Source organism: Narcine bancroftii, chromosome 1 (genome assembly GCF_036971445.1).
Source record: "Narcine bancroftii isolate sNarBan1 chromosome 1, sNarBan1.hap1, whole genome shotgun sequence".
Taxonomy (NCBI): domain Eukaryota; kingdom Metazoa; phylum Chordata; class Chondrichthyes; order Torpediniformes; family Narcinidae; genus Narcine; species Narcine bancroftii.
The window spans coordinates 464366658-464510836 of NC_091469.1; the positions used below are offsets into that span (position 1 = coordinate 464366658).

General features: G+C 41.5%; 1 long non-coding RNA gene across 3 annotated transcripts; it reads left to right on the forward strand.

The window, feature by feature from the left end:
- The first annotated feature begins 32609 nt into the window (after nt 1-32609).
- LOC138753773 (uncharacterized) lies at nt 32610-116005 on the forward strand. Of its 3 annotated transcripts, XR_011351425.1 has the most exons (4): nt 32610-32874; nt 50810-50936; nt 96626-96700; nt 115832-116005. It is a non-coding gene; the product is annotated as an uncharacterized lncRNA (long non-coding RNA). The 3 variants fall into 3 exon arrangements; XR_011351429.1 differs by lacking the exon at nt 96626-96700; XR_011351427.1 differs by lacking the exons at nt 96626-96700; nt 115832-116005 and adding an exon at nt 73448-73503.
- Nucleotides 116006-144179: the final 28174 nt, after the last annotated feature.

Genomic DNA, 144179 nt, shown 5'->3' on the forward strand with positions numbered 1-144179 from the left:
ATTTTCAAGACTCTACGTCACTCAATACATGCTCTGTTGTCACTGCTACCATCAGGAAAGAAACATAGGTGTCACAAGATTCGCACCACCAGATTCAAGGACACCAGCTACCCCGCCACCATCAGACTGCTTAACAACAAACTCATTCAGGGACTCATTTAAGGACTTTTGCACTTCATTGATTTTTTTTTCTCTGTATTGCATGGTGAATTTGTTTACATTTCTTTATTATTTACACGTGTACATAAAGTACAGTTTATTTCTTGCACTACCCATAAGTGATAATTCTGCCTTGCCAACATGAAACAAAATCTTAGGTTTGTATGAGATGTCAATAAATCTGAGCTTTGAGTTACTGAGGGTCCATGCATTTGCATTCAATACTCCCGCAGCCTCTGCAGATGCCCAGACTCCTGTTTGATCTATCGGCAACCCGAGCTCCATATCCAAACATCTGATGTGATTAGGAAGCCTTCAGCTCCCAAATCCCTAGGGGAGCCCTCCTTGCCTTCAGCACCCTTTTGAATCCTGCTTCCAATATTTGCTTCCTCTGAACCAGTCTCCAGCAGCCTGAAGACCATGCGAGCTCCCTGACTGCAGGTCACCCGCAGCCTGTTTGGGTCCCTCAGCCGCTGAGGCCCTGGCTGGTCTGCTGCCGTGGTCACCATGCTGAAGGATTGTCTCATCTGTTTCTCCTTCTCAACGGAGTATGTTATCAGCGTTTCTGGTATCCTGCTCTGGTCCATTGCCTCCCGGTGTCTGCAACTTATTGTGGCTGCTGCCAAGCACAGGCACCACTATTTTAGGCACAGACCATGATATTTGCAGGATTTTACTAACAAACACTGCTGGCTCCTTCATCAAGCTGTTTAATGCCTGTACGGAGCTTGCCAGCATTAGGACCGGGCAGTGGAAGCCTTCGAAGTATGTCCGCTCTCTGCTCTTCCTGTGGCAGTTATACAGCTTTATCAAAACATCTCAACTCTGATACTCAATACTTTGATTTATGATTATGAAGGCCAATGTGCTAAAAGCTCTCTTTACAACCCTGTCTACCTGTGACATCACTTTCAGGGAATTATATGTCGGTATTCTCAGATCCTTCTGTTCTACCACACTCCTCAGTGCCTTACCATTTACCATGTTTTTCCTAACTTCGTTTGTGTTTCCAAAATGCAACACCTCATATATGTCTGCATTAAATTCCATTTGCCATTTTGCAGCCCATTTTTCCATGATTTCATGACTTCGACAAAAGGGACAGTTGATTTCCTTTCCTCAACCAGATGGAATTTTATAACCCAGTGGTTTCAAACTCAGCATTTCTGGTGCACATTTTAAAATTTCAGGTTTTGATTTAGTGATTTGAATTTAAATTTCATAGTCGCTGAACCCTTGGCATTATAATGAGGGTGGACTTCCATCCAGGCATCAAGCACGGTTATTTCCCCACCCTTGTAAAAGGTACACTGCCTGAAAGAAGAGCAATTACTGATGCCAGGTAGCCAGGGTCAATTACCATAAATATTCCTGTATAAATGTGAAAAACGTTCCCCCCTTTTCCCCCTCAAAAATGGGGGGGGGGGTCGCATTATACATGAGAGTAAAAAATTTTTTTAAATTCTGCAGGCGGTTGGGTGAGCGGTAGTCGATAGCGGGACTCAGGAGGCCAGGTGGGTGGGCGAGCAGGTGAGCGGAGAGACCCGAGCGTGACTCAGGAGGCCAGGCGAGAAGGTGGAGAGATGCAAGAGAGTGACTCAGGAGGCCGGTGGGTGGGCGAGTGGGCAAACGGGTGAGCAGAGAGACGCGAGCAGAACTCAGGAGGCCGGGCAGGCAGGTAAGTGAGCGAGCGGAGAGACACCAGCGTGACTCAGGCGGATGAGGGGAGGGGTGTCAAATTTTTACACGAGGGTAAAATGTTTCCCCCTTTTTCTCCTCAAAAATTGGGGGGGGGGGGTCAAATTTTACACGGAATGCATTATACACAAATATTTATGGTAACTCAAAGAATCCGTGGGTAACCTTCTGACATCATCAGACATATGTGATACTTGATGCACAGATTACCTGCCTGCACCAGACAGACATTGACCTCAATCTATCCAGTGTTTACTCTGAATATAAAGCAACAATATAAAGTAGTCGTTCAGCTGGTAGAGCTAAAGTCCTCAGGAGTTGTCCGTGTGGAGTTTGTTTTCTGTGACAATACTATTTATTTAATAATATTTATTTATTTTATATATGTATATACAGTATATACTGTATATGTATCATCTGTTTGACTGGTTGGGTGTCTGCATGTTTTTGCACTGAGGACCGGAGAACGCTGCTTCGTACAATCAGATGATAATAAACTTGAACTTAAATTTGTGGATCTGAGTTCTCCTCCCTCTTCATAAATATCTGCAACTTGGAAGGTTAATCGGCTATTATAAGTTGTCCCCAGTATATAGGTGAGTGATAGAAATTTTTGTGGGAATATATTGATGAAAATGTGGGGAGAATCAAATGGGATTAGTGGAGGATTAATGATCGGCAAGGTCTCATTGAGCAAAACAGGTGAAGTTCCATGCTGTATCGCTCTTTCGTTACATGACTCCAATGTCCTTTCTTATTACTTGATCGCTTAATCACTCTCCGAAAAGAAAGGAAGGCTTTCTTATGTGGGCTTTTCATGGTGACAGGACTTGACAAAGGACTTTAGGAAGAGCAAGTGCTTGGGAGAAGTGGCACAGTTTACATCGAAGAAATGTGACAATCAATTTATGGACAGCAACCTTCCACAAATGTCATTGAGGTACATGAATAAATAATTCATGTTTGTAAGATCATTGTGGTGCAGGGCACCAATAACTTCTAACCCTTCTTCAAAATAGCCCCATGATTTATTGCTTGGGACACTGGGAGATCCATGATCAGTGGCATTCCAAGTGAAGCACAAGTGCAACCCATCAAAATGGTGTTCTCCGGTCCTCGGTGCAAAGCACGCAGACCTATAACCAGCCATAACACATATATTGATAAACAATGTGTTAGCAGAATTCACACGTCTCTACAAATAAATAAATAAATATTGTTTTGGAGCTATGAAATTCTCAGAAGGTTAGTGTGAGCAGTTCCTTTGGTCGTTCCACATTTTCACTGCCATCGGAAGAAGCTGTTCCTCAGCCTGGTGGTGCTGGCTCTGATACCCCTGTATCTCTTTCCCAACAGAGCAGCTGAAAGATGCTGCGTACGGGCTGGAAAGGATATTCAATGATTTTGTGCACCCTCTTCAGACAACGATCCCATAGATTACATCGATATGGGAGGAGGGATACTCTACTGAATCTCTTTGCCACTCTTATGGTCCTTTGGATTGACCTCTGATCCATTTCACTGCAGCAACCGTACCACACTGTGATGCAGCAGGCCAGGACGCTCTCGTTAGAACTCATGTAGAAAGTTGACATGATGATGGCCTGCAGCCTTGCCACCTCAGTCTTCTCAGAAAGTGCAGTCACTGATGTGCCTCCTTGGCAAGTGAGGAGATGTGTGTCCACAATAAGTTAAGTGAACTCCAAGGAACTTGGTGCTCTCCACTCTCTCCACTACAATTGTTGATGTATAGTGAAGGGTGGTCATTCCTGGTCATCTCCTTCATCTTGTCCACATTGAGACTCAAGATGTTGCTTTCGCAACGTATCAGGAAATTTTTCACCTCTTCTCTATAGTGTGTAACTCATCATTATTGCTGATGAGGCCAACTACTGTTGTATCATCTGCAAGCTTGATAATTCCCCAGGAGCAGTACGATGATCTCTGTTGTTTGTAATGTGCAATAATGACATCAATGAAAATGTAGGTGGGCTGATTAATAATTTTCTGGATTGTGAAGTGTGGAGAGTGAGGAAGTTTCTCAAAGAATACAGCAGGATTTGGACTAATTGGAAAGTTGGTGACGTAGCTTGTTCTGGACTTGTGTGATATGATGCATTTTGAGAAGTCAAATGCAAGAGGAAAGTAAGTAGTAGGATGTTACAGAACATTGATATACTGAAGTATCTTTGAGTTCAAGTCCATAGCTGCCAAAAAATGCCCACAGGTGGATTGGGTGGTCACTGAATGCTTGCTTTTGTCTGGTAGAGTGCAATAGTTGCCAAGCCATGTTGCAGATTTATAAAATGTTAAGGTCACAAATGGAGTTCTCTTCACCATCCTAGAGGAGGGATTGGATCAAAAGAGCTTCACCAGCATGTTGCCTGGATTGAAGTGCATTAGCTGTTAAGAGAGCTTGGATAAACTTGGTTTGTTTTCTTTGAAGCACTGGAGGCTGAAAGAAGTACAGTAAAACCCTTGGAATCCAGCACCTATGCGGGTCAGTAGATGCTAGATAAGTGAATTTTACGTTTGCTTAAGATTGCGCCTTGCATGGATTGGCGAATTAACGGTGAAACGCGCCAATTTTAAACTTCCATATTTTTCACCTATTTATTTTCCGCAATTTTTTTCCAAGTGGCTTAAGGCTGCCGGTTTCTTGAATTTTGTTAACAGTGGTTTTACTGTACATAATATTATGAGAGGCGTAGATAGGGTGGATAAAATGCATTTTTTTTCCCAGAATGGACATGTCAAATACTAGAGATTCTAGGTTTAAGAGAAATACTAGAAAAACACTAGGTTTAAGCTGAAATGGGGAAAATTTAAAGGAGATTTGCAAGGCATGGTGTTTATACATTGGTTGGCATCTGGACAGCACTTCCAGTGAAGGTGGTAGAAGCATATTCGAAGATAACATTTAAGAGACATTTAGACAAGCACATGACAGGCAGAGAATAAAGGTATATGAACCAGGAGCTGGCAAATGGGAAAGGTTTTGACTAGCATCATGACCAGTGCAAAGATGGTGACTTAAAGGCCCTGTTCCTGCGCTAGGCTCTTCAATATCCGTTCAGTGAAAGCATGAACCTTTTCCATCCAACTGAGTGGACAGACAAGCAGCACACATCGAACCAGACAGTGCTGGTGGTGTGTCAAGCGCAATTTTTTTATGCGAGGCAAATTGCAGAAAGGTAGCCATGAATAAGATGAATGCTACCTAAGAACAACACCAAAAAATACACATACAAGTATGCAATGGAGGGAATATTGATTTATCTAAGACAACAAGTAAATGCCAAATCTCACTGATTTCTTTTATCCTCCATTGATCAATCATTTAAGTCCTAATAACCGGCAGCTACCAGATGCACTGCAATTTACAGTTTTCAAATGTTACATTAATTATTTACTTTGTGCATTAAGAGCCATTAACGCTCTGCTGCTAACACACTTTTAGAGAATGATGAATGGAAAAGCAAGGGATTTCGATGAGCCATTTAGTAACTGGCATTACAGCCTACAAACGGTTAACTAATTTTCTCATGTGTCAAAGAGCTGTAGTTAACTGATAATTTAATCGACATTCTGTCTTTAGGACCCATGGACATCAAGTGAATGTAAAAATCGAATGATTGGTGCTAATAATGAGAAGAAATTGATTTTTCCTTCTTTAAAAGTCAGTGCTATCAACTTATTGTAACCATCATTCCAATGTTCAGACCCAAGTGGTTGAAGCTTATTAAAGCTGGATAATTGCTCATCTTGACGCCTTTAAAATTAGGAAATGTTGGTTTAACTTATAAGACAGGCTAGTTGGACAGACATTAAAAGAAATGTACAAATTGTCAATCTATTTTTACAGGTTTGAACTCAGTAAAATATGCTTTACAATACTTTTATTCAAATTATGATCTTAATCTATGTGTATCTGTGTATGTGTTGATGTGTAACAAACACACACAAATGCTGGAGGAACACAGCTGGTCTTGCAGCGTCAATAAGAGGAAAAGATATATTATCAGCGTTTCAGGCCTGAGCCCTTCCTTAAGGTATGAGTGAAAAATTTCAAGCTTTTGAGGTAAAGGCTGCAGAAAGAAAGTGAGAAGAATGGGAGGGGGAGAAGTCCAGACCAACAAATGGTGTTAATTGGATATGAGAAGAGAAGAGGTGAGAATTGATTTTGGCTCTGTGAAAGGAGACAGAGGGAAGGGAGAGAGAGAGAGAGAGAGAGAGAGAGAGAGAGAAAGAGAGAGAGAGACAGCTGGGAGAAAGGCGATAGGCAGAAGATTCTGTGATTTCACAGAAAACGGAGAAGCCAATGTTCTGGTTGGAGGGTGCCCAGTCGGAAGCTGAGGTGTTATTCCTCCAATTTGCAGGTGGTCTCATTCTGGCAGTTCATGAGACCATAGACAGACATGTCAGCAAGGGAACGAGATGGAGAAATGAAATGGGTGGCCATTTGGAGTTCCATGCTATTGTGGTGGACAGAGCTAAAGTACCTAAAAAACAATCTGCTAGGGTCCACCTAGACTCTTCAATGTAGAGGAGACCACAACAGGAGCACCAGATGCAGAAGGTGACTCCTGCAGATTCACAATTCAAATGATGCTTCACTTGGAAGTATGTCTATGTGTAGAAGTAGGAATCCATATGTCTGTGTGCTGTTATTGGATGTATGAATTTGTGTATTTACATGTTTCTGTGATTCACTGCTTTGTGTTATATGTGTATTTGTGCATGTGCGTGGATCTGTTGATGTGCCATATGAATTGATGGTTGCGGGAGGGTACATTTATCATGTTTTGAAGCTGCAGGGTGATTTGGACAGATCAAGAAAGTGGGTGAATGCATGGCTGATGCAGAATGATCTTGACAAATGCAAGGTTATCCACAGGAAGCTTATTATTTAAATAGTGACAAATTAGGAAAAGGGGAAGTGCAACAAATCCAAAGGGGTGTTCCGTAACCTCTCCAAGGCCTCCACATCCTCCCAAGTGCAGCTAAACCAGTTTTATGTAGCTGCAGCATGACCTCCTTTACTGTAGACTCAATGCCACACCCAATGAAGGTGAGCATTCACAGGCTCAAAATGTTGAATGCCTTTTACTTCGGATGGATGCCCTGTGACCTGCTCAGCTTCTTCAGGACTTTCATGCACTGCACTAGACCTCAGCATTTTGTTTAACAGCATACAATCCCTGTCATTAACTGTTTATTTTCCATCTGTCATTTATTTTCCCATGTCTCCAATTGATCTATATCCTGTTCTTTGAGAGCTATTTATATTGTCTGCTCTAATCCTCTCCAATCTTCATGCCTTCTGCAAACTTATTAACTCAGCAAGCTATTTGTTCATCAAAATCATACATATATATCACAAGCAACTAAACCCTGTGGAAAACCACAGGTTATAGGCCTCCAGCCAGAAGAGCACCTTTCCTCCACTATATGCTCTCTTCTACAGGCCAGCCAATTTTGTATCCAAACCATCAGTTCAGCATGGATCACGTGCATCTGCATCATCTCCTGCAACAGCATACATGTAGATCAGCCCTTCTCAATGCCAACCCACCCACCCCACCCCCATCCATGGGGACAACAACACATTTAAGGGAAGTCGTAGACTGAAATCATTAAAAAATATATTTTTTTTTGTGTAGATAGGAGAGAAGTATGGGATAACCAAGTAAACTTGACTGCTTCACAGAGAAGGGGGGCCCATAAACTCTGTGCAGATCCTAAGGGGGTTATAGACAAAAACAAGTTGGGAATGGCTGATGTAGACAACATCTGCTGTGCTACCAACATCAACCATCCATTGTCACTGTGATGTTTCTTCTATTGTGATAAAGAAGCTTGGGTTCTTTTGTATTACTTATATTTTACTATCAACTCATTACCACATAGGACACATCAATTTTGTTCATCTAACCCATCCTCTCATGGTTAGGATGATTACCAACTCCCAATCCCCACATCCCCTTTCCTTAAGACGTTCAATCTAGCAACATTACATGGTAATACAGTATTCATTTCAATTGGAAATTAAACACAAACGGCACAAATATTTTGTGTTTTAATACTTTATTCAAAATTTTAAATGTATAATCCCCCTCCTACACACCCTCCCCTCCCCCAACCCCCATACCCTCCCCCTCCCCATACCCTCCCCCTCCCCATACCCTCCCCCTCCCCCAACCCCCATCCCACCCCCAAAGACTCCAAAGAAAGAAAAGAGAATGAAAATGGAGATTTAACATAAAAAATACAGTAAACTACCATCAATCAAAGCAAAACCATTACGACGAGCTTTCAAGAATTCAAAATTTTAAACCCATATCATCTAAATAGGGACTCCATACTTTAGAAAAAATGATAATATCACATAAATTATATGTTATTTTTGAGGGGCATGGCATGATAGTGTGGGTAGGAGACGTAGGAAGACACCTCTCCCAGCAGAACTTTTCAAAACCCGACCAAAATGTTTTTTTTTTAATAAAATAAAGTAACAATACTAAGATTATTTTGGAATTATTCTAAACATTACTGGTAGCAATCATGAGGAAGATAAAACAAGAGACTGGGAATAAAGCAACTTTGAAGCAAATGGTAACTGCTGAAGAACTTGGGCCTAAATTGCAAACGGAGCCAGCGGAGCCGATTCCTCATCCAACGAAGTGGACGTGACAGCCGCCACCTAGTGTTCAGGAAACTTCGACGCTGTCCCCTTGGGGCTCTGCGGAAGATGGCGCTGGAGCTCAGAGACATCGTCCTCCTGAATCTCAGGAGCAGCTGCGCATGCACAGAACACACTGCGCAGGATTCAATTCTCGCTGCAGGGGGCAGGCGGTGCGACTCCTCGCAGCCCAGCAGTGCTGGGCTGTTGAGGGAGAGGTCTACACCCCGTGGACAGATGGAGCTGCCGTCTGTATCGACGGACAAAGAGGAAGAAGACATCGTTGGAATGGCTGAAGAAGAGGAAAGAGTCATTTATCAGGGTAGGCCCCTAGCTAAGACTGTTCAATATACTGAGAGTAAAACTAGGCCTGCAACTCATGCAGCCCCATCAGGTCAGTTTAATATTTTAACTAGACAAATGCAAACTTTATCAACTCAAATGAGTCGAGGTTTTTCATCTATGAAGGGTCATTTTACTCGTTTGAAGGATGAAATTTTGACCATTAAGACTGATGTGGCAAAATGGGTGAAGCTGGTGGATAAAATGCAAAATAAATTTCAGAAAATTGAAGAGGAGTTTCAGGATTGTTGTGAAGATGTGGTACAATGTAAAGATATGGTTAATATGATAGAGGATTCTTTGACTGCTTGGGAAGTACAAATAAATGGTTTATTAAAGAAAATTGATGTTTTGGAAAATCAGATTCATAGAAATAATGTTAAGATTGTCGGTTTACCAGGAAAATTTCAAGGCTCAGATCCAGTGCAGTTTGTTTTTTTAGAATTGGATTCCTGAAGTCTTGGGAAAAGATTATTTTCTGAATGGTTTGAAATTAGGCAGAACCCATAGAGGTATTAGGAAGAAACCTTTTCCTGGTCAATTGCCTGGCTCTGTTTTAATTGAAAGTCTACGTATTCATGACAAAGAAATGATTTTAAGAGTTGCCGTTCAAAATGCAACAAAGCACCAAACCTCTTAGTTGGTCAAGAATAACAGAGAGGTTTTTTTTTAATGCAGACCTGAGCCAAACTATTATTAAGAGGCGTAAAGAATTTAACCCTGCTAAAGCTGTATTATGGAAGGAAGGAAATCAATTTGCGTTTAGGTACCCTTCTATCAAGGTTTTTTTTATGGTGAATACGAAACGCAATTTTTTACTGATACTCTTCTATTTGCTTATTCATTGCCTGAAAATAAGCAGGAAAAAAGTCAAGATCAACTTTCTCAACAATTGAAGGCAACTCAAGGAGAGAAAGATGATTCACAGAAGGTGGATGCTACAAACTAACTGAAATTGATATTGATGATGACCAAATTAACAGAGATTTGCAAGCTGCGTATGATACTTGAATTTTTTTTTTAATTATTGTTGTTGTTTTTACTTAACTATTCTGTTTGGGGGAGGTGGTTTTGTTTGCTTCTCCTTATGAAGTTATTGGCCAGTTGGTGACATTGGTCACTCCCCATATAATAGAGGGGAGAAGTACTGTTTGTCATTGTTTGTTCTGGGGGGGGGGGTGTTTATTTTTTCTCTTCTTAAGGGTTTCTTTCTTTTCTATCAAGGAGATGAATTCTAGTTTGCAGTTTAACCACAGATAGGTGTCCCATCCCAATTGGCAGTGGAAGTTTATTCACGATATTAAATATGATGGCAGGTAAATTAAATTTTGTGATGTTTAATGTTAATGGGCTTGATAATCCAATTAAGAGGAAGAGAGTCTTGGCTTATATTAAAAAGTTGAAAGTGAACATTGCTTTCCTCCAAGAAACTTATTTGACTGAAAAAGAACACTAGAAATTGAAAAGGGATTGGATTGGTCAAGTTATCGCTTCTTTCAATTTAAAAGCAAGAGGTGTTGCTATTTTGATTAACAAGAAATTGCCTTTGCATATTAGAAACAATTGTTTGTGGGTAGACTTTTAATAATGAATTGTCAAATTTATTCAGAATTTTGGATGCTTACGAATATTGATGCGCCAAATGTTGATCTGAGAAATTTATTCAAGACTTTTATAAATTTGGTGCAGGCACATGAAAAGATAATGATTGGAGGGGATTTGAATTATTGCTTGGATCCATTATTAGACAAATCTCCAAATATAGTGACTAGATCCAAAATGGAAAAACACATTTTAGTATTAATGAAGGAAATGAATTTAGTTGATATTTGTAGAAAGTTGAATCCTGAGGAAAAAAGATTTTTTTGTTTTATTCATCCTGAAATGACTCTAGAATAGATTTTTTTTTATTATCAGCTCATTTGCAAGGATGTGTAGTATCCACTGAATATAAAATAAGAATATTGTCAGATCATTCTCTTTTATTATTAATATCTACAGCTTCAGAAAAAAATAGGTATTACATACAGATGGAGATTTAATTGTTTATTATTAAGAAATGTAGTGTTTTGTAATTTTTTAATACAACAATATTTATAAACAAATACAGATTCAGTTAATAGAAAATTTGTTTTGTGAGATGCTTTAACAATATATTTAAGATGACAAATTATTAGCTTTTAGACTAAAGTTAAGGAACAGTATTCTAGCGAGGTGGATAAATTGGTGAAGGAGATAGAAAATTTAGAAAAAGATTTACAGTGGAATTCAATGAGGCTAAAAAGATACAATTGTTAAATATAAAATTGCAATATAATTAATTACAGACATAAAACAGGGAAATTATTACAAATAACTAGACAAAAATATTATGAATTAGGTGAGATAGCCCATAAAGTATTGGTGTGGCAATTTAAGACAGAGCAGACTTCTAGAACAATTCACATTAGTTTTTTTTTTAAATTACATATAAACCCCAAGATATAAATGATGCTTTAAGGAATTTTATATGAAGTTTATATACATTTGAATCTGAAAAAGACTAGGTGAAAATTGATAATTTTTTAGATGACCTTCAATTACCTTTTTTGAGAATTTTTTAATCAGAAAATGTGGAGCCCTTATTTGGATTATATGGGTTTAAAGTTTTGAACTTTCTTCAGCACATTGTGGTGGCGTTTCCCTAATCCGTGGTATTTAATTATGTTAAATATGTTAATTATGTTTCTCTCTTTCTTCACTCTTTGAGATTGAGGGAGGGATTGGAGTGAGGGATATTGAAGTGGATGTGAGGGAGTGGGAGGAGAAGGGATTTGGAATATACCAAATTGTCTATCTACTTGAGATTTCTTTTAAAAAAAACTCTAATAGGCTGGTCAGGCAGGCTCTACCCTTTAAAAAACAATACTGACTTGGACCTATCCTGTCATACATCTCCAAGTATTTCATGACCTCATCCTTGAGGATTGACTCTAATATCGTCCCAACCACCAATGTCAGCCTAATAGGCCTATAGTTTCCTTTTTACTGTCTCCCACCTTTCTTAAACAGTGGAACCATGTTTGCAACCTTCCAATCCCCTGGAATCATGCCAGAGTCCATAGACTTCTGGAAGATCATCGCCAATGGGTCCATAATCTCCAAAGGCACCTCTTTCAGAACCCACGGGTGCACCTCATCTGGTCCAGGAGATTTACCAATATTTAATCCATTCAGTTTGCCTAGCACTATTTCTCTAGTAAACTTAACTGTATCAAACTCTACTCCCTGAAGCCTCTGTCTATCCAGGATATTAATAATGTCTTCCACAGTGAAGACTGACATAAAATATTGATTTAGTTCTTCTGTCATCTCTTTATAACCCATTATAATTTCCCCAGCATCGTTTTCTATCAGTCCTATGTCCTACGTCTCTCTTTTATTCTTTATACATTAAAAACATCTCTTAGTATCATTTTTTATATTGTTTGTCAATCTCCTTTAATAACTCATCTTTTCCTTCCTAATGATTTTCTTTGTAAGTTTTTAAAGGATTCCCAGTCCTCTGATTTCCCACTAATTTTAGCTCCCTTGTATCCCCTCCCCTTTGCTTTTTATCATAGCCTTTACCTATTTTGTTAGCCACATTGGTACCACCATTTCTTTTACATATTTCCTTTTCCTTGAAATGTATCTATCCTGCATGCTTTTAATTACTTGCAAAAATATCTTCCAATCCTGTTCTGCTTCTCAGACTAGTTTGCTGTTTCCAGTCGACTTGAGCCAGTTCCTTTCTCATATTTCCTTTATTCCACTGAAAAATTGATACACCCGATAACATTTATTCCTTTTCAAATCTGAAATTAAATTCAACTTTGTTATAATCACTGCTTCCTAGAGGTTATATGACTTTTAACTCCCTAATGACCTCAGGTTCATTACACATGACCCAATTCAGAACTATGGATCCTCTGGTAGGCATCTCAACAAGCTGTTCAAAAAAGACATCTCTTAGGTTTTCTACAAACTCTCTCTTCTGGGATCCAGTAATTTCCTGTCCTTCACAATTGCCTGGAAATACGAAGGGCATGTCAAAGTTTGCATGTCATAGTTTGCTATCAAGTTCAATGACTTCTACATACAGCATGAACAACCACCACTCATGGTCAACATTCCCACTCTATTTCACACCATCAGGTGACTTCACACTTTCTATGTCTCTTGCAGATACTCCACTCCTGGCACGATGTGATGTTTTTTCTATTGTGATAAAGAAACAGATTCTTTTGAATTACTTTTATTTTATTATGAACTCACGACCTCATGGTACACATACATTTTGTGCATCCAACCTGAGCTGGGAACATCTGTCTGTGACACCCTCTAGTGGTCAGGATGATCACCAATTCCCAATCATCACACTCACCTCTTCAAAAATTTAATTTAAATTTTGTAAGACATTACCTGTTCCTTGCAAAGCCTGTTCCTAATTTGACCACGACTTTACAAATTTGCAGAAATATCTTTCTCAAAGTCTACTTTCTGATAGTTATCCACCTATGTGAAGTTTATTGGCTTATAATTTCTTGGATTATTTTTATTTCCCTTCTTGAACAAAGGTGCAACATCCGCTACTCTCCAGTTCTTTGGAACCTCTGCTGCTGCCAGAAGGATTCAGAGACTGGGTATTGAAATAGGGTATTGAGGTCGTATAACCGTTCATGATCCTACAAGGTGAAGTCTAACATAATCAATGGCTGTGATGCTACACAACCCAAAAAGCTAAACATCTGTTATGATAATCCCTGTAGAAGTTGGCCACCCTGTAATATCTGTTTTTGAGTCCAATGTCAGAACATCTTTCAAGAGGGTGAACCTTCTCAAGGCATCAGGCCCTGATGATATATCTGGCAGGGTACTGAAAATCTGTGCCAACCAACTATCTGGAGAGTTCAGGTATATTTTCAATCTCTCATTTCTGCAGTCGGAGGTTCCCACCTGCTTCAAAAGGGCCATCAATCAAATCGATGTCCAAGAAGAGCTGTGTGAGCTGCCTCAATGACTGTCACCCAGCAGTACTCAGATCTATTGTGATAAAATGTTTTGATCAGTCTGTCATAACCAAAGTAAAGAGATGGACCCACTGCAATGCGCCTACCACCACAATCACTCCACAGCAGATGCAATTTCACTGGCTCTCTATTTAGCCCTGGATCACCTAGACAAGAGTGACATATTCATCAGGCTGCATTTCATCAAGTAGAGCTTTCAACACCATCATACCCTCAGTACTGGTCAGCAAGCTTCAAAACATCAGTCTTTGCACCTTCTCTGCAATTTAGATCCTTGATTTCCTCATAGGAGGACCAGAGTCAGTATGAATTGGAAATATGGTCTCCTCATCACTGAGGTGCTCCTCAAGGATGTATGCTTAGCCCACTGCTCTATTCACTCTACCTCCATGATTATATAGCTGGGCACAATTCAAATACTATCTACAAATTTGCTGGTGATACCACGGTTTGTTGGCAAAATAACAGTCAGCAAAGAGGAAGCGTACTGGTGTGTGATAGAGATCAGCGAGTTGAGTGTTATCTCAACAGCCTTGCACTGAACAATAGCAAAACCAAACAATTGATTGTGGACTTCAGGTGAGGTAAACCAGGAGAACACCAACCAGTCCTCAACAAGGGATCAGGAGTGGAAAGTGTAAACAACTTCAAATTCCTCTGTATTGCTATCCTGGGTGGGTGGGGGGGGGGGGGGGGGGAAGGGGGTTCCATGCTGATGCAATCATGAAGAAGGCTTGCCATCAGCTAGACTTTGTGAGGAGTTTCAGATTTGTTATGTCACCCAAGTCTCTTGCAAATTTCTACAACTGTACCTTGGAAGGCATTCTGATTGGTTGCATCACTGTCTGGAATGGAGGTGCCAATGCACGGGGAAGGAAAAGGCTACAGAGGGCTGTGACCTCGGCAAGAGATATTATGGGCATTAGTCTGTTTGGATGCTTGCTGGCATTTTCTCATACTTTGATGAGCCCAAAATGTTGGTTATGTATCTTTACTTTTGCTACATAAAGGACACGGTTTGACCTTCTGAGCTTCTCCAACATTGTGTGTGTTTTCACTTCAACCATGGTGTCTGCAGAATTTTGTGATTTACTTTTACCATCAGGAAGGAGATACATGAGCCTGAAGACAAAAACCCAATGGTATAAAAGCGGCTTCATCCCCTCGACCATTTGAATGGACAATGAACCGTTGACTCTACCTCACTTTCCTTTACCGCTCATTTATTTATTTAAAAATGTAATTTATACCAATTTGCACCCATCATGCTGTCACGATATAACAAATTTTGTGACACATGTTCATGACCATAAATTCTAATTCTGGTGATCATATTGAATGGTGGAGCAGACTCAAAGGACCAAATGCCCAACTCCTGATACCAGGGATGGAAGGACTTGCATATGAAGAAAGGTTGGATAGACTAGGCTTGCATTCTCTGGAATTTAGAAGATTGAAGGGAGATCTTATAGAAACATAAAATTATTCAGGGTTTAGACAGACTAGATGCAAATAGGTTGTTTCCAATGCTGCGAAAAACCAGAACCAAGGGTCACAGTTTAAGGATAAGGGGGAAGATTTTTAGGACTGAGATGAGGAAAATTGATTTCTCTCAGAGAGTGGTGGATGTAGAATTATTTGCCACAGGAAGTAGTTGAGGCCGGTTCCTTGTCAATATTTAAGAGTAGATTAGATTTGGCCCTTGTGGCTAAGGGGATCAAGGGGTATGGGGAAAAGGCAGGAACCAGGTACTGATCAGCCATGATCATATTGGATAGTAGTGTAGGCTTGAAGGGCCAAACGGCCTACTCCTGCACCTATTTTTCCATGTTTCTATAACTTACTTTCTATGGATTTATAAAAACAGGAAGCTATTAATGACCAGATTTTTTTTACTGATAAGGAATGAAGGATGAACTTTGGTCAGGACTCAAAGGATCATATAAAAAAAAGTGCTGTAAATTATCCCAGAGAGAATAGACAGTTCCTCGATTTAACATCTCATCACAAAGACACCTATCTGACATAGTGCAGTAACAACAGTGTCAGCTAGAATTTTAGATTAAAAAGTATCGAGAATTACTTTCAAAAATCAAAGATACTTAAAAGTAGACATCAATGAAAGTGCTATTTAATCCTTTCTAAATCTTCCCATAACCATCTACTTCTTTCGAGTTATACAAAAGCATAAAAGGTTAACAATCACGATTATTACCGGAGCAACAATGAAATTCAGAGCAGAAGCATTTGATAGCATTTACCTCACCAATTCAAATGTATTTTTGACTTTTAAAGCACAGAGCCCAGTAAACATTTGCCAGTTGCATTAGGTTAATTTAAGGACACAGTACAAAGCAGTAAATAAATGAGTCAAACCACATACAAAAGACATCACAATTACTTTGATTTAAAGATGCTTGCAAATAATTTATCGTTCAAAAGGGCTTGGAAAGATTCAGACGAGGATTTCAATAGAAATGAAGTGAAAGTGCATCAATTACTAACATTTTATTTCTACTACAGTGTGTCAATAATCATCCAGTTTCCATGTACAATTAATTTCTTTGAATATTTTTCTTAAATTTTCCATACACATTCATGTCAAAATGCAAAATATAATAATTATATAATCATATCAATTGCATTATACTTGATGCGTTTTTTAAACCGCCCCAAAATAATATTAGAAAACAACTCTCCCCTCGCAATAATAACTCCAATAAGGATAGAAAAGAAATAAAGAAACTACAAATAGTAAAGAAAGAAATAAGAGCAAAACTGGTTGCTAAGGGATCCCCGCCTTTCACTCCATTCTAAATTTTTCAATTATTTTTCATGTAAAATAATTCTTGACCCTAGAAAGTGACAGTAATATTTCTTAGTTGCAGATGACTTTAGTCATGCCTTCTGGCAGTTTATTGACATAAAACTCTATCAATTTTGATGAATTCAATACCTGAGAATTAAAATTGGCTTACAAAGTAAAAACATCCAAATGCTGGAGATCTGAGATAAAACCAGAAAATGCTGTAAAATTTCTCCAAATCAGTCACCATGTGCAAAGAGAAAGACAGAGACAGAGAGAAAAGAACTCGCATGGGCTTCATCTAATGCTGCCTTTTTGACAGCTACATGGAGAAATCTTACACAGGGAAGGGCCCTCAACTCTTCCTCTGCTACATCAACGACGACTTTGGTGATGCTTCATGTACCCATGATGAACTCAGTGATTTCATCCACTTTGCTGTCAATTTCCACCCAAAACTCAAATTCACTTGGTTCATCTCTTGCCACACCGTCCATTTCCTCGATCTGTCTCGGGAGATAAACTCTCAATAACATCTTGTATAAACCTACCAATTCCCACAGCTACCTTGACCTCAACTCCTCACACACTGTACACTGAAAGGATTCTATTCTTTTCTCTCAATTCCTCCATCTCTATTGCATCTGCCCCCAGGACAAGGTCTTCCATGCCAGATCATTAAAGATATCCATCTTCTTCAAACAACATGGTTTTCCCTCTACCAGTATCAATTTCGCTCTCAGCCGCATATCCTACATTTCCCACACGTCTGCCCTGGCTCCTTCCCCCTCTATGTTCAAATAGGACAGGATTCCCCTTGTCCTCACCTACCACCCAACCAGGTCCACATCCTACACATCATCCTCCACCATATCTGCCATCTACGTGATATCACCACCAGTCACATCTCCTCCACTCTCCACCTTTCGCAGTGACTGTTCCCTACATGATTCTCTCCTCTGCTCCTCCCTTTCCACCTATTGCCTCTTTGGCATCTACCCCAATGATCACAGGAAGTACTACACTTGCACCCACACCTCCTCCCTCACCACCATTTGGGGTCGCAAAGAGTCCTTCCAAGTGAAGCAATACCTCACTTGCGAATCTGCAGGGGTCATCTACTGCATCCGTTGCTTCCTTTGTGGTCTCATCTACATCGGAGTGGCATAACACAGACCAGGATATCATTTTATTTAGCACCCAGCTCTATCCGCCACAATAGATGGGATCTCCCAGCCGCCAGCTACTTCAATTCACTACCTCATTCCCTTGCTGACATATCTGGCAACAAAGGAGCTGATTGTGGACTTTAGGAGAGGAAAACCAGTGACCCTTGGGGGAAACAGAGGTGGAGAGGGTGAGTAAATCCTTATTTCGGACCCAACATTTGAATGCAATCATGATGAAAACATGTCAATGCCTCTCCTTCCCCAGGAGTATGCAGATGTTTGGCATGACTTAAAGAAAACTTGTCAAACTTCTGCAGATATGTAGTGCAAAGTGTGCTGACCGGCTGCATCATGGTGACATCAGTATATCAGAGCAGAAGGTAGTGGACACAAGCAAATCTCTCACGACCATTGAGAAAATCTGCCATCGGAGAGCAGCAGTAATCACCAGGGATCCACCTTACCTAGGACATGCCCTGTTCTTGCTGCTTCCACCACAAAAGATGCATAGGTGCTATGAGACATATACCACCATGTTAAGGAACAGTGGCTCCCCCTCCACCATCAGACTGCGAAACATCAAAATCAATCAGAGTGAAACATGAACGTCTGCAGATGATGCGATTAGAGTCAAAACATAGAAATGCTGGAGGAGCTCAGCCAGTCTCACAGTGTCCTTAGGAGTTAAAGATATATTACCAACATTTTGGTCCTGAGCCCTATTCTCAAGGAATGAGTGATAAAAGACAGGCATCTGAATTAAAGGCTGGGGAAAAGAAAGGGGGAAGAATGGGAGGGGGAGGAGTCAATACTAAGAAAAGGTGTTAATTGGACATGATAAGAGGAAAGGTGAAAATTGATTTTGGTTTTCTGAAAGGAATCAGAGTGAAAAGGGAAGAGAGAGAGAGAGAGAGAGAGAGAGAGAGAGAGAGAGAGAGAGAGAGAGAGAGAGATATTGGGGAAAGGCAACAGGGAAGATGATGGGGGCTAGTGAGGAAGTTTCACTGTAAACTGGAGAAGTCAGTGTTAATGCCACCAGGTCTTCTCAGCCCTTACAACCTCCACTACTCGCACATCTACACTGGCCCCATCTGCCCTAGGGTCTCTCTCTTTTTCACAATCTCCTTTCCTCTCGATTCCCACCCCCATCCCTTCATTCTCCTATCAGAGAGCTACCCTTGGCTCTCTCCCCCATCACGTCAGCATTTTTCAATTCTTCCCTCCCACCTCTATCCACCTATTTCCTCTGACTTGTCGTCTGTGCTCTCCCCTGTCCCATCCTTCCTCCTCTCCTCTCCTTCCCCCTCCCCCCACCATTTTATTCAGGCACCTGCCTGCTTTTGCTTGTACCTGTCGAAGGTCCCAGGCCTAAAATGTTGGATGCCTTTACTTCCTCTGGATGTTGCGTGACTTGCTGAGTTCCTCCAGCATGTTTGTTTATTGCATTCAACCCCAGCATCTGCAGACTTACTTGTTTAACCAGATTCAAGGACAGTTTCTTTACTGCCAATATCAGACACTGGAATGAACCCCAAAACAGTAAACCTACATTGTCTTTGCTCCATAACAATGACCTCTCTCTGTAACCCTGTTCTTCTGTACTGTATCATCCTACTTGCACCTCTGGTGTGATGCCTCACTGGACTGTTCACAAAACAAACTTTATCACTGCATCTCAGTAGATGTTACAAGAAATCTGAACTTGAACCTCTGCTCTCCTGCCTGCCTCTCCACTCCATTCATCTGCCCACCCAGTGCCGTATTATCCCGTGGCTTTTCCCTATCCCACCCCAACCTTTCTGTGCTTGACCATTCCCACCTTAGTCTCAACAATGAGTTCTGACACAAACTCTCTCTCCCTACATGTTCTCTGACCCGTTGAGCCACTCTAGCTTCTTGTCACCTGCTAAAGATGACAGCAACTGCAGATTTGTGTGTTTCTAAGCTTCATATATGCGGCATGGGTATAACACAAGAGTATTATTGATTTAAGGAATATAACATAGATATCGGTGGACTGGAAATACATTACTATGAATGATGGGCTCTTGCTGAGTAAAGTCATGGTGGTGATATATATGGTGATATATGTCCTGTTTACTTGCAGAAGCATATTGCACAAAGGAAGTCTATTTGGCCCATTCACATGATTCAAAATATAGTAGCAGAAGTAGGCCAATAGGCCCATCCAGTCTGCTCCACCATTCAATCTATCCTCCCACTCAGCCCCACTCCCCAGCCTTCTCCCCTTAACCCTTAATACCCTGACTAATCAGTTACTTGTCAATCTCTGCCTTAAATACACTCAATGACCTTGCTTCCACAGCTGCCTGTGAGAACAAGTTTCACAGTCTCATGACCCTCTGGCTAAAGAATTTTTTCCGCATCTCCGAAGTTGTGCCCTCTTGACCTAGACTCCCCTATCACGGGGAAAAAAAGCCTTGCCACATCTGCTCAAGATCTTTCAACTTTTGAAATGTCTCCATCAGGTCCCCCTCGTCCTTCTGTACTCCAACGAGTATAGAACAAGTGCCGAAATATGTTCCTTATATGCTAACCCTTTCATTCCTATTATCACTCTAGTAAATATCCAGTGAATCCTCTCCAATGTCTTTTCTCAAGTAAAATGCTCAAAATTGTAGTCAGTACTCCAAGTGAGGTCTTATCAGTACCCTGAAGAGTCTCAACATTACATCCCTACTCTTATATACTATTCCTCAAGATTCCAGTCACTTTTTTCATCACTGACTCAACTTGAAAGTTAACTTTTATACTGCTCGAGGACGTCCAAGTCCATTTGTACCACTGAATATTGAATTTTCTCTCCTTCTAAGTTATAGTCTGCCAGACTATTTCTTCTACCAAAGTGTATGACCATGGACTTTCCAACATTTTATTTCATCTGGCACCTCTACCTATTCTCCTAATCTATACAAGTTTCTCTGCAGGCTTTCCTTATCCTGAGTGCCACCCAGCCTGCCACCTATTTTGGTATTGTTACAAGCCCAAAGGACCCCAAAACACAGCAACAATAGATATTTACCACGACAAATGGTTACTTTAAAAAAGTTGCTTTTAATTATCTTTAAATATGAAAATAGAATCAAACTTTAACTTATCTCTATTGACTTACTTAACCTAACTTAACCCCCTTCTAATTCTAAGAACATGTGTGTGTGTACGTTCAGAAAAATTCTTTGCTTCACAGTCCAATCTCAGTTTTCATTCCTCCAAATTCACTGGTTGCAGGCAATTCTTAAACTGTGCACAGAATTTAACATTTATAAAATTCACCAGGCTTTGGTGCTTGAAAGATAAATGCCTACCATTCAGGAAGGTTCTTGTCGGTTTTCAGAGAGAGATTTGTTGTTCCTTTTTAATCAGCCACTTCAGTGTCTTGCTGATTAAACTTTCTCCCTCAGGGATCTCCAGATGATAACCCCTTTCTTTCAGGTTGCCACAAAGTTCTTTTCTGTTTCACTTATTCCAAGTGAAACATTAGACAGCCAGTCCTTTCCTCTAGCATGAATCACAAGAGCTTTGACCAGGCTGTTTTCCAAAATGGGGTTTTCCAAAAGCTTGCCAGCTTGTCCTGTTCCAGTCCCAGCTACTGTCTGCTGGCTGTAAAACTGTACAAATGATCTGTGTGTGTGTGTGTGTGTGTGTGTGTGTGTGTGTGTGTGTGTGTGTGTGTGTGTGTGTGTGTGTGTGTGTGTGTGTGTGTGTGTGTGTGTGTGTGTGTGTGTGTGTGTGTGTGTCTCTCTCTCTCTGTGACACAGAGAGAGCAAAGCCTGTTTGATTCTCTCCGCTTGCAAAACCACTTCCAGACAGCAGTGGCTCCAGCATGCTCTTTCATCCATTGTCTTTTGCAAACAACAATCAATTAGTGAAATCTCTTGAGCACTCTTCAAAGGCTCATGCAAAAGCTCTGGAGCCAATACATCTACCATGGGGCAGAGCTCCAGTATTTTAAATAACATCTGTTTTAAAGTGTTTGTATGTGACCTACTCTAACAAACCTGCCCCAATTTATCTCCCAAAAACAAAAATATATCAGTATCATCTTCAAATTTAGCCACAAAGCTACCTATTCCATAATCCAAATCATTTATATACAATGTAAAAAAATAAGAAGCTAGAACACCACTGGTAACTGGTAGTCAACCAGAAGAGGATCCTTTTATTCCTATCCTCTGTTTCTTAACAATCAGCCAATGCTCTACCCATGCTGGCATCTTTCCTGTAATTCCATGGGTTCTCATTTTGTTAAGCAGCTTGATGAATGGCACCTTCTTGAAGGCCTTTTGGAAGTCCATTATACCAAGCCTGGCTCTTGCAAAGAGCAATACAACTGGATACATTTCTTAGTCATCCTTCATAGTTCTGCAAAGTCTTCAAATGCAATAATTGTCATTTAGAATTGTGGAAGGGGTGGTTGTAGCAGGGTAAATTTTGTCATTTAAGAGAAGGTTGAACAAGTGGATGGATGTGAGGGGATCAGAGAGTTATGGACAGGGAGCAGGTAGGTGGGACTAGTGGAGTTCACTTGAATTGGTGCAAACTAGAGGGGCCGCGATAGCCTGTTTCTATTCTGTAATTGTTATATGGTTATATGGTCATGGAACTTGGTACAGGCAATAAATGAAATTTTTGATCACTTACCATAGTTACCATTAACAAGATGAATGCGGTAAACCTGTATGGTTCATTGTACCATATTCCCAATTACCTATCACAAAAGCCATTGCACAATGAGCATGTGACGTGCATTCGGTAATGATGTCACTGATACTTCATATCTAATGACTGAAGACAGTTGAAAGAATATTTTAAGTCAAGTGAAGACAAGTTTATCATCATCAGATTGTACAAGTACAACCCAATGAAACAGGTCCTTGGTGCAAAACACGCAGACATACAACCAGACATAACACACCTACAGACAAACAGAACATATGCAGGACAAGTAGTCATCTCTAAAAATAAATAAATATTGTTTCCTGAATAAGAGGGTCTCGATGGTTAGTGTGAGCAGTTCTTTTGGATTGTTTAGCATTGTCGCTGGCTGAGGGAAGAAGCTGTTCCTCAGCCTGGTGGTGCTGGCTCCGATACTACCAAATTTCTTTCCCGATGGGAGCAGCTGAAAGACATTTATCCAGGGTGGAAGGAGTCCTCAATATTTTGCGTGCTCTCTTCAGACAACAATCCTAGTAGATCATTTCATGGAATAATTGGTATGAAAAATACACCGCTGAATAACAGATTGATTCGAAACATTATCAAACACACCTTGATAATCCCTTTCATCTGTTTGATTAACTGTTAATCACACATTTTACCTGGTCTATAAGGTTTTATCTTTATTTCACTTATTTTCCAACTGTAAGCACCACAGTACAAGGTCAGATTATTTGTCTGTTGTTCGTGTGCGAGATCCAAAGTCTGGGTCTTTTGTTCCCTGACCTTCTGTCAAGAAGAGACAGACTCACTGCTTTTCCTCTTTCAAACCACCCCCACCGTTTTTGAACCTCTTTATCAATTCCGAAGCTTTCCTGTTCTCAGGACAATGACTCTACTTTCTATTGTACATCTGCACCATTAATTATGTGATCCCTTGACCCCTGAAGCATGCACAATTCCATACAATAAGTGCTCTCAGTATATTTTCTAATTTTGCAGAGTGGAAGGACATGGTCCCATGCAGGCAAAAATGTCAGTGTGGACATGGGAATCACCAAGTTCGCTGACGATATAACAGTAGATTGCCAGTACAACCAGAGGAGGTTGAGCGAGAACGTGGACAGGACAAAGGAGATGATTCTGGACTTCAGGCAGATGAAGGTCAACGACTCTCCATGGCACATTAATGGTTCTGTTGTGGAGAGAGTGGAGAGCACAATGTTCCTTGGTGTGCATGTAAAGGACAACTTATCCTGGACTCATCACACCTCCTCAGTAGTCGGGAAGTTGCAGCAGAGCCTGCATTTCCTGAGTAGAATCAGAATCAGAATTTATTGTCATGTAAAAGTCACGAAATTCAGTGTTTTGTGGCAACGTCATAGTGTAAACATTCACATTATGACCCATCTTACAACAATAATATAAAAAATAAAAATAATAGTGACTGAAAAATAAGGCAGTGTCAGCTTCATTGATCATTCAGGAATCTGATGGCAGTGGGGAAGAAGTTATTTCTTTGCCACTGAGTGCTTGTCTTTAGGCTCCTGTGCCTCCTTCCCGATGGTAGCAGAGTGAGGAGGGCATGGGCTGGGTGTTGGTGGTATTTGAGGATAGAGGCTGCTTTCCTAAGACACCGTCTCATGTAGATATCTGGTTCCTGTGATGTCGCAGGCCAATTTAACAGCCCTCTGGAGTTTTTCTTGTCCTGAGAATTGGCGCCTCCATACCAGACAATGATGCAACCTGCCAGAATGTTCTCTGCAGTACACCTGAGGACACCTGACACTAAGTACAAATGAGAGTCTTCTGTCTGGTTGCATCATTGTGTGGAATGGATCTGCAAAGCATCAAACCGGAAGTCAATGAAGAGGATTTTCAAAAAGGCCAAGAAGTTTACTGGGGTCTCCCTTTGCTCCATTGATGACATTTACAGGAAGCATTGCTCAAAGAATTATAGAGGACCCTTTCCATCCAGAATGTGGTACCATCAAAAAAGGAGGTACAGGGGCATCAAAATCAGGACTGCCAGGCTGGGGAATAGCTTCTGCCCACAGACTGGGAGATTCATGAACAGTTGGAGAGTAAATATTTATAGTTACACTGGAAAGTTTGCAGACACTGTGATTACAAAAATGCTGGAGAAACCCAACAGGTCATGCAGCATCTATAAGAAGTAAAGGATAACCAAACTTTTTGGCCTGAGCCCTTCATCAAGATATGAACAAAAAGCAGACAGGCGCCTGAATCGAGATGTGGGAACCGGATAGAGGGAGGAAGGAGCAAGGGGGTGAGGGCTAAAAGAGAAGAGGTCAGAGGGGGATATAGGTGGGAGGGTAGAAGAGAAAAATGCTGAGAAGTAATAGGGAAGGGGGTGACTCGCTAAATGGAGAAGGAAGGGAAAAGGATGGTGATTCAGAGGAGAGGGATAGGGAAACAGACTTACTGGAAACTGGAGGTCAATGTTAAAGTAGAGTGTAAATTATTTTTGAAACGTTTTTATTATTTAGGTGAGGAATTTATCAATTACACTTTCACAACTCTAGTCACTTTGTTAACCTGCAAAATTAATTGGGCTCACATTTGTCCTTATTGGTGATCTTAATAACATCATACCACTAATTAGTATCTTTAGACTTGTCAGTAAAAGTTAAGTTCTGTGTAGGCAAAAATTGAGAATTTGGATCTCATTTCTCTGCAGCCATTAACAAGAAAAAAATGGAGTAAACCTGTTGGATGTATGATTAATTCATTGTGTCATATTCCCAATTAGCTTTCACAAAGAACATGTGAAGTACATTCAGTAATGATATCACCGCCAATGAATTAAGACAGTCCAGAGACGATTTCATGGAATATTTCACAGTGAAATAATTGGAATGAAAAATACTCCGCTGTAAAACACAGATCATCATCCGACACATTTTGTTAATCCTGTGGCAGCTCACCCACGTGGCAAATGAACCGGCTCCAGCAGTTGCAGGTGAGTCCACAGCCAGCAGCATTCACAGGGACTCTCAGTGTGGGGCAAAGCCTCGGCCTGGAAGCCGACATCACTTCCACCCCACAGGGTCGCTGGGACAAGCCTCTTAAGCATGTGAATCTGAATTAGTAAATCGGTTGAACTGAAACTCTGCTCAACTCAACCTATTTTTATTTTGTTGCTTCCAGTGGCTTGAAAGGCACATTGGTGACCCCGAAGGTCCAATGGCATTTGGACATGATACGGGTGACTCGATTGACATGGACAACGTGAACGGCTCGGCTCTTCAGAATGCAGTCTCACTTAAACTCCCAGCTTTCTGGACCACTCAGCCCCTCATCTGGTGTCAACAAGCAGAGGCCCAGTTCCAGGTCAGGAATATTGTCTCCGATTAGTCCTGATACTACTACATGGTGGAAGTTCTCGGACAGGAAACAGCAGGCCGAATAATCAACATTCTGCAGCAGCCCCCAGAGGCTGACAGGTATGAAGCCCTCGAGGTTGCTACGTATGGACAGCCTGGGCAACCGCACACTGTCAGCCCTGATGAATTACATGCTGGCACTAGGAGACTCTTTGAACAGATCTACACTTTGAACAGATCATTTTGGAGGACATCCGGCTCCTACTAACAAATGAGGACCTCTCTGACCCGCAAAAGGTGGCTGCTCACACAGATGTTCTGAGGTGCACCAAACAAAATGGTGGAGCCAGCATCAGGATTAGTGCTGCCCAGCCATGCCACATCCCAGCAGAAAAGCCTGTAATGCTCACACCAAGAGAAGACACTATTTCTGAGTCTAAGTCTTTTTACCATCAAAGGTGGGGATCCAGGGCCCACCAATGCTGACTGCCACGCTTGTTCCAGGTTTAAGAAAGGGCCAGCCGTCACTGATGGGTACAGTGGCTGGCCACTGTGATAAACTCCTTGATGTCTGGAATAGACACTCCGTGCGCAGATTTCTGACAGAGTTCTGGTAGACAGAAATCAGTGTCCTTCCCCCCCCTCGAGCCACAATACCCAAACCAGAAGAGCCAGACCAGAGCTCACGGCAACCAACAGGAGCATCATCCACACCTATGGCATGAGGACTATCCCCTTGCAATTCGATTCCAGCCACTTCACATGGACATTTATGCTGACCATGGTATCAGAACCATTGCTGGGTGCAGACTTCTTCAACATGCACTGTTTGCTTATGGATCAGAAGGAATGACGGCCAGTCAATGAAAAGACATTCCAGATCTTCTTCCTCAGTGAGGCCAAATTGCCAGCTCTACACCTGGATTCCGTCACGTCTTCAGACAAGGAGTTCGCCAGGGTGTTGGCAGCTTTCCATCCATCATCACACCGCAGTTTACCACAGCATCCCCCAAACATGGCGGAATGCACCACATTCCCACACGGGGATACCCCCTGCATGCCCGGGCCTGCGGGCAACCACCAGACAGGCTCCGACTCGCAAGAGAGGAGTTTAACTAAATAAAGGAGATGGGGATCGTGCGGCGGTTGGACAGCCTATGGGCTCCCCGCTCCATATAATGCCCAAGTCTGCGGCAGAATGGAGTCCGTGTGGTGACTACAGGAGGCTTACAACCACTTCAGACAGACATCCAGCCCACATATCCAGGAATTCAACGCCAACCTGCACGGAGCCTGTCATTCAAAGAATGACCTGGTGAGAGGAAATCATCAAGACCCTGTTCACCTGTCCTTCCTGTTCAAATTCCTTTGGACACACATGTCAAACTCTGGCCCGCTGGCCAAATTTGGCCCACAATATAATTATATTTGGCCCGCAAGATCATATTAAATATATATTAGAGTTGGCCCGCTGGCCGGCGCGCCAGTATAGCGCATGCACACTGAAGGTGAAAATAAAGACGCCGGAGGTGTGGAGGGATCTTAGAGTCCCGAATCCCGTGGATCGGAGCGCCGCACTCAGCCCGCCCGGCTCCCGGACATACAGACGCGGCTGGAGTTGGGGATCATCCTCGCTGGGTCTGCGCTTCAGCGGCGACGCCGGACCGAACATCTCGTTGGTGATGCCTTCCCCCTCGCTCCGTGCGCGGCAGACCCTGCCTCCCGCTCCTTTTGTTGGAGACGAGCCCAGCGCCGTGTGATCGCAGTTTAATCCCTCTCCAACCATGGGAGGGGGGTGGGAGCAACGCGCTCTTCTCAGCCAATTCCTCCACCACCCCGGATGCCGGCGTTTCAACGGAGGGTTCGGGTGCCTTCGTCAGGTGACCGACCTGTTGGTCCAAGACAAGGGGAGAGCGTATAAACTCCACACAGACAGCACCTGAACTCGGGTGAACGTGGAGCTGCGACCCCACATTCCACATCAGGACTGTGTGTAAGATTGGGAGCAGTGAGACGGAAGCTTATTTTGTTCCTGTGATTTAAGCCTTTCTTGGGGTGGGGTGGGGGCCTTCTCTGACCACTTGCCTAACAATTAACCTAATCAGATGTGGAGTTACCACAATACAACAGTTCTCAACCTTTTTCTTTCCACTCGTGTCCCTGTGCCATTGGTGTTCTGTGATTAGTAAGGGATTGCTTAAGGAGGTCTGTGGGTGGGAAGAAAAAGTTTGAAGACCACTGCTTTAATAATCCCTCATTGACTCGTCATGTGCACGGTTTCAGACGCTAAAGGAAATGGGCCAATGACAATGAAAGAGTTTATCCAAAACTATTATTAAACATTTATTTTAATAAGAAAAAGTTTAATATTACATATGTTGAAAGAAGAGAAAACATGCAGATGTTGTTGAAAATTTTCAATAAATATTTAGTTCGGCCCTCGACTTAGTCCAAGTTTTTAATTTTGGCCCTCCGTGAATTTGAGTTTGACACTCCTACCTTAGGATGACGTTCAGCCTTAAAAAATTCAACACAGACCTTCCAGCACCTCATGGACACAGTAGGGCAAGACCAGGACTCTTAAGCACGTGATTTTGAATAAGTAAATGAAATGAACTAAAACTCCGTTCGACTAGGCACGTTTCTTTCACTTGCAGTGGCTTGACACCACAAATATTTTAATCTGTTTGATGAACTGCTAATCACGTTTTGCCTGATCTGTAAGGTTTTATTCTTTACTTCACTTATTTTCCAAATATACCCACCATAGGGCAAGATCAGATTATTTGTCTGTTGTTGGGATCAAACGATGGTCACTTTCTGATTTGAATCGCCGCATATTTTGCGAGTGAGACACGAAGGAGACTCCAGATCCTGGGCTCTGAAGCCAAACACAGTCTGCTGGAGGAAGTCAACGGGTCAAGTAGCACCAGTAGGAGAAAAAAAATGATCGATACTTTAAGCCAACACCTTCATGAGGACTGAGGAAAATTACTACAGAAGCAGTGTAAAAAGGACAGTGTGGGTGGGTAAAATCAGAGGGCCCACATGGGACTTGGGAACCTTACAGAGCTGAAATATGATGGCCAGAGGTAGAGGAATGGCTGGTGCCAGACAAAGGGAGGGAGAGGCAGGTAAAATAAAAGGTCGGGAGGAGGACAGTGATTGTTCAAGCCAAGAGTCGTGCAATTCTAACCCTAAATGGATGGCATAATACGTTTTAAGTCAAAATAGTTTGCTGGTATGGGCGCAAGTATGCGCTCATATCAATAGCTGCACACACAAACACACATGCAACTGCACAAATGAACGTGGATAATTGTATGAACAAGCACACACAATTGCACACTTGCAAAACCATTCATGCATGCACATACACTCCTGTCCACTTTAAATTATCATTACACATTGAACTACCATAGGTACATGTATCCACTGTGCCTAGTCCCTTCTCCAGCTTTCTCGACTTTTGTCTTGCCACTGGATCCAAAAGAGAATACAAATCATGTGTTAGTCTCAATACCATCATGTAATGGTGTCATTACGTGCGTTATAGTCGATAGCATGTAAAAGTTGACCTCCCCCCCATCCCCCACTAGTTTTAGCCCCAAAATCTGGTATTTCCCACCTGGTGCCTGCCCATACAAGCTCCCGACACCCCGACCGACGACTTTTGCCACCCAAGCCCCGGCCGGCCGCCCGCCCTACAGAGCACACGATGCCCTGACCGGGGACACAAGCCTAGGCCCTGGCCACTCACCCAACCATCCGAGCTCCCGATGCCCCAAATGATGCAGGTATTCACCGTGGCTAAATGTAGCATGTGTGTAATACTCAATCCTCTAAATTTTACCCTCAATAAAGGTCCATAAAATTCGACTATTATACACGAATATACAGTATTTTAAATTTATTTTTCTTGGCCTTCTCTTTCACTTTGATTTCCCCCAATCAAAATGATAAATGCAGTTGAACAGTAGCTGGAAACAATGCCATTAAAATTTGAGAAAAAAATGACATTTTGAAGATATGAAGACAATGGATTCTGAAATACGGAACAGCTGGTTATCTTACATTTGAATACACTCTGAATTTTTTTTTCTCCCCTTTCTGCTATTTTTCTTTTCATCTCAACTCCATTATATGCATTAAAGTGTTTCTTAATTTCTCATTCTGGCCTGCACATAGACATGTAAAATTAAACATAATTTCGAAACAGAAAAGGTTATCCAAATGTTCAAAACCCCACTAAGTGAGTCGGCAGCTTGAATTCTTACTATTTTATGAACTGGAATGGTCATTTTGAAATATTTATTCTTCCAACTGAGAAACAAAATAGCCATTGTGCTAGCAATGTGTTTCAATAGGGCATTCCAGTGAAGGGATAAAGAACAACTGCTACATCCTCAGCACTGGACCAAAGGATGTGTCGAAAAGGCATCTCATAACAGGCAAATGCTGCTGTGCAATTGAAAACTGGCTCATAAAACGGAACAATTTTGCACGCATTTCTGAGGAGTTCAGTATCTGTCAGGAAATTCAACCCCTGGCTTCTTGACGAGCTTTTTATCTGCTTTAGCCGTGAATTTCTGAGGCAAACCATCCCATATAATATCAACAATAGTCTCATAGAGCCACTGAGTACAGGAACAGGTCCTTCAGCTCACTGAGTTCTATGGTCATAAAGCCATACAGCATAGAAAAAGGCCACGTCTTCTGCTTCATGTTTGGTCTGTGGTCATGGGACAAGAGGGTAAACCTATTAGTGAGGCAGGTGTGGGGGGGGGGGGGCTGGTGCAAGAGGTAGTGTTGGAGGAGCCTCAGCCCTTTGATCACATCTAACAGGTTAGAGATTCTTATTCCCTGACTGGGCAAGAGATGAAGGAGGCTGCTGGAGGGATGAGTGACTTTACTTGGTAATCTGATCCAGGAAAGGGGAAGAGAGGTGCGTCGGTAATTGGGAACTGTACAGAGAAGGGAATAGACGCTATTCTCCGTTGCGAGGGTCAAGAGGCCTGAAGGCGGAGGTGCCTGCCAAATCAAGTCAAATCAAGTTTATTTCCATTTGATTACACAACGACAACCCGATGAAACAGTGGACCGGAACAAAACATGCAGACATGCAACCAGACATAACACACATACAGACAAACAATGCATATGCAGGACAAGTATTCATATATACAAATAAATAAATAAATATTGTTTGTAGTGGCTACTACAGTAGAGCTACTAAAGTAATACAGACACACACGCCAAATTAGTCAACTCAAGACTGACTTTATTCAGGTTTTACAATGTTTTTTTATACCCAACATGTCCAAGGCTCCATGGGACAAGGTGGGACATTGCTATTGGAATGCTTTTGATCCACGGGATCAAATTGATCCTTGCCAGTGTCCTGTGCCTTCTGGCAGGATATTCAGCAAGACAACGCGCCGTTCTCCTACACGCAGTACTGCTCTGTTAGGTGAGTATTCACCTGTTTGTTTATTTGTTCCGTGGCCCGCAGAACCATGCCAGCGAAGGTTCGCGACACGACGCTGCGCACTCACTTGGCAATGCTACACGACCACTACAATTTCATAATATGAGATCCTCAGATGGTTATTGTAAGCAGTTCCTTTGGTCCTTCTGAATTCTCACTGTCCGTGGAAAGAAGCTGTTTTTCAGTAAGTTGGCACTGCTCTGATACTCATCTATCTCTTTCCTTATGAGAGTAGCTGAAAGATACTGTGTGCGAGATAGTCAGGGTCCTTAATGATTTCGTGCACCTTCTTTAGACAATGATTCCATTTGATTATATCAATGGGGTGGTGGGTGGGGGGAGACCCCATTGATCTTCTCTGCCACTCCTATGTCCTTGTGGATTGACCTCCACTCCAATTCTCTGCAGCAATCATACCACAATGTGATGCAGCCGGCCAGGACATTCTTGATAGAGCTCATGGTAGAAGGTGGACATGATGGTGGCCAATAGCCTTACCCACTTCAGTTTTCTCAAATGCCAAGGTTCAAGATGTTTCACCTGACTTCTGGATGAATTTAGAAGGAAGGGGAAATATCCAGTTATCTCAGTCCATGTAGGTGCCAACGATACAGTTAGAACGAGGAAAGAGGTTCTGCAGAAAGAATTTGTGCAACTGATGACTAAATTAAAATGGTCAACCAAAAAGATAATAATAACTGGATTGCTACCTGAGGCAAATGCAAATTGTCGAAGATTTGAGGGAGTTAAACCTCAATTAGGAACTAAGGTTAGGGACTTAACGATTGTGTGAAAGAAGTGAGTTTGAAATTAGGGGACACTGGAACTAGTATTGGGGAAGGAGGGACCAGTTCTGATCGATGGAGTCAACCTGAACCATGTTGAGAGCAAAGACCTGGAGAATCACATAACTAGGGCTATGAATCAGGCTTTAAATTAAACAGTAAGTTCATTGTTTCAGAACCTTGCCAGGACAACTTACAAATTTTTCATTGTGCCTGTCAATGGCAAGATGCTGTGTGAACAGGAGATAATTGTCTAAATTCAAAGTTCCAAGTTCAGAGTTCCCTTAATTATTACATAATATTAAGTAAAAATATAATGATCATTATTTACTTCAACTTTTGTCTGCCCTATGGCAAACAAAGGGTTACCATGAGCATTTCCTGGTTCCCCTAACAACAAGAGAAAGAGAAGCAAAACAGAGTCCCTTCAGAGGCACTGAAGTATCCGTGGATTGGCCTCTAGTGCTTCCACAGCCTCTGCAGCCACACAGACTCCTGTTCCAATCAGGTCCAATCCTCCAACACAATCAGGAAGCCTTCAGCGCCTGAGGCCGTTCGCCAGCCCTTATTTCCCTCATCACCCTGCCAGAAACCATTTGAGAAATAGCCTTATAGTAATTCATTTTCGATGAGCGGCCGGTGATGCAAGAAGACCGCACAGCTAACCCCTGTAAGTCATCTACTGTATATACTTCACAAGAAGGCTCACTAATTAATTCAGTATAATTTTCCTTGCTTCTGTGGAATGATAATAGTTGCTGGATGTATGGTTTCATAGGCAACAATGTGACAGTGGATAATGACTGGTTATCTTCACCACAAGGATCTAGTTTGATGCTCTTCTCTTCTGACATGTGCTTTCATTGACTTTTTTTAGTACAGGTGCTCCACTACTTACGATGGTCTGACTTACAATTTTCTGATGGTCGTTATCACTCTATTTCAGCGTCAGAGCCGAATGAATTAGCGTGTTGGGGGGGTGGCTCATAAATTCTCTGAAGGTGGGAGTGCTTTTTCCATCATCCACCCCTCCAATGTAGATTCCAAGAGTGCTGCCTTTATGGTGTCAAGCATCATTAGCCATTAGTGACACTTGACGCGCATTAGTGACACCAGAGGATGTGGTGGGGGGGGGGGTGGATCTGATGGCATCGAAGGCTGCAACCATATGGGGTGGGCACAGCACCTCGCTTGGGGTGGGGGGGGGGCAATGTCCACGGAGGCTCCCCTTGGCTCCAACCTTGCTATATTTTATGACTAATTTATTTTCAGAGTGTGATAAAAGGTATTTAACTTTTAATTATAAACAAGGTTTTATTTTAGATAAATGTGCCCAGCTGTAGGCTACGATAAGTGTTCTGATGATGTCTAAGGAAGGCTAGGCTAGGCTATGATGTTTGATGGGTGAGGTACTGTACCTTTATTGACTTACGATTTTTCCACTTACAATAGGTTTATCAGAAAGTAACCCCATTGTAAGTCGAGGAGCACCTGTATTAATGGAATATGCATTGGGAAACAGAAAAGCAAGAAGGTTTGTCCTTCTTTTCACGTGTAACCATTTTACTTCGTTTTTTTTTCAAAATATCCCATTGAGAGCAACCAACTCAATTACAACAGTAACTGAACCTCGGACTATCTTCCTCTGTACATAGACAATAATATTGGAAATGAGACGCAGAAATCCAGCATCGGACTTTGATGATCTCAAAGCATATATTCAAATATCACTGCAGCACCTGGCATATTTAAATTCGGTCATGATATACTTCGTGTGTTTTATTTTACAAAAAAATTGGTACCCATACCTGTAGTTAGAATCCTATGGGGAAATAAATCTGCCTTTTTTAAAATCCTGTATAAGCAATATATGACTTCAGTTTTACATCAGTGTGGCTGAATTTCATAGAGCATAGAACATTACAGTACAGTGCAGATCCTTCAGCCTGCGGTGTTCTGCTGACCTTTGTAAACCTACTCCACAACAATCTAAATTTCCCCTACCTCACACCCAGAACCGACAAGTTTTCTTGCAGCCATTGTTCAACGAAAACTGTATAGTTATCACCCTGAGATGTATTAGATGGAGCTTTCATTAACATTTAATGTCCTCATTGTCCTAAGCCCTGCTTTAATGAGCGCACACCTCTGCACTGAAACTCTCTGTGCTTGAAAGGGTTTGTTTTTGCCCTCTTGCTTTGGATTGGTTCAGCAATAATTAATTGCCAACTCATTTTGTGTGCAAGAAAGGAACATGATTCATAATTTCTATTTTCACAAGCCATTCTTTGTGCATAACTACTGTTAAAAATTATGCTGCAATAAAAACAACGAAGGTCATTGCTTGGATTGAATGCTGGAACTCTGTGTGAAATGGCAATCCACACATCAGCAAATATTGATAATGAATATGGAATTAATATTGGTAAATAGGATGATAGATAGCTTGCATTTGTATCTTGATTTGAGAATATTTCCACTGAGTGAGCATAATGGGGCACTGTAGCAGAATTCTCACTGCAGTTTAAATCTTCCCACCATGATTGAATACTCAATATTTATCTTTAATTTATTTTAGGAGTTATAGATTCTGGGGTGTTTTTGTCACATTTAAAAAGCTCATGCTTCACAAATGGACAGAGAAGTTCACAGACGACAGACTTTGATGAATATGTGTTGCTCACAAATCTACGACAGCCCTCAGCAGGGTCGTCATTATCTACTTGCTTACTGCTCACTCAGCTATATATATATGGAGTTTGCCATTTGACCTGAGTGGGCTCTGACTTGATATGGTTTGTGAGGTGAGACCATTACCCCATTTCCAATGTGTGCTAAGAACACGAGGGTCTAATTTATTGCCTTCCAGGGAATTGGTTTCAGTGGCCTGAGAAGCAGTCGTTTACCTGATCCGGCCCATTTGCTCCACACCTAATAAATGGCAGAGCCAAGTTCAGGGTGATGTGGTGATTAATTACATCAAATACCTTCCAACAGCAGCATTATTTGTGTTAGAGGCCTCTGCAAGAATTAACACAAAGCAGCTATTTGAAAAAGCAGCTTTGATGCTTCAAAAGATCCTTTGAGTTTTCTGACACCACCTTCCACAGAAAGACTTTTTTTCATTCTTTCTATGTTTAAAGATTCTCTGTATTGGTATTGTGACTGCAAAATCTCCTATTGTAGCAATAAATCTGTTAGACAGCGGCAGCTACCAACTAAGGGTTCACATCTTTGTTGGTAATTTATAATGAAATAATTATTCTCCTGCATCAGGATTCAATCTTGTGCGTTTGTCAAATTATTGTGTCTGCAAATTTATCATCAAAGCCCATAATTTCTTGGCAGTGACTAACATAATTATATATTTTGGAGTTTTAGGTGTACAGCAGAGGAGAATTCGCTCCGCCCCCCCCCGCCCCCCCCCCCCCACTGGCACCCATGCCCCTTCTCCATTCATTTTCCTTTCCCTTTATAACACTGACATTCTGTCTACCTTTAATAGTTCAGTGACTGCTCTGTTCAATAATCTGTTCATTGTTGCCGATCTCCCTGGCACACAGAAGCAAGTCACGAAGTTGATGATGTTAACTTGTAGCACTGACTCGGTCTTGCATTGTTTCTGATGTCTGGGGCCCTTCAGCGCCCAGGAGCAGGAGTCATTCGACACAGGTATGCGCCGCCAAACTGGCCGTTATGCGTTGTGGATGTTGTGTGAACGTCATATACTTAGCAAAACTATATGGGATACTGAACTTACGATTTAATTCTTTTTTCATTTTTATGTCAATGCTTTTTTTTTAGCCTATATCACACACACTTTAACAAAGAGGATCGGGATCATCCACATCACTGTTCTCAACTTCCTCATAGTGTTTCACTGGAAGAGTTTCAGGTGGAATAACCTGTTGCTGACACGTCGCCTGAAGGACCTGGCTGAGGCTCTTCCTGGGGAGATGTTGACTTCTTCACTGTTATTTGCTCAGTTTGGTTTTTTTTCTTTTCTTCATACATTTCTTTATCTGGAGCAAACACTGCGTGAGTATTCCTCTCTATCAGCGAGAAGCGTTCAGTGTTTGGGTCCATCTCTTCAGCAAGCTGCTAAGGTCTGCAATGAATTTGGCTAACCCCTTAGCAGTGAATCTCTTCTGAACCTGTTCTTCCTCTCCTTCTGCAGTTTCCTTTCTCCCTTGCCTCTTTTTCAGGTCTGCTATGTCCGGTTCTCACATTCACCATTTGGGATTTCTGGCTGAACTCCATTATAAACCTATCAGACCACAGATGATATATGTATATGCTGTCGGATATTGTCCAACTGGACGTTAAGCAGCACACACCTGCACACAAAAGTGCTGGAGAAACTAACATCACTGGCATCCATCAAGCTCCTCTCTCTGTTTCACTATCCATCTGTCTCCTTTCCTCCAGTTCCACACCCTCTTCCCTCTCCATTCAGCAAGCTATCCCCTCACCCTATTACTTCCCATCTCTCTTCTGCCCTCCCACCCAATATCCACCTATGATTTCTTGCCTGTTAACCTCTGCTCTTCCCCCACCTTTTTATCATGGTGCCTGTCTGATTTTTGCTCATACTTGACAAAGGGCTTAAAACCAAAATGATGGTTATACGTCTTTGCTATAAAGAATGATACATGGACCTGTTGAGTTTCTCCAACTTTTTTGTGCATTGAACTGCAATCAATGTCTGCACACTTCCTTGTTTACCACCATAGGACCAGGAGTCGATGTTCAGGTCTGCCGAGCTTGCTCCACAATTCATTAAGACCATGGCTGATCTGGCCGTGAACTCAAAGGCACTTCCCCCTTGTTTCCTATAACCCTTAATTCCCTTATTCCTCAAAACCCTTTTTTCTTTTGTGTTTGTTTTGCATATTTATGGTTTTACAGTTGTTTTTTTAATCGAACATCGAACGTTGTAGAACAGTATAGCACAGGAACAGAGCCAGCAGCCCTCAATGGCTATGTGGAGAATGATGCTAACATTAAACTAATTCTTGTGAGTATCCCTGAGGTCACTTCCTTACTTTTATGGATCCCCCCTTCAAAGTATCCTGTCTGGATGCATCCCAGCCTGGTAATAGCTGCTGCTCTGCTCTAGACCACAAGAGATGCCAGAGAGTGGTAAACACAGCTCAGGTCATCATGCAAACCAACCTCCTATCCACTGACTCCATGCACATCTACCATTGTCTCAGGAAACCAGCTAAAATATTGAAGGACTCAATAGATAAATAAAAACCAGGTTCTATCCAACTGGATGATATTAACATAAATTTCTCTGGTTTCTGCTAGACTACTCTTCATTCTCCTTCTCTCCCCAACCCTCTGTCTCCTTCCTTCAGCTCTATACGTCTTCCCTCTCCATACACAGAGCCACCCAGCACTGCCCCCCATGCTTTTTGCTGGTGTGCCCTCCCTCCCTTGTTTACCTGTTATTTCTTGTGTTCCTCCCCCCTGCCCATCTCACTCACCGCTTTATTCAGGCATCTGCCTACATTTTGCTCATACTTTGATGAAGGACTCAGGTTCAGAACATCATATATCTTTATCTTTGCTCTATAAAGTAAACTGTTTGATCTGCTAAAATTCTCCAGCATTGTTTTTACTTCAATCAGGTGGCACAACATTGTTAGTTCCAGCGATCAATGGGGGAAATTGAATCCCACTCTCCGTAAGGAATTTGCACTTTCTCCCCGTTTCTGTGTGGCTCTCCTCTGGGTGCCCCAGTTTCCTCCCACTGTTCAAAAAACAGACCAGGGTTTTTTGGTCAGTTGGGGGTAATTGTGCGGCATGAGGACATGGGCCGAAAGAGCCTGTTACCATGCTACAAGTTTAAATTTTACATTTAAAAAAAATTATTTAACTCATTGTATCTGCAGACTTTCATGTTATACTCCATATTGAAAGAATCATCCCACCCAGTCACAATCTGCTCTCCACTTTTCCATTGGGCAGAAGATAAATGTACTTGAAAACACCCAACACCAGGACCAGATTAAAGGACAGTTTCTTTCCTAATGTTATCAGACTCTCGAATAGATCTCTCACTGGCAAATGATGATACCCGTGCACTGTAATTTACAACTTTGCTCCATTCCCAGCGTTATGTTACTATACTTTCTCCATACCCTGCACTATTTCTCTATTGTTACACATTTATTTATTTCTTATTATTGTCCTACCTGCTGAATGAAGTGGATTGCCTCGGCAGCAAGCAAAATGAAGCTTCTTACTGTATTTTCAGTCCACGTGACAAAAATAAACAACACACTTTAGTTAAATCTCTGCCGCCTGCATATTATTTAGAGGGATGTTGGCTGAATGCAGGCAAATGAAACTCTTTTGGTCAGCATGGACAAGTTGGGCCAAAGGGCTTGTTTCTGTGCTGCAAAGCTCGGTGACTCTATGATCCATACTCCTCTATTCCTTGCATAATTTTGTATTAACAAATTTGTTTGGTTTACTTCAATTTTAATTGTTTTAAAGTTTCTCTGTATAATGGACATGTTTTAATAGCTTTATCAGCTCACTTAATTCACTGCTCTCTCTCAGACCCGCCCCATCCTCAGCAGCTGCAAAACCTCTTGTGCCAAGGACACCCAGGTGAAACAAGAGTGTGTGGCGATGAGGAACAGTGGATTCTTGACAGTAAACCCCACCCAATCACAATCTATCCAATGGTTTCAGGCAGCTCTGCCTCAATTTGGTTTCTGCTGGTTGTTGCCTCACAATTCCGGTGCTCAGAGTACAATCTTGACCTTTGATACTACCTGCATGGAAGTTGTCCTTTTCAATGTATGGGCTTCCTCCTACACACATGTGGTGCTACCACTCTCTCTCTCTCGCTCTCTCTCTCTCTCTCTCTCTCTCTCTCTCTCTCTCTTTCTCTATGTATATATATATAGAGGTATGCAGGCGCTCTATGGGCTGGCCCACCGCCTTGACCCTACCAGATATTCCCATAAAGGCTATTATGCCCAAACTCCTCCCTCAGTACCTGCCTTGGAACCGAGCCAGCAACATGCAAGCTGTGCTGATGTGTTAAGGTGACTAAAGCCTATTAATCATGATTCTCCGTCTGACTGTGGTTGATTGGTAGTACAATACCAAAGATGTGCAGATTAATAGGTTAATTGACCACACTAAATTGACACACCACAGCATGTCAGTCAGTGGTAGAATCTGAATGGGGAAGTGATGAGTTTTTGGGCAAAGCAGGTTACAGGTGGATTAAACTGCTCTATGGACCAAGATAATGAGTTTGTTGTCGTATATATTGTACAATTTACAAACGCCCTAAAATTCTTACTGGTTGAATCTGAGCAGGACCTTTGTAAAATAAAAACAACTGAAACTCAACTATAAAGAGATAATACATTTCAAAAAAGTACATCAACAATAATTTTTTGCAATTATCCAAGTGCAAAAAAAAAATTCACTCAGCAGGTCACACAGAAGGTAAAGGGTAACCAACGTTTCAGGCCTGGGCCAAACCACTGCTGCTTGTAGGGACATCTTAAATAATTTCAACAATGAATCTTTGGCTTGGCTTCGCGGACAAAGATTTATGGAGGGGGTAAAAAGTCCACGTCAGCTGCAGGCTCGTTTGTGGCTGACAAGTCCGATGCGGGACAGGCAGACACGATTGCAGCGGTTGCAAGGGAAAATTGGTTGGTTGGGGTTGGGTGTTGGGTTTTTCCTCCTTTGCCTTTTGTTCGTGAGGTGGGCTCTGCGGTCTTCTTCAAAGGAGGTTGCTGCCCGCCAAACTGTGAGGCGCCAAGATGCACGGTTTGAGGCGTTATCAGCCCACTGGCGGTGGTCAATGTGGCAGGCACCAAGAGATTTCTTTAGGCAGTCCTTGTACCTTTTCTTTGGTGCACCTCTGTCACGGTGGCCAGTGGAGAGCTCGCCATATAACAGGATCTTGGGAAGGCGATGGTCCTCCATTCTGGAGACGTGACCCATCCAGCGCAGCTGGATCTTCAGCAGCGTGGACTCGATGCTGTCGACCTCTGCCATCTCGAGTACTTCGACGTTAGGGGTGTAAGCGCTCCAATGGATGTTGAGGATGGAGCGGAGACAACGCTGGTGGAAGCGTTCTAGGAGCCGTAGGTGGTGCCGGTAGATGACCCATGATTCGGAGCCGAACAGGAGTGTGGGTATGACAACGGCTCTGTATACGCTTATCTTTGTGAGGTTTTTCAGTTGGTTGTTTTTCCAGACTCTTTTGTGTAGTCTTCCAAAGGCGCTATTTGCCTTGGCGAGTCTGTTGTCTATCTCATTGTCGATCCTTGCATCTGATGAAATGGTGCAGCCGAGATAGGTAAACTGGTTGACCGTTTTGAGTTTTGTGTGCCCGATGGAGATGTGGGGGGGCTGGTAGTCATGGTGGGGAGCTGGCTGATGGAGGACCTCAGTTTTCTTCAGGCTGACTTCCAGGCCAAACATTTTGGCAGTTTCCGCAAAGCAGGACGTCAAGCGCTGAAGAGCTGGCTCTGAATGGGCAACTAAAGCGGCATCATCTGCAAAGAGTAGCTCACGGACAAGTTTCTCTTGTGTCTTGGTGTGAGCTTGCAGGCGCCTCAGATTGAAGAGACTGCCATCCGTGCGGTACCGGATGTAAACAGCGTCTTCATTGTTGGGGTCTTTCATGGCTTGGTTCAGCATCATGCTGAAGAAGATTGAAAAGAGGGTTGGTGCGAGAACACAGCCTTGCTTCACGCCATTGTTAATGGAGAAGGGTTCAGAGAGCTCATTGCTGTATCTGACCCGACCTTGTTGGTTTTCGTGCAGTTGGATAATCATGTTGAGGAACTTTGGGGGACATCCGATGCGCTCTAGTATTTGCCAAAGCCCTTTCCTGCTCACGGTGTCGAAGGCTTTGGTGAGGTCAACAAAGGTGATGTAGAGTCCTTTGTTTTGTTCTCTGCACTTTTCTTGGAGCTGTAATGTATAAACGTAATGTATAAATATAATATTTTTAACTATCCATTGTTACAGAGTATATAGATATGCTTTTGGGAGAAAAAATTGGGAAAGGTTTTTTAGTGCAGGTCACATACAAACACTTAAAAACAGATCTTATTTGAAATACCGTAGCTCTGCCCCATGCTAGACATATCATCTCCACAGCTTTTGCAAGAGCTTTGAAGAGTACAACAGCAGCTGGGACTGAAACAGGGCATGCTGGCAAACTTGTGGAAAGCTTCATTTGGAAAATGGCCTGGTCAAAGTCCTTGTGGTTCATGCAAGAGGAGAGGACCAGCTGTCTAATGTTTCACTTGGAATAAGTGAAACAAAAAGGAACTCTCTGGTGACCTGAAAGACAGAGGTTATCATCTGGAGAACCCTGAAGGGGGAAAGTTTTGTCAGCAAGGCATTGAAGTGACTGATGGAAGTACATCAGTATGGCTGTCCTGGAACAACAAATCTCTCTCTCTCTCTGAAAACTGACAGAACCTTCCTGAGTGGTAGCCATTTACCTTTCAAGCACCAAAGCCTGGTGAACTTTATAAATGTTAAATTCTGTGCACAGTATTAGAATTGCCTGCAACCCGTGAACTTGGAGGAATGAGAAGTGAGATTGGACTGTGAATCAAAGAACTTTTCTGAACTTACTCACATATTACATACACATGCGCTTAGAATTAGAAGGAGGTTAAGTTAGGTTAGTTAAGCCAATAGCGATATTTTAAAGTGTGATTATACTTTCATGTTTAAAGATAATTAGAAGAAACTTTTGTTTAAGTAACTATTTGTCTTGGAGAATATCTATTGCAGCTGGGTTTTGGGCTCATCTGGGCTCATAATACCATCAATATCATAGAATAAAAAATTTCAGCAGGGCCCTCCCAGTCCAGATCTTCCAAAATGTCTGCCTTCTTCTACAAACATGGCTGACCCTCCAACAACACAGCCCTCACCTGCATCTTCTCCATTTCCCACTCATCTGCCCTGGCCCCCTCTGCCCACAGATGCAACAAACGTAGAATCCCACTAATCCTCATCTCCATAACCAACACATTATCTTCCAGAATTTCCGGCACTTACAACAGAATCCTACTACCAGACATCTTCCCCCTTCTTCCCTTCTCTGCCTTCTGTAGGGACTGCTCCTCCATGACTCCCTTGAGCACTCATCCCTCCCCATCAATCGCCCCACCCCACCCCCAGCACCTTCCTTTGTGTCCGCAGGAGGCACCACAATGCACCCACACTTCCAGGGCCTCAAACAGGCCTTTCAAGTGAAGCAAAACTTCACTTGTGTAACCGCAGGTCTAATTTACTGCATCCGGTGCTTCCTTTGTGGCCTTGTCCACATTGGAGTGACTGGGCGCAGATTGGGAGATCACTTCATTGAGCACCTTCGCTCTATCCGCAGCAGAGGCAGAGCCAACCACTCCGGCTCTGTGCCACACTCCCAATCTGTCCATGGCCTTGTGTACTATCCCACCATGACCACCCGCAAATGGGAGGAACAACAGCTGATTTTCTATATGGGTACTCGCCAGCTAGATGCCATTAACATTGACTTCTCCAGTTCCTGCTAACTTGCTCCCCTCTTTCCCTCTTCCTCCCTTCCCTACAATCAGCCATCCCTCCTTCCCCTTGTCACTGATGTCCCTTCCCTCCTTTCTCCACCTATCACCTCCTGCCTTTGCGACCATCGCTCCGCCCCCCCACTACTTTTTTGTTTGGTCGCCAACATTTTTCTATACCATGATGAAGGGCTCAAGCCCAAAACATCAGTTATGCATTTTTATCTTTGCTATAATATAAAATAGCTGCTGTACTGCTACTGCCCAAATGTTGCTGGGAGTTTTAAAGATCTATTCCAAACAGGTCATGAAAATATATTGTAAAATGCTACCACGTTAATTGCAGCATTAATAACCCTCTCATTTCACATTATCCCATCATGAGATCCCTCAGATAATGCTTTCAAATAGATCATCACATGAGCCTGTCTTCAATCTTCTCCAAATATCCCTCAAATACCAGGAGCACTGCATGAGGAAGTGGCTTAATTTTAATTAGGACTGTAATAGGCAGCATTAAATGAATTACTGTGCACACATATTAAAAAATGTATGGTCCTATTGATCTGATAACATTCAGAATAAGACTCTTGCAGTCTATTAATCCCTGGATCAGATGTATTCACAATTAAAAATGCACCAATAGTAAAATTTGAATATATCAAAGTTATGAATCTCACACTTTTAGACTACGAATCATATCTCTACTAATTCCAAGTGGAATTTTTCTGTGAAATTCAAGACAACTTTATTTATCGTTCATATCATTCTCGCATGGTAGGATGAGATAGCGTTTCTCCAGGACCACAGAGCATATTTACATAGATATAAATTAGGAAAGCAGTGAACACATTAAAATATTAAGGTATTAAGACATATACACTGAAAGTCCACAGTACATGAAGCACATCTGTACCAGGAGTTCATGAGCCTGACGGTTTGGGGGATAAAGCTGATTCCCATTCTGGATGCAAGGGCCCAAGTGGCAGTAGGGAGGACAGTTTACATGGGGTGTGTGGAGTCTTTCACAATGTTCATTGCATCTAGTGTGGTAAATGTCTTTCATGCTAAGTTCCCCAATGATCTTTTCCGCTGACTTCACTATCCTCTGCAGAATATTGCGGTCCAAGGTGATACAGTTTCCAAACCAGGTGGTGATGCCGTTGCACAGGATGCTCTCAGTTCATCCTCTGTAAAATGTAGTGAGGATGGAGGGTGGGAGATGAACTTTCCTCAGACTTTGCCGGAGGTAGAGGCACTGCTGGGCTTTCTTAGCTACGGAGCTGGTTTTAAGGGAACAGGTGTGATTCTCCGCCAGGTGCATTCTGAGTAACTTGATACTCTTGACTACCTCAACAGTAGAGCCAGAGGAGGATTCACATGATGGAGTAGCGGACAGTAGGAGAATACTAGCCCTCTCCAGAAAAGAAGGAAAAAAGTGAAGATAAAACAAAGCCCCAGACACACCAATCACAACAAATAAAAAATAGAGGTGTGGAAAAAAATGGCATCGAAGAAAGAAAAGCCAAAAACAACGGGAAGAAAAGAAGAAAGAAAGATGCCGGAAGAGAAAGGTGAAGGCCTTACCTGCACAAAAATGCAGGGAACAGCCATGGAAAGAGAAGCCCATTCCCCGAGGTTAGTGGAGACCCTGCAGGGTCGCAACCCACCGACTGCAGGACTGCAAAGATGGCACACGGAACTAAACAGAGATGCACGATCCGCACGACAAAGACAACACCGACGGGAGGGGGGACCAGCTGTGGACAGCTGAGAAAGAACCGACAGCAGGGCTCTCAGCTAGAAAGTAAACAATTGGAACGGGAGGGGAGAGAATGAAAAAAGGAAACAAAAGACACAACAGATAACCAACCCAGAAGAAGAGGACCAATATCAAGACACCATGGAAAAAAAAATACCCAACACACTGAGACAAGCAGCTCAACAAGAAAGACAGAAGAGACAAAGATACAAGGAAGAGAAATAGAAAACACAAACCCAAGAGCAGATGCAAAAGAAGAAGTAGGAGAACACCAAGCTCTGCACAGAGGAATAGAAGGTAAAATGAATGGACAGTGCATAGAATGGCTAGAATTTAGTGAAATAAAAAGAAAAATTAAAAGTACAGAAGAAAAAGTGAGTAGAATAGAGCTGGTCATAACAGATGTAGGGAAAAGATTTGAAAATGTGGAAGAACATGTAATGGCGGTAGAAATGGAAGTGAATGACTTAAAAAGAAAATTGAAAGAAAGTGACAAAAAGGTTAAAGAAACACAAGAGTTGTTAGCTCATAAGATGGATATAATGGAAAACTATAGTAGGCGAAACAATATAAAGATAGTGGGCCTAAAGGAAGATGAAACAGGCAAAGATATGAAAGAATTTATAAAAGAATGGATCCCAAAAGTCCTGGGAATGCCAGAAATGCAGGAAGGAATGGAAATAGAAAGGGAACGCAGAACATTAGCCCCGAAACCACAGTCACAACAAAAACCAAGATCCGTTTTAGTAAAATTTCCGAGATATATGACAAGAGAAAATATATTGGAGAAGGCAATGAATAAAATGAGAGAAGACAAAAAAACCACTGGAGTACAAAGGTCAAAAAAAATTTTCTACCCAGACATAAGTTTTGAGCTCCTGAAGAAGAGAAAGAAGTTTAACGCAGCAAAATCGATCCTATGGAAGAAAGGCTATAAATTTATGTTAAGATATCCAGCGGTGCTTAAAATAGTTATCGCAGGGCAGCAAAACAGACTGTTCTTGGATCTGGAGAAAGCACAAGAATTTGCAGAACGCCTGCAAGACAGAAAGAGAGATGAAGAAATGTAACAAGAACAAAGAATGATGACAAACTACAAATAAAGAAGAAAAAATAATGTACAAGTAAGAACTAAAGGAGGGAAGAAAAGGGAAGTAAGGGAGAAGGGGGGAAAAATATTGATATAAATAATAAATTTGATAATAAATAAATAAAACAAAAAGAAAAAGAGAAGAAATGAGGGGGAACTTTGTGGTAATGGGAAGATAAAAGTCTTTTCAGGAGGGGGTTGGGTATGAGAGAATAACAGTCACTGCAAAATCATTTGACACTTGTGAACGAGTTTGCAGTCTGAATGGAGAGGGGAGTTACAGTTGCCCAGTAAGGGACAAGGGGTGACTCAGAGAAGGGGGGTCACTTGGGGTTAAGGGAATTTTAGATGTGGGAATGGTTGAAATATTTTATGTTTTAGAAGTGTTGTCATACAGTGAGCTCAAAAAAAGAAAACTGAGAAATGGAATTGGGGAAAAGGGAAAAGGTGGTGGTGAGGAAGCGGAAATGAAATGTAAACAAAGTATGAAATGCCCATGTTGAACTACATGACTATAAATATTAATGGAATACATAACCAAATCAAAAGGAAGAGGCTATAAAATTTATTGGAAAAAAAATTGATAATTCATGCAGGAAAAGCATCTAATTGAAGTGGAACACAAGAAATTAAGGAGACACTGGGTAGGGCACGTAACGGCAGCATCATATAATTCAAAAGCCAGATATGTAGCTATATTAATTAATAAAAATGTACCAATCAACATAAAGGAGGAAATAATAGATCCAGAAGGGAGGTATGTAATGATAAATTGTCAGATATATTCAGAAATTTGGAATTTGTGTAATATATATGCACCTAATGAAGAGGATCAAAAGTTTATGCAATATATCTTTTTCAAAATTTAGATACGCAGGGGAATATATTGATAGGAGGGGACTTTAACCTTAATTTCATTCAAAGATGGATAAAACTGGACAAAAGACTAGCAGAAAGAACAAAGTAACTAAATGTATGCTTAAATCAATGCAGGAAATGCAACTTATGGATATATGGACCAAACAACACCTAAAGGAGAAGGAATACTCATATTATTCAAGTAAAACATACTCAAGGATTGACCTGTTCCTGTTGTCAGCCCATATCTAAGGGAGAGTTAGGAAAATGGAACATAAAGCTAGATTGTTATCGGATCACTCACGCTTGTTATTAGCAATAGAGCTGGAGGACATCCCACCAAGAACATATGGATGTAGATTAAACTCCATGCTACTTAAAAGACAGGATTTTACAGAATTCATTGAGAGCCAAATTAAAATGTACTTTAAAATAAATATGGAATCAGTGAAAGATAAATTTATATTATGGGATGCAATGAAAGCTTTCATCAGAGGGCAGATAATAAGTTATGTAACTAAGATGAAGAAGGACTACAATCTGGAAATAGAACAGCTGGAAAGGGAAATAGTAAGTACAGAAAAAAAACTAGCAACAAGGAAGAGAATTGGCGGACAAAAAAAAATACGAAACACTACAAAAGTATAAGGTGGAGAAGAACATAATGAAAATAAAGCAGAAGTATTATGAGCTAGGAGAAAAAACGCACAAAATACTAGCTTGGCAGCTTAAAACAGAACAAACTAAAAGAACGGTATTGGCATCAAGGAAAAAGGACAAACAAATTACATATAACCCAACAGAGATCAATGAAAATTTCAAGGAATTCTACGTAATTATACCGAACTGAGAACGAAGGGAAAGAAGAAAAAATAGATGAGTTTCTAGCTAAAATTAAACTACCGAAATTGCAAGAAGAGGAGCAAAACAAATTGATAAAACCATTTGAAATAGAGGAAATACAGGACATATTAAAAAAGCTACTGAACAATAAAACGCCTGGAGATGACGGACTCGCAATAGAATTCTATAAATTATTTAAAGACTTATTAATTATTCCTCTCCTGGAAGTAATGAACCAGATTGAAGAAACACAGAACATGCCAGATTCATGTAAAACAGCAATATTTACAGTAATACCAAAGACGGGGAAAGATCCACTAACACCAGCATTGTATAGACCAATATCTCTATTTAATTCAGATTATAAGATAATAGCAAAATTATTAGCAAACAGATTGGCCGACTGTGTACCAAAAATAGTAAAACTAGATCAAACTGGATTTATTAAGAAAAGACAAACAACGGATAATATCTGTAAGTTCATTAATTTAATCCATGCAGTACAAGGAAATAAGACACCAACAGTGGTGGTTGCTTTAGACGCAGAGAAAGCCTTTGACAGGGTAGAATGGAATTATTTATTCAAAGTACTATGAGGTTCAACCTACCAGTAAAATATATTAATTGGATTAAAGCATTATATAAAGGACCATTGGTGAAGGTAACAGTAAATGGATATATATCGAACCAAATTAAATTAAGCAGGTCATCTAGGCAGGGATGTCTACCATCTCCCTCACTGTTCGCTTTAGCTATAGAACCCTTGGAAGAACTGATAAGAACAGAAAATAAAATAAAAGGGTTTATAAATAAAAGAGAAGGAATATAAAATTAGTCTATTTGCAGATGACGTCATAGTATACTTAACAGAACCAGAATTATCAATAAAAGAAATTGAAGGAATATGGAGAAATATCAGGGTACAAGATCAACGCAAATAAAACTGAAGTGATGCCAATGAATAATGCGGATTTCACAAAGTTTAAGAAAGAATCACCATTTAAATGGCAAACACAAGCAATTTGATACCTAGGTATACAAATAGATAATAATCTAGGCTATCTATACAAACTAAATTATCAGCCATTAATGAAGATATTACAAGATGACTTAGAACATTGGAAAGACTTACCATTAACACTGATAGGAAAGGTAAATTGTATTAAATTGAATATCTTCCCAAGGATACAATACCTATTTCAATCGTTACCAATTCCCTTAACAGAGGAATTCCTCAATGAGCTAAAGAAAATAATAAGGAAATTCTTATTGAAAGGGGGGGAAACTGAGGATAGCACTAGATAAATTAACAGAATGGAACAAACAAGGGGGCTTACAGCGACCAAGCTTTAAGAATTATTATAGAGCAGCACAATTAAGATATCTATCAGATTTTTATCAAACAAGGGAAAAACCAGATTGGACCAGGTTAGAGCTAGATAAAATAGGGGAGAAGGTACCAAACATATACTTTATAAGTGGGATGAAAAGATGGTGCAACATAGTAGTTCACCAGTACTGCACCATCTGCTCAACATTTGGAAGAAGATTCACGAAGAAAGGAAAAAAACAAATTACCAACTACCAAAATTATTATTGATGCAAGATCAACTAATCCCTTTCACAATAGATAACCTTTTCTTTAGAGAATGGAAGAGAAAAATGAGCAAAAGAATAGAAATTTGTTTTTTGGGTAATAATTTATTATCTTTTGAACAAATGAAATACAAATATGATATAACTCACGGTACAATGTTAGCATACCACCAACTGAAAATCTTCTTGAAGGACATATTGGGAAGCAGACTGAGGTTACCAGAAGGAAGCAGCTTTGAATATGTGATTATAGACACAAAGATATTTTAAAAATTTATAACAAACATGTACATCAAGCTGCAGGAGAAAGAGAATGATGAAATAAGCTGTAAACCCAAACAAAAGTGGGAACAAGATCTAAACATAAAGATAAAAAATGAAATAAGGGAAATGATATGCTCCGGAACTATGAGAAATACAATAAACATGAGGTTTCACATGATACAATATAATTGGTTACACAGGTTATATATCACACCCCAAAAGTTAAATAAATGGGACCCAACAGTATCAGATAGATATTTTCGCTGTAAGAAGGAAACAGGAACAACAATATATGCAATTTGGGCATGCGAGAAAGTGGAAAAGTTTTGGGAAGATCTTAATCAGGTATTTAATAAAATCACAAAAAGGCAACATACCAGAAAATCCAGAGATCTTTCTTCTGTGTAATATAATAAGTAAAGAACTAGGCCTCAATTTGGATGAAGCACAAAAAAGGTTTATTATGATAGCCTCAGCTGTAGAAAAAAAAATGTAGAATGTCAACCTGGAAATCAGGAGAGAGCTTGAGAGTTCAGCAATGTTATATAGAAATGAATACATGTATTCCATTGGAAAAAATAACATATAATTTAAGAAATAACATCACAGTATTCGAAAAAATTCGGGAACCATACATGGAACACAACAGAGAGGGCCTACCGCGGACCTCCACCCCCTAAAATGACAGAATGAGAAGAAGATGAAATGAACTGACCCAGTGTGTAAAAGTAGATGATACAAATTTCTTGTTTATTTTCATTGTGTGATGACATTGTTCAATGTATTGTAGATGTTGAACATTTAGTGGGTAGGGAGGTTGGTGGGAAGGAGGGAGAGAAGGGAGGGGGAAAAGGGGGAGAAAATGACACTGTGTATATTCAAGAGGGAAATGTTGGTGTGTATTTTGGTTAATATGGTTCATAGTGTGAAATATTTTTAAAAATTAAACGAATATTATTTTTTGACATAGTACATGTTACGATTTAATTATTTACTTATTATAATTATAGAATTTGGTATCTTGAATTTCTGTAATAATTATGAACGTGCTTCTAATTTACAATCATATATATGATTTTATGTTTGTTACCATTAGTTTACCTTGTGTAAAAGGTTTTTGTTAAACTCAATAAAAATATTTTAAAAAGAAAAAAAAACAGAATGTGATTTCTCCGAGCCCTCCTGACGTCAACAACCATCTCTTTTGTTTTGTTTTAAAACTTTCAGATACAGGTAGTTTATTCTGCTCCAGTACATTAGTGTCTGCACTTCATTTCTCTACACTACCTCCTTGTTCTTACTAATGAGGCCCACCACGGTCGTGCCATCACTGAACTTGATGATGTGGTTCGAGCTGTGTTTGGCTGCATAGTCACAGGTCAACAGAGTGAACAGCAGTGGACTAAGTACGCAGCCCTGGGGGTGGCGTCCCCTGCTCAGTGTGATGTTCTTGGAGGTGTTCTTTCCAATCCAGACTGCCTGAGGTCTCCCCCTCAGGAAGTCAATAATTGCAGAGGGAGATGTTTAGACCCAGTAGTCCCAACTTCCTTTTCAGGTACTGAGATATGATTGTGTTGAATGCTGAGCTGAAGTCAATAAACAGCATTCAAACATACATGTATTTATTTTCCAGCTGGATGAGGGCCAGATGAAGGGCAGTGGTGATAACATCATCCATGGAGCGGTTGAAACTACATGCGAACTACAAGGGGTTGATGTGCCACTTGACAAGCCTCTTGAAGCACTTCATGACAATAAATGTGAGTGCTACAGGGCATTAATCGTTGAGGCAGATGACTTCTTTGGCACAGGGACAATAGTGGTGGCTTTGAAGCACGTTGGGACTACAGCGCTACTCAGGGAGATATAAAAGGTGTCGGTGAGAACATCTGCTAGCCGAGCCGCATAACCCCTGAGCACTCTGTCGGGAATGTTATCCGGTCCAGCAGCTTTCCACGGGTTGACTTTGCCTAGTTCTCTCTTCACATCAGCCACTGTAAGACACCACAGCTGATCATTTGGAGGCGGGTTGGTCTTCTCCGCTGCCACATCATTTTTCTCCTCAAACTGTGCGTAGGAGTTGTTTAATTCATCTGGGAGAATGGCATCACCAGCACAGGTAGATGGAGTAGTCTGCTGGTTGGTGATGCCTTGGATCCCCCTTCCACATGTGTCACATGACCTTGCTGTCCAGGAAGTGACTGTGAATGCACTGGGCCTGCTCGTGCTTTTCCTCCCCGATGGCCTTAGACAGCCTGGCTCTTGCAGTTGCCATGGGTGCTTTGTTGCCCATTCTGAAGGCCGCGTCTTGATTCCTGGATAGCACCTGCACCTCTGCAGTCATCCATGGCTAGTGGGTAGTGATGGACTTCGGCACAGTGAAGTTGTCAGTAGACTTACTGATGTAGCTGGTAACTGTTGCCATATAATCCTCCAGATTTATGCAATTGCTGCTTCCTTGAACATATGAATGAGATCAAAGCAGTCTTGAAGTGTGTGAATGGCCCCCACTAGCCAGGTTTTAACCTGCTTCAGGATGGAGTGGTCAGATATCAATGAGCGTTTTATATAGTGAGGGAGCCAGCAGGTGCTTGATGTGCAGGTGGATTTAATAAAAGATAGTTTGAACTTATTGAGATTGTTTAAATTCATTCCCATGCTGAAGAGAATAGGACATGGGAATGTTTGGAAATTTGTTTTCAGTTACGTGAGTAAATTGATTAAAAAGTAGTAATTCCATAATTTTAATGTTGTCATATCAACCAATCCTCGTGGAAGCCGATCAGTATGGTCAGAAATAAATCTATTTATCTGGCAGCAGTCATGATTATTATTTCAACAACCTCCATTCGGAATGCTTGGATTTTGATTTAAATCATCAATACTGCCTCTGCTTGTTCTAGAGTACTTTCTGCTTCAGTTTGTTAAACAACTGGGAAGCTTAACAATTTAACCATTTAGATTAGGTCAGCGAAGGCGAACACTATAGATGGCTGTGATGCTTCACTACCTGATGAGCGGAACCCCTTCTATGCCAACTTTGAGAAGAAGAGCCAAACAGTGACTACTAGAACCCCTGAAGAGGCTGAGGGCCCTGTAATGTCTGTCTGAGGGCAACGTCAGAACATCTTTCAACAGGGCGAACCCTCACAAGGCATCAGGCCCAGACGGCGAACCTGGCAGTGTACTGAAAATCTGCACCAATCAACTAGCCGGAGTGTTCACGGAAATTTTTTAAACTCCCTTTGTGGCAGTAAGCTTGAAAACAGCATCAATCATCCCAGTACCCAAGAAGAGTAGTGTGGGCTACGTCAATGACGACCGCCCAGTAGCACTAATTTCTACTGTGACTAAATGCTTCGAGAAACTGATCATGGCCAGAATTAATACGTACCTAAGGAAAGATCTGGACCCTCTGCAATTCATCTATCGGCACAATCGTTCGACAACAGATGCAATATCACTGGTTCTCTCGATCATCTCGAAAACAGCAATTCATACATACAGCTGCTCTTCATCGACAACAGCTCGCCCTTCAACACCATTATTCCCTCAGTGCTCATCAAGAAGCTACAAACTCCAGGCTTCTGTATACCCCTCCACAACTTATTCATCAGAAGACCACCGACAGTTGAAATTGGAAAAGTCTCCTCCTCACTGATCATCAACGCAGGTGCACCCCAAGATTGCTTGGTTAGCCCACTGCTCTACTCATTATACACCCACGACTATGTATCCAGGCACAATTCCAAAGCTATCTACAAGTATGCTGATGACACCACAGTTGTCGGCAGAATCACAAACGGCAATGAGGAGGCGTACAAGAGGGAGAAAGATCAGCTTGTTGAATGGTGTAATGACAGCAATGTTGTGCACAACATCACCAAAACCAAGGAGATGATTGTGAACTTCAGGAGGAAGTCAGGGGAACACGACCCAGTCCTCATTGAGGGCTCAGTAGTGGAGAGGGTCAAGAACTTCAAATTCCTGGTTGTCAATATCTCCGAGGATGGCTCACCAGTGGTAATATTTTGTGAGGTGTCTGAGGAGATTCGAAATTTCACTGAAGACTCAAACTTCTATAGGTGTACCATGGAGAGTATTCTGGCTGGTTGCATCACTACCAACTCTCAGGACAAAAATAAACTCCAGAGGGTTGTTAATTTGGCCTGAGATATCACAGGCACCAGACTTCACTCCATCAAGAACATCTACATGGGGCGGTGCCTTAAGAAAGCTGCCTCTATCCTTAAAGTCCCCCACCACTCAGTCCACGCCATCTTCACTCTGCTACCATCGGGAAAAAAGTACAGGAGCCTAAAGATGAGCACACAATAGCACAAGGACAGCTTCTTCCCTGCTGCCATCAGATTCATTGGAATAATCAATGAACCAAAGGACACTGCCTTACTTTTCATGCCCCGTTATTGTTATTATTATTTTTTTTATAGTAATGTCATAAGATGATTATAATATAAATGTTTGCACTCTGATGCTGCCCCAAACACCGAATTTCATGACTTGTTCATGGCAATAAATCCTGATCCTGATTCTTGATTCTAACACCATACTTTCACTTAATCTGCCTTAAAGAAATGCTCCTATAAAGGGCACAAGTATCCAGTCTAGATTACAAGGTGTTACGGAGTCCAGAGGACTCTAAAGACCAGTAGCAATAGATATGCACCACAACACAGGGTTATTTAAACAAAAGTTGTTTTTAATTATAATTGAACAAGAAAACAGATTAAGCTCTAACTTATTACTTAACCTACTTACTTAACCTACCTAACACCCCCCTCTAATACTAAGTGTGGGTGTGTGTAATGTATATTTAAGATTAGAAACGTTCTTTGCATCACAGTCCAATCTCACTGGTTGCAGGCAATTTTTGCACCATTCACAGAAGTTAGCATTAACAAAGTTCACCAGGCTTTGGTGTTTAGCAGGCAAATGGTTACCACTCAGGAGGGTTCTTGCTGGTTTTCAGAGAGAGATTCCTTTTCCAAGACATCTGCAGCTGATTCCTTCTCAATCAGTCTTGCTGAAGAAACTTGCCCCCTTCAGGGTTCTCCAGATGATTCTCTTTCTTTCAGTTCACCTTTTAGACCGCTAGCCTTCTCCCCCGATCAGGCAGCCTTCCAAAGTTTGCCAGCTTTGTCCTCCTAGAACTGATTTCTGTATCTCTCCTCTCTGAGAGCAAAACTGTTTTCTGCCTGCCTGCAAAGATCACATGCTCTCCTAGGCAAGCTGCTGAATGAGCTTCTTTGTTGCTCCTCTGCAAAAGGCCTGCAAATATTCTGTGTTTTAAAATGTGTTTGTGTGCAACCTGCTCAAGCAATTCCTCCCAAGCCAACTCTAAATACTGTCACATCCCAAGGTTCAATTGATGTGAGAGAGAGAGGAGTGAATGTTTAAATTAGTCAAAGGGATAGGAGTCTCACTGAAGCAAAAAAATACTCCAAAACAAGGACATGCAATATTGATGATTTAAATCAAAATCCAAGCTTTCCAAATGGAGATTGTTAAAATAGTAGTCATGACTGCTGCCAGATAAATAGATTTATTTCTTCTTCTGTAAAAAGAGAGATAGATATAGCATTTTCACTTGGTGACTTTTCATGTGAACCAGTAAGAAACGGAGATAAAAGTGTTTGAAGTTGCAGAGAAACTGGGAATGGATTAGGGAAAGTAAGCTGATGTCAGAATGGACAACAGGAACGATTAAATGGCAAATGTGGATGCTGGTACCTGGCAAAGGACAACTAAAATGTATAAAAATGAATGTGGATGGAGAAGTAAACTAGAACTTCAGAATCAGGAGTTTGTTGAGGTCTTGCATAACATTAGCATCCTGATTGGAGACAGCCAGAGATCACTGATTTAAAGTAATTTACACAATAACCAGCAGGGGGAAATGAGGAGGAATTTGCTTCATTATTATTTGGAATGTCTCATCTGAACATTTTCATCAGAATAAATGGCGAAATAATGTTGGGCAAATACTTTGAATAAAAACAATGTGCTGTGGGAAAAGTTCAGAGAGTTGAAAAACTAGGACAGGTCAATCAAATAAAAAATAAAGAGGGGGTGGAGGTCTCTTTCTGTGCTTTATGATACTTTAAATAATGGAAGTATTGAAAATCTTGGTTCTCTGACTATCGGAGGATATGACACTTTCCCATTGTCAAATTCTTCTTGATATTGTCGTGGCTTGCTAACTGGGACATGACCTGGTGCACAAAATGGCCGACAAAAGCGACAACTGCACAGACCCCATGGGGGCCGACAACCTTCATCCCAGGTGACCACCCGCACAGCGGGAAAGAGTGACCAACAGCGGTAACGCCACCCAATCAGAGTTTGGTGCTGATGTCACTCCTGACGTCAGCAGCGAGGAGTGAATATAAGCAGAGCCGCCAATGCAATAAACCAGTCTTCGATTTCGACTCCTCGTGTGTGTGTGTGTCTTCTTTCCACACTTCACGATAGCGTGTATGCTACAATATGTTCAATAGTCGTGCAGCCTCTTAAACCAGCCCTGCCTTTCAATAAGCTCATGTCCAATCCTCAGGTTTCTCTTTTCATTCAATTCCCATGTCCTACGAGTCTTACCATGTCCAAAATTTAAAAAAAAATAATTTCATGGACCTTCACAGAAAAGCATATTAAAGATCCTACCCCTCTTAGCCAAGGCACTTCCACAATGTGGGATCAGGCTTTTTGGCCCATCTTGTCCATGTTCTTCCCAGGCTAGCCCCATTTGCCTGTATTTAGCCCTCATCCCTCTGAACCATTGCCATCAGTGTGCCTCTCTTTTAAACAGGACAATGGTACCCATTTCCACCACTTCTCATCTCACAACAGAATGCCTGAATTCTTACCCTGAGATTCAACTCAGAAAAAAGATTCTCTGCCATTTTTTTCCTCACTGTCCCGGCGAATTTCTGTGCAAAACATTATTGCAATTTAATCAGCTAGGACAATGGTTCTCAATCTCTTCCCCCCACCCCCCTCCACCCCATTCACATACCACCTTACGTCACCCTTTACTAACCACAGAGCACCTATGGAAAAAATAAGGTTGAGAACCACTGAGCTGAGACAGCCAGCAGCAGGCATTGCGTATCGACTACATGCAGCAAATTTTAATCCAATCAATTGAACCTGACACTCATACACCATTGTGTATGTTATGTGGACCTCATATCAAAACCCAACACTGACGCAGAAACCCTAATTGCCACGTAGAGTGTTAAAATCATTCATTAAGGAATTCATTTGTGCCATCAATCTCGTCATTGTGCCAACATGAAAGGAGGGTCATTGAAAATCTGCTTTCTGATTTATGTTAGCTAATTCAAACAACTCTACAGGTCCCAATTTGTGTAGCATTTAGTGCAAGGCTATTACAGCGCCAGCGACCCAGGGTACGAATCCGGCACTGTCTGTAAGGAGTTTGTATGTTCTCCCCGTTTCTGCATTAGATTCAACTGCGTACTCCCAGCCTTCATAAACAAGCGGGGTTTGAAGGTTAATTCGTGTATTTGGATGGCCTCGTGGGGCAGGAGGACCAGTGCTCTCTGACTAAAAAGAAATATTTTTTTAAAATTATAAACTGGAAGCAGGCAGAGGTCACTCAGCACCAGCATTTAAAATGATCAGGTTATAACCTCTGCATTTTTTGTTCCCCTTGCTAACTTTTCAATCCTTTCCTCTACTATCTTGCCTTAAAAATATTCAAAGGCTCTCATGAGTTTATTTGTCACTCTTCAGCTGGTACAGTGAGAAGGGTTCTCCTGGGTGCAGTCTAACAAAACAATGCTAACATTCATGGAGACATAATGTCTTGTAGAAGAGCAACACCACAATAATGAGAAAAGATAGCACAAAGCAGGGGCAGCATGCGAGGTAAACAAGAAAGTCGTATCTAAGTAAAGATCTGGCCGTACTCCAATATGCTATCGCCACAACCGTTCAACGCAGATGCAATCGCACTGGCTCTCCACTCAGCCCTGGATCACCTAGACAAAAACAATGGCAGCATCAGATTACTTTTCATCAATTATAGCTCAGTTTTCAACACCATTGTGAGTCAACAGACTTCAAAACCTGGGCCTCCACCCTCCCTCTGCACCTGGATCCTTGACTTCCTCATCAGAAGACCACAATGAGTGCATATCAATGACAATGTCTCCCCTTCACTGACAGTCAATACAGGTACACCTCAAAGATGTGTGCTTAGCCTACTGCTGTACTCGCTATGCAACCGTAAATGTGTGGCTCTCCACAATTCAAATGCCATCTACAAATTTAATGATGACACCATGGTTGACAGCAAAATCATAGATGGTTATGAGGAAGCATACAGGAGTGAGGTAGATCAGCTCAGAGTGGTGTAACAACACCAACCTTGTCCTCAACATTAGCAGAACTAAGGTATAGACAACACTTTCCAAGATTTAGTGTTTCCCAATTTCAAAACATGTCCTCTTCAAGGAAATGTAAGCGACAATATTCCAAATTTCCATCTTATTGATCCAATAAACCAAACTTTGTAAATGCAGCTTTAAGTATCTGTAAAACAGATAAACATTTTGCATAACTTCACATTGAGATTTTCATAACAATGAATAAACAAAGCAAACTGTATAATGAGATAACGATATTCAACTTTAAACAGATAGAAGAAGCAAAACATAAAATAAGATGAATTAAGACAAATTAAGATTAATTCAAAGAAATGTATCTTGAGTTTAAGTCCTGTTCATAATTCTTCTAAGTACTCAATCCTCTTGGATATTACGATATATGACATCATAGTCACTATGGTAACACTACAAACAATACTTTGTTAAAGGGATAGGCACAAAATTAACTACAAATCAAAAACAGAAGGTTTTAACCTTTATGTTCTGGCTCCTAATTATTATATTAGACATGAATGACTAATATATAATAATTACAGATTCAAAAGTAAATATGGTAAGTATAAAATTAGAAATTAAAACTTTCTGCTTCTTGTAAAAGACAAATTTTAGTAATAGGTCAATTTAAATAACCAATCTTGGTTTTAATCCGCACTTGCCTTCAAAAATCTTTTTTGCCCGGAAACGTTTCCACAATTTTCCCCTGCAACCAAGAATTTCTTGGTGCAAACTCATCCATGATAATTACAATGTATCCGTGTACAAAATTGCATTTCGCTTTAGACAATTTTTGTCTTTCTTGTAATAATGAAAGATATTCTTTAACCCATCTTTTCCAAAGTAAATCTGCAATAAATTGCACTTGTCTTCATCTGTGGCTTACATAAAGCACTTCTTTATGAAATTGACCAGGAGGCATTAAAGGTTTGGATTTAAGTAGTAAGTGATTATTCAGTATAAGTCCCTCGATGTCACTTGAACTGAGAGATTTTCGTTATTGGACAACTATTTAAAATAGCTTCAATCTCACACAATACTGTCCAAAGATTGTCATCATTCAGTATTCAAAATTGAATTTAAGAATTTTCCTGATTGATCTAATCATTCTTCCCCACACACCTGCATGATATAGGTGGGTTAAATATCCAATTAATTTCTTTCTGAAGTAATACATTATGAATTTGATGTTGATTCCAATTTTGAATTGCTTTTTGTAACTCTAATTGAGCTCCTGTAAAGTTAGATGCATTATCAGAACGTAATTCCTTTATTTAACCATGTCTGGTGATAAAGCGTTGAAGAACATTGATACAACAGTATCATCAAGTGATGACGCTACTTCAACATGAATTTATCTCGTAGTCAAACAAGTAAAAATAGCTCCGTATGGTTTTTCAACTCTTCTTCCTATTTTTATTTGCAAAGGACCAAAATAATAAACTCCAACATATGTAAATGAGGGTTCATCAGACTCAACTCTGTCTGGTGGCAAATCTGCTTAGCTTTTGCCCATCAACAATTAACATATTTTGATATAATTCTTTTGATCAATTTTGAAGCACGAATTATCCAGTATTTCTGGCATAATTCTGATTACACATGATCACAACTACCATGACCTGTTTTCTCATGTATGTGTTGAATAATAAATTCAGACTCTCAATACATCATTTACCAGAATAGAATTCAGCTTGCAAACACGACTTCCTTTTGTAACATTTAGATTCTCCTTCAGTTATGATATCTCATTATCAAACACCTTTGTCTGAGAAAAACAAATTATTTCTAATTCAGCATTCGCTAACTCATCAACTGTTAGGTAACAGCTCTTTCAAGACTTTAGATTTTCTTTTTTGATATGATGTAAAAACATAGTTGTTAATCAAAGAATACATGCCACTGCCATTTTCAAACGAAACCGTAAAGAATAATAGTGTGGCGGCATGCCAACTAGGCAGGTGAACCAGCCCTGCTTGTAATTCATGCGGCAGGGCAGCCGGCCAAAATGGCGGCATCAGGCGTTTCCCCTTCTCAGCACTGGGCTCAGAAGCCTGCGTTGGGGGACCACGTGATGCCCAAGTGACATCGACACCCCCCCCAGCATGGTTCCCAGCCAGGTCCGGGCTGGGAGTATAAGTCCAGTCTGGCAGCCAGCAATAAACCAGTTTTTCTGCTCACTGAGTTCAACCCGTCTGGTTGTGTGTTCTTTCAGTAGCAGTGTAGCTGCCGCTACAATTGGTGATCCTGACTCGTTCAAACATCTTTGAACCCAACATGAGCGAACCTGGGATCAGTGCTATAGCCGTCAAGCTGCCTGTCTTCTGGGTTCAGGAGCTGGAGACCTGGTTCGGCCACGTGGAGGCTCAGTATCACCTCCGCCAGATTTCGTCCGACATGACCAAATTCTACCATGTGGTCGCTGCCCTGGACCAGGCCATCACCCTAATGTGTGCTGCACCTTGTTAAGCACCCACGCGCCGAAGACAAATACGGGACCATCAAGCAAGTGCTCATCAGATCCCTTGGACTATCAAGGTGTCAGCGTGCCGCTTGGATGCTGCTCCTCGATGCCTTGGGGGACAGTCCCCGGTGGAGCTGAGGACGAGATGCTCACATTCATGAGTGATCACAACAACTGCCTACTCTTTGAGCAAATTTTCCTCGACCATCTGCCCGACAACATCTGGCCATTACTGGCCCAAGAGAGCTTCACAGACCCGAGAAAGGTTGCTCAGAAGGTCCAAGTGCTATGGCTCGAGCAATTCCCAGAGGGATCAGTGGTCCAGCAGGTCATGAGGCATGGGCATAACCATGCCAAGCCTGCCCCTAGCACTGTGGTAGAACACCCGGCCCCTGCAGGGGCCACCAAGAGCATAACCAGGGGCATAGCATCCATTCTGGGCCTTTGATTCTTTCACCAGCACTGGGGAGCCAAGGCTCAGAAGTGTCGTCAGCCCTGTTCATTCTAGGGAAATGAGCAGGCTGGCCACTGTTCATGGCTGTGGCAGCTGGCCAAGGACACAGCCTCTTCTACCTGTGGGACTCAGTCAGCGGCCGGCACTTTCTCATTGACACTGGGGCCCAGATCAGCATTATCCCGGCCACGGCCATCGAATCCAGGAACTGACCTCAAGGACCTCTCCTCCGTGTGGCCAACGCAACAGAGATCTGGACGTATGGGAACAAGAAAGTCCACTTCCAGATCGGCCAGCGAAAGTTCTCATGGAGGTTCACCGTCTCATCCCTTCCAACCGCCATCCTGGGTGCCAACTTCCTCCTTGCCCACAACATCCTGGTGGACATTTGAGGTAGTTCGCCTCGATGCTTCCCGGACAGAGCAGTTGCAGATGGCCACGATCAGCACGTGCAGAGACCAATTCCAGCAAATCCTGGATGAGTTCCCGGCCCTCCTCAGGCCACAATTCTCCGCTGACTCACCGCGCCACGGGGTGTTCCACCACACCCCCACCCAGGGTCCACCAGTTTATGTCAAGGCTCCCGCCTGACAAGCTCCAGGTGGTGAAGGAAGAGTTTTCACATCTGCTGGAGCTGGGGATCATTCAGCACTCTGACAGCCCATGAGCCTCACTGCTCCACTTGGTCCTGAAAGCCTCTGGTGGCTGGCACCCCTGTGGAAACTATCGACGGCTCAATGAGGTGACATTTCCTGACCATTACTCCATCCCTCACATCCAGGACTTTACGGCCAACCTGCAAGGTGCAAGGGTTTTCCCCAAGGTTGACCTGGTGTGCAGCTATCTCCAAATCCCGGTGCACCCTGAGGACATACCCAAGACAGCCATCATCGCCCCCTTCAGCTTGTTCAAATTCATTTGCATGCTGATCGGGCTAATTACGCCACTCAGACCTTCCAGAGCCTCATGGACTCAGTGGGCAGGGACCTGGATTTTGTCTTCATTTACTTGAACTTCATCCTCATTGCCAGCAGGATCGGGTGCAACACAAGGACCACCTGCGCACCCTCTTCTCCCAGCTGGCTGACTTTGGCCTCACCATCAACCCACCCAGGTGCCAGTTCGGAAAAGAGTCCATGCAGTAACTGGGCCATACCATCATGGCCGAAGGAGTCATGCCTGCCACTCTGAAGGTCGCCTCTATCAAGGAGTTCCCATGCCCGGACAACCTCAAGGGACTGCAGGAGTTTGCAGGTATCGTCAACTTCTATAACCGATTCATCCTAGGAGCTGCGCGCATTATACAGCCACTATTCGCCCTCATCACAGCCAAGCACAAAATGCTCACCTGGACCCCAATGGCCTGCAGTGCATTCGAGGCCACAAAGAATGCCCTCGTGAAGGCAACCATGCTCACCTACCTGCACACCGACCTGCATATGGCGCTGTCCGTCGATGCCTCTGCCACAGCCATTGGCGCCATCCTGCAGCAGCACGCAAATGGACAATGGAAGCCACTGGCATTCTTCATCCAGCTTCACCGCCCACCAGAGTGTAAGTATAGCGCCTTTGAATGTGAGTTATTGGGCATGTACCTGATGGTGCGGCATTTCCACTATTTCTTGGAGGGGAGGACTTTTACCATCTTCACTGACCATAAACCCCTCACTCAGGTGCTCGTGATGGCAAAGGATCCCTGGTCGGCTCACCAGCAGTGTCACCTCTCTTTCATGTTGGAGTTTACCACCGACATTCGGCACAAGGCAAGGAAGGACAACATGGTCGCCGATGCACTCTCATAACTAGCCATCTGTGCGCTGACACCCAGCCTCGACTTTGACCAGCTTGCCCGGGACTAGAAGTCCAATGAGGAGACGTGAGCCTTCAGGACTGCCATCACGGGCCTACGGTTCCGAGACCTCCCGACTCCTAGTGGTGAAGGCACCGTCCTGTGTGATGTCTCAAAGGGCACCCCGCAGTCCAGTGGTTCCCTAGCAGCAGCGCAGGCAAGTTTTCCATCACATCCACGACCTTTCGCACCCGTCCATCAGGTCCATAGACCATATGATGACAGAGAGGATCGTCTGGCATGGGCTGCGTAAGCAGATCGCGGGCTGGGCCAGAACATGCACAAATTGCCAGATGTCCAAGGTGCACGTGCAAGAATTCAAGCACTTCCGGGAATGGTTCAGCCACATTCACGTGGACGTAGTTGGGCCCTTACTGGTTTCCCGGGGCAACCGTTACCTGTCATGGTGGTAGACCACACCACTCATTGGCCTGAGGCGATCTGATGCCGGATGCCTCCATGAACTTCTGCTCCCGAGCACTATTGCATGGTTGGGTCACCTGGTTCGGCATTCCAAATCACCTCACCAGCGATCAGGACATCCAGTTCACCTCTGCGCTCTGGGCACAGCTCGCCAACATGTTGGGGATAGAGCTGCACCACTTCATGGCCTATCACCAGGAGGCCAATGGGCTGGTTGAGCGTCTGTACTGCCACCTTAAGTCCGCACATCTGGCCCGACTCAATGGTCCCGACTGGGTGGACAAACTACCTTGGGTGCTCCACAACCAAGGAGGATCTGCAGGCATCATCAGTTGAGCTGGTCTACAGCGCACTGCTGGCACTGCCCAGTGAGTTCATCAATGTGCCTCACAACCCCCAGCAGTCACCGCACAAGCTACTTCCCCACCTCCGGACCCACTTGGACTCCTACACACCCCCACCGCTGCCCAGACGTGGCACACGGCCATCTTACATCCCCAGCGAGCGGCACTCTGCAGAGTATGATTTTATTCGGCAGGGCCCACCCACGGCACCTCTGCAAAGACCTTACAAAGGGCTGAACAGGGTTGTCCAGCATTCAGGGTCTACATTCATGCTGGACATCGGAGGCAGGCAGGAGCTGTTTACTGTGGGCAGGCTGAAGCCAGCTCACCTCAACCCCACCGAACCAGTGATTGTGGCCCAGCTCAAGAAGCGAGCCTGCCCAGCTAAAAAGGAGATTGGTGCCATTTCTGGGGGGGGAGGGGGGGAAACTGTGTGGCAGCATGCCACTAGGCAGATGAACCGGCCTCGCTTCTAATCCACGCAGCAGGGTAGGTGGCCAAAATGGTGCTGAAGGGGGTTTCCCCTTCTTCTCAGCACCAGGCTCAGAAGCTTGCGCTGGGGGACCACAAAACGCCCAAATAACATCGGCACCCCCCAGCATGGTTCCCAGCCAGGTCCGGGCTGGGAGTATAAGTCCAGCCTGGCAGCCAGCAATAAACCAGTTTTTCTGCTCACTGAGCTCAACCCGTCTGGCTGTGTGTTCTTTCAGTACCAGTGTAGCTGCCGCTACAATAGCAAATTAATAGAATAATTGGATCATTCTCATTAGATAATTGGATAGTATTTATATTAGTGTTGTGGATTTCTGGATCCTCCATTGAAAATTCTTGTTATTCTTCTGGATTTTGAGGCCATTCTTCTTGAGGTTGCGAAAGAAATTGAGAACCGAACATAGTTTCAGAAACAATTGAACTTTTGATCCCTGTGAAGCTATGTCAGCTGGATTATCCACTGTTTTAACACATCTCCATTGATTAGCATGCAAAACCTTCTCGATCTCATTAATTCTGTTAGTCACAAAGGTATGATACCTCATGGTTTTGTTATAAATGTATTTAAGCACTGATGTGCTATCAGAAAAAAACACAGAATCTGCTAACTCCATCTGTGATTCTCTTCTTAACATAGCATCAATTTTTCTCGCCATAGTAGCGGCAGTCAATTCCATTCGAGGTACGGCAACTGGCTTTAATGGAGCCACTCTGGCTTTTCCCATTACAAATCCACAATGTACTTGCTCTTGGTTATTTCGTAGTATTAAATAACTGACAGTACCAAAACCACCTTCGCTTGGGTCAGCAAAATGGTGTAACTGAGCAAATGTGGCAATTCCAAGTCTGTAGATTTAAAACATCTGTTGACTTCAAAACTTTCTAACATTTCAAGACTTTCAATCTAATTCATCCTATCTTCTGAATGGAATCTGGTATTGTTTCATCCCATCCAAATTTTCTTCTGCACAATTCTTGCAGAAATTTTTTGGCTATTAATACTTCTGGTGCCAATATTCCCAAAGGATTGTATATTGAGCTTACAATTGTAAGAATACCTCTTCTTGTTAAAGGTTGTTCTTTCAAAACAATTTTGAATTTGAAAATATCAGATTGAACACACTATTGCATCCCTAGAATTCTTTTGATGGATAGAACATCACAATCCAAGTCAAAATGTTTTATCTCCTTTACTCTTTCTGCCTCAAGAATAAGTCACCATATCTTGACTGTTGCTAATCCATTTCATAAGGAAGAAACCTCCTTTATTACAGATCTCTTTTAAATCATGATAAAGATCTATTGCTTCTTTCTCTGAAGCTACTGAAGACAATCATCAACATAGAAATTATTTCTGATGATGCTTATAGCTTGAGAACTAAGTTGCCCTTCATTATCTTCAACACATTTCCTGAGAGCAAAATTTGCACAACTCAATGATGACGTTACTCCAAATACTATTCAATCATATCTTTATTGAAATTAGGCCACTATAACAATCATGGAAAATCATGAACTTTTGATGGTACTTTCACTTGATGAAACATCGCTTCAATATCTGCAACAATTATGATAGGGCTCTTTACAAAATCTTATCGGAATGCCTATTAAAGTACTAGTTAGGTTTGGACCTTGTAAAAGTTGAAAATTCAATGAAACTCCTTGAAATTATGCTCCACAATCAAATGCTACATGTCGTTTATCCTTTTGTGGATGTATAACTCCATGATGAGGTAAATACCATTTTCTAACATTGTTATGATCCAAGATATCTTCTGATACCTCTTTTACATAACCCTTGGCTATCATGTCCAACATGACATTGGTATATTCCAAATGAAAGGAAGAATTTCTCTTGATTTTGTTTCTTCAAATTCATCATAAGCTGCTCTGTAATTATTTTATTATCTGGCATACAATTCCCCTTTTCTTCAATGGTAATGCTCTACAATGACCATCAACATGTTTAACAGAATTTGAAACTAAATCCAGAAACTGTTTATCTTGAATATCTGTGAGACATTCAGGAAAATCAATTTTAAACTGTTGTTCCTATTGATCATTAAGTTTAACAACTGAAATTCTGTCAACATTTACATTCAACGACTCCTGATCATTATTCATTTTTTCATCCTAATGGTCCATTAATTGTCCATCCAACCAATGTTCTCACAGCATAATGTCTGTCATTTGGACAGAGTTTGAGCACTTTTTGTAGATCTAAGCAATTAACATCTTGATTTTAGCATCGACCTTGGGTAAGCAAATGTCTTTTAGATGATCCTACTGCTTGATATCGTCTTGATAGGCAAAGTCTTCTGAGTATATGCACTTGGAAGATCACAAATTCATTGCTATTTAATCCAGCAATCTGTAAACCTGAAACTATATTAGTTTCAATGTTCCTTTCATCATTCGTTGCCTTCCACAAGATTTGTAATCTTTTACCATGAAGATTAAATTTATTCATTTATGATACAAAATGATGCGGTACTTCCTGGATCAAGAAATGCGTAGGTGTGCAGTTGAAGTTTCCTTTTTTAGCTTGAAACTGCACAGGACCTATTGAGAGAGCTTTGTTACTGGCCTCAGTAAGACAGATTGTCTGAACCGAAACGAAAGCATTCTCTTTGACTGTGTCTTTAGTCTTGGATTCAGATTGTTTGACTTCCTTCTCAACTTTACTTTGTTGAGTATCCAGTAACTTGGGATGCTTTAAAATGCATATATCACAACTGAGTCATTGATTACATGTTTTACTAATGTGTTCTTTACACAAGCAACTGAAACATATTCCAAAAATTGTACAACATCCTCAAAAGTGGCCTCCCTTTCAAGAAGAATCTCAATCTCTGTAATCTTGGTTCTCCATAAGCTTATAAGGTAATTTATTGACAATAATCAACAAATTACCAAGTAAATTCAGCTCTTTCAAATGTACTCTACTTCCCATTGCGTTACAACATCCTCTCAGAGTGCATATGCTTTTAAAGCATTCGTGTCCTCTGATTTTATTGCTAAGAAAGAATCTTGTCTATGTGGGCCCTTGTGATCTTATGTTCATTGCCATAATGATGAGGCAATCATTCTTTTTCCCTTTTAAAACCTTGTTCTGGATTTGTATATTGGCAACTTTTGACCAACTCCTCCAGTGTACTGTACCAGGTAATCGATCTTTAGCGTTTTTAGTATTATTTTCAATATGATGTTTAAAGGATTTCATGAATGTCAGATATTGGAATGGATCTACATTAAAACTGGAATTTCCTTCTTAGGTAAACCATATGAACCTTGTTCCTGTGCTGGCATAGCAGAAATTTCATTTTCTTTTGCTATGAATGATATTATATGGTCATGTCCAACATGGCTTGCGACTGGTTGTCTTGTTGTGAATGGAACATACGGAACTTGAACTGGTGCCATAGGTGAAGGACCTTGAGCTGTAACTGATGGCATTGTTGGAGATCCTTGTCTTGTCATTGGTCCTTCAGCAAAACGAAGAGACCTCAATGGTTTAGTATCTTCATCTTGCATGGTTGAACTTTTTTGAAATACTCTCCTTTCAGGAAGATTGATATATTGTGCGCTCTGAAGGGATTGAATATCCCAAGCCCTTTCCAGAGGTTTGGTCATTGTCATTTGAGCATTAGCAGTGCCACCTGTGGCTCCTTGTTCATGTACACTAGTTTCTTGTGGCTGTGGTACCCATTGATCTGCTGGAATGTTAATACCCTTTGGGTATTTCACTTTGTGTGATAAATCTTGCAGAAGCCTAAGCTAATGCTTTTACTTTGGCCATCTTCGTAGCACACTGCTCCTCAAGTTCTAGACTTTTCTTTTCTTCAATAATCTTTTTTCTTCTTCTTGCTGGAATTGTTGTTTCTTGATTTCAACTTCCATTTTTTCTAAAGCACTTCTTTTCTTCAACCGCTCAAGTTGTGTACTGGTAGTATCCAAGTCTTCTTGCATAGCAGACATGCTTAAAGCACGTGAAGCTGTACTTGCTCAAGATGCCTTTGAAGACGTTGAAGACCTTCCTATGCTCATAACCTTGGAAATACTATCACCAGGATTCACATCTGAACTTTCAGACACTGTTGATTGAATCTCTATCTTCAGCATTTCACTTTGTACAGCACCAGTGGTGCTTTGCAATGTACATTCACCTGTTTCAGTTCCAAACTTTAAGTCAGCTAATGAGGCCTGCAGGGCCTTTTCAGAGTCTTCTTCTTGCTTGATAGTTGAAGCGCCTTCTTTAATGGTGGCTGACTCCAACCTCCTGCCAAGCATTGTCGGTCTACATCGTTGGCTCTACTCATGACCAAATAGTTCTTTGAGAGGAGCTATTTGCTTGAGGTCTTTAGCCCAATGAGACTTCTTCTCCATCTTGGATTCTTCACAATGCAGCCTGTCTTCTCCTGGCTTAACCTTATTCATGGGAAGAGTAAACAAATTTGTATCTTGCATGGTCCTTTTAAGAGGATTTCTCTGGCTAAATTATCTCTGTGTTCTGCGTTACTTCACACAAGCTGGCATATCAAGTGTTTATAGAACACATACTTCTGGGCTTCCTGCCTATTCTGCAAACCAATGCTCTATCTTATCTTTTTCAAGGTCACGGGTGTCTAGCCAGACTTGGCTCAATTTCAATCTGCACAATTAGACAGACATATTTTAACAGAAAACTGGACTTCTTGTTAAAGCTTAAATGCTTCTTGGTCTAAAGAAGTTGAGTTCTTTCAGTCAAATTTTATGAACCTTTCTTCCAAACAAAGTTCAAAATTATTAATTTTTTTTGAATCAATTATAGATGACATTTCCAAGTTCTAGTATTTCCCAATCTCTAAACATGTCATCTTCAAGCAAATGTGAGCGACGATATTCCAAATTATTATCTTTTTAATCGAATAAACCAAACTTTGTGTTTGCCACTTTAAGTAGCTTTAATTCATTGATAAAACAGATAAATATTTTTGCACAACATTGCACTGAGATTTTCATTATGATGAATATTCAACTTCAAACAAATGTAAGAAGAGAAAATAAGAAGAATTAAGATGAATTAAGATCAATTCAAAGAAAAGTATTTCAAGCTCACGTCCTGCTCATAATTCATCAAAGAATGTGATGCAAGCTCTTGATCTGCTGCATATTATGACATATGAAGTCATAGTCACTATGGTAACACTACAAACAATACTTTCTTAAATGGATAGGCACAAAATTAACCACAATTCTAAAACACAAGGTTTCACCCTTTACATAAAGAACTTATTGTGGACCAGGAAAGGGAAGCCAGGAGAACACAAACCAGTCCTCATCAAGGGGGTCAGCAGTGGTGAGGGTAAGGAATCTTAAATTCTAGGGTGTCAACAAGTCCAAAGACCTATGCTGGGGCTTTTGTGTTGATGCTATCATGAATAAATCTTGCTAATGGCTATATTTTGTTCAGTTAGGGGAGATTTGCTGTCATCAATAATCGACTGTTCTCTATCACCACACCAAATAAAGTTGTAATGGGATGAGGCTAAATAGTAACCGTGAAAATATAGGAAAATGCATTAAAACTTCCTTCTAATAGTGATCTAATGCTGAACAGGACCAAAACATTTGAAATAAGGAAGCAACCCCATTATGACATCTTTCACATAAAGGGTTGATAGTAGGAAAAATCTAAGCTAATTTATCTTTGGATAAATGTATACAGATCCGTTGTCATACCCACACTCCTGTTCGGCTCCGAATCATGGGTCCTCTACCGGCATCACCTACGGCTCCTAGAACGCTTCCACCAGCGTTGTGTCCGCTCCATCCTCAACATTCATCGGAGCGACTTCATCCCTAACATCGAAGTACTCGAGATGGCAGAGGCCGACAGCATCGAATCCACGCTGTTGAAGATCCAACTGCGCTGGGTAGGTCACGTCTCCAGAATGGAGGACCATCTCCTCCCCAAGATCGTGTTATATGGCGAGCTCTCCACTGGCCATCGTGTCAGAGGTGCACCAAAGAAGAGGTACAAGGACTGCCTAAAGAAATCTCTTGGTGCCTGCCACATTGACCACCGCCAGTGGGCTGATAACGCCTCAAACCGTGCATCTTGGTGCCTCACAGTTCGGCGGGCAGCAACCTCCTTTGAAGAAGACCGCAGAGCCCACCTCACTGACAAAAGACAAAGGAGGAAAAAACCAACACCCAACCCCAACCCACCAATTTTCCCCTGCAGCCGCTGCAACCGTGTCTGCCTGTCCCGCATCGGACTTGTCAGCCACGAACGAGCCTGCAGCTGACATGGACATTTCACCCCTCCATAAATCTTCGTCCGCGAAGCCAAGCCAAAGAAGAAGAAGAAATGTGCTCTATGTATTATCTTCAAATAAATAAGTGGACGATGAGCAAAAATGGAAGAGGAATGGACCAATTTTAAACACTTAGTCCACATATCCTTGGAAAACTAGTTTGTATGATGCTCGCACAGCCACTCTTAATTTTATTCAAAGAAACACAACATATTTTAGAAATTAGTCCATAAATGAATCTTATTAAACCATTTTGACAAGGGTTTAACAAAAAAATGTCAATATAATTACTATCATGGGAGAATGGAAAAGTTAGTTTCTCAGAAAATCTCTAACCTGTAAATATCTTAAAAAATGGAAATTAGGGAGATTAAATTTTTGTGACAAATCATCGAAGGTCATAAAACAGCCATTTACAAATTAATCAAAAAAATGAAATGATACCATTTTCTCTCCATTTATGAAAAACACGATCAAGGCAAGATGGAGGAAAAAATAAATTATTAATATTCAGAGCAGATAAGAAACATTTTTCAGTTCGAAACAGCACCAGAATTGAATCCAAATTTGTAACAAATTTTTGATGACTGAACTCCCTATGAATTTATTCACCTTTACCAAAGAAAATGGAAGGGAAACACAAAGAAGTGCCGCCAGAGCAAATTTGTTAAAACCTTTCAACTCCATGGATGTCCATGGAGCTGAAAGAAAACTTCAGTCCTCTGTTAACCAGATGAAAGAGACCCTATTGAAATGGTTCCCCCTCTCTATATCACTTATTAGTAGAATTAATGTTCTGCCTAAACTTTTATATTTATTTCAGGAAATTCCAATTCCTATTCCAATCTCTTCATATGTTTGAAACAGTTGTCCAAGGTTGAATAAATTTAATTTACAAAATTCAAAAATAAATAGGGGCTTAGTTTTGCCTAACTTGAGACATTATTATTGGGCTATTAATATTAAATATATTATTTTCTGGATTCATTACATAGAAAAATTCATCTGCCCAAAATCTCTACCTCTTGAGCCATGTGGCAGGCTCCCTTGTGATGAGATTAGCTGCAGGTGGCAGTAATTCTAGTTGCAATAGAGTTCTCATGCTTTGCAAAGCAATATAAAGTACTTCACTGCAGTATAGGTTATTTGTGTTTGTTTGTCAAGTATTTGCAGGCAGGTCCACTTTGACACATTTACCATCACCCCTACTATCCCACTCCTCGCAACTGTGTAACATTCCCATGTAGTTTTCCAACTTAATTGCATGTCCTATATTTGATATTTTAACCCTGGGAAAAAGGATTTTGACTGTCTACCCTATCAATGCCACTCAATAAACATCTTTCAGGTCTCCTCTCAGCCTTTGACACTCCAAATGAAACAAGGTGAGCTTGATCACACTCTCCAGATAAACGTATACCCTCTACTCCATTGTGAATTGCTTCCATACCTGTTTCAAAGTTCCATTTCTTTCCTGGGGCAACACGAACTTCACAAGGAAAGTACAACACCACACAATGTGCTCTTAGCTTGAGCAATATGACTTCAAAGCAATTTTCTGAGTTCAAAACGTAATGCAATGTTTACCTCTGCCTCAAGCTGCTGTATTCCATGTAAATAAATAATAACGAGAGCTATTTGCTCAGGTCATATTTTGACAGTAGATTTTTTAAGACAATATGTTTTGGAATCAGAAGTATTCTTGTTTCAGTTATATTTTTCCAGTCGTTGCATCGAGGGTACAACTGAACATGAAAGCTATTTTATTTGAAAGAGTCTCTAAATCATTTTATTTGGATAGGTGTTTTTCAACTTGGTATCATGTTCTTGAGGGCAGAAGAGGGTTGCAGACATGTCACAGGCATGCCATATATCTTTAACAGCAGAACAAACTCAGATGGAAGAACACTCAAGGTTGAAGGTGCGGGAAGCTGGAGCAAAAATATGAAACGTGATGGAGGAACTCAAAGAGTTGAGTGGCATCTGTGGGAAGAGAAACAGTTGTCTCAGGAGAGAAAGATGAAGAGTAAAGGTAGCCACTGTAAAAAAAGAGAGGGGGAGGTTCGAGATGGGTGTCAGTTGGACCAAGATGGAGTGAAGGATGATGGGAAGATGGAGCGAGAGAATGGAAGAGGAGCAGTTAGGTAACTATTGGTGATAGGTGGAAGCAGATTATCACGTTGGGCAGGATATTATCGACCTTTTGCCACATTAAATGAAGGGGGTGATAAAACAAGATTTAGACATCCATAATTCCTGCAAAACAAGATAAAGTGAAAAGTGGATTGCAAGGATGGGTCATGTTGGAAATGAGTTATTAACAGGTTAACGAAACAAGCAAGAAATTGGTGATACTTTCTGGAAGTGAGGGCAAAATAAATGGGAACAGAAGCAGGTCATCTGGCCCACGTATCATCCTTCAACATTCAACAAGTTGATGGCTAATGGACTCAGCTCCACTTACCCACCTCTTTCCCATATCCTTTCATTCTCCTTCTATCTGTCTATGTCTTCACTACAGTTGATGAAGAAACTTCTGGTGCCTCCTGAGGCAGAGATCTACAGTCTCATTATTTTCAGTGAGCAACAGTTCCTGTTGTCTCTGCTTTAAATCTACCATCCTGAATCTTAAGGTTGTGTCCTTCATTTCTAGTCTCATCCACTCACAGAAACAACTTCCCTGCTTCTATCTTATCTATTCGTTTCCTAGGAATCCCCTTTCTCCTTGGCCGGCACAGTTACCATAGTGCTTAACAATGCAGTTACAGTGCCAGCAATAGGAATTTGAATCCAGCGCTGTCTGTAAGAAGTTTGTACATTATCCCTGCATCTGCGTTGGTTTCCTCCCACCCTTCAAATCATACCAGGATTGTAGGTCAGTTTGGTGCAATTGGGTCCAAAAGGGCCTGTTACTGTGCTGCATGCTTAAATTTAAAAAAAATGACATTCCAATGAGTATAGTCCCAAGCTACTCAATCTCTGCTCATAAGCTAACTTCCTCATTTGTCAAGTAAACCTCCTCTACACCTCCTTCAAAGTCAGTATATTCTTTCTGAAGGCTTTATGCAGCCTGTGAGTTTTGCACATGGTGCTCAGGATGGAGAGTGCTGTCAAAAATGTACCTTATCATCTCCATGTTGATCTGCAGAGGTATCTAGGGATCTAGGTACATAGTTCATTGAAAGTGTCCCTGCAAGTACGTAGGGTGCTAAGAAGTCATATGGCTTGCTTAACTTCACTGGACGGGGCTCTGAGTATAAGAGTAAGGACATTACGCTGCAGTTATGTAAAACTTGGATGAGGCTGCACTTGGAATGCTGTGTGCAATTCTGGCCACCCCATTACAGGAAAATGGTCCGGACATGGCCTGGTTTGGAGGACACGAGTTCTCGGAAGAGATCTGAAAAACTTGGGGTTGCTTTCTCTGGAGTGTAGGCAGCTCAAGGGAGACCTGATAGTGATTTATAAAATCCTAAGAAGCATTGATAAGGACAATCAGAGTTTTTTTTTTCCTCCTCAGTCTGAAAGCATCACGTTCCAGGTGAGGGAGAGGAAGTTTAAGGGAGACGTGCGAGGCAAGTATTTTGACACAGAGAATAACTGACAGGCTGGTAGGAGTGGTGGTGGAAGTAGATTCAGTAGTGGCATTTAATATGCTTCGTGTATATGAGGGGGACGGAGAGATATCTACCTTGTGCAAGCAGCAGAGTTCGACGATTGATTTGAACATCATGTTCTGCATAGACACGTAAGCTGAAGGACCTGTCCCTGTGCTGAACTTGAATGTTTAAAAAAGATTTAGAGATACATCACAGTTACAGTCCCATTCGGCCCATGAGCCTTTTGCTGCCTTAATTACACCCACAACCCCATACGTTTTGGAGGGTGGAGGGGACACACGCAGACATGGCGAGAACATACAAATTCCTTACAGACAGCACAGGATTCAAACCCAGTTTCCGCTTGTTGGCGCTGTAACAGCATTGTGCTAACTGCTAAGCCCACCATGGCATTCTACATTATTTGTTTTCTAATGTGGTATTGAGAGTCTTGTCCTCAAGAGTTGTATTCCACTCTTGATTGTGCAACATCCCTCAGAGATGTAGTTTGAGTCATTAACTGCCAGAGGCAGAACATTAGGCCCAACTCGTCCATGCTCAGAGCATTGCTCAGCTAGCCACATGCCGGAATTTGGTCCATATCCCTCCAAACCTTTCTAATACATAAACCTGTCCAAAAGCCTCATGTCAGAATCAGATTCAGAACTTGTCAAGAATATATCACAAAAGCCATTGTTTTGCGGCAGTGTCAAACATTTATATAAACCACCTTAGAAAACAAGCAAAATAAAAGGTGCCAGAAAAAGTTAAAGTAAGGCAGTGCCTGTGGTTCATTGTTCATTGGGGAATCTGATGGCAGAGGGGAAGAAACTGTCCTTGTACAACTGAGTACTCATCTTCAGGCTCCTCAGAGTGAAGAGGCCTGGGAGGTGAGGGACCTTAAGGATAGAGGCTGCTTTCTTAAGACACCCTTGGTGCCCATGACATCGAACCCTGAGCAACTCCACAGCAGACAATAACACAACCAGCCAGAATGCTCTCCGTGGTACACCTGTAGAAGGTTATATAATTATAAACACAATTATACCCATCATTATCACATCCCCTGGCAACTCATTCCTCATACCCAATGTCCTCTGTGTGAAAAGATGCTTCTCATGTTCCTCCTTAAATCTGCCCCCTCACACAGTTCACTGTTGTTCAAAGCCAAATAGCTAGAAAATAGATTTTATTCTTCTTTGATGTGGAAGACTTGCCTGTGTCATGGAACTCCTGTTAGTCGTCGAGTTTTAGAGCAAGAAAAAAGGCCTTCAGACCAACATCCCTGCCGACCAAGTTGTCTACCTAAGTTAGACCCATTTACCTGTACTCACAGCATCTCCCTTTAAACCTGTCCTCTCCATGAACCTGTCTCAATGTCTTTTAAATGCGATGATAATGCCCATCTCTACCACTTCTTCTGTCGGCTTGTTCCTTCTGCAAACCACTGTGTGTGAGAAAGGTGCACCTTAGATCTCGTAAATCTTTCACCCCTCACCTTAAATTTAAATTTAGACAAACACAACGGTCATAGGCTCTTCCAGCCTATGAGCCTTGTGCCGCCCAAACACACCAATTAACCTTCGCATCACTCTGCTATTGGAGGGTGGGCCACCCAGAGGAAACCCACGAAAACACAGGGAGAACGTACAGATTCCTTATGGATAGTGGCGGGTTGCTGGCGCTGTAATAGCTTTGTGATAACCATCCACACCAAAAAATTGATGCACCAAGATGGTTTGTACAGAGGGCTGAGTCTTGGATAGAGACACCGATGCAAGGAAAATAGCATGTTAGGAGAGGAAAAGCATTACATTGTTGTGGAATAAGTTTCTGAGGTTTGGCACAATATTGTGTGGTGAAGGCCCTGTACTGCACTGTAACATTCCATCCTCTATGTAGAACTGTGTATTGTCATAGGGAGGCATGCCCCTCGCATTTGGAGGTGAAAGTTGAGCTCACACTGGGAGGAACAGCACATCCTAAGTTGCAGTGCACAAAATCAGCATGTCACGCAGCATCCTTAGGAAATAAGCCTTGAAGAGCCCAAGCCCAAAGCATTTCTTACCATTTACTTCCTGTGTATTCAGATTTCAGATTTATTGTCAGAATGCATAAAATGACACCACATACAACCCTAAGATTCTTTTTTCCTGCGGGTGAGGCAAAATTACCACTTATAGGTAGGGTAAAATAAATAACTGTACTCAATGTTGACAAGCAAAGCAATGAAAATAAACTGTGCAATGCAGAGAGGGAAAAAAATCAATAATGTACAAAAGTAAAAGTCCTTAAATGAGTCCCTGATTGAGTTTACTGTTGAGGAGTCTGACGGTGGAGGTATTGTACTTGACCCCAGCATCTGCAGACTTTCATGGTTAACTACATCCTAAGTCACATTCTCCACATCAACCAAGGAGCTGCCTTCAAGTCACGGGAAAATTCAGGGGACGGAGTACACCACACATTCCTGTGAGTTTCGGCAACACCTCCCCAACCCCCCCACCCCCAACACGGATTGATGCAGGATCTTGACCATCCCTTTGCTGTCTGACACATTCTCCAGTACCCTTAAGCTCTAACCCCTAATCATAATTCTTATTGACTTTGCTTCTACTGGGAAATGCAGGCTGAGATAGGGGTCCTTGACCACAATGGAAGTGATGTACACAGAAAATGTTTCAGGGAGCTGAGGCATCCTCCCTCCACTTAGTTCCTTCAGCAGATTGGTTGTTGCTCAAGGCTGTGACTAAGAGAGGACCACATCCCAATGATCACAGGGAGCTGACAGATTGAAGACAGTTGCCATTTCCCCACCCTCGATTCCCTCAACCCCATGGCTGCCACCTGAGTGGATGACCCAGAGAGAGGTCACCTCCCACACTTCAATCACTGCATGCGGTGACCTTTGGGAGCCACAAGGTACATGATTCTGGGTGAAAATTCACACCGTCCTCATTTGACAGAATCTCTAGCAATGAAAAGAATTAGAGGGGTCTTGTCGCTTGGTGCAAAGACAACAACCTCTCCGTCAATGTCAGCAAGGACAAGCTGGTCATAGATTTCTGAAGGCGGAGTGGTGCTCACTCCTTGATCAACATCAACAGTGTTGATGGGGAGATAGTAGACAGCTTGATCTTCCTTAGGGTAAACATTCACATGGGTGCAATGACCAAGAAAGTGCAACAATGCCTCAACTTCTTCTGGTGCCTGAGGAAATTTGGTTTGTTACCCGAATCGCTTAACAACATCTACAGGTGCAGCACTGAAATATTCTATCAGAATTCCACCCAAGAAACTGCAGAGGGTTTTGAATGTATCTCAGGCCATCATGCCGCTCCCCACACTCCCCTCGATTGATACAACCTATAATTCTCACTTCCTTGGAAAAGCAACCAACATATTAAAAGACTAGTCTCACCCTTACCACATTCTCTTCAATCCCTTTCTACAGGGATCAGGAAGAATATTTGCAAGTATGGGATTAGATGCAGGTGCAGATTAATGGTTCAGCATGGACTGGAAAGACCAGAGGGTCTGTTTCTGTGCTGCGCACCTACAGATTCAAGAAGAGTTTCTTTCCCACCATTGTCAGACTCCATAATGAACCCCAAAATAGTAATATTGCGTTACCTTTACTCTGAATCAACAAATCTCTGTAACTCTGCACTGTGTCATTAATGTTTTCCTCAGTATGAGATATCTACTGGTTGGAAAACAACCCCTATCACTGATATTTTTATACATATAACAAGAAACTTAAACTTGAACTTAAAGTTGAGATGAGTCTAGTATCACCAATGATGCCACTGAATAGCAGAGTTTGCATGGGTTGGGGGGTGGGGGGATGGCCTGTGCTTGCCATAGAACCATTAAATACTTCAGATTTAAAATGGGCCCTTTGGTCCAACTAGGCTGTGCTGAACTATTTATTCCACTTAATTTTATCAGCTTGCACCTTATCCATAGCCCTCTAAATCCCTTCCCATCCATTAAACTTATTACGAGCTCCCGTTTTAGTAAAATGAGATTATCACTGTAAGGGATAGTATAGACATGAAGGACTAAATGATCATGGTTAACATTTAATATTTCACACAAGCACAACACAAGTCACAGCCCAGCTATAATTTGATACTTTGGAAGAACTGAGGGAAGGGTTGTCATAGTATGTTCCAGAATTTGATACAATTGCAAAGACACTGATTTTGCAAAGGAAGAACCATTCTAACTGGAATAACTGGGTCTTTTTGGTACATTGACCTGTGCCAGGAGGGTCTTTTTGGGAAGCAAAAAGCTTCATTTTGATTGTGACTACCAGTGAAGGTCACTTGGAGAGACAGCTTCATTTTAAGTGTGACTAGCAGTGAAGTTACTGGAAGAGACCAGTGCAGGGATCCTGTTAGCTTCAGGGAGGCCGCCCAGTTCGAGTCTTGCCTACAAAAGGTCCAGGAGTGTTATGACCACACCTCACGTGGATGGACATTTCTTCAAAGGCAATGCAAGGAGAGTTCATGAGTCTGTAGGAACCACAACTCCAGTCTTCTCAGCAGTTCAACATTAAATCTTGGCATTAGATTTCAAACGCCTACACTTCAACACCGAATTTGAAAGACTGAACTTTGAAGTAATTTTCTAGATTTTGGCCTGGACTGTAATGATTTGGGTATAGCATGCACACACAATACCTACACAAAGCTGGTGATAGACTTAGTGTTGAGGAGAGTTTAAAACAGTGGTTCTCAACCTTTTCTTTCCACTCACATACCACTTAAAGTAATTCCATGTCATAGGTGCTCTGTGATTAATTGACTCATTATGTGCATGGTTTCATAACTCCAACGATAATTTTTCTCAAGCAAAATATTTCAGTAACAATTGGGTCTGGAACAGTGATTCTCAAACTTTCCTTCCCAATCACATCCCACCTTAAGCAATCCTCTAATGGCATAGGGAATACTTAAAGATGTATGTGAGTGGAAAGAAAAAAGGTTGAGAACCACTGGTTTAAAAGTTAAGATTATAGTTTGAGTTAGAAATAAATTAGTGCTTTAAAATTAAACACTCTGGTTTGTTGCCTATTGCTGCTTTTACATGCGGTTCATAACAAAATTGAGGGTTCATCTTCCAGGATTTTTATCACATTGGGACCAAATTGAACCTTAAACAAATTGGGAAGCTTATTTTGTAAGTGCTACAGAAGGCAGCTCAGAATTTGGAGCTTTACGATCAATAAAATTTCGATTGGTTTGTTAAATTCCTTTTTGTAAGCTAACTCAGATGTGTGTGAAAAAGCAGCAATGGATATTGAACGATTTTTGGAGTCACCATCTGCAGATTTGCAGAGAAAGGATGATTTGGTGGATATTGCTCAACAGTTGGGACTTGATGAAGGGAACATCCCTGAGAAAGGAGGAGATTAAGGAAATTATAGTAAGGAAATAAGTTTGAAGAGGCGGAGTTAGAGAAATTTCCTGAGTGTAAATCCATTATGGAGCAGCTGGTGTTGGAAAGGATTGAGTTAAAAAAAATTGAGGCAGAGAAGAAAAGAATGCAAAGGGAGTTGGAGGATGCAGAAAGGCAAAGGCGGTATGAAGCAGAGGAAGAAAAGAAAGGAAGTTCGAGGCAGAGCAGAGACAAAGCAGAGTCCTAGCTTCTAGTCCATTTGAGAAGTTTATAGGCAGTGGGGAGGTGAGGTTAGTTCCTCCATTTGATGAAAGTGAAATTTATAAATACTTTCAACATTTTGAAAAGGTAGCTGAAAGTTTAAAATGGCCATGAGATCAGTGGTCCCTCATGTTACAAAGTGTAATGAAAGAGAAGGCACAGTAGGCTAACTCAGCCTTCACTGCAGAACAAGCTGGTAATTATGAGATAGTAAAGAAATCGGTGCTTAAAGCTTATGAATTAGTTCCTGAAGCTTATAGACAGAAAATCAGGACTTTGAGGAAATCAATGAATCAACCTTATACTAAAATAAATTGTGTGCTTTGACTGATTGTGTGCATCAAGAGAAATAAAGAATGATTACAACAGATTCAGAGAACTGATGTTAGTTCAAGAAATCAAAGGATGTGGTCCTAATGATTTAAAATCATACTTAGATGAAAGAGAAGTAAGAAGTCAGCAAGAATCTGCTAAGTTAGCTGATGAGTATGCTCCGACCCACATGATTAAGTTTATGTCCAATAAAACCTTCCAAAATCTTGATGTGGTTCATGCCCGTAAATTTTAAAATAAATCAGAAAATAATATGAGAATTAAAGATGAAGGGAAGCAGGAAAGGGGAAAACCTTCAAGTCCCCTTGGACAGGATTGTAGAAAACCTGGTTATGCAATGGAAATTGTTGTAAGCTGAAGAAGAAGGAAGAGGCAGCACCAAATGCCTGTATTCCAAATGATGAGAGACCTGGAAACAAAGGAAGTTTCAGATCTGCTGACAACATTACGGAAGAGTTTAATATTTTGTGTGAAAGGGTTTGGTTTCAGTAAAGGAAGGGGCATCACAAGTACCAGTGGACATACCTTGAGACTCTGGGGCAGCCCAGTCACTTGTGTTGAACAGTGTTTTGGAGTTTGGTTATGAGACTGCCACAGGAAAAATAAATTTAATCTGAGGTTTGGGAGGTGAAATGGAATCTGTATATTTGCATCGGATATTGTTGAGTCAGAAATAATTAATAGGATTGTTACTATTGGGATTCAAGAGAGTTTTCCAATAGATGGAGTTTCATTGATTTTGGGGAATGACTTGGCAGAAGGTCAAGTGGGTCCTGTGGTGAAATTGACAGTGATGCCAGTTATTGATGAGGTAAAGACAGATTTTGAAATCTATCCGGCCTGTGCAGTGACTTGGCCAATCGAAAAGTAACTTGATGAGGAAGAGAAAACGATTGATAAGGCAGAACAGTTTTTAGATTGTGTGAATTTGTCAGAACCCTTTCTTGTAGACCAGCATATTGATGTTTAACCTAAAAGTAAGGATTTTTCTTTATCACAAAAGGAGCTGATAGGAAAACAGAAAACAGATGTAAGAAATAAGATTTTATCTGAGGAGGAAATTGAGAAAGTGCCAGTTGGATATTATTTTTTTTTAAGGTGTGCTTATGAGGAAGTGGAGACCAAGGGATATACCTGATAATGAGGAATGGGTAGTTATTCATCAGGTTGTTGTACATGAAGCATATAGGAATGGAATTTTAAACTTGGCCCATAGCACACCCTTGGGTGGTCATTTTGGAGTAAAGAAGTCTGTAGATAAAGTAACAAAATACTTTTATTGGTCTAGTTTAAGGAGGGACATTGTGACTTTTTGCAGGATATGTCACATTTGTCAAGTTGTGGGTAATCCTGATCAGGAGCGGCCAAAGGCACCAATACAACATATACTTGTTTGTGAAGATCCCTTTCCTTGAGTTATTGTGGATTATGTTGGTCTTTTTCCTAAGACAAAAGCTGGAAGTCAGTGCATGTTAACTGTTATGTGAGCAGCTTCTGGGTTTTCAGAAGCTATTCCATAACCAAAGCTTTTGTAAATTATTTACGTTAGTGGGATTGCCTAAGGAAATTCAATTGGATCAAGGAAATCATTTGATATCAGGCCTTTTCTAACAAATTATTTATAAATAGGGAGTTAAACAAATTACATCATCTGCATATAACTCTGAAACTCAAGGAGCCTTGGAAAGATTTCATTTGACACTCAAGAGCATGATGAGGACCTATTGCTGTGATAATGAGAAGGACTGGGATGAGGGTGTCCACTTGCTGTTGTCTGCAGTAAGATTTGGTACAGGAATCATTCAGCTTCAGTCAAGTTAGAGGACATTTAATGTTTGTGAAAGAACAATGGGTGAATAAGGATGTGCAGTTAAATTTATCGGATTATGTTTCAAAGATTGGTTGCAGAAATTCTGTGAATTGGCTTAAGAGAATTTGAAGGAAAGCTAGAATGAGGAATTTTAAGAAGGGAGATAAGTGTTAATTCCTTTCTCAACAAACTCTAATATACTTGGGTCTAGATTTTCAGGACCATATGAAATAGAATCAAAGATTAATGACATCAATTATGTGGTTAAAACATCTGATCAGAGACGCAAAGTACTAAATTGTCAGGTAACTATGTTGAAGCCATCTTTTGAGAATTCAGGTGTTAGTAAGGAACAACCTTCCCCAGAGGGGTCGGTTGTTGACAAGGTTAAGGAATCGATGGATCATGAGACAGTACTGTACAAGTTGACTCTTGTGAGGGTCACTTTAACAAAACATTGTTTCAGTTCAGCTGTTTAATTCAACAATTTTGCATAATTTGCATGATGAGTTAGATCACCTCCATCCCCAGGAAAATGAACAATTGAATAAAGTACTTCTAAAATTAAAAATAAAATGTTTCCAGATGCACCTTGTCATGATGTGGATGTAGGAGAAGGGAGTCCCATTAAACCACACCCTATCAAATAAACATTGAAAAGAGCAAAATAATGGATCAGGAGGTGGAATAAATGTTGGAAAATGTTATTATTAGACCATCAAATTCAAATTGACCTCCTTGTGTTCTGATACCTCAAAGTGATGGAACTGTTAGATTCTGTACCGATTACAGAAAAAGGTAATGCAGTAACCAAAACAGATGCTTATCCCATTCCTAGAATTGATGATTGTATTGAGAAAGCTAAATTTCTTGCTAAGGTGGATCTGTTGAAGGGTTATTAGGGATATTTCCATATTTGTGACATCTTAGGTGTTGCACGAATATAATGTGCTACCTTTTGGCATGAAAAATGCCCCAGCAACATTGCAAAGGATGATAAATTATGTAATCCAAGGTTTAAAACATACAGATGCTTATATTGATGACTGAGTCACAAAAAGTGACATGGGAAGAATACCTGATGGAATTGGAGAAATCCTTTGCAAGATTATCCAAAGCAAAAACTGTCAATTTAGCTAAAAAGTGAATTTGGACATGCTACTGTGACATATTTAGGACATGTAGTTGGTCAGGGCAAAGTTGTGCCTGTTCAAGCTAAGGTGTTGGTGATTTCTAAAATTAGGAATGACAGGATGTTATAGGAGGTTTTGCAAGAATTTTACAGAAATTGCTCTTCCTTTAACCAATCTTCTGGGGAGAAATTTGTGTGGACAAAATCTTGTCAGAGAGCTTTAGAAAATTTGAAAGCAATACTGCACCACAACCCTGTTTTAAGATCTCCTGATTTGGACAAACATTTTCTTTAGCCATGGATGGAAGTGAAGAGGCTACAGGAGCAACATTATTCCAAAAGAATGATTGTGATGTTATTGATCATCTATTGGCTTCCTTTTCCAAGAAAGTCAATGAACACCAAAAAATTTATTCTATCATAGTGAATGAACTATTGTCCCTTGTACTGGCTTTGCAGCACTTCAATGTTTATATCTGTACAGCTCAGGGACCAATTATTATATATACTGACCATAATCGCCTTGTGTTCTTAAGTAAGATGAAAAACAAAAATTGAAGATTATTAAACTGAAGTTTAATTCTGCAAAAATATAATTTAATGATAACTTGCATTAAAAGCAAAGATAATCTGATTGCTGATTGCCTTTCCAGATCTTAAGTTTGAAATGCTTCGCAGAAAACAAAACTTATTAGTTGTATACACTTCTAAAAGAATGTTATTTTTCTGCATTTTATTATAAGGTATGATTTAATATTGTAGATTGTGGTTAAAATTTTTGCTCATTCAGGTCAAAATTGTCTTTGTTGGGGTGGTACGCTTTAGTAAAATGGGATTATCACTGTAAGTGATAGTATAGACAGGAGGGACTGAATGGTCACAGCTAAAATTTAGCATTTCAGACAAGCACCATCACAACACAAGTCACAGCCCAACGATAATGCAATACATTGGAAGAACTGAGGGAAGGTTTGTCAAAGTCTGTTACAGAATTCGATACATTTGCAAAGTCTCTGTGATTTTGCAAGGGAGAACCATTCTGACGGCTGAAGAGGAAGCGGCTTTTTGAACCAGCTCTTGTGGCCAGTCATTTTTTGTGGAATTCAGAACAAAGCATGCTCTGTGAATGACTGGGCCTTTTCAGTGGATTGACCTATGCCAGGAAGGTCTTTTTACGAAGCAAAGTTCCATTTTGATTGTGTCTAACGGTGGAGGTCACTTGGAGAAACGGTTTCATTTTAAGTTTGACGAGCATTGAAGTTATTTGGAGAGACTGGTGCCAGGGACTTGGAAGCTTTGTAGAGACCACGCAGTTTGAGTCTTGCCTATGAAAGGACCAGGAGTGTTGTGACCACAGCTCATGTGGAGGGACATTTCTTCAAAGGCAGCGCAAGAAGCAGTCGTGAGTCGATAGCAGCCACAAATCCAGTCTTCCCGTCAGTTCAACGTTAATTCTTGACATCAAATTTCAAAAGCCTATGCTTCAACACTGAATGTGAAAGACTGAAATTTTTAGTTTGATTTTGAAGGATATCGTCTATGATTTTTGTTCACTTGGTTAAATATGAGATATTTAACATTGATAAATGTTGCCTGACGTGAAGAATCATACAATTAATGCCCACAACTTTCTCACACACTTCCCTGGTGGACAAACATCTGTGTTTGGAGCTTACATTCAGAAGCTAGTGATTCACACAGCAAAGTTCTGCACAAGGCTATCTGGAAGTTTCAGACGCATTGCAATTTTAAGGACAAACCCCAGTGAAGCATTGTAGATGAAAGTTACTTGGAGTGCCAATCTGCTTTAATAGCAACCCTTTCCGATCCTGTGCAAAAACATCCCTCACCTTAATGGACACAAATATTTACTCAAATGAAAATCAGGTGCCAAGTCTTCCATTCTTTTGTTGTTTATTCTCTTCCACCCGTTTTGGAAGACAAATACGAGGTATTTCTCAATGCATCAGCCAGCGAACAGAAGAACTTGCAAGATATGAAATAATTTAGTTGCCAAGCACAGCAGCAGCAGTGATGCTTTCAGATTCTGCAAACAATGCTTTCACCTTGAATTCATAGTGAATAAAAATCCAGCATGAAATGTTGGTTATCAGAGGGTAGTGTTTCAGTCAACCATTACAATGGAATATAACGTATCTTATGTAAAGCAGCACCTTTAAATAACAAAACAGAGGTAGGCAACATGAAAGTGTAATCCATACTTGCCACTCTGTTTCTTCTCTGTGTGCCTGTTTGGTAAGGACATGGAAATAAGTCAATTTGCCTGCTAACTTCCTTTTGTCTTCCTTCTTGACCTTCTACAGATATTCATAATAATATCTGGCAGCTGAGAATCAATCAGTTTCGTAAAGGCTATGGCTTTCTTATTAAGCTCATTTCTATTAATGACATGACTTGAATTACAAGTTGTGAGCAGGCTGTGTTTCTTTCCCCACACGCAACATGGAAGCCATTTGACAGGGAATAAACAAACTGACTTTCCCCCACAGTTATAGTCTCATTGAAATATTTGCCCAGTTAAAAAATTAATTTGGATAAAAGTGACTGAGAGAGTTGGGAGTGCGAAGATTAGGAAGACTCCTCGAGTTATAATTGCTTGCTCATTTCATCTGGTTCACTGTCATTCAAGAGCAATGCGGCTGCATTAACAACTCTAATGGTAATTTAATTTTCAGATCAAATTTCCATTTTCAATATATCCCTTAATAAACCTTCCCTTGCCTATCTTTTAACGTTAATATTCCATCCACTCTCCCTTGATGATTAAATTAAAAGGTACCAGCTGGAATTGAAACTAGTCTCAGACACCGCTCCCTAAATCCGCACTCACCTTGTGTGAAGGATAGATGCCTTCTGACAGCGAGATTTTTCACACTGATTGCAGGCATTGGCAGATAAAGGATTCCAAAAATACACTTTTCTATAATCTAATATTGATTCTGCTTTCCTACCTTTGAGCATTTGAGGGCAATGCAAAGATTCATCGACGCAAACATATATAGCAAACGCTGCAGGCTACCTACTGCCTGTGGAATTACTGATTTTAAAAGGGCAGTGTAAATGAATGTTACAAGGCAAGGAGAAACAGCTGTTCTTTGTAAAACAGCTCAGTAAAAGACTGTCTGAGTATGTCCTGTACTGAGCCAAAGACTGCATCTTACAAACACCAATAAGAATATTAACATTCATAAAACCCACTTGTTTCTGGATTGTTTCCTTTTTTAAAAAGAAGACTTGGGAGGATTGCAGCTTTAAAAATGAATAATGTCCTGGAGTGGCATTCTTCAGATGGATGAGTGGTTACCTCAATGAATGCAACCGGACCATCTCCTGTTTCTAGTCTGTGCTCATTAAACATACCAATCAACTGGCCAACAGTCCATCCTTAGTTTGGGAAGGAGGAAAAGCATGTCACGTTTTCCAGTAATGTGTCCACGAACTCAAGAACACAATTAGGAGCAGGGGTACACCACCAGGTCTCTTAAGCCTGGCCCACCATTCCAAATGACCTTCGTTGGTCTCAAATTTTCTTCTGAGTCAGGAACCATTATTCCCTCTTCTTCAATCTTTCATATGTTTACAGATCCCTATTGGGACTATATCTTATGACCTGGCTTCTGCCATGTTTGGGTCAGAATTCCAGCCTTTTGTACATAAAGGACACTGTTTAACCTGCTGAGCCTCTCCAACATTTTGTATTTTTTTTTATTAGAGATGGATATTGGATGAGATAAAGAAATCCTGAAGTTGAATCCCTTTCTAGAAATACACAAGAGAACTCACATGGAACAGGCAACATGGAGGAACCTGTAGAAATATAACACTACTGAAGTCTGCTTCACAGAATCAGGCTGCCCAGTGTAATGCAAATAAAATCTCTCATGACTGGAGGGAGAACAAATACTTTTATTAGCTTATAACTATGGGTAGGGTCTCACAGTAGTCTTCAGAAGGGTTTTGGGTTTAGGCAGAAAAGCAGGGTTATATGTGAGCAGATAGGGGCAGAGCCGGGAGATGGTGTCAGCCATCAGCAGAACACACTGCCAGTGAATCCTAGTTCATTGCACACAGTTAGCGTAACGGTTAGGGCAATACAGGTTTGAATCCGAAGCTGTCTTTAAGGAGTTTGTATGTTCTCCCTGTGACCTGTGTGGGTTTTACCCAGTTGCTTCAATTAACTCCTACCCTGCAAAAACATATTAGGTTAGTAATTTAATTGAGTCTAATTGGGTGGCTTGGGTTTCATTTGCCAGAATCTCGATTTTTACCATGTTAGGAATTTTTTTTTAAAAAGGGAAATAGATCCTCGAACCCTTGGGGAAATTAGAATGCAGCACCAAGGGTACTTACAGACCTCCCAGAGGTTTATAGTAACAAGGAACATAGACAACTAAGGGAGATGGTTGCAATACAGTCTTCCCATCACCCTGGAGAAACTGCTGCAGTGGATAAACTGCAGATCATTCCTTTCTCTAAAATAGGATTCAACAGCAAACAATTAACTCCTAACTTTCTGCATCTACCTGTGATAGTCCCAGAGGAAAGAGGGCATAGTTCTGATATCCCAAACAGAGGAAGTGACTTCCAAGGTGTCTTCCTTATGTCTCATTCTAGCTCTCATCCCATGCACTTCAGTTCTGAAATACTGCTTGAGATTATACACATATTTCAACTTCACCATCTTCATCCAACCTTGCCGGCTACCTCATCAAAAAGCGCATCCATGTTACTCATTTTCTGTTTGGCCTGAACAAATTCACATGAGTTCTTCTTCATTCATCTATGGTTATCCAAGTGGCTGTTCATTTTGAATTGAATTGAATTATTTATTGTTTATAAAGAACCTGCGAAAGGACACAGGAAAAATGCTAAATGTCCAAAGATATTTGAAGAACTGGAGGTGTCGGTGTTCATTCTTGTAGCATCAACCTCCTTGGACCAGGACAGATTATTATTGATATTTACTCCTAAAGACTTAAACCTGCCACTTGAGCACCTTTCATTTAGAAAGAGGCCTCTGCTCCATCCCACTTCCTGAGGTCAACGATCAGGTCTTTAATTTTGCTGACATAATCTTCGTAAAAACCCCAACATAAAACTGACGGGCCAATACTTATGGTTCATTAGCAAAATTCCAGTTGCCCAGCATTATCCCATTTCCAAAGGAGATTGACAAGTTACTTGCAGCACCTCACCAGAGACAATGATGAGAGCCCGGCAATATGGCAACAGTAAATGCAAAGTTGTAGCCCCAGGTAGCATCAGGTCAAGAGCAGATGAGTACAAAGAACATTGAAAGAAAAGACATGCAATGACTTGGCAACTTACTTGGAGCAAACCAGCTCTGAAACAATTTAGTTGACTTAATTATCCTCTGGAATGGACATGCAGGATATTCAACTGCTGAAAAATCTCTGTATATCCCTACCGATTTTTTGGAAGGCCACTCATTGCCATGTCCTCAAGGCCAATGAAGATAAATGATATAGGGGAGCTTTGCCAAGTGACATCCAGATCCTGAAAAATGCACAAACATCTTGTCTTGTCTCTCAGACAAAAGGGGAATCCCCTCCTAATGGGACATGGCCTTTTTCTGGCTGACTAAGAGGGCACAATGTTCCAATCCTGCAGCTGAAGGATATAGCCAGTTGACCCTCAAACTCATCTTAAGAAAATGCATCATCTGAAGGCCATAGGAAGCAGCTTGGCCTGTGCTAGGAATCCAGGCTACTGCAACACCAGTGGTGGCACTCAGCAAGGGGTGGGGGGGAAGTGTTTGAGGCAGTAGGTCAGGATCAATGAGCTGGTTAAGACATCAGTCATTTGATAGGGTGGTCATTCCAAAAGGAGGACATGGTCATAGGTTACCATATATACACAGTGTGTTTCAAAAGATAATTATATAGATAGATAGATAGATAGATAGATAGATAGATAGATAGATAGATAGATAGATAGACAGACAGATAGACAGATAGATAGATAGACACATACATACATACATACATACATACACAGTGGTGGTACACCACCAGCCTACTGCAGGGGGCAACCTCTGTACCTGCAGGAGTGTAAGGGGGACAAGACAACACCTGGCCGGCTGTCAATCAGTCGACTTGAATGCATCAAGTCCCACCCGGTCGGGTGTCAATCACCCTCAGGGATACAAGCCTGCACTGTCCTCTGAAGTTTCACTCAGAGTTACTGAAGTCTTTGTGGATTAAATCCTGCTGGACAGTCTTTACCTTCTGCGTGTCTGGTTCTATCTAACAATGCACTACATATACACAGTAAAACCTAATTGGAACGTGATAGTCAGGGTCCAAGATTACAGCTGAGTCGCGGAACAGATGTCATGATTCAGGAAGCAAGAAAACAAAATACTGTGACTCAAACCCTATAATAGGACCTTTAAGACCTTTAAACTCCACTTATTAGCGTACACGTCTTGTAAATGAATCATAAGAGTCTATTTTTGTGTTTGTGCCTGTCGGCCACTGTTAGCCTGGCCTCCTAAAATCAATGTTTGGGGTCTACAGACACCCGGGCTATAAGCGATTCCGTGGATTAACGAATCACGTTCTAACAACGTTTCACTGCATTTATAAAATCTAAATGGTATTGCAAAAACAACAAATGTAACACACTGTGTATATACATATATATAGTAACCTGTGACTATGGCCTCTTTTTGGAAAGGCCACCCTATCGTTGACTGCAGCAGTTCACACACCAACACTGAAAGCAGGAACATGCTGGGTAATTAACAACAGCACAAAATTCACTCCATTCTAAATTTAGTTCCAGCAATAACATCTACCACTTAGCTAATTTTGATGATTGTTATACTCGAGTGTGCTCCCTGCCGAATTCAGGATGAACTGCAGCAAATTGTGTGAGACAAGTGATCTGGATAGTCACGTTGCTTTAAGTATTGAACAAGCACAATAAATGAGAGTGTGTAAGCACTGTACTAATTTTAATTTCTCAGCATTGACAACAACCATTTCTACACTACTTTTAAAGAAGTAAAATAGCCCAAGGGCTATAGCAGGAGATAAATTAACTGAACTGAACTATTTCAGGAGGGAAAAAAACAGATTACTGAAATCTTAAATGTGTGCATAAGTTTAGAAAGGGAAGTCCAGAACTGTGAGCCACGCGAAGGAAGTGTAGATAGGGTAATTGCATGCAGGTTTTATTCACTGAGGTTGGGTAAGACAAAAACGAGAGGGCAACGGTTAAAGGTGAAATGTTTCACGGGAACCTGGAGGTGAGAGGGAGGTGAGATTGTGGAATATGCTGCCAACAGAGGTGGTATAAGAATGGGCAAGTACTCCATTCTCTGGAGCATCAGAGATTGAGGGGAGGCTCTATTATGCAAAATTGTGAGAGGTATAGACAGGGCTGGGTGAGACAAGAACTAGAGCACATGGGTTGAGGGCGGATGGTCAAATGTTTAATGGGAACGTAAGGGGTAACTTCATTCAGAAGGTAGTGAGAGTGTGGAACAAGCTGCTAGTGGAGGCGATTTTGCCATTTAAGTGTATATTGGATAGGTACATGAATGGGAGGGGGTGGGGGATACGAAGGGGGTGGGGGGATACGGAGAGCTATGGCTTCAAATCAATAGGACCAGGCAGAAACATGATTCAGCCCTAAATGGGCTGACAGGCCCATTCCTGTGCTGTTGTGTTCCAAGGTTCTACGTGAAGGCTGGAACGGAAGAGAATTTTTGAGAGTATTGTAGATCGGAGGGAAGTGGCAGAGGGATGCAATCATACAGGAATTTCAAGTCAGAGGCACAATGGATTTCGGGCTAAGAGTGTTCAGTAAATAAACGGGGGATGCATGTGAAAGGATTGGCAGGTTAGAAAAAGTGAGGGGAAATTCAGCAATTTCAAGTTCAACTCAAGTTTAGAGAATATAGAATGCAAGAACAGGTGCTTCGCCCCATGTGTTTGTGCTGAACACGATGGCCAAATCAAACTAACACTCTTCTGCATCTCCCTCTGCCGCCTTCCTGTTCACGTGTCTACTTCAAAGCCTCTAAAATGCGACTATTGTATCTGCACAGCTCCTGCAATCTTGCCCCACAAATATACCTTAAACGTACTCCCTCTCACCTGAAATACACATTTCAATTTTATTGTCAGGTGTTTGAAAATGCAGTGTTGGAGGTTGTTTAGGGAGGAAACCAGCAGGCATCTCATACTTTTCGACAACATACAACACACAGTATAAAAAGTATTAAAGTCCAATGTTCCAGTTGGTACGGAGCAAAGGGGACATAATTTTTACTAGTTTATCAGTCACCTAAATCATATTTAGCCATCTTTCTGAAGACTACTGAGAACATCCTTCTTGTGGTTCAACTCATCTCCACCTTCTATGCCTCAGTGGCATGCATGTGTTGGGAATGAGCTGAATTTCAGCTGCTGAGTTGTCTAACCTTTTGTACTACCTTGGGACTCATCGATGAGCTCAGTGCTGGACCAGTCACGATCTAAGGAGAGAAGATTTCACTTCACGTCCACCCCCTCAGCTTTAAATCAGCCATGTTGTGAGTGAATAAAACATCATCCATTTGAATGAGATTTCCAACCCTCAGAGAATTTCTTTTTATTTTGCTGAGATATTTTATTGCATGTCTCAGACATTCAGATACTTTTACTTTCAGAATATTTTTTTAAACATATTTAAGCCAATTTGAATTGCTTTAAATGGGATCGATCACCGGAGGGTGAGTTTGCTACTTACAGCCAGCTCCACCTTGCAGAAGAACATAAGAAATTCAGAGCAGGAGTCAACCACTGAGCCGCTGAAACCTGCCTCAATGTCAATATGATAATGAATGGCCTCAACTCCTGTGCCAGATCCCCATAACTCGCATTCCTCATAATTCCTCAATTTATCTGTCTTAAATAAATCAAATGATCTGCCATCCGCCAGCCTCCAAGGGCAGAAAATTCCCGAGGTTTGCATCTCACTGCAAGAGGTTAATTTCTCGGCAAGTCAGTTTTTGACAACTGGCTGCACCACTGGCCAATCAGCGATCTCCTTTAATCAAATGCCATACCCTGCTGTCCAGCAACAAGCCAATCAGGTGTGTGTCCGCCCATAAGCCTGAGCATGCACTGTTATAGGCTGCCCTCAGTACTTGGACCCAGATCTTCAGAGTGGGAAATTCAGGTACCATCATTGGTCCCTGCTCAGCAGATCAGGATATATTCAAATCTGAGCAGGATCTTTCTCTCTCTTTCTTCTCCATGTGATGATACTCTTGCTCACTACATGGATCGTGGTCAATACAGTGGACACTATCCATGAGGACCTCAGGTGACGGGGCACTGTGCTCCCCAAGGCTAGCCAGTGTATCCCAGTGCTTGGAGATACCGGAGCAGAACCACAGTCCTCTGTATTCCCCGGAGTGGGAGGCTGTGAAGTACCAGTGGGTAGCCCTGACACAAGGGCACATTTTCCCTCAGGATCTAACACTCAGGGAATCCTCCCTCTTGCCCCTCTCTTCCTTGACGAGTCCCACGGTTGAGTGCAAGTCAGTGTGAGTGTTTGAGTACTTGTGTGAGTGCGTGAATAGGAGAGCTGCTGCACTGTTTTATTGTTCAACTGGTTATTTAATGAAGATCATTGGTGATTGTGATTTGAGTCTTGGAGCTTGCTTTCTGCTGCGCCCCACGAACCCTTCCATACAATACACCAGCCTCTTATTTTTTTTTTTAATCTCTTCTTGCTTGTGACTGTCCCACTGGTGAAAATATCTGAACATCTTCTTGGCAAGCCCCATTAGGATCTTATATATCTGATTAAGGTCATTCCTCCTCCCATCCTTAAAAACTTCAATGAACACAGACACAAACTATGGACTACAGTTCAACATTTAACACCATCCTCTCAAAATTGATCAGCAAACTCCAAGAACTGGGGCTCAACACCCCAATGTGTAATTGCATCCTGGATTTCCTCACGTTCTTAAAAATCCTCACTGATTGTGATCTAGACATCTACTCCACAATCTCTATCATTTTCTGAGGACCACAGGGCTGTGTTCTTAACCCTAATGTCTGAGGGATTTCCTCTAGTTTCCTCCCATGTTCTAAAGATGTATGAGTTTAGTAGGTTAATTGGTCACATGGGTGTATATGGGTGGCATGGGATCATGAACTGGAAGGGCCTGCTACTGTGCTGTAACTCTAAATTAAAATTTAAGAAAATGAAAATAAGATTTGTGCTCCATGGATGAATCCTGTAATGGCCTGGCCTGGTCAGAATCATAAAATTCAACCTGACAGTCAATATGACGGATTCCGCCATCGATCTCAATACCTGCCATGTCTATCGATAGGTTACATTCCGCAGATATAGCAACATATCAGTATTCACTCAGGAGAGAGTGGCACACTGACATTGACAAGACGTAGATGAGGTAGACAGCCAACAGAGCGGGAGTAACAAACACCAAAGGACATCTGAACAAAGTGAAGGGAGGAAAGTTTAAGGGAGATATCAGGGATAAGTTTTTTTTTGACACACAGAGAGTAGAAGTTGTCTGGAATGCCTTGCCAGGGTTAGTAGTGGAGGCTGGAACAACTGGGGCATTTACACCAGCACATGGATGAAAGAAAAATACAGGGTTATGAGGAAGTAAGGGGTTAGTTTTTTTTTTGTTTTTTTTTTTTGTTTATATAAATCAGTGCAAGGCTGAAGGGCCTTTACTGTGCTCTAATGTTCAATGTCAGAGTTGAAGCTGAGTGACACCTGATCAACATATGAAAGTTGTAAGCTGACTAATGTTACAGGCCTAGAGGACCCCCAAACCCAGCAGCATATACATTTATCAAGACAAATAGTTAATTAAACAAAAGTCATTTTTTAAAAATTTCTTTAAACATAAAAACAGGATCAAACTTTAACTTATTACTATGAACTTAACCTAACTTATCCCCTTCTATTTCTAAGCACATGTGTATGTAATGTGTACAAGTTCAGAAAAGTTCTTTGATTCACAGTCCAATCTCACTTCTCCAAGTTCACTGGTAACAGGTAATTCTTATACAGTGTACAGAATTTAACATCTATGAATTTTCACCAAGCTTTGGTGCTTCAAGGTAAATGGTTACAACTCATGAGGTTCTTGTTGGTTTCAGAGAGAGATTCATTGCTTGTTGGACACAAACAAACAGCCACTTCAGGGTCTTGCTGAAGAAACTTGTCCCATCAGATTTTTCCAAATGATAACCTCTTCTTCTGCAGGTCACCTTTTATTTCCCTTATTTCAGATGAAACACTCTAGCCAGCCATTTCCTTTTGTATGAACCACAAAAGTTTTCAACAGGCTGAACTCTGAACTCAGAACTCAGGACCCATCTTCAAAATGAGGTTTCAGCAAGTTTCCAGCTTTCCATGACTGGAGAAACTAGTTCTCTCTCTCTCTCTCTCTCTCTCTCTCTCTCTCTCTCTCTCTCTCTCTCTCTCTCTCTCTCTCTCACTCTCTCTCAGAGAATGCCTGTTTGATCTTCTTTCTCTCTCTGCTTGCAAAACCACATGACCTTCTTAGAACAGCAAACTGCAACCAGACAGATTACAGAACCAGACCCAATCTTCTGAGTCCGTTCATCTGTTGCTTTCAAAACAATAATCCATTACTCCACGGCATGTCCAATTAACACCCACTTGTGAAGTCTCTTGAACTTCAGTTCTTCTATTTGCACCTCCTTATAAAAACAACTCTAGGAAAGCAGTTTTTATTGATTTTACAAGGGCACTGGACCAGGAGAGTCTGGTTTGAGTAAAACTCTTGCATTTTAACTAAGATCAGTTTTGTGATGTGCTTGTGTTTGTTTGTGCTACCTTACACTAAAAAAAACACAATCTATCTCCTTCAAAAACATATTTATATACAATATAAAATATGATATAATCTGTTCACACTACAACTTTTAAAATTTTCATTTTATTACTATTGAACTGGTGAGAATAACAAGGGCCTGGTGTACTCTGTGACCAGAATAGTTTGATGTACATGATTGGTAGTGATGGCAATCCTTCCATCATGAAGTCAGAAGTGAGGGTTATCTAATGTTCAGTTTCATTTCCAACTTTTATTTCTCATTCCACAGATGCTGCCTGAACTATTCAGTGTTTCAAGCTTTTCTGATCTCACTTCAAATTTAAATGTTTAGACAGACAGCACTGTAACAGGCTATTTTGGGCTATAAGCCCATGCTGCCCAATTACAGCCAATTAGCCTACATCCCCAGTATATTATGAAAGGTGGGAGGACACCGGAGCCTCCGGAAACACCTATGCAGACACAGGGAGAACATACAGACTCATCACAGACAGTGCAGGATTCAAATCCCAGTCCTGATTGCTGATGCTGAACAGTATTGTGCTAGCTGCTACACCAACATGCTGCTCTTTCCAGTTCAAGTTTCCACCTTTATACAATTTTTCCACCTTCAACTTACCATGGTCAAAATTAATTTGGAATGTCAACGTGCTAGCTGCGTATTTTGGCTACAGTGTGGAGGCCAAATGTCTTGTAGTTCTCAGCACAATACTTTTTGTTTATAATATAGAATATCCCTCAGTTGCCCAGATGAGTTCAGATCCAACAGCAATCAAGAAACTTAACATTATCCAGCATGGCTAAGTTATTCCTGCACCACCGTGGCTGTAGATGGCACAGTCCATAACATGCTCATATTTAACTAGCACATTAGGGTTAGGGTTAGGTTTAGGGTTAGGACTGGGAAGGACATCAGCCATTCAGGAAAGTTGTCTCTTCTCCAAGTCAAAGGAGACCCTGACTTCAGCATCACTTGGCATATGACGAGCAACGTCCGACCGAAACAGACTTCAGTGGTTTGAGAAGGAAACTCACAATGTCTCCTGAGGGACAAAAATGCAGGGCAAGAGAGGCACTATATCGCCTGAATGAATTAAGGAGAAGCTCTCTTTTTTACACCTTGGATTGACTAAGATTATTGTAACATATACTGTTATTTTAGTGGGATGGAGAGGAGTTGGAAAAGGATGATCAATGGATAGAAGTTTTAATATTGATACTTAATGGCAAGAAAATGGAATTTCATTGGTATTAATATTAATGGAATTCAGAATCCAATAAAATGAAAAAAGTTAAATTATATGAAAAAGATTAAAATGGATATATCTTTTTTGCAGGAAACTAATTTGACTGAAATAGAACATGAGAAGTTAAAAAGAGATTAGGTTGGATCAGTATTGGCTTCTTCATTTGATTTTAAGTCCAGAGGAGTAGCTATATTAATAAATAAAAAATTACCAATTAAAATATTGGATACAACTATAGATAAAACAGGGATGGGTCACGTCTCCAGAATGGAGGACCATCGCCTTCCCAAGATCGTGTTATATGGCGAGCTCTCCACTGGCCACCGTGACAGAGGTGCACCAAAGAAAAGGTACAAGGACTGCCTAAAGAAATCTCTTGGTGCCTGCCACATTGACCACCGCCAGTGGGCTGATAACGCCTCAAACCGTGCATCTTGGCGCCTCACAGTTTGGCGGGCAGCAACCTCCTTTGAAGAAGACCGCAGAGACCACCTCACTGACAAAAGGCAAAGGAGGAAAAACCCAACACCCAACCCCGACCAACCAATTTTCCCCTGCAACCGCTGCAACCGTGTCTGCCTGTCCCGCATCGGACTTGTCAGCCACAAACGAGCCTGCAGCTGACGTGGACTTTTTACCCCCTCCATAAATCTTCGTCCGTGAAACCAAGCCAAAGAATGTAATGATTAATTGTAAAATTTATTCAGAATATTGGACATTAATGAATATATATAGACCAAATGTATTTGGGAAATTTATACAAGATATTTATATGCAATTATCAAATGCTCAGGGGAAAATAATAATGGGTGGAGATTTTAATTTTACTTTTGATTCAAAAGTAGATAGATCAGGTGGAAATATTGTTAAAATAAAAGAGTTTAAATCATGATAGATTTAATGAATGAGATGAAACTTGTTGATAGGTGGAGGAAAATTCATCCCAATGATAGGGACTATTCTTTTAAACATAAGACATGTTCACATATTAATACATTTTTAGTCTCTACACAATTACAGAAGATTGAATATCAAGCAAGGATGCAATCGGATCATTCACCTTTAGCGATGTCAATTGCGTTGAAAGAACAAAATGTAAGTTATAGATGGAGATTTAATACAGTACTTTTAAAGAAGAAGGATTTTTTGTGAATTTAAGAGACAACAGATAAAGTTTTTTCTAGAAATTAATGAATACTTAGTAGCAAATAAGTTTATTATATAAGATTCTATACCTGCTTTCAGGTGGAATAGCTGGGAGATTGCAGCTCCAGATCTGGGTGTGTGTGTGTGTGTGTGTGTGTGTGTGTGTGTGTGTGTGTGTGTGTGTGTGTGTGTGTGTGTGTGTGTGTGTGTGTGTGTGTGTGTGTGTGTGTGTGTGTGTGTGTGTGTGTGTGTGTGTGTGTGTGTGTGTGTGTGTGTGCGTGCGTACGCATGCATGCGTCTGTGTGCGTGTGTGTGTGCGCGCGAAGTGATATTCAGGTGGCAGCACTGAAGGCGCTGCTCTGGCACCTGAAAGGTCCACAGCAGGGATAGGTGACATGGAGCAAATGCCGGGTCTTGTTGACTATGGCCGTAGTACCGTCTCCTTTCAGGTGCCGACGGGAGCACTTGGAAGTGGAGAATACACCTATCCGAGGCGGGTGGTTAAGTACACCTCGGGTCAGGATTCTCCACTTTCAGGTGGCCTCCCAACAGCTGCATTCAGGTATTTTGGGCGGCTTTACGTTGGGGTATTCTGCCCACCTGAAAGTGGCTTTTGAAAATCTATTTAAGAGGACAAATAGTAAGTTACACATCTAAAATAAAGAAGGAATATATCTAAGAAGTAGATCATTTAGAAAAAGATATTGTATTTAGAAAAGGAATTTCATCTTCATAAAAATGAAAAAAATCCAAAATCATTGGAATCAAAAAAATTGAAATTTATTACAATAAAATCTTATAAATTACAAAGACGTACTGCACACACGACAGAAATATTATGAATTGGGCAATAGAGCCCATAAAGTTTTAGCATGGAAACTTGAACCAGAGCAATTATCAGGAACAATAATAGCAACAAAATGAGAAACTGGTCAAATAACATATGAAATGCAAGAAATTAATGATGATTTTAGGAATTTCTATAAACAATTTTATCAAACCAAATCTTTAAAGGATGAGGAAAAAAATAGATGAATATTTATCACAAGTTACATTGCCTGAATTAAATGTCAATCAACAAATGGAATTATTAAATTCCTTTACGGATGTTGAAGTAAATGATATTTTTATGTCTTTGCCAAATCCTAGGGCTCTGAGACAGGATGGTTTCTCTCCAGCGTTTTATAAGGAGTTGTTAATTCCTGCTTTTATGCAACCTTTGGATCAAATGAGAGACTCTAATAACTTACCAGAATCTTTCAAAACAGCATTAATAACAGTTATTCCAAAAAAAGGGCAAGATCTTTTATTACTATCGTCTTATAGACCGATATCATTATTAAATATAGATTATAAAATTGTATTCTAATTATTAGCTAACAAATTAACTAAATATTTACCTAATTTAATAAATATGGATCAGGATGGCTTTATTGAACATAGAAGATCCATGGACAATGTAGTTAAACTTATGTTTATTAAATGTAACACAGAAATAAAAGATACCAGCAGTAGCGGTAGCTTTAAAAGCAGAAAAAATCATTTGATAGACTAGAATTGGACTTTTTATATTAAGTACTGAATATTTTCAGAATTTCATATGATTTTATAAATTGGATAAGAGCTTTGTATAATCATCCAAAAGCTAAGGTGGTCACAAATAGGTAAATATCTAAACCTTTTCCATTAGAAAGGTTATCTAGACAAGAATGCCCATTATCACCATTTTTATTTGCATTGGCTATAGAAACATTGGCAGAAGTGATAAGAAGAGATAATGAGATTAAAGGCTTTACGATAGAAGATAGAGAACATAAAATTAGCTTGTTTGCAGTTGATGTTATATTATATCTTACAGTACCAGAAATATAATTGAAATGTACAATTGGCAGAATATGGTTTGATATCAGGTAATAAAGTCAATGTAGGAAAGAGTGAAATGATGCCTATGAATGATGGGAACTATACATTAAGTAGGCAGGTGAAGAAGTTTAAGTGGCAAAAGGAAGCAATTAAATATTAGGAATTAATATTGATATAAATTTAAATAGTTTATTTAAACTGAATTATTCACCATTACAAAAAATAATTAATGAGGATTTAAAGAGATGGACAGATTTACCAATAACTTTAATAGGAAGGGTAAATTGTACAAAGGTGAATATTTTTCCGAGGTTGTAATATTTATTTCAGTCATTACCCATTCCTATACCAATGAAGTTTTTTCAAGAATTAAGTAAAAATGTAAGAAAATCTATTTGGCATGATAAAATGCCAGGGATACCTTTGGAAAAACTAATTTTGAAAATTTGATCAGGGAGGATTACAGATGTGATTTAAAAAAATTATTATAAAGCAGCTCATTTAATATTTCTATCCTCCTGTTATCAAATTGGGGAGAACATTGTGTGGGTACATATTGAAATGAATAATATAGGAGAAAGTAATCCAGAACATTTTTTGTATAAATGGAATGAAGAACATTTGAAAGGAGTACCAAATTATAAATATTTATCAAGACATGGAAAGGAATTCATATAGAAATAGGAATTAAGAACTACCAAATAGCTAAGATGAAGTTAAAGCAGAATCCACTTATTCCTTTTACCTTAAATAATATTTTCTTTGATATCTAGCACAATAATGGGATAAAGAGGATAAAAGATAATTTCTTAGGTATTTTTTCTTGACTTTTGAACAAATGAAAGAGGAATACAACATACCAAATAATACAATTTTTTCATACTTTCAGTTTAAATCATATTTGAAAAAGAAATTAGGTGTGAATTTTAGACTTCTGAGACAGAGCCTATTTGAATATTTATTAATTAATACATTTATTGAGAAATGTATTACCAATATGTATATATCATTACAAGACACAATGCAGAAAAGGAATTATATAAGTAAAAAAGAGATATACAAGAAATATACAAATTCATGATGAGGCCTGGTCAAGATTATACCAGGAGAGTGTAACCAATACAATCTATGTTAGATATCAAATGATACAACATAATTGTTTTACACCAATTATACTACACTCCGTATCAACTACATGAACTTAATTCAAATTGTTCTGACAAATGTTTCAGATGTAACGAAAAAAGCAGAAAGATTATTACATGCAGTTTTTTCGAGTGAAAAAAGTGGGAAAATTTTGGCAAGACTTGAATATATTATTGGGACAAATTATGAAGATATAGATACTAAAAGAAACCAGAATATTTTTTGTTTGGTGATTTATATAACACAGATACGAATTCAAATTAGATAAATATCAATGAAAATTTTTGAGTGTAACGATGGCGGTGGCACAGAAATGTTCAGCAGTAACATGGAAGTCAGATAACTTTATACATTTGAATAGATGAAAATTCAAAATTGTATACCATTGGAAAAGATTACTTATAATTTAAGGAATTAACCTGAGAATCTTTATATGATTTTGAAACCATAAGAGTCTATCCACATCGTCCAAAACATCTGCTCCTCCCAATTAATACGTACAAGATAGAATAATATGTTAGGAATATTTGAATAGTGAATGATAAATACATTCAGTTTTTTTTTCTCTTTTCTTTTTCTTTCTCTTTTTCTTTGGGGAGGGGGATTAAAAGAAAAACATATTTTTGTTACATTGTATTGTTATATGATGAAGAATTATATGTATATATCGATGCAAATGAAAAATAAAATTTTCAAAAAATAAAGGAGAAGCTCTCTTGTAACCACATGTATTTCACATTTCTTTCTTTATGGCTACCTGTCTACATCCTCACATAGGCCATGCTTCTTATCGTTTCATAGACCCCAACTGAGTGTAATCGAAGCATTTGGTCTGAACAACCCTATCCACAACAAAGAGCATACACAATGATTGGCAGGCAACTTTTTCCACAAATGCTTATCACTCAAATTGGCCCCAACCTCCTTCATGAAATAACAATATGGTTTAATGGATGCAAGTTCTGGGGAACTCAATGCTATTCTGAAGTTTGAATTGTCTTGGAAGAATACAAGACTTTATTTGAGCATCAATGCCCACTCAGCAAACAATTCATTCTCTTGTAAAAACACTATGCTGGAGAAACTCAGCAGGTAAAGCAGTGTACTTTACATAGCAAAGATAAAAATACATAACCAATGTTTCAGCCGTATGCCCTTCATCAAGGTATGAGCAAAACATGGGCAAGTACCAAAACAATTTGGAGTGGGCAGAGGGGTTGGGGATGAGCACAATTCCATAGGCAGGAGGTAATTGGTGAATAAGGGAGGGAGAGCATGCCAGCAAGCAGAAGAAGGAGGGATTGCTCTGTTAATGCAGAGGGAAGGGGGTAGAGATCGGGAGGAAAGTAAATAGAGGGATAGGGAATAGAGGGAGAACAGGGAGTGGACTTGCAGAAACCAGAACAGTTGATGTGAATCCCATCTGATTGCAGAGTATTAATGGGTTCTCCTCCAATTTACAGATGGCCTTGGTTTAATGGTGCATGAGACCATGGACAAACATGTCAGCAGAGAAGGAGGGGGGAGGGGTGTGCAGAATTTAAATGGTTGATTACTGGGAGATCCCTGTCATTGATGGAGACAGAGCAAAGGTGCTAAGCAAAGTGATCTCCCAGTCTGTGTCCAGATCACAAAATCATAAAACGTTTGATGGAAGATGATATAGAGCAGTAGTTTTCAAACATCCCCCCCCCCTAAATTTACATTCCACCTTAAGTAATCCCTATGCCAGTGGTTCTCAACTTTCCCTTCCCATGCATGTTCCACCTAAAACCATCCCTTACTAATCACAGAGCACCTATGGCATAAGGATTGCTTAAGATGGAATGTGAAGTTTTTTTTGGGGGGAGGCGCAGTTGAAAACCCCTGGTCTAGAGCATAAATAGTTATTTATATTATTAATAGAATGTTTTTAATAGATTGTTAGTTTATCAAGCATGGGATTTCCTTCAAATGCTGTCACAGCAGTTGGAATTCTAAACAGATAAAGCAGGTAATCATGTAGAACAAATTGATTCTCCCTTGTAGCTTGCATGTTAACCAAGTTGTACTCAGCCTTAGCTTGTATAATAAACACTTGTTAAAAGGATGGAGTGATTTATGATGCTAAAGGTGCTATCTAAATTCAAGCCTTTGCTGAAGTGTTCTTGGCTTGTGTCTGTGAAAGAAAAGGCATCATAATGCTGGAAGCTTTTCCTGTGTTTTCTGGCTGAATCTTTGTTGCTGGCACTACTATATCCAGAAGTATGGACCGCCTTGGTCATAATTTGCCGAGATTTTTCCTTAAAAGCTCCAATGGTGAAACATCTTTCAATGCTTTGATCTAACAATAAACTCTAATTACCCATTCCACAATATAATACAGGTTGAGCTTTCAGGAAGATGATTCACCAGATGGGGAATAAAAGCAAATATTAACTTGTGGCGACCCACTTAACAGCAGGCAAACCAGCTCCCAAAATGCCAGATGTGGTGTGGGAAAACACAGGAAATTGACCTGCATCCAACACAGGTTTTGAAGCTGGGATGATTACATCACTTCCTGTCCAAGTGACAGAAGAAATGATGTATATAAGCCCAGCATGGAGGTGTCAGTCTTGCACTAGACTCCATAGTGTGTACATTGACATCCCTGTGTATATCTCAAATTGACAATGTGCACAGCAATTCCACAATGTGTACACTGATGTCTATAGTAGCTCAATATAGAATACTTTGCAACATTGGTGACCCTGATAGAAACATAGAAACATAAAAGATAGGAGCAGGAGTAGGTCATACGACCCTTCGAGCCTGCTCCGCCATTCAACGAGATCATGGCTGATCTTAAAGTTCAGTACCCCGTCCCCGCCTTCTCTACATAACCTTTAATACCCTTATACTGAAGAAATATATCTAATTCCCTCTTAAATATATTTAATGAACCTGCCTCTACTGCCCTCTGTAGCAATGAATTCCACAGATTCACCACCCTCTGGGTAAAGAAATTCCTCCTCATCTCGGTCCTAAATGGTTTGCCTATTATCCTCAAACCATGGCCCCGGGTTCTGGATTTTTCCATCCTTGGAAACATCCCATCTTCATCCATTCTGTCCAGTCCTGCCAGAATTTTATATGTCTCTACAAGATCCCCTCTCAATCTTCTAAACTCCAGCGAGTACAATCCCAATTTGCGCAATCTTTCCTCATAAGTCATTCCTGCCATTCCAGGTATCAGCCTGGTGAATCACTTCTCCACTCCCTCCATTGTAAGAACATCCTTCCTTAGATAAGGTGACCAAAACTGCACACAATACTCCAGGTGTGGTCTCACCAAGTCCCTGTACAGCTGCAGTATGTAATCCTTGTTCCTATACTCAAACCCTCTTGATATGAAGGCCAACATACCATTTGCCTTTTTAACTGCCTGCTGTACCTGCATACTCGCCTTCAGAGACTGGTGTACAAGTACCCCTAGGTCTCTCTGCACTTCCCCATCTCTTAATCTATTGCCATTCAAATAGTAATCTGCCCTCCGGTTTGTATTACCAAAGTGGATAACCTCACATTTATCCACATTGTAGTGCATTTGCCATATATCTGCCCAGTCCCTCAATTTATCCAAATCACACTGGAGCTTCCTGACCCCCTCTTCTGTGCACACAACCCCTCCTAGCTTAGTGTCATCTGCAAATTTGGAGATATTACATCCAATCCCCTCATCCAGATCATTAATGTAAATTGTGAACAGCTGGGGTCCCAGTACAGATCCCTGTGGCACCCCAATGGTCACCGCCTGCCACTCAGAAAATGAGCCATTTATCCCAACTCTCTGTCTTCTACCTGCCACCCAGTTCTCAATCCACATCAATACTTTTCCCCCAATCCCATGAGCCTTGATTTTGGAAGCCAGTCGTTTATGCGGGACCTTATCGAAGGCCTTTTGGAAGTCCAGGTTCACCACATCCACTGGCTCTCCCCCATCTATTTTACCTGTCACCATCTCAAAGAATTCCAATAGATTTGTCAAGCACGATTTACCTTTTGTAAATCCATGTTGACTCCGTCCGATCCCTTCTCTGCTAGTCATATGCTCCGCTATTACATCCTTAATAATGGATTCCATCATTTTGCCCACTACTGATGTAAGGCTCACTGGCCTATAATTCCCCGCTTTTTCTCTACCCCCCTTTTTAAATAGTGGGGTAACATTAGCTACCCTCCAATCCATGGGTACTGATCCTGAGTCTATTGAGTTATGAAAAATAATTCTTAAAGCATATGCTATCTGAATGGCCACTTCCTTAAGTACCCTAGAATGTAGATTATCAGGCCCTTGGGATTTATCTGCCTTCAATCCCATCAATTTCCCCAAGTCCATGTCCTTACAGATACTGATTTCTTTCAGTTCCTCCCTTGCATTAGACTCTATGTTTCCCAACATCCTTGGGAGGTTATTTGTATCCTCTCTTGTATAAACAGAACTAAAATAAGAATTTAATTGGTCTGCCATTTCCTTATTCCCCATTATATATTCCCCTGATTCCGACTGCAAGGGACCTACTCGGGATTTCACCAATCTTTTCCTCTTGACATATTTATAAAAGCTTTTGCAGTCGGTTTTTATATTTGCCGCAAGCTTACTTTTGTAATTTATTTTTGCTCTCTTGATTAATCCCTTTGTCCTCCTTTGGTGCATCTTGAACTGCTCCCAGTCTTCAGTTGTGGTACTTTTTTTGGCCAATTGATATGCTCTCTCTTTGGACCTAATGCTGTCTCTAATTTCCCTTGTTATCCACGGTTGAGTCACCTTTTTGGTCTAAATGATATTTGGACCCCAACACGAAATATTTTCTTTGATGCACGGTGTGGCTCTGAAACTGCCAATCTTTTGGACTTCACAACCACTTGTATGGTTTGACCAATCAGAATCCCAATAACATCTGATTCCATGCAGTACTACTATGTAGTAAGTGCCTGGATCAAGAGATGGTGTGCCGAGTTTACGATTGTTTTGCAGCAGCCTCCGGAGGAGGGGCAAGTAAATGGAGTTCAAGAGACTGCTCATCCATACCTCTGGCCTCTCATAATGTGAGCGAGCGGCCAGTTTACTTCACTTGGATGGCTTGGGGAATGGGACCCCTTCTGCGCTCATGAATGAAATGCTGGCACTAGCGGAAGGGCATAGACCCTGCCTCCTGTTCGTGTGAGCTTTCTTGGAGCAGTTGCCAGAAGATATCCACATGCTGCTGGCCGATGGGGATTATAGTGACCTTCAGAGAGTCGTGGCCCTTTCTGCCATTCTTTGGCGGGTTGAGCAAGAAAGCGTGACATCCGCAGGACAGGTCACCAGATCCCACTCACAGCAGCAGGACAGTGCAACTCCAACATTAGACCGGTAGCAAGGTTGATTAAATCCATTGTCAGACCGCCAGTCGACCAGGAGACAACAGATGGTGTTTCTACCATCAACGATGGGGTGCAGAAGCTCGCTGCTGCCAATCTCCCTGTGAAGCTGGCCATCAAGACAGCCTTTTATATGTCTGGGATAAACATTCTGGCTGGCATTTCTTGGTGGATATAGGAGCTGAGATCAGCGTGCTTCCCCCTTTGGGCATGACACAGTAACAGAAAACACAGGTCATAAATGAAAGCCACACACTGCAGTACTATCCAGACATTTGGCATGTGTAGAATCCTGCTTCAGTTCAGTGATACTAAGTTCACATGGACATTCACATTGGCCACTACTGGGAGGTAATTTTCTCAGAGAACATGGCCTGCTGGTTGATCTAGAGGAGCAAAGGCTCGTTCATACTAACACTTTCCAGACCTTCACCCTAAGTGATGCCAAGCTGCCAGCCCTGTATTTAGACTCTTATACCCTTTCAGAGAAAGAATTTATCCAGTTGTTGGCAGAATTCCCCACAATAATTATGTCACAATTCACCTCAGTGATGCCGAAACATGGGGTGCAGCATCATGTATCAAATAAAGGGCCACCGTTGCATGCCCGAGCTTGCAGGCTCCCTCCAGATAAACTTTGTCTGGTCAAAGAGGAGTTTGAAAGGATAGAGGACATGGGTATTGTACAACAGTCCGATAGCTCCCGGGTATCCCTGCTCCACATGGTACGCAAGGCTACAGGCAGGTGGAGACCCTGCAGTGATTATCACAGGTTGAATGAGGTTACTGCACCACATCACTACCCGGTACTGCATTTACAGGACTTTATGTCCAACCTGCAGGGTCCCTGCAGCTCTTCCAAGGTGGACCTGGTCCGGGGGAATCATCAAATCCCAGTCCATCAGGATGACATTCCAAAAATGGCTATTATTACACCGTTTGGCCTTTTTGAATGCAGAAGAATAACTTTTAGGCTCAAGAACGCAGAGCAGACTTTCCAATATTTAATGGACAGAGTGGGACATGACCTTGACTTTACCTTCATATACCTAGACAACATACTTATCGCTAGATGCAGTCGTTAAGAACATCTGTCTCACCTGTGCAAGATTTTCACTCGTTTGAATGAGTTTGGGCTGAATATGAACCTGCCCAAGTGTCAATTCAACTTTCTGGCCCATAGAATCAACAAACTCAGAGCAAAGCCACTACCGGCGAAGGTCAATGAGATCTGGACATTCGCTAAACCCAGCACTGTTAAAGACCTCCAGGAGTTCATTGGAATAGTAAACTTTTATCACCAGTTTCTACCATCAGTGGCTTGTATCATGCACCCACTCTTTGCCCTGGTGTCGGCCAAGGCAAGGGATGTCACTTGGGATGAAGGATCATTAGCAGGATTCAAGAATGCCAAGGAATCACTGGCTAATGCTGCATTGCTGGTCCACCCAAGAACAGATGCATCCAGTACAGCAGTAGGAGGGGTGCTTGAACAGTACATCGATGGGCATTGGAACCCATTGGCTTTCTTTAGCAAGGTGCTCAGACTATCAGAACTCAAGAACAGTGCTTTTGATCGAGAATTGTTGGCTCTGTACCTAGCTATCAGACATTTCAGGTACTTTCTAGAAGGCAGGCATTTCACGGCTTTTACAGTCCACAATCCATTTATATTTGCCTTCACTAAGGTATTAGATCCATTGTCGGCTCATCAACAGAAGCATTTATCATATATTTCTGAGTTCACGACGGCCATCAAACACACCTAAGGAAAGACCAACGTAGTGGCAGATGCACTGTCTCGCCCGGCCATACAATCTGTGCAAACCTTAGCCCAAGGGGTGGATTATTTTGTGCTCGCGAAAGCGCCACAGGCAGACAAAGAAATTCCATGTTACAGAAGAGAAGACTCGAACCTGCAGCTGGAAGAAATTCTGGTCAGCCCAGGGGAGTTCAAACACCCGTGTGAAGTATCTACAGGTCGCCCTTGCCCAATCATTCCAGTGGCCTGGAGGTGGCAAGTATTTGACGCAGTACACAGTTTGGCATATCCATCAATCAGAATGACTGGCGGATGGTAGCCAACATATTTGTGTGGCATGGGCTTTGAAAACAGGTCAGCAATTGGGTGAAGACATGCACTTGTTGCCAGACATCCAAAATTCAGCAACACACGAAAGCCCCACCACAATCTTTTGAGCCAACATATCGGAGGTTTGACAACATACATGTGGACATTGTCGGCCCCCTGCCGATGTTATGTGGTTCCTGTTTTCTTCTCACTATAGAGGCAGTTCAACTGGCAGACATGACTACCAACACCTGCGCCAGGGCCCTCATTTCCACCTGGATAGCAGGTTTCAGTCTGCCAGCACATATCACATCTGATGGGTGCCCAATTCACATCAAGCCTGTGGTCAGCAATGAACACTTTGCTTGGAACCCAGGTGCACCACACAAATGCGTACCACCCACAATCCAACGGACTAGTAGAAAGGTTCCACAGGCATTTGAAATCATGCCATATGGCACATCTACAGGGACCTAACTGGGTTGAAATTGCTGTGGGTACTTTTGGACATATGAATGGCACCTAAGGATGATATAGATGCCTCATTGGCAAAGCTGGTCTATGCATGCCCCCGATGGTTCCAGCAGAATTTGTATCAGATTCACAAGGATGGGAAGAGATACCTGCAGTGGTCCTAAGCAAGCCTCTGCGAAAAGCTCAGTTCTTTAGCATCTGTACTGACATCTCAACATGGTCAGGCCAGGCCTTACATATTCCAGAACTTGCAGGACTGCAAGTACATTTTCATACAGAAAGGAACACACCTAGCACCATTCTAGCGTCCATTTGAGGTACTAAGACACAATTGTTCAATATACATTTTGGACTTTGGAGGCAAAGAGGAAGTTTTGACCACCTTAAACCTGCCCATCTGGATCTGGACCACCTTAAACCTGCCCATCTGGATCTCGGCTGCTTCAAACCTGCCCATCTGGATCTGGACCACCTCAAACCTGCCCATCTGGATCTGAGCCACCTGAAAACTGCCCATCTGGATCTGGACAGACTAGCCATGGTTCAGGCACCTCGGCTGAGAGGAAAGCCGCCCAAACAAAAATATATATAGATTTTGGGGATCCACAACAGGATTGTTGGCTCTGGGTGGGGAGTTGGAGGGGGTATCATGTGGTGACCCATTTTCAAGCAAGCGAACCGGATCCAAAAATTGCAGTTGTGCTGTGAAAAATGCAGGAAATTGACCTGCATCCAACACAGGTTTTTTATCTGGGGTGATGGCATTATTGACGTCACTTCTTGTCCATTTGACAGAAGCAGTGATGTATATAAGCCCAGCATGCAAGCCTGGAGGGGTCAGTGTTGCACTAGACTCCACAGCATGTGAATTGACTCCCCCTCGAATACATCAACTCGACAATGTGTACAGCAATTCCAGAACATGGAATCGGGTTCAAACTTTCAAAACATACATGTGTCATAGGTTAATTGGGGTATTTGAGTGGCACAGGCTCATGTGTTGGAAGGGCTTGTTACCATGCTGTATGTCTAAATTACTTTATTAAAGCAGGGCACAAAGAAAAATGTCAAGATATTCACATAAATTCAACAGGATATTGTGAAAAGGAAGTCATGTTTGATAAATCTATTGAAGTTCTTTGAAGAAGAAATAAATGCTACAGGTAAAGGGGAACCTGTGGATGAACAATACGAGGATTTGCAGAAGGCACAAAACAAAATGTCATGGCAGAGGAGGAGACATATTAGCTGGCTGAGAGAAAACAGAGGGAATAACTGGGAGCATTTCCGGTTGGGAAAATGCAACAAGTGGTGTGCCACTGTGCCATTTCAAGGTTTTATTATTGAGTTGGATTAATATTTCGTACAATGGATGATTGGCTGCAGATGACCACATTGCAGGGATGAAAGTTCATTGTAAAGAAGAAGCAAAGTGGCTAAACAGTGGCAACTTGGATTTCTATGTGTAATTATGGTTTCCCCAATACAAGGAGAATGTGGAGACTTTAGAAAGAGTATGGGTGTTTTTCCAAGGTGTTGCCTAATTTAGAAGTTTTTCTCTGGAGTGTAGGAGACAGTGGGACCACAAGATGGAGGAGTACAAAATTATGAGAGTCATTAATGGTGTGACAAGTCAAAATCTTTTCCCCAGGGCAACAACGTCACAAACTAGAGGACATTTGGTTAAGGTGATGGGTAAGAAATTTCAGGGAGATGTGCAGTCTAAATATCTTATACAAAGAGTGGTAGGTGCCTGGAATAGGTGCCAGGCATAGAGATGAAAGAAGAGACTTCAAGATGGACACATGAATATGAAGGATTTTTCATTTGATTTGGACATCATGTTCAGCATTGTTGTGAGGAACATAGGAACAAAGGAAGTAGGAACAGGAGTAGGCCAAAAATGACCCATCGAGCCTGCTCCGCCATTCAATACGATCATGGCTGATCTAATTTATGACCTAACTCCACCTACCTGCCATCTCCCCATATCCCCTAATTCCTCTATCATGTAAAAAATTTATCTAACCGAATTTTAAATATGTTTAATGAAGCAGCCTCAACCACTTCCCTGGTTAGAGAATTCCAAACATTCACTACTCTCTGGGAAAAACTATTTTTTCTCATCTCTGTCCTAAATCTACTCCCTCGAATATTGAGTCTGTGTCCTCTCGTTTTAGTTTCCCCGGCCAGCTCAAAATACCTTCGTACATCTATCCTATCCATAACCTTCATAATCCTATATTTTTCTTTAAGATCTCCTCTCATTCTTCTGAACTCGAGCGAATACAATCCTAGACGATTTAATCTTTCATCATAAGTCAACCCCTTCATCCCTGGGATCAACCTAATAAACCTCCTCTGGACCGTCTCCAAAGCCAGTATATCCTTCCTCAAATATGGAGACCAGAACTGGACACAGTACTCCAGGTGCGGTCTCACCAGTACCTTATACAGTTGCAACATTACCTCCCTACTCCTGAATTCAATTCCTCTAGCGATGAAGGCCAACATTCCATTTGCCTTCTTAATAACCTGCTGCACCTGCAACCTAACTTTTTGCGATTCTTGCACAAGCACTCCCAAGTCCCTCTGCACAACAGCATGCTGTAGTTTTTCACCCTTTAAATAATATTCAGCTCTTTTATTTTTCTTGCCAAAGTGGATAACCTCACACTTACTAACATTGTACTCCATCTGCCAGACCTTTGCCCACTCATCCAGCTTAACTATATCCCTCTGCAGACTCTCCACATCCTCATTACAATTTGCTCTTCCACTCAATTTGGCAAACTTGGCTACACCACATTTTGTCCCCTCCTCCAAGTCGTCAATGAAAATGATGACCAGTTGTGGGCCTAACACCGACCCCTGCGGCACCCCACATACCTGCCAACCTGAAAAACTCCCATTTATCCCGACTCTCTGCCTCCTGTCAGACAACCAATTTTCAATCCAGGCCAATATACTTACCTGGACTCTATTTTGCTGTAACTTACTGTTAAGTCTCTTGTGCGGCACCTTATCAAACGCTTTCTGGAAATCCAAATATACAACATCAACCTGTTCCCCTCTATCCAACGCACCCATTATATCCTCAAAGAATCCTAACAAGTTTGTCAAACACGATCTTCCCTTTCTAAAACCATGTGAACCCTTACGCTCCAAAAGTTTCACCATTTCATCTTTAATGACGGCTTCAAGCATTTTTCCAACTACAGACGTCAAGCTAATTGGCCGATAATTTCCAGTTTTCTGCCTACATCCCTTCTTAAAAAGTGGCGTGACATTTGCTGTCTTCCAGTCTGCCAGGACCTGCCCAGAATCCAAGGAATTTTGGTATATGACCACCAATGCATTAACTATAACTTCTGCCATTTCCTTCAGAACCCTTGGATGCATATCATCAGGACCAGGTGATTTGTCTGGCTTTAGTCCCATTAGTTTCTCCATCACTACTTCCTTTGTAACAACTATTTTATCAAGGCCCTCCCCAACATTCACATCCTTAACTCCGTACTTGGGCATGCTGAGCGTGTCTTCCACCGTGAAGATTGACACAAAATATTTGTTCAATACCTCGGCCATTTCTTCATTTTTTGCTACCAGTTTTCCTTTCTCATCCTCCAAGGGTCCTATGTTAACTCTGGCCTCCCTCTTCCATTTTATACATTTATAAATTTTTTTGCTTTCTGTTTTTATATTTTGTGCCAATTTACTTTCATAATCCTTTTTCCTATTTCTTATTACCCACTTTGTAACCCCTTGTTGTTTCTTAAAGTTATCCCAATCTTCCAGTTTCCCACTGCTCTTTGCAGCTTTGTACACCTGCGCCTTCAATTTTATACTCTCCTTTATTTCCTTTGTTAACCACAGTTGATTTTTCCCTCCCTTGCTGCCCTTTTTCCTGACCAGAATATATCTTTGTTGAGCATTACAAAATATTTATTTGAAAATATTCCACTGTTCCTCAACTGTTTCATCAATTAGCCTGTGCTCCCTGTCCACTCTGCCCAATTCCTCCCTCCTCCTATGTTAGTCACCCCTGTTTAAGCATAATATATTAATTTTAGATTTAACTATTTCCCCTTCCATCTGAATAAGAAATTCAATCATACTATGATCGCTATTTCCCAGATGGTCTCTGACTATTACATCATTTACTCTACCTATCTCATTGCACAACACTAGATCCAGGAGAGCACTTCCTTTTGTGGGTTCCTTAACATGCTGCTTAAGAAAGCTATCGCGGATGCATTCTATGAAGTCCTCTTCCAGACTCCCACGACCAACTTGATTTTCCCAATCTATGTGGAAGTTAAAGTCCCCCATGACTACTGCCGTATCATTATTACATGCCTCACTTATCTCTCTATTTATTTCCTGTGCCACTAAACTATTGTTATTTGGTGGGCAATAGATAACACCTACCATTAATTTTTTCCCTTAGTTATACTTTATCTCTACCCAAATGGACTCAACATTATGCTCTTTGGATCTTATATCATCCGCCTGGAGCTCATCTTTGATTAAGAGTGCAACTCCACCTCCCTTACCATCCTATCTATCTCTTTGCACCAGTCTGCTACCCTTGAAAGTTTATTTTCCATTTAGGGTCACCTTGTAGCCATGTTTCCGTGATGGCTACCAAATCATAGGCATGGGTACCGATTTGCGCCTCAAGTTCACTAACCTTATTTCTAATACTGCGGGCATTCAGATAAAGTGCCCTGATGCTCTTTGTCCTTTTAATATCTAGTGACTTCTGTAACCTTTTCTTTTGATTTTTCTGCCCACTATTTTACTTTGTAATTTTCTTAACACTATCATTGACCCGAAAACTCACTGCACCATCTGATTTTTTACTTTCTCCTCCCAACATTACTTTTCCTATTTTACTTTTCCTGGCCATTACTTTATCTTCCCTACCCTTTTCCCTATCACTCTGGTTCCCATACCCCTGCCAAATTAGTTTAAACCTTGCCCCACTGCTGCACCAAACATACTTGCCAAAATGTTGACACCTTTTGGATTTAGGTGCAACCCATCCCTCTTGTAAAGATCATGCCTTCCCCAAAAGAGATCCCAATGATCCAAGAAGCCAAATCCTTGCCTTGTACACCAGCACCTCAGCCACACGTTCATTTTCCTTATCCTTACATTCTTTTCATCACTTGCCTTTGGAACAGGTAGTAATCCCGAGATCACCATCCTAGCGTTCCTGTCTTTCAGCTTTCGTCCCAGCTCACTGTAATCCCTTTTCATTACCTCCTCCCTTTTCTTGTCAATGTCATTTGCACCCACATGTACCAAGACATCAGTGTCGACTGAAGAGACTGCTCCTGTTCTGTATTGTTCCGTGTTCCACATAAAGGGATAGATCCAGTTAAGTAAGTGGATAAAATCTTGGAAATATAATTGTGGTAAACCTCTGTAAGTTATGATTGGCTGCTGCCGGCTGGACATGCCTCCCAAGACCGATCCTACCCATAGTCCTTTGCATGCTCCCCATTTCACTCTGCCTTGATCAGTCAATGAGGTTGACAGCTTTTCCAGTCTATAGTTAATAAAAGTCTATCAATTTCACAATTTCAGTTTTTTGTGATTATTAATAGTGGATCAATTTTATTAACTATAAATTTTCAAAAGAGATGGAGCAGTACCTGAAACCCAACATAGACGCTTGATCTTCTCACTCCCCAAACATATTCGAACTCTAGCTAAACTGTTTTGAAGACTTCCTGATGGTGGCCTCATATGTTATCACAATAGTTGAAAACCAAACTGAGGGTACTCTCCTCTTGAGTCGAACCCCTGGTATTCCCGATGATCAACAATCCCAGCTTGTCGACAGAGGCCATGGGGATACTGAAGGCCCAGTATCACAGGAAGATAAATTAGGTCTACACCAGGCACATCCTGGCCACCAGAAAGTAGCGACCTGGTGAATCAAGCGTCAAGTACCTGCAGACCCTCCCAAACCAATGCAGAGCATGTGACTTCAAGGCCATGATGACCGCCCAGAACGCTAAGGACCTCATCCGAAACACTTACCTGGCTGGCATCTGCTCCAGGTACATATAGCAGAGATTCCTAAAACAAAAGGTACTTGATCTACAGAGGGCAATTGAACTGGCAGAGTGCTGGGGGTGGCCGTCCAAAATGCAGATGAGTACTCGGCCACCTCTTGGTCACTGCAGGTGCTGGTACCTTGGGATGGGAGATCATCCCACACCATGAGCGACTGTTCACTGACACCATCCCACTCTTCTAGTGACCTGACCTCAGCCGCTGTTGCGGGTAATCAACCCAAATATTACTTCTGTGGGCAGAGTAAACACCCAAAGAAATGCTGCCCTTCCAAGAAGGCAGTATGTGCTAGGTGCAGAAATAAGAACATTCTGCCAAAGTCTGCCAGTCCAAACCATTCACGAAACGTAGCAGTGCTGTGTGAGGCCACAACTTACAAGATCACAAGGCAAATCTCTGTAAATTTCTCCAGTCAGCAAAGCGCCTGAACTTTATTTATAACGAGGATAAATTGTGTTCCAGACAGCATGACTACTCATCCTTGACTAGGTGGTTGAGAACAGCTTCATTGGCCGCAACCCTTATCCCATGCATCTGTGGCTGGAGCTACCTCTACTAATACTCTCAAAGCATTGAAAAAATGTCTAGGGTTCTTCTCATACTACACTCATTGAGTCCTCAACTATGCAGACAAGGTTCGCCCATTGGTCAAAGCCACTGCATTCCCCCTGCTGTCAGAGGTCCAAGGTGTATTTGACTGTATCAAGGATAATATCGCCAAGGCAACCATGCATGCTATAGTCAAGTCCACACTGTTTCAAGTGCAAAGTGGTCATCCGACTACTTACAACTATGACATCCTCTACCGGCCTGGCAAATTTAACGAGCCACCGGACGTTCTGTCCCATGGGACTTGTTCCAATGTTCAAATGGAGAGACTGTACACCCTCCATAATAAACTCAGTCACCCCCGGAGTGACCAGTTTTTTTCCATTTTATTAAAGCTTGAAACCTACCATACTCCACTGAGGAAGTCTGGACAACCACTAAAAACTGATAGGTGTGCAATAAATGCAAACCACCATTTTTCTGACCAGATACAGAATACCTGATCAAAGTTACCCATCCCTCTGAGCGCCTAAGCATTGCTTTCAAGGGGCCCCTCCCTTCCTCCAACCAGAATGTCTTCTTTCTTACAATCATCGACGAATAATCCTGTTTCCCTCTCACCATCCCCTGCCCAGACATGACCATGGCTACATTTATCAAAGGCATCTGGACCATCTTTAGGACTTCATTCACAACAACTGGGGGACCTCATTTATGAGTGATGAGCTGTGGCAATACCTGCTGCCCAGGGTGCATCACCATGAGCATTACCACCAGCTACAATCTAGAGGGACTGGGCACGTGGAAAGCGAGAATGCCATGGTCTGGAAAACCATCTTGGCACTGAAGTCACATGAACTTCCAGTCTCCCAGTGGCAAGAGGTCCTTCAAGTACATTCCATTCCTTTTGGTCACTTTTATATATGGCCACTAATAAAACACCTCATGAACAGATTTTGTTTTCCTTTCAGAAGTCTGTGTTAGGGTCTAGGCTACCCACCTGGCTTACCTCCCCAAGACTGGTCCTGCTTCGAAAGCACACCCATTGGTCGAGAGAGTCCGCCTTCTACATGCTAATCCCCAGTATGTCTACGTTGTCTTCCCTAATGGGCGCAAGGACACAGTCTCGATTTGAGAACTGGAACCATTGCGCACTACTCCAACCACCACTGACCACCAACAGACACTCCTCCCTCCCCGCCCCCCCCTCCCCATTGCTACCTTAGGGTAGCCTACGGCTGACCACTCTACACCCCTGGATACTGTTGTCACCCATGATCCACCAGCAGCACACTCCCTTACCCACTTACCTGTTCCCCTCCACCAACAAAATGTAACGGGTGATGACAGGCCAGCACCACAGGCTGCTCAGGCCATTATGGCAGCGCCCCAAACATAACCATCGCTCACTGTGGCAAAGGAGACCCCCTGACAGACTTAATCTGTAAAATATATGTAGAGTATGTATATTTGTTTCATTTTCTTTTCTTCTCACCCTGCAGGATTCTTGTTGAAAAGGATGGGTGAATGTGGTAAACCACTTTTATGCCATGATTGGCTAGACACGTCTCCCGAGACTGGCCTTTGCGTGCTCCCCATTTCACTCTGCCTCGATCAGTCAATAAGGTTGGCGGCTGTTGTAGTCTATAGTTAATAAAAGACTGATAGTTTCACAATTCTAGTCATTTGTGATTATTATGGTGCATCCAAGAATATAAAGTGAAAAACATGAAATTGTCCACTTTGGCTGGAAAAAATATGGAAGGAAGCTAATTATCAAAATTATATGAGATTGTAAGCTCCGAAATGTTGAGGGATCTGCTGAATTTACAAGCAGCCATGATGCAGTGTGCGCAAATAATTAGGAAAACTAACTAAAATGTTATTGTTCATTGCAAGGGGAACAGAATAGAAAAGAAAGGAAATAATGTTTGAATGAAAAATAGGTAAAGGTGAAACCACATCTGGAGTACAACATATAATACTGATCTTCATATTAATTTGTCAGAAGCATTTCAGACTAAATCCTATTCATTCTTTGAAGAATGGTTGGACAGGTATGACTTGTCTCTGCTGGACTTGAGAAGAGTGAGAGTGCATTTGGTTAAAACATATTTGATTCTGAGGTGTTTTGACAGTTGCGGCGGAAGCATCCAAAAATAAGAGGTTGCCCAATTAAGATAGATGAGGTAAATTGTTATCTCTCACAGATCATTTGTAAGAGCAGTGGAAGCAGAAACATTGAATTTTTAAGGCAGAGTAGATAGATAATTGATAAGGAAGGGGGCAGAATGTTATCAGGAACAGTCAAGATGCAAAGTTGAGATTATTATCAGATCAACTGTGATCTTATTAAATAGAAGCATAAGGTCAAGGGTTGACACACAAATAAAACTGCGGCTGCTGGAATTTTGAACAGAACAATGAGAAACAGGTTGCTCACTGGGTCAGGCAGCATCCATAGAGAGAAATAGATAGTCAATCTCAGAATTTATTGTCACGCACAAGTCACAAAATTCAGAATTTTGCGACAGCGTCACAGAGCAAACATTCAATAGAGCACAAAAAGTAAGGCGGTGTCATTTATTGAGGGAGAGTTGGAGGAGGGGCGAACACCTTGTTGATTAGTGTGGGTGTGTTTCTTTTTTCAATGCATGTCGATGATTTAGATGATGGACTGAATAGTTTTGTGGTGAGGTTTGCAGGTGACACCATGATGAGTGGACAAGGAGGAAGTGACGAAGAAATCGAAAGGTTGAAGCGAGAATTTGACAATTTCGGAGAGTGGGCACAGAAAAGGCAGAGGAGATACAATGTTGAGAAATGTACAGTTGTAGACTTTGGAAGAAATAATATCAGGCAAATCATTATTAAAATGTGGAGAAAATGCAAAATTCGAAAGTTCAGAGGGACTTGGGGATCCTCGTGTAGGATACCCTAAAGGTTAACAACCCGTCTAGATTGGCAGTAAAGAAAGCAAATGCTATGTTGGCATTCATTTCAAGTAAAATAGTGCACAAGAGTAAAAAGGTGTTAATGAGGCTCTATGGGACACCATTTGGAGTACTGGGTGCAGTTTTGGGCCCCTTATCTTCTAAGGGATGCATTGATGTTGGGGAGAGTTCAGAAAAGATTCACGAGGGCTAACAGATGTGCAGTGTTTATCGGTGCTGTGTATGGGGAGGCTCCCTGCCAATTGCTGGTGATCACATGACCTTCCTGCCTGAAACTCATTCGGAAGTCACACCACCCGTCAGTACATGGTGTACTCTGTTTCACTCAAAGTTCCAAAGTTATAGACAATGTTACAAACTTCAGGTAGAATGTCAGCGAAGATTGGGCTCAGACCACTTGTCAGTGTACACCTGCCATTGGCTGGTTCAAATCATTTGGCGTTCTTATTGGCTAGACCCATGTATTTAGCACCAGCATAGAGAACACTTGCTCTCTCTCTCTCTCTCCCTCTCTCTCTCTCTCTCTCTCTCTCTCTCCCTCTCTCTCCCTCTCTCTCTCTCTCTCCCTCTCTCTCTCTCTCTCTCTCTCTCTCTCTCTCCCTCTCTCTCTCTCTCTCTCTCTCTCTCTCTCTCTCTCTCTCTCTCTCTCTGCCTTGTTGCTGTTGCAGATGTCGCTTGGAAGGGTCATGGGTGAGGTGCACACTGCACTGAAGCTGAGCTGTGATATTACTACTGCTCAAATTGCTATAGATTAATACTAGGAGTAGAGCTGCCGATCTCAACTGATCAGGGGTCCGAAGACATGAGAACACCCTTGTGGGTACAGTGGTACCAGATGCACCTCCCTTTATTCAGGGGTCCGGAGGCTGTGTATCACCCTTGCTTATAAGGTTCACATGAATGCATCATTTGTGTAAATTAATACTTGTATTCTGTCTAACATTCGTCCCCGTTTGTTTGCTGATACAATCAGTTGCCACGCTCCTTTATAAATTATGCATGTATATTCCCATGCTTCCTTATAAATTGTGCACATGTGTTCCCACACTTTCTTATAAATTGTGTGTGTATGTTCCCACACTCCCTTATAAATTATGCATGTATATTCCCATGCTCCCTTATAAATTGTGCACGTGTTCCCACACTTTCTTATAAATTGTGTATGTATGTTCCCACACTCTCTTATAAATTTTGTGTGTATGTTCCCACACTCTCTTATAAATTGTCTGTGTATGTTCCCACACTCCTTTATAAATTATGCATGTATATTCCCATGCTCCCTTATAAATTGTGCACATGTGTTCCCACACTTTCTTATAAATTGTGTATGTTCCCACACTCTCTTATAAATTTTGTTTGTATGTTCCCACACTCTCTTATAAATTGTGTGTGTTTGTTCCCACACTCTCTTATAAATTTTGTGTGTATGTTCCCACACTCTCTTATAAATTGTGTGTGTATGTTACCACACTCCCTTATAAATTGTGTATGTTACCACATCCCCTTATAAATTGTGTGTGTTTGTTCCCACACTCTCTTATAAATTTTGTGTGTATGTTCCCACACTCTCTTATAAATTCTGTGTGTTTGTTCCCACACTCTCTTATAAATTGTTTGTGTATGTTACCACACTCCCTTATAAATTGTGTATGTTCCCACACTCTCTTATAAATTGTGTGTGTATGTTACCACACTCCTTTATAAATTGTTTGTGTTTGTTCCCACACTCCCTTATAAATTGTTTGTGTATGTTACCACACTCTCTTATAAATTGTGTGTGTATGTTCCCACACTCTCTTATAAATTGTGTATGTATGTTCCCACACTCTCTTATAAATTGCCTCTCTTCTTAATTGTTGTGTTAATATAGTTATGTTTGATTGCAAACCCTTCTGTCCAGACTCGTCTCTCTTTTAACCCATCGAACCTGACACTTTCTCAATAAAACAATTGGTTCTTGGACTGTATTCATTGGTGTATAGAAGAATGAGAGGGGATTTCATAGAAACATTTTGAGTGCTGAAAGGATTATAGACAGAGTAGATATGAATAAGTTGTTTCCTTGGTGGGTGAGTCCAGGACAAGAGGGCACAGTCTTTGCATTAGAAGGTATCCATTTAAAACAGAGATGAGGAGAAATTTCTTTAACTTGAGGTTTGTGGATTCATGGAGTTCGTTGCCACATACAGCTGTGGAGGCCTGATCATTGAGGGAGTTTAAGGAGGAGATTGATAGCTATCTAATTAGTCAAGATATCAAGAGATATAGGGAAAAAGCTGGATATTGGAACAAGATGGGGAAATAGTTTAGGTCATGGTGGAGTGGCAGAGCAGGATCTATGTGCTGAATGGCCTACTTCTGTTCCTTTATCTTGTGATCTTGTGAATCTGTTGGCAGCGGGGAAGAAGCTGTCCCTGTGCCACTGAGTGCTCATCTTTAGGTTGCTATACCTCCTTCCCGATGGTAACAGAGTGAAGAGGGCATGTCCTGGGTGGAGGGGATCATTCAGGATAGAGGCCTGCTTTTTTTAAGATGCCACCTCATATAGATATCCTCAATGGAGTGATGTCTGGTGTCTGTGATGTCGCAGGCCTAGTCAACAACCCTCTGGAGCTTTATCTTGTCCTATGATTTGGCATCCCCATACCAGTCAGTAATGCAACCATCCAGAATGCTCTCCACAGAACATCTGTAGAAGTTTACGAGAGCCTTTGGTGACATATCAAAGTAGAGCCACTCACAAACTTTCTTTGTGATGGTATCAACATGGAGGCTCCAGGACAGATCCCCAGAGATGCTAACACCCAGGAATTTGAATTTCTTGACCTTCTCCACTACTGAGCCCTTGATGAGGACTGGGTCTTGATCCCCTGACTCCCTTTCAGATTTAGACCTTGAGTCTCCATCCAATGCAACACCATTTTAACTCCACACCCCACTGCCACATTGATACGTCTATCCATGGCCTTGCATACATCTCGCAAAGTGGAGTAACAACACCTTATATTCTCTCTTGGCGATATCCAACCAGACAGTATCAATATAGATTGATTCCACTTGATCTGTAGCCTTCCTGCAGCAAATTGTGCTTTGTTCCCCATGAATGCATCTCAATTCTCCCCCCTCAGTTCATGAACATCTCAGGCAGATGGCCGATTCACTACAAGATCTCCCTGCAGGGATCACCTCTTCTGTGCAAAATCACTGCAGATTTCCTTCACCTGTCTGACACCACTTTGAAATTCCTGAAACAAATATGAGGAGCTCAACGATATCCTTAGTGGCTAATTCTGTCAGCCATAGCATTGACTTCCTTTTATAACAAAGCCCACTGAATCCTTCATCCAAACTAGGAATTCTCTGCCTTTCCACTGCAAGCTCATCTTAACCATAAGACCCTCATACCCAATTAACTGTTGATTAACTTCCCTTTCTGACTATTAAATGTATTGAGATTGTTGGCAGCTCTTTAATTTCATGTAATATTTATATCTGTCATTATCAACACCCCCTCTCAAAAATGACCTTTCCAGGTGAAGAGCCCAGGCCCAAAGTGTTGACTGTCCTTTACTTCCTATAGATGCTGTGTGACCTGGCGAGTTTCTCCAGCACTTTTCAGATTTCAGATTTATTGTCAGAGTATACACATGACATCATAGACAACCCTGATTCTTTTTCTTGCAGGTAAAGCAGAATTACCACTAATTGGTAGTGTGAAAAAAGAATTGTACCGTACATAATATACATATGTAAACAAATAAATACAAGTAAACAATCTGACTGTGCAATATAGAGAGTAAAAAAAAAACAATAGAGCAAATGTAAGAATCCTTAAATCCCTGATTGAGTTGGTTGTTGAGGAGTCTGATGGGTGGAGGGGGAAGCAGCTGTTCCTGAACCTGGGGGTGTGAGTCTTGTGGCACCTCCACCTCTTTCCTGATGGCAGCAGCGAGAACAGAGCGTGTGCTGGGTGGTGTGGGTCTTTAGTGATTGCTGCTGCTTCTCTGATGGCAGCGTTCCCTGTAGATATATTCAATGGCAGATAATGTTTTACCTGCCAAATCGCAGGACAAGATAAAGCTCCAGAGGGTTGTTGACTCGGCCAGTGACATCACAGGCACCAGACATCACTCCATTGAGGATATCTATATGAGATGGCATTTGTTTTACCTGATGTCCTGGCCTTTGTCCACTAACTTTTACAGGGCTTTACCCTCAGGAGTATTAGTGTTCCCATACCAGAAAGTGATTCTGCTGGTCAGCATACTTTATTCCACACATCTGTAGAAATTTACCAGGGTTTCTGAGGTCATTCCAAACATACGCAAACTCCAGAGAAAGTTGAGGCATTGACGTGTATTCTTCATTCTGCCATTAGTGTGTTGGATCTAGGAAAGATCATCTAATATGGTGACTCCCAAAAACTTAAATTTCCTCACTCTCTCCACCTCTGATTCCCCCCCCCACCCCCCCCCCCCCCATGATCACTGGATCTGCACACCTTTGGCTTTTCTTTCCTGAAGTAAACGATCAGCTCCTCGGTTTTGGTGACATTGAGTGTGAGGTTGACATGAGTGCACCAGTCAGCCAAATTTTCAGTCTCCCTCCTGACTTATCATCTTTTTTATACAACCCACTACCATGGTATCATCAGTGAATTTGTAGATGGTGTTCTTATCATTCTGAGCCACACGGTCATGGGTGTAGAGCGAGTAGAGCAGGGGGCTAAGATCGCAGCCCTGTGGTGCTTCAATACTGATGAAGATTGTGGAGGAGATTTTCTTATCAACCTTCACTGATTGTGGTCAGGAGGTGAGGAAATCCAGGATCCAATTGCACAGTGTGTTGTTGAGACCCAGGACCTGGAGTTTGATTGTGGATGATTGTGTTAAATGCTGAACTGTGGATGATAGCAAGCATCCTGATGTATGCACCTTTGCTGTCTTGGTGTTCCAGGGCACTGTGTAAAGCCAGCAAGATGGTGTCCAGCATAGACCCGTTGCTGCAATAGGTGACATGAAATGGAGCCCTGTCGCTGTTCAGACGGAAGCTGATATTCCAGCCTTTGAAAATATTTAATCACTGTTGATCTGAGGGCCAAGTGACCACATTCATCTTGTTTACCGATATGATTGATGTGTGTTTGATGTTGAAGATGTTCACAAATACATTAGCATAGATTTTTAATAGTCAGCCAGATACTTCTTCCGGACTGGATGCTTTCCTGAGATTCATTCTCCTGAAGACAGCCCGCACGTCATACTCTTCCATTGAATTTGTGTATTGAACTCAACCCAAGTGTCTGCAGATTTTCTTGTTTACCTCATTTTCACTTCCAAAACAAGAGCAACCCTTTCTTGAAAAACTATACTGCCACTAAAGTCCTTGAGTGTTGGGTTTCAGATATATGCCCATCTGATTTTCACACCTGACAAAACTTTCACGAAAGTCACCATTAACATCCAAAATGATTGTCCTTCTCCATTGTCAAAATTATTTGAAAAAGACAACTATAATCATGGTCCTTCAATGCCATCATCATCTGGTTAAATGAGATAATATCAGACACTTCTATTTTATTCTGCTTCCTGTTGCCAGAAACACTGTTGTAATTAGGGACTCACCAGGATCTAATGATGTCCAGTTGTTTTATTGTATCCACATGCAGCCCCCTGGTAATTTGTACTGAAAACAGGATGGTGATTCTACCCAGCTCTAACCTGTCACTGCCACTTTTCATCCTACACTTACACAATGAATGTTGATGCCTTCGGGAGTACTGTGGAACACAAGGATCTTGGTGTAAAAGTCTAAAGGCCTGAGAAGTTGGCACCTCAGGCAAATACATTCTCAAGAAGGCATAGCTGCCTTAATTGCCAAGGGAATGGAAGAGCAGGAAGGTTAAGTTGCAGCTTCATAAAGCAATTTGTCGAGCCACAGCTAGAGTACCGTGTCCAGCTACAGTTGCCAAAATACAGGAAAGATGTGGTTGTCCTAGAGAGATGCAGAAGAGTTGTCAAGTCAAGTCAAAGTTATTGCCAACTGAACAAGTACAACCTGACCAAACAGTGTTCTCTGGTCCTCGGTACAAAACACGCAGACACACAACCAGATATCTCACACATACAGACAAACAATACACATGCAAAGCAAGTCCTTGTATATAGAGATAAATAAATAGATAATGTTTTGTGAATATGAGAACCTCAGAAGAGTAGAGTGAGCAGTTCCTTTGGTCATTCAACTTCTGTTCTTTTATCTTATGATCTTGTGATTATGGCAACTTGACATTTTGACAACTCTTTGCAAGAGCTTGGTATGGCAGCTACAAAGGGAGGATTATCAGAGGATCGTCAAAAGGACTGAGAAGATCACTGGGGTCGTCTTTTCCTTTATTGATAGCATTTGCTGGGATGGGTTTCGTTAGGACTGAAAGAATTATGGAAGAACTTTTGCATCTGGAACACAGTATCTTTGACCCATCAAGAAAGAGGTACAGGAGCAAAAGGCTGGGAAAAAGTTTCTTCTTGCAAGCTGTGAGATTGATGAAACTGGATATATCATTCCAAAATACTTATATATATTTATTTAAATTGTATCTTTATTTATAAATATGATTATTATGAGGTGTGTGTGTGTGTGTGTGTGTGTGTGTGTGTGTGTGTGTGTGTGTGTGTGTGTGTGTGTGTGTGTGTGTGTGTGTGTGTGTGTGTGTGTGTGTGTGTGTGTGTGTGTGTGTGTGTGTGTGTGTGTGTGTGTGTGTGTGTGTGTCTGCATGCGCACAGATACTGTGAACTGGAGAAAGTCTGTTTAGTCCGATTGTATATTTGCAGTCGGATGCTAACAAACTTGAATGACCGTTTCAGTTTGCATGTTCAACCTTCAGTATAAATGAGCAGAAAAAGTATCATCCAACTGGATGTATGAAATTGTTTTTGTGTAATGAAGGATTTTCATGTCTGTTCCTTGGAACCAACATTAACCAATCCAAAAAGAATGCTAATCAATAAGATAATAAAAATCCATCACTGCTGCAATATGTCTGCACATTTGACATTAATTACATCTGTAGAACAGGAAAAATTGTTGGCATCAGCAGCATCAGGAGACAAACCAGCCCATCATGAGCTCTCCTTTCCTTCTGCATCAGGAAAGAAATAACATAGTCCATTAATATCACAAGAGCAAGAGCAGTAGCACAGAAAAGATGGGCCAAATGGCCTGCTCCATCTTTGTGTTTATGGAAATGAATTGAGGTGATCCAGTGGTTGAGCTCTCCACCAACCATCGAGTGATGTTATTCTAAAAAGGAGTATAGTATCACCTCGTCAACTTGTGCCGCCACTTTGAGAGACAACATACTTGTCTGCCATATTTCTCTGCTCTACAACACTCTTCTGGACATTGTGTATATCCTCCCCTGGCTCAACATCAAACAATGCATTGCTTCACACAGTTCAGCATTAAATTCCATCTGCCATTCCTTGGTCCATTTCGCATTTGATCTCGATTCTGTTGTACCCTTAGACAACCTTCTTCCCTGTTCACCAAAACATCAATTTTGGTGTAATTTACAACTTACTAATCATACCGCCCATCTCTTTCAAATCGTTAACATAAATGATAACTGACAGAAGATTCTGACCCTGATCACCACTGTCGCAGCCGTCCAATTCGAGAAACAACTTTCATAACCACCTTCTGTCTCCTTCCACAAAGCATGTTTTGTATCTAATCAGTTAGCTCAGTCTGCATTGCATGTGATCTAACCTTCTGGACTAGCGTACCATGAAGGACTCTATCAACTACTCTGCCATCATCAAACTATGATTTATGAGATGATATCCCATGTAGAAAATAATGCTGACTCTTCAATTTAATTCCCCTATTAATGAAGCCCAACATACCATAGGCCTTCTTAAATATCCTATCAACTTACACGGCAACTTTGAGAGATGTATGGATTTGGACCCCAAAGTCCCTCTGTTTATCCACCATCCTAAATAACCTAACATTAATCCTGTACTCAGCCTTCTGGTTTGCCCTTCCAAAATGCATCACTTCACATTTATCCGGATTGAACATCTGCCACTTTTCTGTCTATATCCTTTTGTAACCTTCAACAACCTTCAGGACCATACACAATTCCTCCAACATTCAAACTATCCACAAACCAGATTAGGGTTGTCTATGATGCAGGAATCAGGTTCAATTACATCCACCAGAGACTACTAGAGCAAGGTAAGCTCAGTCTGCGGAGGACGGTTGAATTGCCAGGCATACTGGAGGTGGCCTTTCATAACATGGAAGCCTACTCAACTGACAGCGTGACTGGCTTGTGGTGGCCTGGGAGCCACCAACTTGAGACACGCTGCCACCATCACATTCAGCCAGTGATTCCACCACAACAGCAATATGCCACGAGTGCCTAACACTGCTACCACCATGTCATGCCAGTGATCTGACCACACCCACTGTACTCTGTGAGCACCCAAGGATATGCTGCCCAGTTAACGATGCGGTTTGCTCCAGCATGGGAAGAAAGGGCATTATGCTAAGGTGTGCAGATCAAAACCATCCCTCCCTTACAGTGCCGTATGTGGGGTGTGGGAGCTGCAAACTTGGATGCCACCATCCCCAGGAGCTAGTGGTGCCATGTATGAGTGATGGAGGCTGCCATCTTTGAGATACAGCAGCACCGCATGTGGGCCGTGGGAACCGCCTTCTTGGATACTTCCATCTTCCAACTCAACACTCGAACTCTCTGTCACAGCGACAAGCAGTGATCCGACATTGGCTTCCATCACACTTGACCAGAGCAGTCCCCATCATCTTGCCAGACTGATGATGGACATTCAGGTAAATGGCCAAGTGACCACTTGCCTGTTCGATAGAGGGATTACAGAGAGCTTCATCTTCCCCGATATAGTGCAACGCTATTTCCTCATTGTAAGACCAGTAAGCCAAAAAGTCTCCTTGGTCTCAAGATCTCATATGGTGGATATCTGCGGCTACTGTGTAGTGACTCTAACTGTGTGGGGCACAGACTATAAAAACTTTAAACTTCTAGTGATGTCACAGATCTGTGCTGCTGAGCTACTGGGACTGGATTTTCAATGTCACCTTAAAAGTGTAATGATGGAGTATGATGGGCCCCACCACCCCTTATTTTCTACAACCAGCAGTTTTAAAATCACCCACTGCGCTCCACTGACCCTTCAGCCCCCTCCCCTACTGCACACAGCCAACAACCTGATCACCTATTGCGCACAATCCACCCATCTCCATCCTCAAAATCACTCCTTCATCATTGATCATCTCCTCCAAAAGTAGTCAGTACAGTGCCTGCGAAAAGGCCTTTAGTAGGGCAGACGTGCAGCAACTTCTCAATGAGCAATGGGGAAAAAAGCAGGATTGTTATAGACTACAGTCAGACCATTAACAGGTACATACAATTGGACGCATACCCCCTTCCCTGTATATCTGATATGGTGAACCTAATCGCACAATATCGGGTCTTCTCTACCATCAACCTAAAATTGGCATACCATCAGCTCCCCATCTGCCTGGAGGATCATCCATACACTTGGGTTCAAGGTGGATGGCCCTATCTATCATTTCCTGACAGCTCCCTTCGGCATCATCAACGGTGTCTTGTTCTTCCAATGGGAAATGGACCGCATGGTAAATCAGTATCAGCTGCAGGCCACATTTCTGTACCTTGGAAACGTCACCATCTGCAGTCAGAGCCTGAAGGATCTTCAAAAATTCTTTCACCGCCAAGCTCCTTAGCCTCATGTACAATAAGGCCAACTGCGTATTTTGCTTTGCTGCCACACTTAACTAGGTGGGCAGACCCGTCACTTTCTTTTCCTGCAACCTCCAAGGCCCTGAAATTTGACACTCCTCTGTCAAGAAGGAGGCCTAAACTATTGTCAAGGCCATATGGTACTACCTGGCCAGCAAACTATTTACCCTGCTAACCAACCAACGTGCAGTTGCGTTCATGTTCAATAACCAGTAGTGAGGCAAAATCAAGAATGGCAAGATATTGAGGTGAAGAACTGAACATTCCACCTACAATTACAATATCTTACGATATCAAAAATCAACAAGCCCCCAGATGCTCTATCCCACAGAACCTGTGCCAGCACACAGATTGACCGCTTGTAAGCCCTTTCCAATGATTTCTGCCACACCGGAGTCATCAGGTTCTTCCACTTTGTCAAAATCTGCAACCTGTCTTACTCCATCAAAGAGATCATGTCGATGACCCAAAGCTGCCAGGTGTGCGTGGAGTGCAAACCATACTTCTACCAGCCAGACAGAGCACAGTTGATAAAGATCATCCGCCCCTTTGATCGCCTGAGTGTCGACTTCAAAGGACTCCTCCCCACCACGGACCACAATGTCATTGATGAGTACTCCCATTTTCCGTTTGCCAACGCCTGCCCTGACATGACAGCTGCCAGAGTCATCAAGGCTTCCACAGTCATCAATCTCTATGCAATCCCTTCAACAAACAATGTTCCTAGTGACTGGGGTCCTCATTTATGAGGCTGCACTATTCCCTGCTGGCTAGAGGCATCGTCATGAGCAGGACCACCAGCTACAATCCCTGGGGAAATGAGGAGGTGGAAAGAGGGAATGCTACAGAATGGAAGGCTGTCTTTTAGCCCTGCGGTCTGGGGTCTCCCAGTCTCCTACTGGCAAGAGGTCCTTCCTTCAGCGCTCCACTTCATCAGGTCCCACCAATGCCACACTGCATGAACATATGTTTTTCTTTCCCAGAAAATCGATGACAGGGACCATGTTGCCAGCATGCCTGACATCCCCAGGGCTGGTCCTACTCCAGAAACATGTGAGGAGTCACAAGTCTGACCCACTGGTCAAAAGGGTCCACCTCCCTCCACGTCAACCTCCAATATGCATATGTGGGGTACCTCGATGGGCATGAAGACCTGACGCCCCATCCCTCACCACTTATGATGCACCAGGACTATGGCACATTCCCTTGGGCCCAGCAAATGACAATCCAGACATGTCACCACGCACTCCCCAGCTCAATGCCGACAATCCAGACTGTCTTGGACTCCATTGCTGCGCTGCAGTCACAGCCGGTACTACAACAGTCTAAGATGAAAAACAAAATTCCTGAAAGATTTAATTTGTAATTGTATTATCAACACTTAACTCCCCCGGACTCTTTTAAAAAACAAGGGGTGAATGTGGTAAACCACTGTATATATGCATTTATCAGTCTGGGCACTCCCATTGACTGACTGTACCTATGGTCCCTCCCACAGGCTCCTGAATAAAGGTAATTGACCCTCAGCTCCCTCCTCAGTTTGGGACAGTTAACCAGCAGGGACGTGCCTTCATTCTATTGCGAATAAAAGCCTATCAGTTTTGATCAAATGCCTTACCAAAATACATTTAGACCACATATACCACCCTACCCTCATCAATTTCCTTTGTTACCTCTTCAAAAAGTTAATTGGGCTCATGAGGAATGACATTCCCTTCACAAAGCCATGCTGACTATCCTTGAGTAGACTGTACTTCTCCAAATGTTCATAGATCTTATTTTCAAGAATCCTCTCCAATAGTTTTCACACCATCAATAATTCCCAGGATTCTCCTTATTACCCTTTCTAAACAAGCAAACCACGTTTGCCATTCTCCAATCCACTGGCACATCCTCTGTGGCCAAAGAGTACTCAAAGATCATAACTACTTCCCAGCTATTTCTTCCCTCAATTCCTAAAGTACCTAGAATATATCTCATCTGGCACCGGGAACTTATCAATCTTAATGTTTTTAAGAAGATTCAACACTTCCTCTTCCTTAATCTCCACATTGTTCAGCACACAAGCCTGTTCTATTCCTGATCCTGATCCAAGTCCTTTTCTCCTTTGAGTACTGAAGCAAAGTATTCATTTAGGACCTCCCCAACCTCCTCTGCTTGCAAGCATATTTTGCTTTATCCTTTAGCAGACCCACTTTCATTCTCATTACATCTTTGGCTTGGCTTCGCGGACGAAGATTTATGGAGGGGGTAAAAGTCCACGTCAGCTGCAGGCTCGTTTGTGGCTGACAAGTCCGATGCGGGACAGGCAGACACGGTTGCAGCGGCTGCAGGGGAAAATTGGTTGGTTGGGGTTGGGTGTTGGGTTTTTCCTCCTTTGCCTTTTGTCAGTGAGGTGGGCTCTGCGGTCTTCTTCAAAGGAGGTTGCTGCCCGCCAAACTGTGAGGTGCCAAGATGCACGGTTTGAGGCGATATCAGCCCACTGGCGGTGGTCAATGTGGCAGGCACCAAGAGATTTCTTTAGGCAGTCCTTGTACCTTTTCTTTGGTGCACCTCTGTCACGGTGGCCAGTGGAGAGCTCGCCATATAACACGATCTTGGGAAGGCGATGGTCCTCCATTCTGGAGACGTGACCCATCCAGTGCAGCTGGATCTTCAGCAGTGTGGACTCGATGCTGTCGACCTCTGCCATCTCGAGTACTTCGACGTTAGGGATGTAAGCGCTCCAATGGATGTTGAGGATGGAGCGGAGACAACGCTGGTGGAAGCGCTCTAGGAGCCGTAGGTGGTGCCATTACATAACCATATAACAATTACAGCATGGAAACAGGCCATCTCAGCCTTTCTAGTGCACACCAAACAAGGTACTGCACCTTGCCCAGAACCGTCCATTCCTCTCCCATTCATATACCTATTCAAATTTTCCTAAATGACAAAATTAACCCTTCCACCACTACTTCTCTCAGAAGCTCATTTGACAAAGCCACCTCTCTCTGAGTGAAGAAGTCCCCCCTCATGTTACATTTAAACTTTTGCCCCTTAACTCTTAACTCATGACCTCTTGTTTCAATCTCTCCTACCCTCAAGGGAAAAAGCCTATCCACATCAACTCTATCTATCCCCCTCATTATCTTAAATGCCTCCATTAAATCCCCCCTCAACCTCTACGCTCCAGGAATAAAGAACTAATCTGTTCATTTTTTCTTTGTAATCGAGATTCTGAAACCCAGCTAACATTTTGGTAAATCTTCTCTGCACTCTCTCTACCTTGTTGATATCCCTCTTATAATTTGGTGACCAAAATTGCACTCAGTACTCTAAATTTGGCCTCACCAATGCCTTGAACAGTCTCAACATCACTTCCCAACTCTTGTATTCTATGCTTTGATTTATAAAGGCCAGCATGCTAAAAGCCTTCTTCACCACTTTATTCTTCTGTTCTTCACATACGCATAGAAAGCTTTGGGGTTCTCTTTAATCCTACTTGTTTAGGCCTTAATATGTCCCCTTCGAGCTCACCTAAATCCTTTCTTAAGCTCCTATCTGGCTAAAATATTCTTCTTATGAGTCCTTCCTGTTTCCTGCTTCCTATATCTAATATATGCGTCCTTCTCTTGATTTTGTATCCTTCTCATATAAAAGCACAATATTAGATGCTTTCCAGTCTTTTGGTACCTCATGGCTAAGGAAGAGCATCTGTATTTTATTTGCTTTCTTCTAACAGTTCCAGGGCAGACTTTGTCAGCCCGGGAGATTTATTCAGCTTTAATCCCTCAGTGTTATCAGTGCCTCCTCTTTCTTAACATCAAGTTGTTTCCAGGTCATCATTCTTCCCTTTTCTAAATTCCCCATCTTTCTTGACATTCTCCATGAGAAATACAGATGAGAAACATTCAAGACCTCTCCCAGCTCCTGTGACTTCACATATAGATGGCCACACTGATCCTAAAGGGGACCTCTTTTCTCTTTGTAGTTACACTTTTGTTCTGTTATGTAGTAATTGAGGAAACAAGGTTTTAACTTTGGGGTTGAAGGCTTGCTTGTCTGGGCAGTGGAAAGTGAAGTTCGATCTCCATTCTTCCAGACAAGGGGAGATATTTTTATTGGAGTTCTGATATATGGAAAGGCTTTGGTTGAATCAGGAAATGAGTCAGTTGATGTAGAACTTTGACTAATTCTCAGTGTTTCAATATTTCTGTCCAGTTATGCTTCTCATGTGATGAAGTCAGATATTGATGGTGAATGATTCAGAATAATATTATTGAATTCCAAGAATATTTCAGCAAGGCCTGTCTTCTTGGAAATTTTACTTGGATTAAATGCTGTTCAGCCTTTAAACAACATTCAGATTTCTGACTTACGTTAAAGGTACTTAATTGATGAAGCAGCAGAAGATGTTTATGCCTGGGACCTATAACCATATAACAGTTTATGGCATGGAAACAGGCCATCTTGGCCCTTCAAGTCTACACCGGTTCACTCAAACAACTCCTCTAGATCACCCCGCCTATTCTCCACCCATAATCCTCCAACCCCCTCCTATCCACGTATATATCCAGCCTCCTCTTAAATTAAAGAATTGAACTCATGCAATGTTGTTTTTCTTGACGAAGTTCAAATAACTTTCTGCCAATTTGTAGGGGTGGGAGTTTCCTGGGTTTCCCAATGATCAATTTTATTCAGAGCATATCAGAGGTGAAACAAAAAAGCTTCCAGTTGGACTTGTGAGGGAGCTATACAAGGTGTACCGCCGAGAAATTAAATGGAAGAAGGTTTTCAGTTGCACTTGCACATTTCAGGCATTATCAATTGAACCCTCAGTCAGAAAAGGGGTGACAGCTGTACAAGTTGAGGGTATGCAATGAGTATCTTTAAGAATATGGCACTCATCCTTGCAAGTTAATCTGAGATTGCCTTCCTGAAATTACCTGGAAGCTCAAAGTAAATTAGGTGAAGGATTTCTACTGATTCAGCTTCAATGTCTGTTGAGCCATTCATGATCTTTATAGTGCCTGGTTTGCTAATACAGTGAAACGGATAGACTGACCCAGCAAAAACAGCAGCCTCATTCAACAATCAAGATCCCATGTGGTCTTGTTACTCAGGAAGGAAACTTTGATCTGGATATGGTTAAAGAATAACAACAGGTAAATGCTTGGTTATTTTTTGTCTCACCGCTGGTGCAGTTTGATCCATCAACCCAACACCAGGATCTTATTCTGACTGACTCACAGCAGCACTCCTTGTTCTTTGACCAATACTCATCAGATTGCAGTTGTGTCATGAAGATTTAACCACAAATTGGCACAGTCTGAAGTCTTCAGGAAAGTCATCAATGAATAATTTGGGCCTTGCTGATCAGAGAAATGTGTGCTCAGATGTTCAGTTCCTGTTAAAATGTGTTTTAAAATGTATTACTTGATCATTCTGTATTACATTAGATGCATTTAGGATACCATAGCTGATAAACTAACAACACTACTTACATTGTTCCAACTGTAATTTATCTCAGTCTACTCATTTGTTGTAACTGATGCCATGTTTGATTCGGAGAACATGCCAAGATTGGGTCAAGGACACATCCACTGTTCAAAAATTGCGGCTGAGCCTGTTCTTATTCCTGTCTGTGAAGGTAATCCCAAAACATCCTTGGCTATTTCATGCTTGAGTACTCTTCTATCAGGATGCTCCATAAATCCTAAGCTGTTTGTTTCCATAGCAACCTTGGTGACCAATTGCTAACTTGCAATGTCAGACTTGTACTGATTGTATGTTATATGTGTCCAAGTTATAAATTGGCTTGATTCCTCTTGTTATTATAGATTAGAGGCTAACAAAAAAAAGTATCAGAATGTAGCAACACTGTGGATCAAATATATTCAGTCCTTGCTCCCTACAACAGCAGGTGTAAATGTTTGTTCCACTCATTATACCCAACCTTGCTTATTTTATTTGAGTTTCAAATAAATAATTAGTTATTCCAAAGTAATTGCAATAAGTTCACTTAAAAGTTGTCAGTACAAGTTCAACTATACTGTCAGCCTGCGCTGACAACTATTAAATCCATCAATGCTGTAAATGTTTGACACTGACACGAGAGGCATCAGATGCTGAGTACAAACTAAGATCAGCAGTAAAACATTTTTAGGTCACTTGAACTAATGCAACGTGTCAGCATCATTTTGCAATCAAACATGCAAAATTCAATAAAAGTTAATTTAATGTTTCTACAACTTCCTACATGATACAGCAAATCTGAAATTACCTTTGTGTTCACCTTAAAGCTGTTTATCATAATCCCCAAGTTTTTCAGGAAGAAAACCAGTTTTTAAAAAATGGTCCTGTGTGATAGGCTCATCTCCACCTACCTCCCTATTTTGTAAGAACCTTTCCAATTTATTTTCAGGAAATAAACCTTTTGATTAAAAAATGTAATTGTCCAGTATAATTGAATGGTCATCACGATGTTCATCTGCTGTTGTCTCCACATCACTTATTGCATTCTTTTCACAAGAAATATTTAGATTGAATTGTCATTTTTTTTTAATTTTGAGATAATAAATAGCAAGTTCTCGGATTGTAATCCCACTGCTTGAGATGGTGCAAAGATGTGCATGTAAAACTAGTCCAGGTGGTGATTCTAGGTGTGTGTTGGTGCAGCCAACAGTTGCAGGTAAGGGGCAAAGAGAGGGGCATGGCGTTCAAGAAGAAAATGCCTTCAAACAGGCTGGACCAGAGAGGAGAAAGTAGCTGCCAGAGTCTCCAGTCCCAAGGGCTGTCTATAGACAGGAATATGTCTACAGTTTAATCCCTGGTAACCTCAAGCAACAAGAAAAAAGAAAAATCCCTGACAACTTCAACAACCGTTAAAAAAAATTCAACAAAATTAAAAAAAAGAAATGAAAATAATAAGAAGAAATGAAAATGTGACTAAAAGTTTAAAATTGTAAAAGAAAATGTTCTCAAAGCAATACATAACACCTTGGTGAAGATGGGAGCAAATATTCAGCCAGCGGAGCCCCACGGTTGTGATCTGACGGCAGCAGCTGTTTGAATAAAGTTTCAATAAAGTTGTGTTTGAATTAAATGGAGACACCCAGAATGAAGAGTTGGCCGATGCTGCACGCTGTTGGGGTGACTCTCCATAAATGTCTCCCTATCCCTTCCTAGTAAGAGTCTTTATCTTTATCAGTATAATATTGATTATTAGTAAAGCTTTATCTGTAAACTTGGGGTGGGGGGGGGGCAAGGGGATTAATTGTGATGGTGGTACATTTCACACAGCAGTTAGCACATCGCTTTTACATGACAATGACTGGTGTTCAAATTTCAATTTAAATTTTGTACTATGAGCTCCCTTTTCATTTAGTGTGACTACAGCTTTAAGAGCTAGTACAGACTCTAAACACTTACAGTCATGGAGAGACTGGGAGGCAACGGGCAGTTTGGAGAGGAGAAAAGAAACATGTGTTGCTTTTTTTTTCCCAGGGACTCAGGCAATGAGAGATGAGAGAGTCATGTGTGGAACACTTGAAGGAACACACATTTGAACAGTGGCCATCTCATCTCGCATGGAGCAGGGATGACCTGTGTGATAATGGACAATTTGGCTGATTCTCCCTGTCAGGAAAAGGAGAATTGCTGCACTGGATCGTGACCAAAGGAAAAGTCACTTTGATTGATGCGTACCTGGGTTTTGGAAGCACCGTGGAAGTCATATGCTTCATTTCCACTATGTAAGGAAAGCAGAGTTGTGATAACTGTTCGTACGAAAGGATATTTCTCTAGAAGAAACTTGACAAGGATTCGTGAGTTGTCGCCAGTCTCTCACATCTCCTTTGTGATTACTTCTGTGCATCAGTTTAAAAGTCTGCATTTAGACAATGGATTTCTAAGGCTGAACTTTGGATTGATTTTCTCGAATTGTGCCTAAGCCGTAATGGTTTAGATATCCCACTCCACATCCCCACACCCCCACTACCACCACCACGAACCACACACAAACACACATTCGAGCATAAATGGGTTTGATTTGACTAATGGATTATATTATTCATAGTTATTAATAAATATAGCATTTTAAAAGAAAATTAATAATAGTTCCATTGCTGCTGGTCTGCAACGTGACATTTGTAAGATCCAGGAATTACCTGACTTACTGTTTTGTTCAAATTGAACTATATTGTGACTTGAAATCTGTTTATTATTAATCCAAGTGTATTAGTTAGGAATTATAAGAGTGTGTCTCAAGCCAATGTAAAATTTGCATATTCGGCATCTGCAATCCCTATAGCTGCCAGATACTGGGGATTATACTGTATTACAGATGACACAAAAGGAGGTGGCACCCACATTCAGTAGCCTTGACCTCGAGGGAAGCAGGACACCAGAGCAGGTGAGCAACCCCACAGTGAAAAGGAGAAGCCTGGGAGAGGACCTTACAGAACATGGGGCCATAGTAGCTGACCAGTAAAGGGTTTTGGCAGAAGTAGGCCTGACACTGGGATGCGGGCTGCAGTTGATCAGTGTGGTGAAAAATACTTCGACCCTTTACACTTGACCCTGCTATCACTGGCTGACTCATGACTCCTCCCCTTTATTCCCCATAAAGGCTGTCATGCCACAACCCTGCCCCCCAGTTTGAATCTGAGTCAGTGTGGGCCAGCAACACGAGGGATGCTGTTCATCTTAGCCATCTCTACCTTCAGTTCCTGTTCTTCAGACTTTTGACTCATTGATCATGCATCCATCTGCTTCTGGGAATCAGATATTGGTTCCAGGATTCACAAAGGTGTGATGGTGAAAGGCTCCTGAAGAGCCTCGGGTAGCTGTTGACTTCTAATCACATTGAGGGTGCAAAACCAGGAGCTGAGGAGAGTACCTTGCACTCAGGTTCACTGCTGGACTGGAAAGGAGCCCATGTAGCTAAGAGTCCATGTAGCCCATGGACCAGGAGGCGGTGGCATCGGAGGAGGTGCCAGGATCCATGGACCCTCAGTGATTCTGAACGGACTCTTTTTGGCCTCTTTTCTTCTTTCGTTCAAGCTTATTATCATCTAAGTGTACACATATATGCACAAAATGCACAGTATATAAAAATCATATATACATATATCATACAAAATGGGTGGCATGGTTGGTAATAGTGGTTAACCCAGCACTGTTACAGCATCAGGGATCCGTACCTGGATTCAAATCTTGCGCCGACTGGAAGGAGTTTGTATGTTCTCCCCATGTCTGCATGGGTTCTCCCCGGTGGCTGTGGTTTCCTCCCACTCTTTAAAACATACCAGGGGTGTAGGTTAATTGGGTGTAGTTAGGCATCACGGGCTCTTGGGCCAAAAGGGCGTGTTACCGTGCTGCATGTCTAAATTTAAAAAAACATTTTAAAATTAATTAAAAAAATTAAAAAAAAAAATTTAAATGAAAAGATATAATAAAAATATTTTTTTTGGAATGATTTACTTGGTTGCAGGATATTGTTCATCAATCACAACTTGCTGGAAGAAGTTATTTCCTAGCCTGGCAGTCCTGATTTTGACGGCCCTCTATCTCTTGATGGGAGAGGGTCAAAGATACTGTGTGCTGGTTGGAAAGGGGTCTTCTATCAGTATTTGAGTCCTACTTAAGCAATGTTTCTCGTGAATATCTTCAATATATCTTCTCGGCAGTTTTGATGATCGGCAGGAACTCTATTGAGAGAGTCCTGGCCAGCTGCATCAGAGTGTGGTACAGTTGTTGTAAAGAATTGGATCGGAGCAGAATTGGACAGGATCACAAGATTTATGGTCAAGATTCAAGATTCAAGTTATTGTCATTATAATAAAATAATGTCATATTACATGAAATTGTTTTTGCCTGCTGTAAAGCAGACAGATTTGCCATTGGCAGCAATTGCCTGAAGTGCCCCCTACAGTCAGAGAAAGAGAAGCACAAGAGAATCCCCCTCAGAAGAGTGCACATTCACATTCACCTCCAGCACTCCCGCAGCCTCTGCAGCCACATAAGCGTCCAGTCCAAACCATTGGCAACCCGAGCTCCAGATCCAAATCTTCATCATGGTCAGGAACCCTTCAGCACCTTTGGCACCCTCTTGCATCCTGTTTCCAATGCCTGGTACCCCTTCAGCCAGTTTCAAGTCAGTCTGCAGCCCGGCATGAGTCTCCTGACAGCAGTTTCCAGCAGCCTACAGCCTCCATGGGTTCCTTACCTTGAAGTCACCAGCAGCCCACCCAATGATTTGGTCTTTCAGCCACAGAGCCCATCTTACATCTGAACAGAGAGCAAAGGGGCCCTGGAAAACTCAAATGCAGAGACCATGTGACCAACAGATTCAAGGCACAGTACACAATTTGCTCAGGGGCCGTTTTTAAGGAAGCATTACTGTGGAGCAGAGCTCTTGGAAGTAATACAGTACTGAAATGGTCTCGTGTGTGTTTATAGACAATCTGTCTGATGTCTCCATGTTACAGGCAAATGAGAAGTGGCCATTTTAAGGAGACAACACTCGGAGAAGTATCCTTTAAAGGGATACTGTGTTGAATGTGGCCTTGTGTAGTGATAGACCATTTGTCTGATTACTCCGTGTTACAGGGGAATGGGAATACCACTCTGTGACCAAAATGAAAGGTCACTTTGAAAGGGGACTTGTTGAATCCCATCATGAGCAAAGGAAAAGTCACTCTGAAGGGAATTGTTGAACCCCATCGTGGCTAAAAGAAAATATATCTGGAAGCACTCAACAAGGATTTCATGAGTTCATAAACATTCTGTCACTTCAGTCACTCCCAGCTACCTTGTGAACTTCTTTACCATCCATCTATTCTAAAGTCTGCATGCCACATCTATTTGAAGCCTGTGAGTTGCATCAATTTAAAGCCTGCGTGTTAACATTGGATTTTCTAAGATTGAACTGGGAACGTCCTTTCCAAATTTAGGACTGAAGTGTAGTGGCAAAGGCACTCCACATACACACACAGAGACACAAGTATATTTGACATAGTTGCAGGTTAAGCCTCAATAGGTTTAGATAAGTGTAGATAAATTACATAAATTACATAAAGAGCTACAAGGTAAATATTACTTAAAATATAACACTGTATGAGCTCATCTCTATTGCTGCTGACTGGTACGCTACACAAGCACACAATTTATAGAAGATGAGAGTAGGAAAATTGTAATGGGAAGAAAATACACACACACTCACACACACACACACACACACACACACACACACACACACACACACACACACACACACACACACACATGAACTGGGTACATACAATCAAGGGAAAGTAATACGATACCCGTCACATCTTGACTCTGTGCAGGCACAGCTCTATACTACTAAGGACACTAGTAAAAACACTCCCACCCTATAACAATCCACACCTCATTAAATAATTCAACTCTTTTCCATGGTACTCAATCTGGACTGAAGCAGGGTGATCACTCGAAGATGGCAAAGAATAAGAACTAAGCACAAACATGGCATCCTTTATAGTGCTGGAGGGACCACCCCAGGAAATTTAGAGGGTCCCAATGGTTCAGTGCAATCAAGGTCTAGTGAATTGCAGAGTCCAATGGCCCAAGGCCAAGTACAAGGGTAATTAAAGGGTCAGGTGTGCACTGATGGGTGGGGCATGGTCATATTTTGATTGGCAGGTGATGTGTCTTCTAACCAGGTAGTGTGCAGTGCCATAAAGTAACAGCCATAACCCTTCATAACACACCACCAGTGACGACCCATCATTCTTAGTCTAACCAATTTAAGTGTTGATCTAGTCACATCAAAACTTTGTAGTGGAGAGAGTAGAAAACATTGAGTTCCTTGAGTCCACTAAGCTAGTGACCTATCATGGACACATATCTCATCACTTATCAGGAAGGTACAACAACAACTGCACTTCTTGAGAAGACTGAAGTGGGCAAGGCAACCAGCCACCATGATGTCAACCTTCTACTGGAGCTCTATCAAGAGCGAAATGGCCAGCACCATCACAGTGTGGTACGATTGCTGTAGAGAAATGAATTGGAAGTCAATCCACAGGACCATGAACAGCAGAAAGGATTGCTGGTGTCTCCTTCACTGCGCCCCAAACCGTCACCCCTCCTCACATCAAAGTGATCTACCAGGATTGTTGCCTGAAGAGGGTGCACAAAATCATTGAGGACCCCTTCCATCCTACACACAGCATCTTTCAGCTGCTCCCTTCAGGAAAGAGATGCAGGAGTGTCAGAACCAACAGCACCAGTCTGAGAAATACCTTCTTCCACAGGCAGTGAGTATGCTGAATGACCAAAGAATCTGCTCACATGAACCATCAGAGACTCTCATATTTATGAGGCAATATTTATTTATTTATTTGCATATGGATACTTGTCCTGCAAATGTATTATTTGTCTGTATATGTGTTATGTCTGGTTGTGTGTCTGTATGTTTTGCACTGAGGTTCAGAGAACATTGTAGTTGTACAATCAGATGACAATGAACTTGGCTTAAATCAAGTTCATTGTCACACTTCTTAAATGCTGTCAGTGATACAGCTTCAACCATTGTCCCAGGCAATACATTTCAGTTGCTTACTCCTCTCTGGGTAAAAAAAAAAGATCTCCCTCATACCTCCTTTCAATCTCTTTCCCTTTACCCTAATCTAGAGGTCGGCAACCTTTTTTTAAACTCACATTCCACCTTAAATATTCCTTAGGCCATTGGTGCTCTGTGGTTAGTAAGGGATTGCTTAAGGTGGTATGTGGGTGGGAAGGGAAGTTTTGAGAACCACTGCTCTAGATCCAATTATTACTGAGATATTTTGCTTGAAAAAATTTTCACCTGCCCATTTCCTTTGGAGTTTCAAATCCGTGCACATAATGAGTCATATAGAAATGATTAAAGCAATGGTTTTCAAATCTTTTTTATTTCCACTCACATACCACCTTAAGCAATCCCTTACTAATCACAGAGCACCTATGACATAGGGAATACTTAAGGTGGAATGTGAGTTTAAAGATAAAAGGTTGCCCACCCCTGCCCTCCAATTCTGTCCTCCAATTCTTTCTAATTCTGACATAGGTTAACTCTTCCTGTATATACTCCTGCCAATTTTACATACCTCAACCTCCTTCACTTCAGGGAGAAAAGACCAAGTTTCTCCAGTCTCTCCTCATTACCGAACTGTTCCATCCCAGACAGCATCCTGGTGAATCCCCTTTGCAGCCTCTCCAGCACTGTCACATTCTCCTTATTGCACGGTGATCCGAAATGCAACCAGTCCTTCCCTTGATGTCTGATCAAAGTTTTATAAAGTTAGAATATAATATTCCAGCTTTACATTCAAAGTGCTCAAGAATTAAGGCAAGTATTTTGTCTGGCTTTCCAATCATGTTGTCCACCTGTGCTGCCACCATGTACTCTGAAGTCCATCCATTACTCAATATTCTCAAAGATCCTACCATTTGCAACATATATCCTAGCCGCATTAATGCTCTCAAAATTAATCACCTCACCTTTGTCTGCATTAAATTCTATTTACTATTTTTCAACCTATTTTATCAAAATTTCAATATCTCTCTGCAGTTACTTTCCACAACGACCAATCATTTTATCAACCACAAACTTTCACATCAACATCAAATCCATTTGCATATGCTGCAAACAACTCCCAGAACAAATCCTATGATTCACTACTAGCCACAAGCATCGAATCACAGTAATAACCCTCGACCATCACCTCCTTTCTTCCCATTGCTAAGCCAACTTTGGATCCAGTTGGCAACATGCCATCAGTCCTAAGGGCCCTGACCATTTGTGGGACTTTGTCAAAGGCCCCACATAATTACATGTAAATCACATAGTTGGCCACACCAATATACTTCGTTAACGTACAAACGAATAGAATCATGTTGGTCAGACAAATTCTGTCCTTGAGAAAGCCTGCTTTCCAAATGACCATTAATCCTCTCCCTCAGAACTTTTTTCCATTTTCTCTGCGTCTATCACATCTATATATCTTCTATAAGATATTATTACAAAACTCAGAGATTTGCCAATGAAGGAATTCATAAGTTTATTGGATATTTTAAAACATATTTTTGCTGTTAGTTCTGTTGACATTTCCTTACACATTAGGGTCAATTCTTCATGCACTCAATACAGTTTTATTTCTCTGGAGAAATGATTAGCCCTCAAATCATTGGGAGACACAGTTAGAGTAGTGGAATGCCAGTGACCCAGATTAAAATCCAACACTGTCTGTATGGAATTTGTACGTTCTCTCTTTTTTTTCAACCTTTTTATTAATATTATAGGTAAAGAATACTAGAGGAGATTAGGAGTACGTCATCAAAAAGGGGGGGGGGGGGAAATCACTACATGACATCACATGATATTACACCACAATTAACAAATATGTTCTCATCTCCTCAAACTGAAATCTTAAAAAAATATATAAACCCAACTAATATAATTGAAAAAAAAGACTGGGCAGCCTATCCTAGAATTTATTAATAAAATTAATCATCTGGTCTTCACCAACAAAGAGAAAAGAAATAAAATTAAATATAGTCCGGAAGGGAAATAATTATACTAAGTCATTTGGAAATAATTTAGGAAAGGTCTCTTCAAATTTAACTGAAGTATCAAACGTACGACTCCTAACTTTCTCTAAACTTAAACATGACATAATTTGAAAAAAACCATTGAGTCAAAGAAGGTGGATTAGAACCTTTCCATTTAAATGTGATTGCTCTTCTAGCCAACAATGTAGAAAAGGCTACAACCCGATATGTGGAAGTGGGAACACATCCCTTATATGTTCTCCCTTTTGTCTGCGTGTATTTCCTCTGGACGCTCTGGTTACCTCTCACCATTCAAAATGTACAATTATCCCAGGCAGCTGTGGAGGCCAGGACATTGGGTGTATTTAGGGAGAAATTAATAGTTATCTGAATAGTTAAGATTTCTGAAGTTATGGGGAGAAAACAGTGGAGTAGGGCTGACTAGGAGAATATAATGATAGAATAGCAGAGTGGTCTCAACAGGCCAAATGGTCTACTTCTGCTCCTATATCTTAAGATTTTATGATCTCTGACACACTAATATAGGGAGCCACTGAAACATGTGTTATGGTATCCAACAGCACTCAATGCATATCATATGCATCAGGACCTTTGGCCTATTTATACCATACAGATTTACTTATTTTGCCTGGTTACATTGACCTGGATGTGAACCACACCCTTCCATCCATGACCCTATCTAAATTTCTGTTAAATATTGAAGTCAAAAGAGCATCCACCACCTCTGCACATTTCACACTCTCACCATCCTCTGAGTGAAGAAGTAACCCCTACATTCCCCTTAAACATGTTACCTTTCACCCTCAAGTGATGTCCGCTAGTTCTTGTCTCACCTAATTTCCGTGGCAAAAGCCTGCTTGCATTTACCTTATCTATACCTCTCATCGTTTTGAATACATCTATCAAATCTCCCCTCAATCTCTGACACTCCAGGGAATAAAGTCTTAGCCTATTCAACTTTTCCGGATAATTCAACACCTAAAGTCCAGGCATCCTCCTTGTAAATTTTCTCTACACTCTTTTGTCCTGAATCACATCTTTCCTGTAGTTACATGACCAAAACTGTACACAATACTCCTAATTTGGCCTTACCAATGTTTTATTGAACATCCCAACTCTTGTACTCAACACCTTGATTTATAAAAGCCAATATGCCAAAAGCTATGTAACAGTGATGCCACTTTCAAGGAAACCAGACACTAGCAGTAATATAAATACTCAGCTGCACAAGATAATTAAGACTTCCTTTGATATTCTTTTTCTTTGGCTTGGCTTTGCGGACGAAGATTTATGGAGGGGGTAAAGGTCCACGTCAGCTGCAGGCTCGTTTGTGGCTGAAGTCCGATGCGGGACAGGCAGACACGGTTGCAGCGGCTGCAGGGGAAAAATGGTTGGTTGGGGTTGGGTGTTGGGTTTTTCCTCCTTTGATATAGCTTAAAGGTTATCTGACTTTTGTTTGCCTCATCAAGTTGTAAGGAGTCTGAATTGGGGAGCTTGAGGGTCTGGGAATATACAGGTTTCAGAATTCATATTTATTATCAAAGTTCATACCTGACATCACAGACAACCCTAAGATTCTTTTTTTTTTCCCTGCGGGCAACTGTTCTCAAAGTGCACATGTAAACAAATTTAAAAAAAACTATAAACAGATAATGAAATGTAAAAAAGTTGACAATGCAATAGAAAGAGGATTTAAAAAATCAATAAAATGCACAAGTAAGAGCTCATAAATGAGTCCCTGATTGAGTTTATCGTTGAGGAGTCTGATGGTGGAGGGGTAGCAGCTGTTTTTGGTGGTACGAGTCTTGTGGTGCCTCTTTCCTGATGGTAGCAGCGAGAACAGAGCGTGTGTTGGGTGGTGTGGCTCCTTGATGATTGCTGCTACTCTCCGATGTTCCCTGTAGATATTCTCAATGGTCGGGAGGATTTTACCTGTAAAATTCTGCACTGTTTCCACTACCTTTTGGAGGGCTTTGCACTCAGAGATATTGCTGTCCCCATATCAAACTGTGTTGCAACCAGTCACCACACTTTCCACTACATACCTGTAGAAATTTGCCAGGTTTTCTGATGTCATACCAAACTTCTACAACCTCAGAAGGAAGAAGAGGCACTGAGTAAATGTACATTTAGCCTCTTGCAGGTACTGGTGAAAATATTTTGATCAGAGATACCAGACCTAGCAATTGTCTTAGTTCCCACCCATTAATCTGTTGTATTGCATCTTTTCAAGTTATTGAATTATTCAGTGGCTTCCTACCTTTCTTTGTCACATAATCATTTGAAATGTATTGATCCTGTAGTCTTGAATGATAAGGTCACTGGCCAAGGGAACTCCAATTTCACACAGTAAAAATAGGATTCAATAATTATATAAAACGTGTCTTCTTCATGCTATTCAATGGGATATCTGCACTGAATTCACGGGATCCTAAACAGCAAATATCTGGTTCAAATAGTCTTTCAGCTTCTGAAGTATTTGCCTTTTCTTCTGTTGAAGCTCCAGCA